This window comes from Mytilus galloprovincialis, chromosome 7 (assembly GCF_965363235.1).
Source record: "Mytilus galloprovincialis chromosome 7, xbMytGall1.hap1.1, whole genome shotgun sequence".
Taxonomy (NCBI): domain Eukaryota; kingdom Metazoa; phylum Mollusca; class Bivalvia; order Mytilida; family Mytilidae; genus Mytilus; species Mytilus galloprovincialis.
Window position 1 is genome coordinate 74,888,036 of NC_134844.1, and position 121,896 is coordinate 75,009,931.

The 121,896-nt window shown below is 32.1% G+C and overlaps 1 protein-coding gene and 2 long non-coding RNA genes across 4 annotated transcripts; all 3 read right to left on the reverse strand.

Moving 5' to 3' along the window:
- Positions 1 to 644: 644 nt before the first annotated feature.
- On the reverse strand, positions 645 to 8,692 carry LOC143083648 (uncharacterized). The gene is made up of 2 exons (XR_012980819.1): positions 8,631 to 8,692; positions 645 to 2,635 (listed from the first exon to the last, which is right to left on the reverse strand). It is a non-coding gene; the product is annotated as an uncharacterized LOC143083648 (long non-coding RNA).
- Positions 8,693 to 68,630: 59,938 nt separating this feature from the next.
- LOC143083649 (uncharacterized) lies at positions 68,631 to 72,167 on the reverse strand. Its single transcript, XR_012980820.1, has 2 exons — positions 72,065 to 72,167; positions 68,631 to 71,081 (listed from the first exon to the last, which is right to left on the reverse strand). It is a non-coding gene; the product is annotated as an uncharacterized LOC143083649 (long non-coding RNA).
- A 23,723-nt stretch (positions 72,168 to 95,890) lies between these two features.
- Positions 95,891 to 119,745, reverse strand: LOC143083650 (ubiquitin-conjugating enzyme E2 T-like). Of its 2 annotated transcripts, XM_076259934.1 has the most exons (6): positions 119,569 to 119,745; positions 108,199 to 108,268; positions 107,023 to 107,128; positions 104,957 to 105,055; positions 98,823 to 98,903; positions 95,891 to 97,197 (listed from the first exon to the last, which is right to left on the reverse strand). In XM_076259934.1, exons 1-6 carry the CDS (start codon positions 119,675 to 119,677, stop codon positions 97,093 to 97,095), a joined length of 570 nt encoding a protein of 189 aa, XP_076116049.1. In that variant the 5' UTR covers positions 119,678 to 119,745; the 3' UTR covers positions 95,891 to 97,092. The 2 variants fall into 2 exon arrangements, with proteins under 2 accessions (XP_076116049.1, XP_076116050.1); XM_076259935.1 differs by lacking the exon at positions 104,957 to 105,055.
- Positions 119,746 to 121,896: the final 2,151 nt, after the last annotated feature.

Sequence of the window (121,896 nt, forward strand, 5' to 3'; positions counted from 1 at the left end):
TTCATGTACATGTAGGTACAAACCCGGTGATAAATAAAAGTTGGCATGTTTAATTCTGTGAAAGAAAAGATGATGATATATCAGTAATGTTATTAGCAAGGTATCAGTCGTCATATATGAAACATATATTCTATTACAGTCTACCAGCGTGAATAGTGACCATACAATTCGAGAATGATTTCAGCTCTTTTTGGTATTTCTCGCCCCTATTTTAGATGTAAACGGTCCTAATAAAAGAAACTCCCGGAAAATGTGTTCCACGCATATAATTGATGAAGTGTAATGTTTGAATCATTGCTAAGTTTAAACTATTGGAAATATAATTGTAACATTAACTTTGGCTTGTACTAAAGGAACCTTGTACCCCCTCATCATACAGAAACTTCCCAAGAACAAATAAAAGAAGGTCTCTAAATTTTTAAGCGTCAATTTACAATATATCGATGATGTTCTTTCATAGACAAATTCATATTTCAGTCCTGTTATAATTTAACAACTGCAGTCTTTGTTGAAATTCATTTCAGCAACCACCAAGATATAAACCAGAATCAAAAATGGTTTTCAAATTTATTGATGTCTTAATTGTGAAGGTATCAATATGACGTATACTCAATTATCTTATTATTCACACACTTAATAAAACATATGGTTTGATTCGCTTTATTGAATAAAATTTAAACAAAATTTGAAATGGTGTATTAACAAAAAAATCTGTTGCTAGGAATGACAACCCCATTAGATATATTTGACTATACATATTTTAAATAAGAACCCAATATAACACAACCTGCATTTGATTTCGACAATTAAGTTAAAACCAGGACAATTTGTGTACAGAAATCATATACATTCCAAAAACGGGTAATGAAAGTTCTACAGTGACACGACAAAAGTCACCTGGGACATGTTCGAGGATAAAAACTTCATTTAGAATAAGAAACTTTATAAACATATGCGACATATCTAGGATTTGTCAGAAGAAGCTGCTTCCTAATATTGTCGAAGAATATTGCCCTCGGTTTATAGAGGTCATCTCGTCTGGTCAATATATTGTTGCACTGTTTTCCATCTGGAGATATCGTCACCATATTACTTGATTCTAGACCTAAAACAAAAATTATTCCGTTGGTGTCTACTGTAATTCCTTGTGGAAAACGTAAAATACAAACATCCCTAAACTCCCACATTAATGTCCCGGTGTATGAGCAACAAGTTACTGAATTCTTATCAATATTGGTAAAAAAGATTTTATCAGCATGCGTAGCGACGTATGATAAATACGACAAGAGAGTATTAGGGATTGTAGAAATACGATAGTCTGTAAAAGATATCACATGTAAGTCTTGCTCTTCAACACAACATATCAATGATTTACCGTCATAAGCAATGCCACAAGTAGAACCAGGTAGGTTGATGAACTTCGTTACTTTTCTCTCGGTCAGATCAACAATACTGATACCGTGAGTGTTGCCTAGATTTCCAGTGGATATAGCTACTTTGTGGTCATCTAAGCACGCTACATCAAACGCATTGCATGCTTCTTCAAGTTGGATGGTGTATTCAACTTTACCATCGGTATTAACTGCTAGTAATTGTCCATTGTCTTTTTCGTAATTTGTTAAAAGTAATTCACCAGTTCTAGTAATGCAGCACCCAAGAGAAGTGTCCCAATCTAGGGAGAGTTGTTGTTGAAGTTCAAGTTTTACATCGTTGATGGAATGTTTTACTGCGGTAACCATCATTTTGGCTTGTCTGTCTTTCCTTCTGTTTAGGTCAATGTTAATAGACGGATTGGCCTCGAATTTTATTGAACCAAATGTACTAATGGAAAGAATATCCTGTATTTTAGCATCCAGTGCACTTTCTATGTTGATTTTCTTGTGAAACTCATCGTCAATACTAGACAGGAGATGTGTTTCGTATTCAGTGATGTTTGCTTGAATTTGTCTCATACTTTGGAATGCTTTAAGATCTGAGGCGTATTTCTTCGTGTTCTTCATTATTGACTTCATCTTTTTTATTTCCGTTGCTTTATCTTGAAGTGAAGACACAATCGAACGAATCGGGCCGCAAAAATCACAAACGTCTTTTGTGAACTCCTCTTCCAGTTTATTGACGTGCTGGATGACCTGTTGTTTGAACTGAACAATTTGTTCCCCTATCATCTTTTTTTGATCGGTTAATTTGTTTAAATTGTACTCTCTGTCCTTCTGAATTTGAATGGTGATATCAAATAGTTCGCCAAGACTCTGCTCTAGGTCAACGAAGGATTCTGACGTCTTGATATTCCTACTCACCTCCTCCAGGACAAGTATCTCGGAGTCCGTACATTTCCCATGATCACTAACACACTTGTTGCATATTGGAATTTCGTGCTTAACACAGTATAGTTCACACTTCTCATTGTGAACAACGCAATTGTGTTGGTTATCGATTACAGCAGTTTGTAATAATTTGTTATCAGCGATAAGAATAATTTTGTGGTTTTGTGTATACTTATAAACACTGTGTATTTCTCTACAGTCAGTACAAAATGGTTCGTCACAATCAATACACCAGTGAGTTGACGGTGTTGTCTGATGTTGACTATTGCAATCACGGCACGCGTATGTACATGTAGCCATTATCTATACTGCTGTGAAAAAAAAGTCATAAATGCATATTTTAGCTCACTGAGAACAGGTTGACATTTGTAATACTTATACACTTAATATTAGCAGATGGATTGTAATCATTCTAGTTTTGATACAATTTGATTAGATCATTGACATACTTTTCAGTAAAATTAAGTTATGATTTACAAGTCAGAAGCTGTATGACCTAAATTGTTCTAAAACAAAAAAGAAATTAAGGCCTAGGTAGACTTTGTATGGTTATGCGGTATTTGCTATTGTCAAGGAAGAATTTAATAAACGTATGTTGTTAATCATATATGTACCATGTATCGTCATGACTAGTATTCAACAAACATATAACTCATTTACAGTAAATGAAAATAACACTTATTAAAGTTCGTGGTCACTAAATATAAGCGCTGTCCTGGGTTTGGTTTTATCAGGAATGCTAAATGTTAAACAAATTACAAAACAAAAGAATAGTCAATTCTAACTTGCAGTTAAAATAAACTCAATACTCAACTACACAACTACACATGCACATGGCATTTGTTTATTCCAATTTTTACGAGATTGAAATACCTTTGAAAACTAAACAGATCCAAAACATGATGCCTTCAAACCAAAATGATCATACATGACGATTTGAGGTCTTTAAAAAAAATTTTGAGTCTTTACTTCATGTGTTTTAAAATGGAGTGGAGTAAAATGTTAAATAACAAAATACTGAACTATGAAGAACATTTCCAACGGAAAATCACTAATCAAATGGCAAAATCAAATGTCAAAACATATCAAACGAATGGACACCAACTGTCATATTTCTGACTTGGTACATCCAATTTCAACTGTAGAAAATGATGAATTGAACCTAGTTTTTATAGCGCTTAACCTCTCACTTGTATGACAGTCGTATCAATTTCATATATATTTACGATGTGTGGACAAATCAAAATAAAACACCAGTTATAAACAGTGGACTTTATATCAGAAATTAATTACAGAGAGGTTAACATACGCATGTACGACTAAAAAACAAATCAATGTGTCCTTAGAATTTGGTTAGCTCTAGATACTCTGATTATAGAAAAGTAATGAAATAATAAATCAGATATGTATATGCCTGTCGAGCATCATTGGGGATATTTTAATATTACGACATCAAATAAATCGTATACGTATATTTTTTCCGAATTAAGTAGTTGTAATGCAAATATCAATTCAACACTTTCAATTCAAAAATTCATAGTTGTAAAAATAGTAAAAAAAAGGACAAGAATAAATATAAATCAATTGCTTTTAAAAAGCAATTGTAAACGGTCTTTCCCCCCTTAGAAACATGATTGTGTGTGTGTGTGTGTGTGTGTGTGTGTGTTTGTTTGTTTGTTTGTTTGTTTGTTTGTTTGTTTGTTTGTTTGTTTCTGTAAGGGGTCTATATTATTCCGGGGAAGTTTCATGTTTAGTTCGGAAAGTTTTTATTTTATTTCAGGCCAGCGCGCGCGCCAGATTGGGGAGACATCACGTGACTTGGGTTTATAATAACGAAAACTTAGTCTTTTTATTTCTCTTTAGGTCGGGATGTTGAACAGACAACATGTATAGAGACGGAATGTACACAATGTAATTTCTTTTGTCATTGTAGGAGGAAATTGACATTTTGATCACAGTTCACCAGAAGTGCATGTTTTGGATTTAATTGATCCGGTGGAACTTTAATACACATTTAAGGATTATTTTCTGATAATGTACATTTTTCAGCACCAGTTTGTAACACAGATAAGTATTTCAATCTAGGAGCGGACATTTTATTGTAGCATTTCACTGAGATTTACGGACCTAGCAAGCAATTTTTACGGCATTGCAATTTTTTCTCTCTAGGAAAAGTCTTGAGAGATATCGGCACCACGTTGTTTTATGAACCTTTAGTACATGTATGCCCTGCTGACTGCAAAGTTTGGGGTCGATTGGACTTGTAGTTTCAGAGTTTAACTGATAACAAACATGTGGATTTTTTTTTTCAGAAGAGATGTAAGAACAATATTAAAGTTCAATTCTTCTTGAATAATTGATAGGTCTTTCCTTCCATTTTCTTTTAATTATACTGTCATAAATAAAAATATCATATATATTGATTTATTAATTTATTGATTAGTTGGTTGGTTGGTTGATTGGTTTATTAATTAAACACTTGATATAGGGTCTCTTGAAACAAGCGAAAAAAAAGAGACCTTGGATTCCGTATTAAACACATGAAACGGAAACATGCATTGATTGATTGGTTGGTTGGCTGGTTAAACACGTTGGTTGGTTAGTTAAATACGTTTGTTAAACATGTTGGTTAAACACGTTGGTTAAACATGTTGGTTAAACATGTTGGTTGGATAGGCTCAATTAAAACAAGCGAAAAAAAACCTTGGATCCCGTATGAAACACATGAAACGTGACATGCATTGATTGATTGGTTGGTTGGTTAAACACGTTGGTTGGTTAGTTAAACACGTTGGTTAAACATGTTGGTTAAACACGTTGGTTAAACACGTTGGTTGGATAGGCTCAATTAAAACAAGCGAAAAAAAACCTTGGATCCCGTATGAAACACATGAAACGTGACATGCATTGATTGATTGGTTGGTTGGTTAAACACGTTGGTTGGTTAGTTAAACACGTTGGTTGAACATGTTGGTTAAACACGTTGGTTAAACACGTTGGTTGGATAGGCTCAATTAAAACGAGCGAAAAAAAACTTGGATCCCGTATGAAACTAATGAAACGTGACATGCATTGATTGATTGGTTGGTTGGTTAAACACGTTGGTTGGTAAGTTAAACACGTTAGTTTAACATCTTGGTTAAACATATGGTTAAACACGTTGGTTACACACGTTGGAAAAGGTCAATTAAAACAAGCAAAAATAAACCTTGGATCCCGTATGAAACACATGAAACGTGACATGCATTGATTGATTGGTTGGTTGGTTAAACACGTTGGTTGGTTAGTTAAACACGTTGGTTAAACATGTTGGTTAAACACGTTGGTTAAACACGTTGGTTGGATAGGCTCAATTAAAACAAGCGGAAAAAAACCTTGGATCCCGTATGAAACACATGAAACGTGACATGCATTGATTGATTGGTTGGTTGGTTGGTTAAACACGTTGGTTGGTTAGTTAAACACGTTGGATAAACATGTTGGTTAAACATGTTGGTTAAACACATTGGTTAAACACATTGGTTAAACACGTTGATTGGTTAAACACGTTGGAAAGGGTCAATTAAAACGATCAAAAAAAAAACCTTGGATCCCGTATTAAACACATGAAACGTGACATGCATTGATTGATTGGTTGGTTGGTTAAACACGTTGGTTTGGTTAGTTAAACACGTTGGATAAACATGTTGGTTAAACATGTTGGTTAAACACGTTGATTGGTTATACACGTTGATTGGTTAAACACGTTGGAAAAGGTCAATTAAAACAAGCAAAAAAAACCAACCTTGGATCCCGTATGAAACACATGAAACGTGACATGCATTGATTGATTTGTTGGTTGGTTAAACACGTTGGTTGGTTAGTTAAACACGTTGGTTTAACATATTGGTTAAACATGTTGGTTAAACACGTTGGTTAAACACGTTGATTGGTTAAACACGTTGGAAAGGGTCAATTAAAACGATAAAAAAAAACAACCTTGGATCCCGTATTAAACACATGAAACGGAAACATGCATTGATTGATTGATTGGTTGGTTAAACACGTTGGTTTAACATGTTGGTTAAACATGTTGGTTAAACACGTTGGTTAAACGCGTTGGTTAAACACGTACGTTGGTTAAACACGTTGAAAAGGGTCAATTAAAACAAGCAACAAAAAAACCTTGGATCCAGTATGAAACACATGAAACGGAAACGTGTATTGATTGATTGATTGATTGAATGATTGATTGATTGATTGATTGATTGGTTGGTTGGTTGGTTGGTTGGTTGGTTGGTTGGTTGCTTGCTTGGAATTCAAACACACATAAAACTGTTTAAATAGTGCCAAAAACACATAATTTGATGACCTTGACCTTTGACCTTCTGACCTTCGTCAAGGTCATTGCTCCACAAGGTCATTTCAAAAGACCGTTTGGGTCAAGGACCTTTTGTTTAAGAGTTTTGCCTAAAAATGGCTTTTTAAAAAACATCAATGGGAGTTATGTCCCTTACATGATGGTAAAATCAATATAGTCATGATGTAAAAAAGTTGCCCCTTGAAATACCAATCATTTTTCACTGCTTAAATTTTCTGTATCTATAACCGTTCAATAGTTATAGGGAAATGAAAAACTTTTGAAAATCTAAAATATGACCTTGACCTTTGACCTTGACCTATATTTTCTAGTTTTGGTCCAATGAACTCAATTCTGAAGACCCGCAGTCTTTATGACTTACGGTTCATGAGATTTATATGCATATCGAAAATTAAAATATTCAAGGGGAAATAACTCCTATAATAGGTCACTGGATCGCTTCGGTTAAAATTATTTGAAGTTGTAACTTTTGGCAAGGAACATTTTAAAAAAAACCATTTGCCGCTAAGTCTTATAGTTTATGAGGAGTAGTGATAACAGTGTTTTTTGTAATTGGGGAGATAACTCCTATAAGGTAAATAGTAAATCTTGGTTCTTCTAATACAAGAAAGATATTATACCCCTGATACATGATACCAAAGATCATTTGGATATGTTGCGTACTTTTCTTGTTTTTGGACTTTGAAAACGGCGGAAGAAAAAGAATAATAATAATAATAATTAAAAACCAATTGTTCAGAGAACAATTGAAGGTCTTTCCATCAAAACAATGTATTTTGATATGAAAAGTTGTGAAACTAAGTTTAAAATGTCATTTCAATCGTCAAATGATAGCTCCTAGTAAACTGATTCCAAAAATATATTGTTTCCATACATTTTTTTTAAATAAGGGAGATAGTTTGTTACTTCCGGTTTGAAAAATGTTACTTCCGATTATATTTCAATATTTACTTGACACTGATTCCAAAAATATCTGGTTCTATATACTTTTATATTAATAAAGTACAAAAAAATAGCTACTTCCGGTTTACAAAAGGTCACTTCCGGTTGTTTTTTTTCAAGGTTCAATGGTTTGATACCTTTTTCTAAAAGTTGTATATCTTTATCATGTATACATATAGAATAAAAGCAAAGGTCAAAATCTAGAACGTCAAATTAAGCTATGACCTTGAGATCAATTTCAAGGTCATAAACCAAGGACATAAAATCAAAAGACCATAGGTCTTAATTATATTTAGTTAATCAGTTATATCACCATACGCGTATTTTTAAATACAAGAGGGGAGAAAACTCACTTTTAAGTTCAACGTACCCTTGCAATCAAAATTTAAGTGTTACGACATGTCGCAACTCACAATTTAGAAAAAATAATTTGTTGATATCTTATACGGTTTCTGGAAATTAGTGGAAATAAGCCAAATTCAAAAATTAGAATATGACCTTGACCTTTGACCTTGACCTATTTTTTTATTTTTTTGGACCAAGGACCTCAAATATAAAGATCCTAGGTCTCTATCACTTATGATTTATAAGATAGAAATTCATATCACTTATATCAGATGCATAAGGGGAAATAACTCTCATATGGAGCGGTCATATCGCTTCGGTCAAAATAGGACAAATCATGCGAAGGATATAACGAGCAATTTTGTAAAATAAATTTGTCTTAATCTTTTACGGTTGCGAAGGAGATGCGCTAACAAGGAAAACAGTGTTTGGGGAGATAACTCCTACAAAGAAAAGTATTCGTTTACGCAGGGTAAATTTCAAAAGCGCATAAACTGTTCGATATCATATACCAAATATCTAAGCGACATATTGCGAAACAAATGTTTATCGCAAGAACAAAATGAGGCGGAAGAAAAAAAAAAAAAAAAAAAAAATAATCAGAAGAAAAACAATAGGTCTTTCCACAGAAAAGTGGAAAGACCTAATAAAGTACAAACCTTCAGTTTGAACAAGTAATGCATTTATGATTACAACGAGATAACAACTGTTGACATATACATTGATCGTATGACGAACAGGATGTTTTTACACTTTGAACCTGGTCATAAGATAGATCTATAGGATGAATCATTGTTATATTTCAAGTTTTAACTCAAGGTTCAAGCGTAGGATTGATCTGTTTATGACCGGTATTTACACTTTGCAAACTTTTTGTATTTGAAAATTATCATTTAACGGCAGATTGATATACGTTTGACGGGTATTTTAATATGATTACTATACTATTCGGCATCAAAAACCATATATTTTGTAAAAAGTAAAATCACAAAAATACTGAACTCCGAGGAAAATTCAAAACGGAAAGTCCCCAATCAAATGGCAAACTCAAATGATAAAACACATCAAACGAATGGACAACAACTGTCATATTCCTGATTTGGTAAAGGCATTTTCAAATTCAGAAAATGATGGATTGAACCTGGTTTTATAGCGCTAAATCTCTCACTTATATGACATTCGTATCAAATTTCGTTATTTTTACAACGATGCGGGAACAAAACAGACATAATCGGTAAAATAGTCAGGAGATGGTAACAGCAGTCATCACTGTGTTACAATCTCAAAATAAAAATAAAACATTTACAAAAATACACAAAAAACAAATTAAAAAAACACTTTCATTGTTTCGCGTGTTTGGCTTCAGAAAATGTAAACGTCACATACGAGGAAATTGTTTCGTACAATGTCAATACGAAACAATTATAATTTCACATGATGAATGGTGGTATAATGTATCAGGCTTTGTGAGTAAAGTACAATTTTTTTTTAAACTTCTCTGTTTTTATCATAGATTTTGACATTTTAACAGACTATTACACTAAATAACTTTTTGTTCTATGTATCATATTGTCTAAACTGCTGGACTAGTATGATACATATTCTTTGTTTATATATGCCAAGAAATTTTTATTCAACCAATGTATTTAACATAAAGTAAATAATTGTAAGGACTGGAATGAAGTAAAGTCGTTAATACCCTTGATTAAAAACAAATTTAAAGTAAATAGAATAAATACAAATGATGGCAATTGTAAAATGAAATATCTCACAAATTAAATAATGGTCCTTATTTAGAAATAGAAAATAGCGGATAAAATGAAATTCGTAGAAAAGATAGAATATGTGAACTATGCTCCTTGCTAGAGGATGACGAACGCTTCCTCCTTAATGGTGAAATAAACAAAACAACTGAGGAATAATCTGTTTGAAAATTGTTTACCTTCTCATAGTATTAACAAGGAAAAATGTAAAATGAATGCTTAATCACTATAATATAGAACATGTTAAACATATTGGCTCCTACATAACAGTCATTAGAACAGAGGTCAGAACACTTATAATTTTTTTCCATGATTTTGGTTTCTTATAGAACTGAATTTACTTTGCATGTGAATGTTTGTTTTTGTTTAGTGTTGTTTTTTTTTGTCACAAAAACTCCGATGAAAATTCAAAACGAACAATCCCTAAATAAAAGGCAAAATCAAAGCTCAAACAGAACAAAACGAATTTCAAATTTTAAACGAACGGATCACAACTGTCACGTTCCTTCCAGACTTGGTACAGACATTATTTCTTTTTTTTTAAACCTGGTTTTGTGCAAAATATGGACAAATAACTCGCTCTTATCAGTACTGTTTTACTATGACTTCAAGATAGTAGGCTTAAAACGATTGGTTGGAAAAGGCTGACTCTGACCTTATAATTGCATTGGTATTATTTGGGTGTCGGATCAAAAGAAAAAATCTAGAATCTGCTTAAATATTGGTAAATGAGTTATTGAAGATCTAAATGAAAATAAAAATTGCAGTTATTGGGCTATAAGTCTTTTAAGGGCTGCTCAGATCAAATTAATCGTTCAGAATCAGAATCAGTCTACTAGTGGTTCCGAATGTTATATTTTGACAATATATGCATTCACTTGGTAAGTAATGCTTGCATACATGTAGCAGGATATATGTACCATTACTAAGCAACCGGTCTTGTTGATTGCTCAGATTGGGTGTGTTAACTAGATTTGTCGTCTTTATCAGTTAATGTGATTTAAATATCAATACACAAAGGAGGCAGATTTATACCACCTCAAAATATTGCCCCATTATACTTAATAGTATTTTCAATCATGAAAATTCAATCAATTGAAGGATTAAAGGGACGTTAGTTTAGCTCTTATACGGGAATTTGTGTAAAGATCCTTACTACCCATTATTTTTTGGTGTCTTTTATCTTAAAGTTAAATATATATTTTATCTATTTAACTGTATTTAGTGTACTTTTAGTACAATTATGTTTTTGTTATTTCTGATAGAGATATAATTGTTAAAAATGACATATCATGTAAGTATTATAATTTTAAACTGAAATTCTTCTGTTTCTATATGTTCTATGAACAATATTTGAACACCTCAATTTAAATTTGCTTCATGCGGTCGTTTCATTACATCTCCTTTCACTGTCATAGACATTGTATACGGTATTTTGCTTCATATTTTTACAATGCGCCATATATCATTTTGAAATTCAATCAACATTTTAAAGACATTTTCGCTCCAAGTCAGGACTGTGACAGTTTTTGTCTATTGATGTGTTCGAGGTTTTTTTTACTTTGATTAGGTACCTTCCTTTTTTTCATTTTCCTGTAAGTTCAGTATTTTTGTGATTTCACTTTTTTAAACGTTGTACGAACATTTTCTGCTTTTTCTCTCACATAGCATTGTATAAAATCACTTTATTTTAATTTAACATGATGAAACGCATACTTTGTAGAGTGGGGTTGTTTTTTTTTAATATAAATAAAGTAATGTCGTTGTGCATGTCTAACATAAACATATCGTTTTATTTGCAAAATGTTTGACACATTGTACTAATCATAATAATGAAATAAAAATAAACCTCCAATTTGATGAAATGGGTGTAAATGCATACAAGATATCATTGTTTGTACTATTGATCAAATAACAAATATAGACAGCCTTATGATATTTGTAATGCGATAGATAATACAAATTCATATCTGTATATGTCAAGGTGAATTTTAATGTTCTCATTTTTAATCATTTTGCGTTCATACGGCCAAAATCCTCTTAAATAAGCAAGTACTTTATATTGACTCTTGATTTTATATTATTAATATTTCTGCGACACGTATAGAAAATGATAGAACAATACCTGTCAAAGAATTCAAGGTGACTAAATCAAAATTGGCTTTCGTCAGTTTTCACACTGATTAAAACGTGTCCTAATAAAAATAAACCCAGAGAAGTTTTTCAGGCGCACGAAGAAAAATGTTTCTTCCGAATGTTACATTACCGAGTAAAACTAAATTGTATTAAAATGACCAACAAAGCGGGAGTCAGATCTTCCACACATTCAAACTACTTCAAAATAAAATACCGCTACACTGATTTTAATTATACATGTCATAAATGCTTTGAATTGACCGTGATATGTATATATATTTAAGGTTTTGGGATAATATTTCAAATGTTATAACAATATTTCATCAATCCACTTTGAAGTCTTGGGAGACTATGAAACAGTTTTCATTAAATCGTTATTGGATCCGTAAATACATCTACATACGTGTGGGCATATTTAATAGATCAGACATGTTTTTATACTAAATATGTTATTACAAGAAGAGCACATAGTTACATAATTTGATTCCTTGCTCCTATAGAAGTAACGTTATCACATTTACCAGTAGGATGTCAAGGAAAGTGAACACAATAAATTTGTTTGATCCATCATTCTCTTCGGAAAACAAGCGTGAAATATGGTAGTTTCATTAGTTTTGAATAGTAATTGCATTCGATTTTGTTAGTTGTTATGGACTTCTCCTTTTTGAACTTGCTCTGAAGTTCGTAATTATTATTTTTTTTAGATTTGAAAAATAAGAAAATGGAACAACGTTTGGTAATAAAACTTTTCCATAAATTACTTTTTATCATTAAACATATTTTTGATAAAACACACACACAAGGATAGCGATTTGTGTATTCACGTCTTTTAAATGTTATGCTGTGAGTAGTCCTGATGAAATTAAGTGTCAATGCTGGGTTTAAACTTTTGGCACCATATATGTTATGTTTACATCGGATGCTATAACATGAATAACAACTACATGAATGTCTCTCGTCATGCCAAAAATTCAAACAAAAAAGAAAGGAAGCCGGATTTATCATTTAATTTCACTTTTCGATACATCGATTGTTTTTTGTCATATAATTATTCGAAGTTTGTTGACTTTGAGGATTGCTTCTGATATATGTTTAACTCTGAACTGTATCTCGACCTACATATACAAATTGTCAAAGAAGGTCAGTTGAATATTTGACACTCTAAACAAAAAGAACTTTCTTTTCCAACTCTGCAAACCTGATATTAGTATGGTTCGTATTGTGAAATCTTCAGACATCGATGTACATGTACAGCAGAAATTTTCAACCTAGGATTATTTGTACGTATATAAAGAAATCTGTTCAGACCAATGAAGGTCGATGACAGTTATGAAAACAATAACACTACTTCAAATCTCCTTGAATGATAACAATTTCATTTGGTTATAAGATACGTTAAAAGTGTGTGCGAAATGATTTAAATATGTAACTAATATCTGAGTCCTCAATTTGTCAAAGAAAATTGCTGTCGGCCTATCAAGACCGTTTTCCTTAGTCGGTATCTGTTTGCACTGTTTTCCATCACGAGATATGACAACTACATTACATGTGTTCCTACCAACAAAAAAACGTTCCCGTCGTTATCCACGGTTATTCCTCGCGAATCACCTACAACTCTTTTATCTTCGTACTCCCAAACTTGTACTCGACTGTATAAACAACAACTTACTGTGTGGTTATACGGATTGGTGAAGAATATCTTGTCAGCATGTGTTGAGACGTATGACATCTCAGATGAGGCTGTGTTAGGGGTTGTAGTGATACTGTAGTCTGTACAAGACATCACATGCAAGTCTTCATCTTCAACACAGCAGATCAATGATTTACCGTCATAAGTCATTCAAGTTAAATTTTCGTATGAGCTTCAGTTTGACATTGTTGACATCGTTGATTGAGTTAATTGCTTTATAAACCCTTACTTGAGCTTGTCGGTCGTTCCTTCGTTGTAGGTCAGTGTGGGGGGGATGGACCTTTCTTGACGTTAATGGAACCAAATCTATCTACAATTAAAATATCCTATATCTTAGTATCTATTTTACTTTCTATGTTGATTGACTGGTGATACTCATTTTCAATACAAGACAGGAGATACCTTTTGTTTTCTGTGGATTTTGCCTGAATTTCTCTCATATTTAAGAATGCTTGAAGATTTGATCCGTATTTCTTTGTGTTTTTGATTTCTGACTTCAACTGGTTTATTTTCTTTCCTTTATCTTTCAGTGACGACACAACCAAATGAATTTGGGTAGCAACAATCAAATTCAATTCCGTGAAGTTCTTTTAAGAACTTTTTTTCCAGTTTGTCAACATGCTGGATGACCTTCTTTTTTAAGAGACAAACGTGTGCAGTTATATTCTTCTTTTGATCTGTTATACTTTCAATATTACACTCTCTGTTTTTACGAATTATATTGATGTTAGTAGATAGGTCGTCCAGGCTCTGCTCTAGGTCAACGAAGGACTCTGATGTTTTTATGTCTTTTACTAGTTCACCAAGTGAAATTATTTTTTTACATTTCCCATGATCCTTTAAGCACTTATTGCATATTGGACTCTCGTGTTTAATACAGTAAAGTTGGTACATTTCATTGTGAAAAACGCAATGCTGCTTGATGTCTGTTACAACGGATGGTAATGCTTGGTAATCTGAGATTAGAATCGTTTTGTGATTTTTTGTTGCCTTTAAAACGTTGTGATGTTCTGTACAGGCAGCACACAATGGTTCTTCACACTCAATATACCAGTAAGTATAATTTGTAGCTTTGTGCTGAAGATCGCATACCGCGCACAGTGATGTACTTGTAGCCATCTCTGATACCACTGTCAAAATAAAATTCCAAATCATTGGATGACTTATAATTTGTGCTTTTAACGAAACATATGCATATATAAATTCAACTAAACTTAAAAAATTAGAACATAGATAACATGGGGTTTTTTTTTTGTGAATGGATCAAACGACCTGATCAAGTAAAGAACCCTTTTTATATTTCAATTGTCAAAATTTGCAAAAATTCCTGGTCACGAAATTTCTCAAACCTCAAAACATTTTAACCTGGTAAAAATATATCTGGAGCTTATTCGCCAAATCAGAACCAAAAAGAATATCTAGATCAAACCAGGTTAACTTTGCCTTATTAAGTGAGAACCTTAAATCTTAATAATTTCATAATAAAAAAACACACGATAGAACTTGAAACATTTAATGAAACAGACACAATCTTGAACCTAATATTAACTTGGTGGCGATTCTCAATGACCCTTCGGATGAAATACATTTTTAATCCAGTGAGGCAATTTTTTCTGGAAACACTATTTCATTCATGAAATAACTGAAATTTAATGTAAAATTGTTTTTTTAAGTTAATTACCACGATAACTTGTGGGGATATCCCAGTATCTAAATGTTGTGGTAAACTATTAGATACTAGTAAGTTTCCCTTACAATTCACAACTTTCAATCTTACTTACACAAATTTGTCACGTTTCCATATATTTATAATTTTCAAGTTATCTTTTAACTATTGTTTGATTTTTACTTTGCTGATGAATACACGCGCAGAAGTGTTTTTTTGGTATAATTATGTCGCACTGAACACTTGAGTCTCGTCTAACTACGAAACCACATTAAACATGTTAAAACCCGCATGTAATTTTGGAGGTGCTTTATATGCCTATTAAGACAGCAACAAAAATAAAAAGACGCGCGTTTCGTCTACTTAAGACTCAGCAGTTACAATCAGGTCAACATAGTTTTAAAGCCAAACAGGTACAAAGTTGAGGAGCATTTAGGACCCAAAATTCAAAAACGTTGTGCCAAATACGGTTAAAGTGATAGATGCCTTGGATAAGAAAATCCTTAGTATTTCGAAAAATTACAACAACAAAAAACGATAGAAAACTTTTGTAAACAGAGAATTTATAAAAATGACCATATAATTGATATTCATGTCAACACCGAAATGCTCACTATTGGGATGGTGATACCCTTGGGGACGAAACGTCCATCACTATAAGAGGTCCTCCGAGATATAGGTTTTGAAAATTTTGACTGCCAGTTGGAAAATAAGTACACATTAGATAACGACAGAAATGTTGGCGTGGAAAAGGCCAACTTCAGAACCCACAAAGAGTTGTTTCGAGAGGTCTGAATGTGCAGAAAGTATTACATACTCTCTACACTAGTTATCAGATTTGACGGCTACACTCCGACTGGAAGTGACTGCACACTTGGTCATCTGAAGAGACGCCCTACTTTGGCAAAGGTTTTACTTATTGCACCCCAGCCTAGATACACGATATAGGTCTTTAAGCTTAATTTTACAAAAAGGAAACAGATTACCTTTATCTATTATATTTTGTTTTTTTTTAATTATTATTGTATAAAACTCAAAATGAGTACAGTATCATTGGAGGACAACAAATCCTAATTTGACTAACGAATTTGGTCATATTGACTTATTTGCAGTTTTTGTCTTGCTGATCATCTTTTTTATATAACAATTCATCTCTGTCTCTTCTGTGTGTTCTTTTCGCTGAATGTGCGTGTTCTTTGTGGGTATCCAAAGAACTCAATTAAACCCGAAAGTTTCAAATTCTATAAACATAGACAACGCATTTCCATAACAAATTCCTTAACAGTTAAAACAAAACCACTTGTACTATTAAGTTTTATTAAAAATCATATCCTAGAATGGTAAGCTCATATGTACTTCTATTTGCGTAAAAGTCTAAATATATATTTGTGCGGCATATGTTCAACATTCATATACCCCGAACATCTAACAGTATAAACTGCCCATTTATTTTTATTTATAGGTACATGTAGTAGGTCTTTTCAAAATCAAGTAAAATCAGAAAATATGCAAAATAATAACAAGAATAATATAATTACTAAACCTTCAATGTAAAAGAGGGACGAAAGATACCAAAGGGACAGTCAAACTCATAAATCTAAAACAAACTGACAACGCCATGGCTAAAAATAAAAAAGACAAACAGAAAAACAATAGTACACACGACAAAACATAGAAAACTAAAGAATAAACAACACGAACCCCACCAAAAACTAGGGGTGATCTCAGGTGCTCCGGAAGGGTAAGCAGATCCTGCTCCACATGTGGCACCCGTCGTGTTGCTTAAGTGATTACAAATCCGGTAAATAGTCTAATTCGGTAGGTCATATTCATGAAAGGGGATTGTAGTTACGACGTAAACTAGTAGGTATTTAAGATAACAGTTAGATATAAATTATTTGACGTTAAATGTGTGAATGGTCACAAAATCGATAGGATAACTTATTATTAGTATGTATCGAGGTTTGGTTGTACGTTTACAAACATTCGTATAAGATATACATATCAAAAGCTTGTCCTCAACTACATAATTATATATATTTGACTGATAATTTTATTGAATAACCTCTATATTATTTGTTATCACTATTCGTATATGCATTAAACGTTCAGTCCAATAGAACAGCAGAGTGATCTGACCAATTATCAATAGAAACTAATGGCTCACGTGGGTTGTCAATAAATTTGTCGACGTCGTCATATGTAACATAGCGATAAAAAGATTATCATTTGTCATATTAATTCGATTGCTTTTCTCACTTTGGCTTTACCGGCTAAAGCGAGAAAATCAAAATCGTCAAGATTACCAACGATAATCTATATTTATAGTTAAACATTTTTGAGCTATTGATTGTGTTTTTTCTCTGAATGATTCAAAGTTTTTGAAATTTTTGATTGCATCTAAGAGATAATTACGTCTTGCTTATACCTCGACCTTCATATACTAATCGACATTTAGGATCGATTGAAAACATAGCGCTATAGAGAAAATTACTTCCTTTTTTTACTGCATAAGCCTGATATTAGTTGGGTTCGCATTGTAAAATCTGTAGACATCGATATAATTTGTTTTTGTTTCTTTCTCTTTGTGGCGTGTTGTTGTCTGTTGCATTGTTGTTCGTTTGGTTTCACTATTTAAGTTACTGTAAATTTCCGCTTTATCATCTTCTTTGTTTTATAATTTTGATAAACTAATGGAAAACAGGAATGATTACATGACAAATTTGCTGATGTCCATTTGCACTTGTCAAGGAATAATGTATAATGACAATTCCATATTTTGCAGAAAATAATTTACTTTACTTTTTAATGTCTGTTATCTTTTTTCTGTCTCTCTGATGTATATCACATGTTTACTTTCACAATTGTTTCGTTGCTGAAATACATTTCATTGAGAACCAAGATGTATACTAGCCTTCGAAGTGGTTTTCGTATCTCTGAATGTGTGTATTATGTAAATGTCCTTTTGACGTATATTCCAAGTACATTATTATTAACATAGTTCATCATGTTTATACCAAACATATACTATAAAACTTTTATTGAAAAATTCTATGAACTAAAACGGCAAACAGAGGCCTTGTTCACATAGACCTTAACTCGGTGTTGTGTTAGTGTAATTTACACGTAAACGAAACACAAAATACATATACATTATACAGTATACAGTATACTAGTATTCTGCTTATAAGAAAAAAACACGTCATGAGATATAGTTAACTGGTAAAGTTTTCTATTTCATCCTTTATATCACATCCTTTATCAACAAGGAAGAAGTGCGGATATTAAGAATGTATATTACAAAGAAAATTATTGGCAGTTATGATAACAATTATACGACAAAAATTTCATTTGATCATATATATTTCATTTATAAATAAGAAAATTTATAAATATACGCTTGTTGCTTATTATTTGTCAATAGAAGCTGATTCCTCTGTTTGGAAAAGCAAATGACTATCGGCCTATCGATGCCATCTTCCTCGTCCAATATCTCTATGCAGTGTTTACCATCGGGAGATAAGACTATCACAATTGACGTGTTTTCACCAGCAACAAAAACGTTACCATTGTTATCCACGGTTATTCCTTGTGGGCGGTCTAAAATGCTTTCATCCCTGAACTCCCAAACTAGTGTTCCACTGTACAAACAGCACGTTACTGTCTGATAATCTGGATTGGTGTAGAAGATCTTGTCGGCATGCGATGACACGTATGCCATCTTCGATGAGACAGTGTTAGGAATTGTAGTGATACTGTAGTCTGTACAAGATATCACATGTAAGTCTTTACCTTCTACACAGCAGATTAATGATGTACCGTCATAAGTAATTCCATAGGTACAATTAGGTAGGTCAATGAACTTTACCACTTTTCTTTCGATCAAATCAACAATATTGATACCACCATGCTTGTTAAATGAAAATCCAGTGGATACAGCTAGTGTTGAGTCATTAATGCACGCTACATCATACGCGCAGTATAAAGTGTTAAGTGGGATGGTATATTTAACTTCACCTACGGCATTGGCTGCTATTACTATTCCATCATACTGATTTGTTAACAGAAATTCACCGTTTTTTGTAACGCAACATCCGTAATGGTATCCATTATAGCTACCAAAGGTTTCACAAGCTATGTCAATTCTTTGTTTGAATTCAAATTTTATTTCGTGTATCGATTTTCTTGGTTTAGGAACCATTACTTGAGCTTGTCGATCTTTCCTTCTCTTTAGATCAATGTTTGGTGATGGACCCTTCTTGAGGTTAATGGAACCAAATCTATCTACAGTCATTATATCTTGTATCTTGGTATCTTTTGTACTTTGTATTTTGATTGTCTCGGTATACTTATTTTCATTACAATACTGAAGGTACTTTTCGTATTCTGTAACTTTGGCCTGAATTTCTCTCATATGTAGGAAAGTTTGCAGATTTGATGCATATTTCTTTGTGTTTTTAACTTCTGACTTAAAATGGTTTATTTCTTTTGCTTTGTCTTGCAGTGACAACACAACTGAATGAATCGGGTCGCAGCATTCAAATTCAATTTGGGTAAGTTCTTTTATGAACTCTTCTTCCAGTTTATTGACATGCTGGATGACCTGCTTTTTTAAGAGAGAAACTTCAGCAGCTATATTCTTTTTTTGATCTGTTATACTTTCTATATTAACTTCCCGGTCTTTACGAATTGCATTGATGTAAGAAGATATGTCGTTCAGGCTCTGTTTTAGCTCAAGGAAGGACTCTGATGTTTTTATGTCTTTTACTAGTTCATCAAGTGGAAGTATTTCTCCGCATTTCCCATGATCCTTTACGCACTTGTAGCAGATAAGGCTCTCGTGCTTATTACAGTAAAGTTGATATTTTTCTTTGTGATTAACGCAATGCTGCTTAATATCGGTTAAAGCGGATGGTAATAATTGATATTTTGTAATATAAATTGTTTTGTGATTCTTTGTTGCCTTTAAAACGTTGTGATGTTCTGTACAGGCAGCACATAACGGTTCTTCACACTCAATACACCAGTGAGTAGATTGTGTAGTCTTGTGTTGAAGATCGCATACGACGCACTCATATGTACTTGTCGTCATTGTCGATGCCACTGTCGAAATAAAGTTAAAAACTATGTTATAAATTTATTTCTTTAATACTTTACAATGAAAGCCATATGTGTACTTTACTAACCATCTCAATAATTAGATTTAAGTTGATATAATTTTGTTACATTTGATAAATGACCATTTTAACACTAATTAAATTGCGTACAATGAAAACTTTTTTTCTGATTAACCTGAAACGTTCGAACCCAAACAAATAAAACCCTGTATAGTCTGTTACACTTCAGGACCTTTGTGATTAAAAAAGACTGGAATATATAAGTCAATTGATTATTTTGTCATCAAGGGAAATATTTGTTCAGTGCGGAAGTTTGGTATGCTTCACTTGTAAATTACTTCAATCTTGCTAAAACAACTTTGATATATCATTTTTTTTAAGTTTCTTTGATTATTTAAGTTCTTACTTGAGGCACGGATAGATGTATTTTTGAAAGTCTTTAGCGCCATGAATTAGAATCCCCCTGGCTAAACAACCACCTAAATGGCCCTTATGTAATAGTTGAAGTTCAAATATATAAGAATATATGGTATGAATGCCAATGAGACAGCTGATTAAATGATTGACAACATATTTGTTACGTTCGGAGGACGTGTTTTTCAACAGACTATCGGCATTCCAATGGGAACAAATTGTGCCCCTCTTCTTGCCGACTTGTTTCTGTATTATTATGAGGCTGACTTTAAACAGGAACATCTTGGGAAGAAAGATAAGAAGTTAGCAATATCCTGTAACTCTACTTTCCGCTATAAAGATGATGTTCTTTCACTAAATAATTCAAAATTTGGTGACTACGTCGAACGCATCTATCCCATTGCACTAAAGATAAAGGATACAACAGATACAGTTAAGTCGGTCTCATATCTTGACTTTCATCTAGAAATTGACCATTAGGGTCGATTGAAAACAAAACTTTACGACAAAAGAGATAAATTGTGAAACAAATGATTTCGGATATGTTCCTTTTGTCGTAACTACAATCCCCTTCCCTTTCATAAATGTGACCTACCGAATTAGACTATTTACCGGATTTGTTATCTCAAAAGCAACACGATGGGTGTCACATGTGGAGCAGGATCTGCTTACCCTTCCGGAGCACCTGGAATCACCCCTAGTTTTTGTTGGGGTTCGTGTTGTTTATTCTTTAGATTTCTATGTTGTGTCATGTGTACTATTGTTTGTCTGTTTGTCCTTTTCATTTTTAGCCATGGTGTTGTCAGTTTACGATTTATGAGTTTGACTCTCCCTCTGATATCTTTCGTATCTTTCGTTCCTTTGTAATACCGCTGTGAAATGTTAAATAATTCAAGAAAAACATCGATTTTGATTTTTAAAAAAAATTAAAAAAAAAATACGTCATATTATACATAGGTAAATGAAAACATTTTGTTGATATTTCGCACTTAAGGAAAGGTATACAAAAAAAACCAAATAGAAATGATGTCAAATTGACAAAAACCCGACCAAAGAATAGAACAGTCCAACGCCTTTGTATTTAAGATATAATAATTATAACAAACACACGAAGAACATTTAAGGTACTGCACATTTTTACAGGTGATAAATGACCAGAGCATGAAAAAACCATTCAATGATTTTTTTCGTCCAAAGAGCTTTTCTTTCTCATTAATTTTCACTTGGAACGCTCAAACCTCAAAATATAAAACCAGGTAAATAATGGTATTACGTCAGTATTTTGATGAGCAAAATATACTTATAGAGAAAAGACCAAAAAAACTAAGGTCAATCTACCTTATAGAGTAGCAAACGTTTTTTAATACTTTTTTACCAACGGGGAATTTGATAAAAAAAATGTAACATTGCGCGTATTACAAACTTCTTCCTGAGTCGATAACATTATCAGAAAATAAACCAGCAGAGGTACCTCGAAAACTTCGATTTGACAAAACAGAAGAATATTTCTTTCTTTAAATAAAAACAATACGACGACTAAGTATTTAGAGCCGGAGTTGTTTATCCTAACAAACCTGTTCATATCTCATATCTCATATTTTAAGAATTGTATAGTCGCATAGCCAAGAACCAATTGAATAGAAAGTGCAAATCACTTGGAAAGTAATTCATCATCTTAACTATTTAAAAAAAGGGTCAATTTTGTTCTCATTTGTTTCATATCATTCTACAATAAGCACATGTTCCGTTTCAAAGTACTCTGTACAAGCACTATACAGGTTTGCTAGCATACGCAGGAATAATTTGCTCAAGAATCTCACATCCAATGGTAAAAAACATTCACATGAAATAATGTCACATAAAATTCACCTCAAACGAGCTTATACATGAAAGTCGCACGAATCTCAAATAAACTTGTTCGTGTGAATTTCACATGAACTTTAAATAAAATTGAGAATGGAATGGGGAATGTGTCAAAGAGACAACAATCCGACCAAATAAAAAACAACAGCAGAGGGTCACCAACAGGTCTTCAATGTAGCGAGAAATTCCCGCATCCGGAGGCTTCCTTCAGCTGGCCCCTAAACAAGTATATACTAGTCCAGTGATAATGAACGCCATACTAATTTCCAAATTGTACACAAGAAACTAAAATTAAAATGATACAAGACTAACAAAGGCCAGAGGCTCCTGACTTGGGACAGGCGCAAAAATGCGGCGGGGTTCAACATGTTTGTGAGATCTCAACCCTCCCCGTTTACCTCTAACCAATGTAGAAAAGTAAACGCATAACAATACGCACATTAAAATTAAGTTCAAGTGAAGTCCGAGTCTGACATTGATGTCAGAAGATGTAACCAAAGAAAATAAACAAAATGACAATAATACATAAATAACAACAGACTACTAGCAGTTAACTGACATGCCAGCTCCAGACTTCAATTAAACTGACTGAAAGATTATGATTTCATCATATGAACATAAGGCACAATCCTTCCCGTTAGGGGTTTAGTATCATACCATCATAACATATATGAGAAGAACATAACCCGTGTCATGCCAACAACTGTTTTTAGAATAAATGTGTTTAGTTCCGATGCAAAGACCTTATCAGTGACTCAATATTAACGCCAAAATATGCAATCTTTAATGACTTGACAACAGTGTCGTAATTATATCCCTTCTTAATAAGTCTATTCAAAGGTTTTGTAAGTTTCTGAGGTGAATACTGACAACTTTGTGCTTTATAAAGAATATTTCCATAAAAAATTGGATGTGAAATACCTGAACGTATTAGAAGTCTGCATGTTGAGCTATATTTACGAATGATGTCTTTATACCGATGATAAAATTTAGTAAATGTTTTGACTAGTTTGTGATATCGAAAACCCTGGTGTAATAATTATTCAGTAATACATAAATTTCTCTCGTTAAAATCTAAAACATTGTTATATACACGAGCAAATCGTACAAGTTGAGATATATAAACACCGTAAGATGGTGACAAGGGAACGTCACCATCTAAAAACGGATAATTAACGATAGGAAATGAAAAATCATCCCTTTTATCATAAATTTTAGTATTCAGCTTTCCATTAGTGATATAGATATCAAGATCGAGAAAAGGGCAGTGGTCATTGTTAGTATTAGCTTTATTTAAAGTAAGTTCAACAGGATAAATTTCATTTATATACATACTGAAGTCGTCATTATTGAGAGCCAAAATATCATCCAAATATCTAAAAGTATTATTAAATTTGTTTATCAGATGTTGTTTCGATGGGTCTTTGCTTATTTTTGTCATAAATTGTAACTCATAACAATATAAAAACAAGTCCGCAATAAGTGGTGCACAGTTAGTCCCCATTGGAATTCCGATAATCTGACGATATACGGAATCCCCAAAGCGAACAAAAATGTTATCTAGTAAAAATTCAAGGGCATATATAGTATCAAAGCATGTCCAATTAACATAGTTTTTTTGTTTATTGCTACTAAAAAATGACCTAAAAGAGTTTGAACATATATATTCACATTCTGATTTTTTGAATGCCCATTTAATTAGGTGTGTGAATTTTTTCTTAATGAGAATGTGAGGCAATGTGGTATACAGGGTAGAAAAATCAAAACTTTGAACAGATTCAAAATCACCAATATAAGCATGCAATTTATCAAGTACTTCCAACGAGTTCTTGACACTCCAAAAGTAATTTATTCTACTATTTTAAAACTTTATGTTCCACTATTTAAAAACTTTATGTTCCACTATTTAAAAACTTTATGTTCCACTATTTAAAAACTTTATGTAAAGCTATATTTGATTTAAATGCCTTTATGCTTTTGTCTATGTGGCAGAAGCTACTTATATTTGCTGTTCATATTATGTTTGCTTTTATGTATTTTACATGAATATGATAAAAGTGAGAACGGAAATGGGGAATGTATCAAAGAGACAACAATCCGACCATAGAACAGACAACAGCAGAAGGTAACCAACAGGTCTTCAATGCAGCGAGAACTTCCCGCTCCCGGAGGTGTCCTTCAGCTGACCCCTAAAAACATCTATATAGATGTATTAGTTTTTAATTTCTTTACTTCAGAAAATCTTAAGAAAAACCAAACAATCTAAAGTTTGGATTATGTCATATTACCTGGTAAGATACTGATTACATAAAAATACCGTCCTTGATCGGACAAACTAGACTATCGAATGAAAAAAAATCGTAAAAAAACCGTCTGCTTATTATTCAGGAAATTAGTTTTCAATTAAATAAGAAACACTGTTCAATATGAGACAAACCAAAACGATTAATCGAAAGATCAAAAAGAGCTAAAAGTCGTAACGCTAAAAAAAAAAGAAGAGCCAAACCGAAACTTTATATAAGGAATGAACATCGATTTGAACTAGACGCTGGTACATAACTAATCATAAAGCATTTAAATTATTAGAAAAAACAACAGTCAATCTGTAATGTAAATACGCATATGTTTTAAGAAATTTGTTCATCCGATCTAAAATAAATCGACCAAAGATCGATATGAAATTTGTAATATATACACATTATATACATTGTATATCTCGATATTGATAAAATGCAAATTTGAATAATTATCACTGTTATAACCTTGTTTCACTCTTCACACTTTAAATTTTGTTTCAGACATAACTATACAAATAGAAAGGAAATCATTACAATCCATACTTCCTTACGAAAAATATGTATTATCAAAATTTGAATGTGAATAATCTCTATTCGCTGAACTTCAAAATAGAATCATTTATGTTCATGTTTCACCTCGTTGGTATTTTTTTTTTATTATTACAGTAAACAAGTAAATTTTTTTTTAAATCGAAAAAAAAGTTTATTGTTTCTGATGGTCAGTGTATATACTTTTAAAACAAGCTTGGAACAAGACATAAAACCATAAAAAGTTAAAGTTATAAACACGAGCTTTAAACAAGACACAAAACCAAAAAAATTAAAAGAAGAATGATCTACAAACCTTCAATTTGAAAATATTTTAAAATGGCAGTAAGATGGCATATTAATATTGATCACATGACAGACAGAATAAAATATGTCATAACATCGATGATATAACTTAGGTTTATGATTCAAATATTTACTTACTGTCCTGTTGAATTCTTCCTTTGAATGGATTTTTAAAAATCACCCATATGTATTGAAAAAATAGGGTCGAAGTACAGATTGATAAATATTTGATAGGTATTTTTTGTTGAACAATCACTTTAACTTGAGATAACAGTATCCATATGTGCATCATTTTTTTCAATAACGTTACCAACAGCCTTAACCTAAAACAGGTGAACCATTTCTCGTGATTTTAAATGATAGTGGTAAAAAAGGTAAAAAAAGTAAAATAATATACACACGGTTTAATCAAGAATTAAAAACTAAAAAACTAAAGAATAAAAACAAGCTTTATACAAGAATTAAAACCATAAAAAGTATTAAAAAATGTTACGAAACATGCACTTCTTTAAAAGTTGACTAAGGAACCACTAACACTTATTGAAAAATCGTACACAAACTTAGCGTTTCAACGAGGAATCTAATACCTTCTGATTACCCAAACGTTTAGAATTACTAAATTGTCCAGCCATCATTAAAAGTTATAAAGTTATTGTCTATGTAAATCGAAGCACAACGTCTTATACTGAACAAAGTATTAGAAATATAGACAAAGATCTTTTATAGTTTTGGTTTGTTATTTGTATTTCCCAAAATTAACATCTTGTTTTTCTAAGAAACACTAGAAACTGCTTGTAGTCTAAAAAGACTAAACGTAGTGCTCGACCAGTTAAGTCGACTGGTTCAACATGTGGAGCAGGTTCTAGTTACCCCTCATGGGCACCTGCGATTATCCCCATATTTTGATGGGGCACGTGTTGTTTTGTCTTTGCTTTTTTATGTTGTGTCTTGTGTACTATTATTTGTCTGTTTGTCTTTTTCTTTTTTGGTCAAGGCGATGTCAGTATGTTTTCGATATGTGAGTTAAACTGTCCCTCTGGTATCTTGCTCCTCTGGTCTGTCAGGAAACTGATGTTCAGTTGTTGTGGTTTGTTGATGAGGTTCATTCATGTATCTCGTTTTTCGTTTTTTTTTTAAAGAAATTAGATCGTTGGTTTTTAACCGTTTGAATGGTTTTACACCAGTAATTTTTGGGGTCCGTTATAGCTTCCTGTTAGGTGTGAGCCACGGATCCGTGTTGAAGACCGTAATTTGACATATGATGGTTTACTTTTACAAATTGAGACTTGATATAACCATTATAGAATAATTTTCTGCAGTCTAGATTTAGAAATATTTTAATCTTTAATAGTAGATATAGTCTAGATGATATTTTTGAGCAGATCACATCAATTTGGTTTGTCCATGTGAGTGAAGGGTCAATTTTAATGCCTAAAAGACTTTCACATGTGGAAGATTGTATCACTTGATTGTTAATAGTTAAACAATTCTCATTGTAAGGTGGCATTGCTCTTTGCTTCGTTCCAATAATCATATATTTTGTTTTATTTTTATTGATGAACATATTGTTATCATTGCACCATTCCTCTTCACCATGTAAATCTTCTTGTACCTTTGACTGTAGAGTTTGATAACAATTACCAGAAAGATGTAAAGTTGAATCATCGACATATAAATCAGTGCAACAATTTTGCATATAAATAGGGAGGTCGTTTATGTATAATATAAACAGAAGGGGACCTAATATGGAGCCTTGGGGGACACCATACTTGATATAAAGTTTTTCAGAAAGAGCATTACCAATTTGTACTTGTTGAGTTCTTTCATTCAAATATGATTTAAAAAAAGAAACAGCAGTATTATCAAATCCATAAATTTCAAGTTTATTACAGAGAATATCATGATCTACTACATCAAATGCTTTCTTAAAATCCAACAGGACTGCTCAGTTGCTAGCATTTGAGACATTGATTCACATTACAAAATGACAAATAAAAAACAGTCACATTTTCATGTCTTCAAATTGATATAATTTAAAAAGGGACGATTAAAAAACAATGTTAGTGAGAGACAAAAGACATCCAATGTACATTCAAATTATTTAAACGATGATAAATTCATCAACGCCAAAGCCAAAATTTAAAATGTACATAAGACAAACAACAAATACGCAAAACAGCATATCGAAAATTAGACTAAGTAACTCGAACCTCAATAAACAAATGGTGATCTCATTGACTCCGGAAGGGAAAACAGATCTTGCTCGACTAGGGGTACTCGCCTTGATTTTCATGTACATGTAGGTACAAACCCGGTGATAAATAAAATTTATGTTTTTTGCTTGGCATGTTTAATTCTGTGAAAGAAAAGATGATGATATATCAGTAATGTTATTAGCAAGGTATCAGTCGTCATATATGAAACAGATATTCTATTACAGTCTACCAGCGTGAATAGTCACCATACAATTCGAGAATGATTTCAGCTCTTTTTGGTATTTCTCGCCCCTATTTTAGATGTAAACGGTCCTAATAAAAGAAAATCCCGGAAAATGTGTTCGATACATGATGCACACTAAAAAAAAATTACTGAGTAATTTTTCTTTACTCATTTTGAGTAATTCTATTACTTACATATTTACTAACTATTACTTACAATTACTTACTTTTACTTAGTTTTACTAAATATTCTGAAGGAATTACTTGAAATTACTTAATTTATTTTTTTACTTGATTTAAGTAATCCAAATAGTTTTAAGTAAAAATTGATTACTTGAATTTAGTAAAACTATTTCAAAAATTACTTAGTAATTTATTTTTACTTAAATGCAGTAAATGATTTACTAAAATGACTTCTGATTACTTGAAAAAAAAATACTATTCATTACTAGGTAGGATTAGATAAATTACTAAAAATGATTACTTTATTATTTTACTCTATATATTTAAAACTTTTACAACTTCTATTATATATAATGATAAATGCTTTCTATGAAGTTTGACTCCATAATTTAACAATTTCAACAATATGTGGGTTTAAGTCTGAAAATTGCATAATTTTGGATAACAATTTTTTTTTAAAGAGGCAATTATTCCAACTTGGAAATATTTTTAATTATATGGAATTTACATAATTTCCTGTGCTTGAAAATTTTCATAAATTTCATGTATATTCTGTATTCTAATGTTCAGTGTGGCACTTAACACTTTCTATTTCAAAGTAGATAACACATTTTCAATAGAACAATGTACTGTGCTGCGCACAATACTATCTATACAAAATACATTGTATGGAAAGTATTATGCGATGCTTAAAAATAATAATGCAGAATAAACATGGAATTTTAAGCACAAGAAATCATGCAAATTACATAATTAAAAATAATTCCAAATTGAAAAAATAGCCTGTTTTTAGATAAAACTTCGAAATGCTTAAAACATTGGATCGGAATTACTTAGTATTACTTATAATTACTGGTCATTACTTAACCTATTTTCATTTCAAAATATCCTCAAATTATTATTATCTATTTTTAACCGGATTTTTGTGACAAAAATGTCGGTTATTGATTTGGGGATGTACGGCGGGCGGGCGGGCGGTCGGTCGGGCGGGCGGGCGGCAATCAAATGTTGTCCGTGCATTAACTCATGAACCGTTCAACCAAAGCTTTTAAAATATTAATATGTTATTACTGACAACTATACAAAGGTCAAGTTCAATAATGGCGATTTTGACTTTTACCGTTCAGGAGTTATGGTTCTTGAAAGATTGGAAAATGGAGTTGTCCGTGCATTTACGCATGAACTGTTCTACCAAAGCTTCCCAAATTTTAATATGTTGTTACTAATGAAAGAATGGAGGTCAAGTTCAATAATGACGAATTTGACTTTTACCGTTCAGGAGTTATGGTTCTTGAAAGATTGAAAAATGGAGTTTCCAGTCGTGTCCGTGCATTTTTGCATGAACTGTTCTACCAAAGCTTCCGAAATTTTAATATGCTGTTACTGATGACAAAATGGAGGTCAAGTTCAATAATGACGATTTTGACTTTTACCGTTCAGGAGTTATGGTTCTTGAAAGATTGAAAAATGGTTTTTCCCGTCGTGTCCGTGCATTTTCTCATGAACCATTCAACCAAAGCTTTTGAAATTTTAATATGTTGTTACTGATGACAAAATAGAGGTCAAGTTAAATAATGACGATTTTGACTTTTACCGTTCAGGAGTTATGGTTCTTGAAAGATCGTAAAATGGCGTTTCCATTCAGGTTGTTGCATTTACTCATGAACCATTCAATCTAAGCTTTTCAAATTTTAATATGTTGATACTGATGACAAAATGGAGGTCAAATTTGATATTGACGATATTCACTTTCACCATTCATCAGTAATGGTTCTTGTGATATAGCCAGGACACAAATAAATGTTAATAAATCCGGTTTGCTGTCGTTGTGACAGCCTCTTGTTAATATAATTTTATAATGTCAAATAACATGATTTAGTTTTACTAAAATTTAAAAATAACTATTATAAATGTACTAAATTGTATAATATTTCCTGTATTTTTAATAAGCAGTTTTTGATTTGAGACTGAAAAAAAAATCGGCCAATCAGAATTAAGGTTTCATTTGACTTTGGTAAGCTATTTTTGAAAATTGGATGGAGCTCATTCAGTTTTGAATTTGAACAAAAGTTTACAGAGTTTATTGAAATACTTACACGAGTTACACACATGAAAGGATAGGAGAACCTTACAAAAAGGACACTTTGTGGGTTTTCGTGTTTCTGGCTACTCTTTGTGTACTTATTCAATTAAATGAAAATATAACACAAAGAGTTGCTGGGGAGGTTGCCCATAATAACTTACAACAAACAAGAGAAATTATGGATTATAACAAAGGATATAGTATATGATTATTCTTTAAAAAGGTATGTTACTATTTCAAATTATATGCATTTATAATAAAACAGTGTAGAATTTTTATTTCAATCTATAAATATATTATAAATTAGTGTCTATAAATAGTAACACATGACATACAAATATATGGGAGTGTGGATTAATCAGTACAGAGATTATTTACTCTTAGATTGTTCTTGAATAAATATTTCATTGATTAGATTTTGTTTTCTTGAACTCGTGTACTTTAAGCAGATTACTTTAAATTGTAATTACTTAAATTATTATTTTGAATAACTAAGATTTTTATTAAGAATTACTTAAAATTATAACTAAGAATTACTTAAAATTATTACTAAGAATTACTTAAAATTATTACTATGAATTACTTAAAATTATTACTAAGGACTACTTACAATTATTACTTAGGATTACTTACAGTTATTACTTAGGATTACTAGAAATGATTACTAATGATTACTTGAAATTATTACTTAGAATTACTTGTAATTACTTATTATTTTACTGAGTATTACTTAAGATTATTACTAAGGATTACTTGAAATTGCTTGGATTATTACTGTGAATTACTTGACGTTTTACTGTTAATTACTTATAATTACTTGTTATATTACTAGTATTTACTTGTCATAAATACTTGAAATTACTAAAAATATTACTTAGAATTACTTATGTTGATTATTTTGTTTACTGAATTGGATTACTTAGAATTACTTAAAAAGTAAATTACTTGTATTTACTTGAAATTACTTAACATCACCAATAATTACTAACAATGATCAATAATTTTGACAAATTCAATTACTTGAATCAAGTAATTGAATTACTTTTTTTTGGTAATTCCAAGTAATTTTTTTTTTAGAGTGTGAAGTGTAATGTTTGAATCATTGCTGGGTTTAAACTATTGGCAATATAATTGTAACATTAACTTTGTCTTGTACTATAGTAACCTTGTACCCCTCTTCATACAGAAACTTCTCAAGAACAAATAAAAGAAGGTCTCTTAATTTTTAAGCATCAATTTACGATATATCGATGATGTTCTTTCATAGACAAATTCATATTTCAGTCCTGTTATAATTTTACAACTGCAGTCTTTGTTGAAATCCATTTCAGCAACCACCAAGATATAAACCAGAATCAAAAATGGTTTTCAAATTTATGGATGTCTTAATTGTGAAGGTATCATTATGACGTATACTCATCTTATTATTCACATACTTAATAAAACATATGGTTTGATTCGCTTTATTGAATAAAATTTAAACAAAATTTGAAATGGTGTATTAACAAAAAATTCTGTTTCTAGGAATGACAACCCCATTAGATATATTTGACTATACATATTTCAAATAAGAACCCAAAATAACACAACCTGCATTTGATTTCGACAATTAAGTTAAAACCAGGACAATTTGTGTACAGAAATCATATACATTCCAAAAACGGGTAATGATAGTTCTACAGTGACACGACAAAAGTCCCCTGGGACATGTTCGAGGATAAAAACTTCATTTAGAATAAGAAACTTTATAAACATATGCGACATATGTAGGATCTGTTAGAAGAAGCTGCTTCCTAATATTGTCGAAGAATATTGCCCTCGGTTTATGGAGGTCATCTCGTCTGGTCAATATTGTGTTGCACTGTTTTCCATCTGGAGATATCGTCACCATATTACTTGATTCAAGACCTAAAACAAAAATTATTCCGTTGGTGTCTACTGTAATTCCTTGTGGAAAACGTAAAATACAAACATCCCTAAACTCCCACATTAGTGTTCCGTTGTATGAGCAACAAGTTACTGAATTCTTATCAATATTGGTAAAAAAGATTTTATCAGCATGCGTAGCGACGTATGAAAAATACGACAAGAGAGTATTAGGGATTGTAGAAATACGATAGTCTGTAAAAGATATCACATGTAAGTCTTGCTCTTCAACACAACATATCAATGATTTACCGTCATAAGCAATGCCACAAGTAGAACCAGGTAGGTTGATGAACTTCGTTACTTTTCTCTCGGTCAGATCAACAATACTGATACCATGAGTGTTGCCTCGAACTCCAGTGGATATAGCTACTTTATGGTCATCTAAGCACGCTACATCAAACGCATTGCATGCTTCTTCAAGTTGGATGGTGTATTCAACTTTACCATCGGTATTAACTGCTAGTAATTGTCCATTGTTTTTTTCGCAATTTGTTAAAAGTAATTCACCCTTTCTAGTAATGCAGCACCCAAGAGAAGTGTCCCAATCCAGGAAGAGTGGTTGTTTGAGTTCAAGTTTTACATCGTTGATGGAATGTTTTACTGCGGTGACCATCATTTTGGCTTGTCTGTCTTTCCTTCTGTTTAGGTCAATGTTAATAGACGGATTGGCCTCGAATTTTATTGAACCAAATGTACTAATGGAAAGAATATCCTGTATTTTAGCATCCAGTGCACTTTCTATGTTGATTTTCTTGTGAAACTCATCGTCAATACTAGACAGGAGATGTGTTTCGTATTCAGTGATGTTTGCATGAATTTGTCTCATACTTTGGAATGCTTTAAGATCTGAGGCGTATTTCTTCGTATTCTTCATTATTGACTTCATCTGTTTTATTTCCGTTGCTTTATCTTGAAGTGAAGACACAATCGAACGAATCGGGCCGCAAAAATCACAAACTTCTTTTGTGAACTCCTCTTCCAGTTTATTGACGTGCTGGATGACCTGTTGTTTGAACTGAACAATTTGTTCCCCTATCATCTTTTTTTGATCGGTTAATTTGTTTAAATTGTACTCTCTGCCCTTCTGAATTTGAATGGTGATATCAAATAGTTCGCCAAGACTCTGCTCTAGGTCAACGAAGGACTCTGACGTCTTGATAATTCTACTCACCTCCTCCAGGACAAGTATCTCGGAGTCCGTACATTTCCCATGATCACTAACACACTTGTTGCATATTGGAATTTCGTGCTTAACACAGTATAGTTCACACTTCTCATTGTGAACAACACAATTGTGTTGGTTATCGATTACAGCAGTTTTTAATAATTTGTTATCAGCGATAAGAATAATTTTGTGGTTTTGTGTATACTTATAAACACTGTGTATTTCTCTATAGTCAGTACAAAATGGTTCGTCACAATCAATACACCAGTGAGTTGACGGTGTTGTCTGATGTTGACTATTGCAATCACGGCACGCGTATGTACATGTAGCCATTATCTATACTGCTGTGAAAAAAAGAGTCATAAATGCATATTTTAGCTCTCTGAGAACAGGTTGACATTTGTAATACTTATACACTTAATATTAGCAGATGGATTGTAATCATTCTAGTTTTGATACAATTTGATTAGATCATTGACATACTTTTCAGTAAAATTAAGTTACGATTTACAAGTCAGAAGCTGTATGACCTAATTTTTTCTAAAACAAAAAAGAAATTTAGGCCTAGGTCGACTTTGTATGGTTATGCGGTATTTGCTATTGCCAAGGAAGAATTTAATAAACGTATGTTGTTAATCATATCTGTACCATGTATCGTCATGACTAGTATTCAACAAACATATAACTCATTTACAGTAAATGAAAATAACACTTATTAAAGTTCGTGGTCACTAAATATAAGCGCTGTCCTGGGTTTGGTTTTATCAGGAATGCTAAATGTTAAACAAATTACAAAACAAAAGAATAGTCAATTTTAACTTGCAGTTAGAATAAACTCAATACTCAACTACACATGCACATGGCATTTGTTTAATCCAATTTTTACGAGATTGAAATACCTTTGAAAACTAAACAGATCTAAAACATGATGCCTTCAAACCAAAATGATCATACCTGACGATTTGAGGTCTTTAAAAAAAAATTTGAGTCTTTGCTTCACCTTTGGTTTTTTTAAATAATGAATGTGTTACAGTAACAGAAGTCGAACACATCGTTAACAAAAAGCCGACTGTTAATTATCAATCTTTAAATTCAACTCATAAAAATAAAGTTATCTGTGCTTTTACTTTCAAAATTACATTGGAGCATTTCAAAAATAGAAAATTGTAGCATATCAAAATGTGGAGTAAAATGTTAAATCACAAAAAAACTGAACTATGAAGAACATTTCCACTAATCAAATGGCAAAATCAAATGTCAAAACACATCAAACGAATGGACACCAACTGTCATATTTCTGACTTGGTACATCCAATTTCAACTGTAGAAAATGATGAATTGAACCTAGTTTTTATAGCGCTTAACCTCTCACTTGTATGACAGTCGTATCAATTTCATATATATTTACGATGTGTGAACAAATCAAAATAAAACACCAGTTATAAACAGTGGGCTTTATATCAGAAATTAATTACAGAGAGGTTAACATACGCATGTACGACTAAAAAACAAATCAATGTGTCCTTAGAATTTGGTTAGCTCTAGATACTCCGATTATAGAAAAGTAATGAAATAATCAATTAGATATGTATATGCCTGTCTAGCATCATTGGGGATATTTTAATATTACGACATCAAACAAATCGTATACGTATATTTTTTCCGAATTGAGTAGTTGTAATGCAAATATCAATTCAACACTTTCAATTCAAAAATTTATAGTTGTAAAAATAGTAAAAAAAAGTACAAGAATAATAAAGTACAAACCTTCAGTTTGAACAAGTAATGTATTTATGATTACAACGAAATAACAACTGTTGACATATACATTGATCGTATGACGAACAGGATGTTTTTACACTTTGAACCTGGTCATAAGATAGATCTATAGGATGAATCATTGTTATATTTCAAGTTTTAACTCAAGGTTCAAGTGTAGGATTGATCTGTTTATGACCGGTATTTAATACACTTTGCAAACTTTTTGTATTTGAAAATTATCATTTAACGGCAGATTGATATACGTTTGACCGGTATTTTAATATGATTACTATACTATTCGGCATCAAAAACCATATGTTTTGTAAAAAGTAAAATCACAAAAATACTGAACTCCGAGGAAAATTCAAAACGGAAAGTCCCCAATCAAATGGCAAACTCAAATGATAAAACACATCAAACGAATGGACAACAACTGTCATATTCCTGATTTGGTAAAGGCATTTTCCAATTCAGAAAATGATGGATTGAACCTGGTTTTATAGCGCTAAATCTCTCACTTATATGACATTCGTATCCAATTTCGTTATTTTTACAACGATGCGGGAACAAAACAGACATAATCGGTAAAATAGTCAGAAGATGGTTACAGCAGTCATCACTGTGTTACAATCTCAAAATAAAAATAAAACATTTACAAAAATACACAAAAAGCAAATTAAAAAAACACTTTCATTGTTTCACGTGTTTGGCTTCAGAAAATGTAAACTTCACATATGAGGAAATTTTTTCGTACAATGTCAATAAGAAACAATTATAATTTCACATGATGAATGGTGGTATAATGTATCAGGCTTTGTGAGTAAAGTACAATTTTTTTAAATTTCCCTGTTTATATCATAGATTTTGACATTTTAACAGACTATTACACTAAATCACTTTTTGTTCTGTGTATCATATTGTCTAAACTGCTGGACTAGTATGATAAATATTCTTTGTTTATATATGCCAAGAAATTTTTATTCAACCAAGGTATTTAAGATAAAGTAAATAATTGTAAGGACTTGAATGAAGTAAAGTCGTTTTACCCTTGATTAAAAACAAATTTAAAGTAAATAGAATAAATACAAATTATTGCAATTGTAAAATGAAATATCTCACAAACTAAATAATGGTCCTTATTTAGAAATAGAAAATAGCGGATAAAATGAAATTCGTAGAAAAGATAGAATATGTGAACTATGATCCTTGCTAGAGGATGACGAACACTTCCTCTTTAATGGTGAAATAAACAAAACAACTGAGGGATAATCTGTTTGAAAATTGTTTACCTTCTCATAGTATTAACAAGGAAACATGTAAAATGAATGCTTAATCACTATAATATAGAACATGTTAAACATATTGGCTCCTACATAACAGTCATTAGAACAGAGGGCAGAACACTTATAATTTTTTTCCATGATTTTGGTTTCTTATAGAACTGAATTTACTTTGCATGTGAATGTTTGTTTTTGTTTCGTGTTGGTTTTTTTTGTCACAAAAATACCCAACTCCGATGAAAATTCAAAACGAACAATCCCTAAATAAAAGGCAAAATCAAAGCTCAAACAGAACAAAACGAATTTCAAACGAACGGATCACAACTGTCACGTTCGTTCCAGACTTGGTACAGACATTTTTTCATTTTTATTAAACCTGGTTTTGTGCAAAATATAGACAGATAACTCGCTCTTATCAGTACTGTTTTACTTTATGACTTCAAGATAGTAGGCTTAAAACGATTGGTTGGAAAAGGCTGACTCTGACCTTATAATTGCATTGGTATTATTTGGGTGTCGGATCAAAAGAAAAAATCTAGAATCTGCTTAAATATTGGTAAATGAGTTATTGAAGATCTAAATGAAAATAAAAATTGCAGTTATTTGGGCTATAAGTCTTTTAAGGGCTGTTCAGATCAAATTGATCGTTCAGAATCAGAATCAGTCTACTAATGGTTCCGAATGTTATATTTTGACAATATATGCATTCACTTGGTAAGTAATGCTTGCATACATGTAGCAGGATATATGTACCATGACTACGCAACCGGTCTTGTCGATTACTCAGATTGGGTGTGTTAACTAGATTTGTCGTCTTTATCAGTTAATGTGATTTAAATATCAATACACAAAGGAGGCAGATTTATACCACCTCAAAATATTGCCCCATTATACTTAATAGTATTTTCAATCATGAAAATTCAATCAATTGAAGGATTAAAGGGACGTCAGTTTAGCTCTTATACGGGAATTTTGTGTAAAGATCCTTATTTCTTATGCAGCAAAAATACTGCAATCTGATTGGTTAATTACCCCGGTGTAAATAACACCCCACCCTGGTTCACCCTGGGATAAATAAAATTTTGCCAAAAGTTTCAGAATTTTTTAATTTTTTTTGCCAAGAAAAAAAAAATAATAATCAAAATAAAATGTTTAAAAAAAAAAAAAAAAAAAAATTTAAATTTTAAAAAATATTTAAAAAAAAAAAATTTTCCGGAAAACTCAAAGAATACAAAATTTTTCTGATTTTTTCGAAAAATTAAGTAAAAAGTAGTTTACAATGCGCAGCAACATTGTCATTGAAAAAACATTACACTGTGAATTTTTCATTACCATTTTTTCAATTTTACATCCTGGTTTCAAAATGAGTAAAGGAAATGTTCATAAGAAATAGATTCGTTATCTTGGTGTAATCAGGGGTGTACGGAATTTTACACCGTTGTTGAAAATTCATACACCAATTCGGCTGCGCCTCAGGGTGTATGAATTTTCAACAACGGTGTAAAATTCTGTACACCCCTGATTACACCAAGATAACTAATATTACTACCTATTATTTTTTGGTGTCAATTATCTAAAAGTTAAATATATCTTTTATCTATTTAACTGTCTTTAGTGTACTTTTAGTACAATTATGTTTTTGTTATTTCTGATAGAGATATAATTGTTAAAAATGACATATCATGTAAGTATTATAATTTTAAACTGAAATTCTTCTGTTTCTATATGTTCTATGAACAATATTTGAACACCTCAATTTAAATTTGCTTCTTACGGTCGTTTCATTACATCTCCTTTCACTGTCATAGACATTGTATACGGTATTTTGCTTCATATTTTTACAATGCGCCATATATCATTTTGAAATTCAATCTACATTTTAAAGACAATTTTGCTCCAAGTCAGGACTGTGACAGTTTTTGTCTATTGATGTGTTCGAGGTTTTTTTACTTTGATTAGGTACCTTCCTTTTTTTCATTTTCCTGTAAGTTCAGTATTTTTGTGATTTCACTTTTTTAAACGTTGTACGAACATTGTCTGCTTTTTCTCTCACATAGCATTGTATAAAATCACTTTATTTTAATTTAACATGATGAAACGCATACTATGTAGAGTGGGGTTGTTTTTTTATATATATAAATAAAGTAATGTCGTTGTACATGTCTAACATAAACATATCGTTTTGTTTGCAAAATGTTTGACACATTGTACTATCATAATAATGAAATAAAAATAAACCTCCAATTTGATGAAATGGATGTAAATGCATACAAGATATCATTGTTTGTACTATTGATCAAATAACAAATATAGACAACCTTATGATACTTGTAATGCGATAGATAATACAAATTCATATCTGTATATGTAAAGGCGAATTTTAATGTTCTCTTTTATTCATTTTACGTTCATACGGCCAAAATCCTTTTAAATAAGCAAGTACTTTATATTGACTCTTGATTTTATATTATTAATATTTCTGCGACACGTATAGAAAACGATAGAACAATACCTGTCAAAGTATTCAAGGTGACTAAATCAAAATTGGTTTACGTCAGTTTTCCCACTGATTGAAAGGTTAGAAATGTCCTAATAAAAATAAGCACAGAGAAGCGTTTCAGGCGCACGAAGTAAAATGTTTCTTCCGTATGTTACATTAGCGAGTAAAACTAATTTGTATTCAAATGACCAACAAAGCACGAGCCAGATCTTCCACACATTCAAACTACTTGAAAACAAAATACCGCTACACTGTTTTCAACTGTACATGGCATAAATGCTCTGAATTGACCGTGCTATGTATTCATTTTTAAGGTTTTGGGATAATATTTCAAATGTTATAACAATATTTCATCAATCCACTTTGAAAACTTTGAAGACTATGAAACAGTTTATTAAATCGTTATTTGCTCGGTAAGTACATGTACATACGTGTGGGCATATTTAATAGATCAGACATGTTTGTATACTAAATATGTTAATATGAGGAAGGTGCTACCTTAAATGCCAGCTTTATACTAAGACTATGTCCTATATATTGATTGGTTGTTGGTTGCTTAACGTCCAGTGGCAAATATTTCATGCATGTTTAGGATGAATATCCTAAAATATAATAATTTTTATTCATAGTCTCATGAATGGTGCTGTTCCAAGTTGTCTTTTTTTTTTGTTTTTGTTTCTTGAGAAGTATTTGTTTAACCTGTTCAGTCACTATAAAGTGTTACAACTCATATTTAGATGCAACACATTGATAGTGACCAAAACGGTACCGCCTTTTACATGAGAGAAGCTAGAAAAAAACCAGAAGTACACATTTTCAACATCTTTGTTGGACACCCATGAAAAATTAAGAAAGTTTATATGTAGTTTATATAAAGACTGCTACTGAAAAGAACTGTTTCAGACTCACCTGATACCTGTTTTCAAATTTGTCTAAAAGTTTGACATTTACACAAGGTTAGACATTTTTGTATCGACGTCTTTTAAATGTTAAGATGTGAGTGGTCCTGATGAAATTAAGTGTAATAAATATGAGGTGGCATTTTTCTGTCAATGCTGGGTTTATACTTTTGGCACCATATATGTTATGTTTACTTTGGAGACTATAAAATGAATACCAATTATGTCTTTCGTCATGCCGAAACTTCAAACAAAAAAGAAAGGAAGCCAGATTTATCATTTAACTTCGCTTTTCGATATAGCGATGGTTTTTTGTTACCGAATTATTCGAAGTTTGTTGACTTTGTGGATTGCTTCTGATATATGTTTAACTATGAACTATATCTCGACCTACATATACAAATCGTTAAAGAAGGTCAGATGAAAATGTAGCACTCAGGACAAAAAGAACTTTCTTTTCTAACTGTGTACACCTGATATTAGTATGGTTCGTGCTGTGAAATCGTCAGACATCGATGTAATGGTTTCCCATAGTTTTTTCTGCTTATCTTTCTTTTTGACCTGGTGTTTTCTGTGTTTTTGTTGTTGTTGTTTGTTTGGAATTATTCTTGAAGTCTTTCTTTTATCGCCTTGTTATCTTTAGGTAGATTTATATCTATGATAACATGACATATCTAGCTGATATACATGCGCATCTATCAAGGCATATTGTACAGTTCTTACTTTTCAAAAAAAAAAACGTTTTTAACATTTTAACTTATTATCTTCTGTTGTTGTTAGATTTCTGCCGCACTCATGCATATCTCATGTTTCCTTCCTGTTGTATTTTAACAATTGTGTTGTTGTTGAAAAGCATTTGATTTACAACCAGGATATATACCCACCTCAAAGTGTTTTTTTTTTATTTCTGAATGTGTTAGTTGTGTTATTTCGTTTAGACGTATATCCTTAGTTTATTATCATTTTATAAAACAAATGCTGATTATATAAAAAATAAGATGTGGTATGATTGCCAATGAGACAACTGTCTACAAGAGACCAAAATGACACAGACATTAACAACTATAGGTCACCGTACGGCCTTCAACAATGAGCAAAGCCCATACCGCATAGTCAGCTATAAAATATATGTATAACATTTATTATTAAATAGACTATGACATAAATCTGAAATCACAAATGGAATAGATATTCTGTTTATAAGTAAAACTATGTAATAAGATATAACTGAATGGTAAAGTTTTCTATAAACATACCATATGAAAATAACGTGTATTTATAGTCAGCAGAAATGTTTAAACTAGGATTATGTGTGGACATAAAAATGTGAATATCAATGAAAGTCGATGACAGTTGTGAAAACAATAACACTACTTCAAGTCTCCTTGAATAATAAATATTATATTTAGCAATAAGAAACGTTAAAAATGTGTGCGAAATTATTCAAATGTGTTACTAACAGTTGATTTCTTACTTTGTCAAAGAAAATTGGTTATGGTCCATCAATACTGGTTCATAATGATTTACTGTCATGAGTAATACCATAGGGACACCCTGGTAAGTCAATGAACTTTATTATTTTTCTCTTGACCATGTCAACAATACTGACACCTGGCTTTTTACCTGAATATCCAGGGAATACAGCTATTGTATAGTCATTTAAGGACGCTACATCAAATGCGCTGTATAATTCTTTCAGAGGAATTGTATATACAACTTCTCCATCGTCATTAACTGCTATTACTTTTGCATTGTTAGCTTCGTAATTTGAGAACAGAAATTTACCTTGTTTTGTAACACAGCATTCAGAAGAGTGTGCAAAAGTCGTGTTGAATTTGTGTATGAGTTCAAGTCTGACATCGTTAATTGATTGTATTGCTTTAGGGACCATTATCTGGGCTTGCATGTCTTTCCTTCTTATGATGTCAATTTTAGTAGACGAATCATTTTCTTGATGTTAATGGAACCAAACCCATCTACATTAAGAATATTCTGTATCTTAGTATCTATTGTAGTTTCTAGGGTGATTTTTTCATGATTCTTATGGTCAATACTGGACTGGAGATTTTTTTCTATACGGGGGTTTTCTCCTGAATTTCTCTCATTCTTAGGAAGGTTTGCAGTTCTAATGCGTATTTCTTAGTGCTCTTGATTTCTGACTTGATCTGATTTATTTCCTTTGCTTTATCTTGTAGTGATGAAACAATCAAATTAATTTGAGTGCAGCAATCAAATTCAATTTGGTCAAGTTCGTTTAGGAACCCCTCTTCCAGTTTATTGATATGCTGGATGACCTGCATTTCTATGTGACAAACTTCAGCATGTTCACCCGATATTTTCTTCTTTTGGTCTGTAATACTTTCCATATTTGACTCTCTGTCTTTACGAATTATATTGATATTAGTATACAGTTCGTCAAGGGCATGCTCTAAGTCAAAGAAGGACTCTGACGTTTTCATGGCCTTTACTATCTCATCAAGTGAAAGTATTTTCCCACATTTCCCACGATCCTTTACGCACTTGTTGCATATTGGACTCTCGTGCTTATTAGAATACAGTTGGTATATTTTACTGTGATAAACACAATGCTGATTGATGTCTGTAACAACGGCCGGTAGTAGTTTGTAGTCTGAGATAGGAATCGTTTTGTGATTTCTAGTTACTTTCAAAGCATTGTGATGATTTGTAGAGTCTGGACATAATTGTTCCTCACACTCAATACACCAATCAGTTGACGTTGAAGTTTGATGTCGATGATTGCATACCGTGCACCATGAGGTAAATGTACCCATTGACGATGCCACTGTCAAAATAAATTCAAAACTTCATTATAAAATTGTATTTGTGTTATATGGGAAATTAAGGTACTAAGTACTAAGTATCTAAAAATAACACTTTATTAATTCCGTGTGACAGGTACGCTCGTCTAGATTGATCTCCATCAGAAACGCTCAATCTAAAATTCTTATGCATTATGTACATCGGAAGAAAAATATACAAACTAGTCAAAAGGTAAATGATAAAACCAGATCGAAAAAAATTCCAAATATTGTTAACTTAAATGATTTCTAAAGTATTTTTTTTTTACATTTGAATATATGTTGAATTAGAGGGACGAACAATCCAGAGGGACATTCAAATACATAAAATGAAAATAAACTGACAACACCATGGCTTAAATATAAAAAAGACTAACTTTTTAACAATAGTACACACAACGCAAAGTGGACGGGATTGTAATTACCGTATGGCAGGTTTTTTTCGCGGGGTGTTTATTTTCGCTTATTTTGGGGGATGAAAGAAAATCGCAAAACTAAATGCATACTTTCGTTACTTTCTAATACCTAAAGCGTTGGTCGATAGGTCAATAAAGGTATAGATTAGTTTAGCAACATAAACAAAAAGGGCATTGGACATACATGTATTTGATAAATCGACTGTCATGTAAGTTTATCTTTATCAATTAGTGTCAAATAGATTATGAGAGTAGGGTATCTATCAGGTTATTACCCTTATTAATTAGTGTCAAATTACAAAAGAGTGGTAAATCAGTCTTAATAATTTTATAACCTTATTATTAAGAACATCAAAGTTCCGGCCAAGGTATTTAAATAAGATGTCATTTAGGTAAACAAATTATTTTTTCAATATTTTATGTTAAACAATTTCAGAATCTGCAAAAATTTTCAATTTGGATTTAAGAATCCACTAAAATAAAAACTGCCAAAAATTTTCGTATACTTTGTTGCACATAAATCACAAAACTTTACACAGGCGAAAATAACTCGTTATACGGTATGACATTAGGAACATATCCGCTATCGTCTGTGAAACGGATTTCCATAACAGTCAATCAACAAGTATATACTGTAAACTTAAATAAATTATAAGATACTAGCTTCTTTTTAGAGACATATCAATGTTTAAATTGAACATCAATGGTATCTTAGTTCATGATCTGCTTGTCTTTGCGATTCACCTTAGATCCACTGTCGGGTTTTTGTAAGGGTTCGTGTTGATCGGTCTAATGGTGGCATGTCGTGTTTTGTGTACTGTTTTTTTGTGTTTTTCTTTGGTTAGATATTACGTTGTCAGTTTATTTTCAACTTATTTGTTTGAATATTACTTTTTTCACTTTCAGATATATTGATGATGTTCTTCCCATAAACCATCCGAACTTTTCTGATTGGGTTCCATTGATATATTCCCCAGAACTAGAAATTAAAGAAACAACAGACACGGCTTCATCCGCCGCATTTTTAGACTTGTATCTGGAATTTGACTTACACAGTCATCTCAATACCAATATCTATGAAACGAGACGATTTTAGTTTTGAAATTATTAATTTCCCCCACCTTAGTATCAATATACCAACTTCACCTGTATATGGGATATACATTTCCCAACTTATTTGATATTCAAGAGCTTGCAGCTCCTACTTAGACTTTGTAAAACGTCATCAGTGTCCGAGCAGAAAGTTGATGAACCAGGGGTAGGTCAAAGACGTCTCGTCCTTTTTCTAAAAAAGTTCATCGGAACGTACCAAGACCTTGTTGATTAATATTCCGTATCAACTAACAAATAAAACATGATGGTCTTGATGTATATATTCTGCGTACTGACGTTGCTTATCATATCAACAACGTATTACATTGGGTTTTTTTCATTTGTCTTTGTTCTATTATTAATATTACTTTTACTGTTGGATTGTTTTCTTTTATATCCATTTAACGTGGTTCGGTACTTATACATCCCGTCAATGTGTTTGTATTATTTTTAATTTTTGCTGGTGTGTTTTGTATGTGTAGCTTTTTGTTGGTTCTTATAACTTCACTCTGTACTTTAAAAGATCCTGTCAGTATGTTATTGTTCTATAATATGTCATTATGTTACATTTCTATTATAAATTAGAAAATACGTGAAACCACAAACGTCAAAATTATTTAATCACGTAATGGATTGAACCATTTGATGATTCTTATAAATTCTATAGAACTTTTGGAATATTTTAAATCTCGGTATATTTCTGAAATTAATTCTAACATACTTTTGATTTTTTAACCATGTATACTAACATTGCCAATGTGAAATTTTGAATTGATTGTAAAAACAAAAATATGTGACGTATAAATTTTCTGACGTCAGACACGCGAAATTGTTTCTCCTTGAATTGTAACACGATGATGACTGATGTAACCATGTTTTGACTATTTTGTTTATTGTGTCTGTTTGGTTTTATGTGTTTTGTCATTTGATTTTGCCATGTGATTATGAATTTTCCTATTTGATTTTCCTCTGAGTTCAGTATTTTTGTGATTTTACTTTTTACATTAGTATTTCACGTATATGATCTTATATAAAGTGAAACAATTACTGTTCCCTTTTTCTAGATATTCTAATCGGTAGAGGGTTACTGTATAAAAGGAAGCTAGTAAGCACAAGTTCTTAGTGGTAAGTTAAAATCATTCCTTCAAATATCGAACGGGTGCCATAACGCGTTTGGTTGACAGTTAAGTAATTACATTTTCATATTGTCGTAATTACAATTTAGGTCCTCTTTCCCTCACCTTCAGACTTATAATTTGCAGCAAGTTTAATAAGAAGCGACAAAGTTTGTTTAACACACTGTCTCAGTCATGAAATTAATTGTTAACATAGGTACTCTTTGTTAAGGATGTTCGCACTTCCTTTTTTGAAACTTTTGTAAGATATTTAAAATCCTCTGGTTTTATCCATGTAGTGCCATTATAAGTTTTGCCCACTAGCTTCTACTTTTTTCAATAATTTGATTACATATAGTTCAAATGTCATCTTTGAAAATCTTATAAAATCCTTGTTATTTTTTCAGTCTCTTTGGAAGTGCCATCATCGAATGAGACTTACAATTGTTGATCACTTATTGCGCATCCTGTCAAAGCGCTTGAGTTCAGCACATGATTTGATGGGATTTCTGTTATTAATCTTTAACTTTGCATGTACATGAACAGTTATTTTGTTTGTCTTTTTTTTTATCTCATGTGCTCCGGAAGGTAAAGCCTATTCTGTTCCCAATGTAGTACCAAAGACTGTTCCCAAAAAACAAAAAAAGAACATTAGATGTCCTGTAAGGGCAATGCATCCTTAATTAGCTATCCAGTTGTTTTGTTCACATGAAGATGTTGTACTTTTGTGAACAAGTATTTACAAATAATGTGCATTTGAGAACAAATACATGTTAAAACAGTGACCATCATATGAAACTAACTGATAAGAGATTTACAGCGCTCAACATCTGATATTAACATGATCCTTGGTGTCTGTCTGTCTTTTTTAACAATAACACAACATGTCTTATAATTTACATACTAGCAGTTGAAAACCCGAATGGTTGTTCCCCAAATGAAATAAAATTTAACCTGAACCTGCAATGTAAAGTTGACAATATATTCGGTTGAAAAGGTTAAACATTTCTATTAGATATTTTAAACTATAAGTTCCGACGGTTCGTGGACATGAAATATATTAATTTCAAACGAAAAATCCAGTTTTCTTCGGAGTTCAGTATTTTTGTGATTTTACTTTTTAATAGTAATAATTATATAAAAATGATGAAAAAAGAAATCATTAGTTGTATGGTAAATACTTCATTTACAAATAAGCAACGTTATACACATGTACGGACGTAAACCAATTTGTTACTAATATCTGCCTCCGCGATTTGTCAAAGAAGATAGCTAACGGATTATCGAGACCATCTTCCTTGGTCAGTATTTGTTTGCACTGTTTCCCATCAAAAGATATAACAACCACATTACACGTTTTCTCTCCAACCACAAACACGTTCCCATTATTAGCCACAGTTATTCCTTGCAGACCGTCTAACACGCCTTCATGTTCGAACTCCCATACAAGTGTTCCATTGTATAAACAACAAGTTACTGTATTTTTATTTCAATTTGTAAAGAAAATCTTGTCAGCATGCGTCGAGCAGTGTGAAGTGGAAATTAAATCAATAGTACTCAGGATTGTAGTGATACCGAAATCTGTACAAGATATCGCATACAATCCTCTATTTCTAACCCAGCAGATCAGTGATTTCCCGTCATGAGTAATTCCATAGGGATAATCATTTATAGCAATGAACTTGATGATTTTTCTTGTTGTCAGATCAATAACACTGATATCTGGCGTTTTATCAAAACATCCAGTTGATACTGCTAATGTAGTTTCATCAATGCACGCTACAGCAAACGCTCGGCATGATTCTGTTAGTGTGATTGTATATTCAACTTCACCTTTGGCATTACTTGCTATAACTTTTCCCTTGTCATGTTCGTATTCTGTACGCAGAAATATACCTGTTTTTGTAACACAGCATCCAGTAGGGGATATACAAGCTTTGTCAATTTTTCGTTTGAATACAAGTTTTACATCATCAATCAATACAACCTCTTTAGGGATCATCTTTTGAACTTGTCTTTCTTTCCTTCTATCTAGATCAATGTTAGTAGACGGACTTTTCTTGACTTCTATGGAACAAAGTTTATCAATTATCAGTATATCCTGTATCTTATCATTGATTGCACTTTCTATTTTGATTTTATCACGGTTCTTATTTTCAATAGTAGCTAGACTGTAGATGCTTTTCGAATTCAGTTGTTTTCGTCTGAACTTTTCTCATAATAAGGAATGCTTGCAGATCTGTGGCGTATTTCTTCGTGTTCTGGATTTCTGACTTCGTCTCATTTATTTTCTTTGATGTGTCTTCAAGTGAAGACATAATCAGATTGATAGGGTTGCAGCAATCAAATTCAATTTGATCAAGTTCTTTCATGAACTCCTTTTCAAGTCTGTTTGCATGCTGGATGACCTGTTGTTTTAAGTGACAAACTGGTGCAGCTATTTTCTTCTTTTGATCTGTTATACTTTCTGTATTAGATTTGCAGTCTTTACGAATTAGATTCATACAAGTAAATAGGTTCTCAAGGCTCTGATCTAGGCAAACGAAAGACTCTGAAGTTTTAATGTCCCTTACTATATCATCAAGTGAAAGTATTTCCCCACATTTCCCATGATCCTTAACGCACTTGTTGCATATGGGACCCTCGTGCTTAATACAGTAAAGTTGATACAACTCATTGTGATAAATGCAATACTGCTTGATGTCAGTTACAACGGATGGAATTAATTTGTAATCTGATATAGGAATAGTTTTATGATTTCTTGTTGCCTTTAAAACGTTGTAATGTTTCTTGCAGTAAGCACATAATGGGTCTTCACACTCAATACACCAATTTGTAGATTGTACTGTTTGGTGTTAAAGATCACATACTGTGTACACTAATGTGCTAGTAGCCATTGACGATGCCACTGTCAAAATAAAATTCAAAACTATGTTATAAATATCTATTTGTTAAATATTAGAAAGATTTACTGACAAACTCAGTAAAATAAGTTTTTATCATATTCTTACAAGTGATCAATGACCAATACATGATTATAAAACTAAAATAATTGCGTGCGTTAGGGTCTATATAACATATAAAAGCCAGGCAAATTAAGTAACACGTCATTGCACACCTTTGATATGTTTAACTTGTGAATCTCTTCAACCTTGCAAAAAGAACTTTGTAAAAATTATTTTTTCTCAAATTTTTTTTTTTTTTATTCTAGTTCTTACTTCGTGGCATATTTTTACATTTCTTGATATGTATTCCCTCTGGATTGGCAACCATCAAAATAACCTTTTTGTGTTAATTAATGTTCTTGTTCTTCTTGTTGATTTAGTATAGACGATATTTTTTGCTGTTAACAGTTTCACAGTTATCTTGTATATTTTCTCAAAGATTTGCTTACAAAATAAAACGCAATCATAGTCAAGGAGTTTTAAGGACATGAATGTTTACAGACAAAATATTGTAATTTTCGAAACAAACAAAAAAACACGGAAAAAAAATATATATCTTTTACCTCCATTTCATATTTTTCATAAATGAATCAATGATCTTTCCAAAGTGAGGGTAACAAAATGATACACAATAGATTTGTTCATGTCAAAACACGAATCTGTACGGGGAAATAAAAAAAACAAAATGAACCGGACTAAAATAGATCCAAATCAAATGGTAAGATTATTCAATTTAGCTTACAAAACGTTTTAATTGAAGCAAAAACACTAACATAATGTGTGTTAGTAATTCACGCAACGTACTTATCAATAAAATCTTCATACAAGAGGCCAATGGATGTTTTGCATTTTACTCAAATACAAAATGATAATATCATTTTGATAAATAACGTCATAAAATGCCATGGAAAATTAATATCTAGAAAAAAAGGAAACATAGTTCACAGATTCGACCAATAAAATAAGTCAAAAATTGTAACTTATTGGACTTTATAGTTTTCTGTTCGGTGTGATCCAAGGCTCCGTGTTAAAGACCGACGTTGACCTATAATGGTTACTTTTACAAATTGTGAATTGGATGGAGAGTTTTCTCATTTACTCATACCACATGTACATCTTCTTATATCTCTTAACTACTTATAATAAGCAGTCATTAAATAGTTTGGTAATTTTAGTACTTAGACATTTTGATCATATTGGTCTTGCCACATTTTGCCCATCCATCGCTGTATTCAAGATAAATGATAGCACATGAAATTGTATCTATATGAATTATTTTAGCAATGACGGTCATATTTGTTTGACCTATAAATAAACAACTTTATACTACATACTATGCCTATAGAAACGTCATCCAAAATTGTTTTGAATGGGGTTCAGTATTTTCAAATAAGGTCTTTGAAAAACTATCTAATGACGTTGAAAACCAACAACGACCGACGCTAAGTGATGGCAGTGCGCTTATAATTCTTAATGAAACAACGCATCCAATGTGAACTGCACGCAACAACAAAAATATTCTCCTTTTTGTCTGTTGTAATTCCCCAAGAATCTCTAAAAATTGTTTCATCCCTGAATTCTCACACCTTATCTTATATAAATAACAGGTAACTATATGCTGGTCTGGATTGGTGAGGAAGATCTTGTCATCAAAGCATGAAATATAGGAAAGCCCAAGTAAAGTAAGGTAGTATTTGGGATAGTCGTGATACTATAGTCTTCACCTGATATCACATGTATATCTTTTTAAATGACACAGCAAATCAATGATTCGCCATCATATGTAATGCCATACGTATGAATAGGCAAATCAATAAACTTCTTTAAGTTTCTGGACATCAGATCAAGAAAACCAGTTCCGGGCTTTTCATTTGAGTACCCAGAAGATACTGCAGCTGTCTTATCATTAATGGATACTATATCAAATGAACGGTAGGGTGTTTTCAAATTGAAAATGACTTTAACTTCACTGGACAAATATGTTAGTGCAACTTTGTTATGGTCTTCGTCGTAATTTGTGAAAAGAAATTCACCTTTGTTTGTGACACAACATTCTAGTGGAAACATACATTCAGTATTCAATGTTCCTGTTAATTCAAGTTGTACATTGCCTACTGATGGAACATCTTTCTGGACCAATATTTGGGCTTGCCTATCTTTCTTCCTGTATATGTCGAAGTTTGCTGACTGATTCGTCTCGACGCGTAAGGAAATAAGTGTATGTGTATCCAAAAAATTGTGTATACTTGCATCCAATGTGCTTTCGATGTTGAGTACTTCATGATTATAAATTATAGAGCCAAGATGACCTTCGTTGTCAATGACCTCTTCATGGAGATCTCTCATTTTTAGGAATGTTTGCAGATCTGATGCGTATTTCTTCAGGGTCTGGACTTCCGTCCGCATTAGAAATATCTCCGCTTCTTTATCCTGTAAGGAAGAGACCTCTGAACGCACAATATCGCAGCATTTCAGTTGAAAGTTTTGAAGTTGTTTCTCAAACTCTTCATCAAGTTTTTTAAGACTTTTAAAAACTTGTGATATTGTTTCTCGCATTTTTTTATATTGCCTAAACTATCGATCAGGCTTTGATCTAAGTCTATAAATTCTTCTGAAGTCTTAACACCCTCGACAACTTCTCCCAGTGGAATAACTTCCCCGCATTTCCCGTGCTGTTTTGTACACTTGTAACATATTGGTACACTATCTTTGACACAATATATATGGTACTTCTCATTGTGATAAACACAAAACTGCTGGTTCTCGGTTACAACAGTTGGTAAAGATTGGTAATCTGAGATAGGAATAGTTTTGTGATGTCTTGTTGAGTTCAAAACATTATGATGTTCCTTACAGTCAGAACAAAGTGGTTTTTCACACTCAGAACACCAGTGGGTTGACGGTGATGTGTGTTGGCGAAGATCGCAAACAGCGCATACTGATGAAGATGCAGCCATTTATGCCGTCACTGTCCAAACAAATTCAACGACTTTTTTACGAGATACATCAAACTCTAAAATAAACATCAATGATAAAAGTTCATTATATTCTATAGTAAAGTTATTAAAAGGGTATAACTTAACACCATGCACTACAAAAGTCCAAAAGTCTTAATTTTTCTTGACAAATTTTGATTAATATTAAATTAGTATGAAATGGACTCAACAAATTCTCGACATTCTGATTATAGTCTTAAAATTACTTGACAAATTCTCGACATTCATATTTTTTCTAAGTAGTGCTTGACATATTCTGAACAATTTGAATTGTATCTTTAATTTACTTGACTAATCAAGAGACTTATCAGATTATTATATAGATTATATAGAAAGTGTTTAGAACTGTTTAGACAATGTTAATACTGTCAGAACACTTGTCAAGAAAAAGTCATAATTTGTCAAGAATTTTTTAAAATATTTCAGACACTTGAAAGGGAAAAAATCGTTCTGTACAGGTATCAAGTCCTAAAAAGTCAATAAATAATTCATAGGATTTGAGAATTTTGGGTTATATCGGCATTTATGTAGTTCTTGTATTGTTGTTTTTTTGTGACAAAATATCAGCATAATTTAAGTGAAATCATTATCTAAAGTAGGACCGCTCTCGCTGATTCACAAAAGGAGATTTATTACGGTACAGAACAGAACAATAACGTTGACATGTGCTGGCACATTGATTAAATTTCAGAATCATTTGTTTTATACGTGTTTTGTTGAATTCGTTTAAAGAATGGCCAACCTCTCGATAGAAATGATAACTGAATAACTCATAGCCGTAACTCGAATCAGTGCTTACACTACTCGCTAATCGTATAAAGAAGTAAATTTTATTTTTAGAACTGATAGGAAAAGGGGTGAGACTTATAAGAGAAGTGCTTGTTTGCTCGTGGCATTATAATGTTTGGTCTTATGAAGGGCATACGCATTCGACATGTTCTATTTTCATCCAATCCTTTATCTTTGTTGTTCAAATCATACATGTGAATACATGTATTACGAAAGTAACAGTTATCACAAATTATGTGTTAAACTGTCATGTATACATGTAGTTATATATATGTTTTTCACTTGTAAGAAACTATGCGCTTAATATACATCATTATTAATAATTTTATCAAATTAAAACTATATTGAAGTGAACTCCAGCTGTTCGATTTCTTCTGTACATTTTATTATTCTATTTCAAATTATTTGCATGTGAATACTTTTGATATTCCAATGGAGCTGGTTCAGAAATAATTCGTTTACTTTTACTTTGGTTATTGGGATGAATTTACTTTAACTTTTTTGATTTTAATAAATATACAAATATAAATAAAAAAAAACTTTCAACGTAAATAAGTCATCATATTCAGTAAGGTTATTATTCGTTTAAAGGTCGAGGTTCCTATTCTCAATTTCATGATTAACTGTTGCAGTTTATAATGAGGTGTCGCTAAAATTGCCAATATGAAGCATATGCACAGTTTGCCAGATCATATGAATCTATCAAACTTTTAAAACATGTGTTTAATATGTTTCAACTTAAAAGGTTTACCATTTGGACCACGTAATACCATCATTTTGAGGAATTACACATTTTTTCTGTAGAATTAAGATTTCTAATTTAAAAAAAAACAATTAAGTTTTGCATTTCAGGATGGGGAAGACACAAGGGGCAAAACAAACATCACACAATAATTCAAAAGTAAAACAAAAACACCCCGCCAAAACGATTTTAGACGAATAGACATCATACAGACGATACAACAATAAACAGAAAAGGAAAGAAAACATGAGATATGCATATTGTGGCAAATGGGAAAAGACCTGTTTCCCTTCTTTTGAATACAGAAAACAAACAAACAAAAACAAAACAAAACACATACAAAACCAAACCAAGATCATGTTAAGGACATTTATAGTTTGTGGTTTAATAGTACAATTAAAAGCCAGTGCATTAATGTTTTTTTTTTCATTTTAATCATTAGTTGTCCGTGTTTAATCTTTCCTCCTATCTTCCCGTGAAATCACAGAAACATTTTCCTAATCGATTAAAGTGTAAAAACATCTGTAGTAAATAATTTATCAATAGGCATTATTTTATTCTCAAGCTCAAAAATGAACCTAAATGAACTACTATTAGTTGAATTTGTTGCTGCAATAACAAATCTTTCCAGTCACGTAGTATAGCAAGTGTAATGGATACAATGCCTACAAAAGTAACATTCATGTTATATTTTTGGATAATTGCGTCATGAGACTAACAAGCACAAAAATCATCTACAATATCATTGATGCACCTTTCATAGAGGAAGAATGAATTTGACATAGCTTTATTCAAGTTTGATCAATATGGAAACTATATAGCAGCACTCTCAGCCGATCACGATTATACCAAAACTAATCACCCCGATGAGATCATCTGATTGAATCATAAAGAGGTTGTTTGCAAGAACTGTGAGTTCCGACGACATAGCCAATGTACAGACTGCCTATCTGCCCGACAAGCAAGCGAAGTTCTGATGGAAAATGGTCACTATCTTCGTGATATTGAAGGATTAAAAAACTGTAATCTACGATCAGCGACAGCATTAATACAAACGCGAAATGAAGAAAAGCGTTTAAATTCTACAGAAAGGGAAATCCTGCAACTAATACAAGATCTTAAACATGCTGTTATTAGTAGAGTATGCAAGTTAGAAAATGAACTTCTTGAAAATATAATTTGGTAAAAAGATAAACAAAATAAATGCTTTTCTCAAATGAAGTGTATCTAACGGAATGAAATCCCTTTTAAACGTTTCTCAGCAGAAAACGCTTAAAATAACAACTGTTTAATGTATTAATTTCTAATTTGTTATTACAGCAACAAATGTCACCATTTTTTTCTTAAAATGTCCTGTACCAAGTCAGGAAAATTGCCATTGTTATATCATAGTTCGTTTCTGTGTGTGTTACATTTTAGTGTTGTGTTTCTGTTGTGTATTTCCCTCAGTTTTAGTTTGTATCCCGGGTTGTTTTTTTTTTCTTTCTCAATCGATTTATGAATTTCGAACAACGGTATACTACTGTTGCCTTTAAGTCGTACGATTAGAGGGCAGAATAAATTTTTAGCCTGTGAACTAAACGGCTTTGGTAATTCACGCCAGGTAAACCATCGAATCTCAACCAAATGGTAAGTAGATATAAAGTTGAGCGCTGTAGGTATTATGGAGCAATAAACAGTATGGAGTATGGTTTAATAATTCGGCTTTGGTGAAAATTTTCAAAAGGATTTTGAACATCCAGAAGGTTTTTTTTGCATTTTTATTTGTGACTTTCTTATCGTAAACTCTTTTTAATTGTCTGCTTTAGACTGATGTTTCTAAAACGCCTTATTTTCCAATCATTACAAAACATTTAAGTTTCAACAAGAAAGTAATATCAGAGGGGGATTCTTTTTTATGCTGTTCCGTATATATAAATAGGCTGATCGTTTCAAACTATTTCAGAATAAGATACCACCCGTGGTTCTCATTTTGGCAGTGTCGAACATGTCATTCACATGATATCTATAGATTGATATGTATCTAATTTTAAGATTTTGTGAAACTGGTCATAGACCACAATTATTTCGTAGTGCATTTCTTTTAGCCATAAATGAAAATTAAAAACATTACCCACACCACCTGCGCTTTCTCAATAAAATATTTACAGTGTGTTGTACTACTTTTTGGACAAATTATATCAAAATTATAGAAAACTTTATCGGCTCTAACTCAAAATATGTACAATATGTAAAGGGGTCTTGAAATCTTTTGACAGCTTCCCAAGTGTTAATTTTTAACCTTTCTCAGCTGTACCAAATCACTACTTTACTTTAAAATTCATGACCCAAATTTTTTGACAGTGTCATTTCATCCCCCTTTTTGATATTGGAGGCATAAAACATGGAGAAATACATTTGGAAGGGGTATAAAACAAATTTGGCAAGTAACACACTGTCCACACTAGGGAATATATTCGTGGACAACGAAAATCAAAGGACGATAATTGTGGTCTCGGACCAACTACTTCACATGAAATCAGACATTGAGGGTCGGTTGAAAACTAAACAGTTTGAATCCTCTTACCAGTTACAACTGTTTTTCGTAGGGCTTGTTTTGTTCAATGTTTATTCATCGGTAAAATGGTTTACTATTGTTTCTAATCTCTTCTTTCTTATACCTTTTTTTTGGTTTATATTGACTTATAATCTTGTATTGTCGCTTTGTCATCTACACTTTTTTTGTAATTAAAAAAAAAATTAAAAAAATCGACAATGATTACATGACATGCAAAAGCAAATTATGTCGTTAAATAATAACAGTACAGAAAACAAACTTGATATATATGACAGTTAGACAACAATCTAAACCAATAAAAAGATTAAACACATTTGAAGGTTAATTCAATCTCTTTCATGAAAATATAGAACTTTTAGATAGATCTACAATAGTGATATATGGTTACGAAAACATATTTTTCTATATTTTTATTGGGTAAGGATGCTTATGATGTTGTCTTACTGACTTATATATCATGACTGCCTTCTGACCTGTTATGATTAAACAACTGAAGATGCTTTTGACAACCATTTCAGCGAGTACCAAGACATAGACCAGTATCAAACATGTATTTTAAATTTACGGATGTCTTAGTTGTGTTGATACTTTTAACGTTTTACTATTCGCATATTGAATAAAACAAATGATATATGACATTGATATCATACATTGTAGGCTTTATCAACAATGATATTTGGACAATGTATGGACAATGTATCATGTGTATACCTAATTTAATATATATATTCAACTCTAAACGCATTCTTTATGTCGCAACTTGTGTTTAACTTTAGCAGAAATGTTCCAATCCTGATGTTATATGGACGCAAAATAATTACATTCCAAAGACATATAACAATAGTATGACAAATAGTTCATCTAGAAATAATAAACGTCATAAACATATGCTAGATGTTGATAATTTGTCACTAGCAGCTGATTCCTCACTTTGTCAAAGAAAATTGCTTTCGGATCATCAAGGCCATCTTCCTCGGTAAGTATCTGTTTGCATTGTTTTCCATCAGCAGATATGACGACCACATTACATGAATTCTTTCCAACAACAAAAACGTTCCCTTTGTTGTCTGAAGTAATCCCCTGAAAATTGTTTAAAACATTGTCATCTCTGAACTCCCAAACTAGAGCTCCACTATATAAACAGCAAGTTATCTTGCGTTTCAACGGATTTGCCAAGAAAATCTTGTCAGCATGCGTTGAGACGTATGACATCCACGATTGAGTAGTGTTCGGAATTGTAGTGGTACTATAATCTGAACAAGATATTACATGTAAATCGTTGTCTAGAACACAGCATATTAATGATTTACCATCGTATGCTATTCCAAACGGTTTACCCGGTAAACGAATGAATTGTTTTACTATTCTCTTCTTGAAATCAAATATACTGATACCGCGCTTTGTAGTTGACAACCCAGTTGATGCAGCTACTGTAAAGTCATCTAAACACACTACGTCAAATGCAATGTATGGTTCTGCAAGCGGACAATCATTTTTAACTTCACCATCGGCAGTAATTATTATTATTTTTTCATTGTATTCTTCGGAATCTGTTACAAGAAATTCACCTTGTGTTGTAATGCAACACCCATAAGAGTATTCACAACCTGTGTTAAGTTCTCGTTTGAGTTCAACCTTTACATCCTGGATTAATTCTTTGGCTTCCGGAACCCTTATTTGGGCTTGTTTTTCTTTCCTTTTATTTAGCACGATGCTAGACGACGGACTTTTCTTAACTTTAATGGAACCAAATCTCGCAACAGTTAGAATATCATGTATCTTAGTATCTATAGCACTTTCTATGGTGATTTTCTGGTGACTTTTATTTTCAATAATGGAATTGAGATGTTTTTTGCATTCAGTTGTTTTCCCCTGAATTTCTCTCATATGCAGGAATGCCTGCAGATTACTTGCGTATTTCTTTGTGTTCTGAACATCTGACTTGATCTGCTGAAAATATTTTTCTTTATCTTGAAGTGAAGACACAATCGAACGAATAGGGTCGGTACAAGTACATTCCATTTGGTCAATTTCTTTGATAAATTCCTCTTCAAGTTTATTTATGTGCCGGATTGTCTGATTTTTTAAGTGACACACTTTAGCAATTATTTTCTTTTTTTGGTCAGTTATACTTTCTATATTGTATTCTCTGTCTTTACGAATTACCTTGATATTATCATTTAGGTCGTCCAGACTCTGCTCTTGGTCAACGAAGGACTCTGATGTTTTTATGTCTTTTACCAGTTCATCAAGTGAAAGTATTTCTCCACATTTCCCATGATCCTTTACACACTTGTTGCATATTGGACTCTCGTGCTTAATACAGTACAGTTGATACATCTCATTGTGATAAATGCAGTGTTGCTTAATGTCGATTACAACTGATGGTAATAATTTGTAATCTGTGATTGAAATAGTTTTGTGATTTCTTGTTGCCTTTAAAACGTTGTGGTGTTTTTTACAATCCAAACACATTGGTTCTTCACACTCAATACACCAATGAGTTGTTTCTGCTCTTCGGTGTTGAAGATCGCATACTGAACACACTGCTGTACTTGTAGCCATGGACGATGCTACTGTCAAAATAAAATTTAAAACTATGTTTAGAGAAATATATAAGAAGATATGATATGAGTGCCAAAAAGACAACTCTCCATTCAAGTCACAATATGTTAAAGTAAACCAATGTATTCAAAGTATGGCCTTCAACACGGAGCTTTGGCTCACAACGAACAGTAATATGTTAAAGGCCCTAAGACTGACTAGTGTAAAACCATTCAAACAGAAAAAAACAACGGTCTAATCTAAATAGAAAACGAGAAACGAGAAACGAGAAAAATTTATGAACCACATACAAAAAACTGAACAACGGGTTCCTTACTTAGGAAAGATGCAAACAATTGCAGCTGGTTTAATAATTTTAACAGGCGCCAATCTTCGCCCTTTCCTGAAACAATAGTGTAACATTCCAATATAGAAAGACATACTATAAAATATCAATTGAAATGGCTTAACTAAATCAAAAGCCATATTAACAAAAACAGGTGAACATACACTGAACGAATAAATTTGAGTTATGATACAATGTACATACAAAGTTAATAAAATAAAAATGTTGAGACGTAAAAAATATCAGATAGACAACCATCCCCTTGGATAAAATGTTTAAATTTGTATTTGCGCTTTATGGAAAATGTTTTGCACTTTACTAACAGCATCAACAAGTAGATTTTTGTTGATTAATGTCAATAATGCTGAATAAACTGGGTGCGTGTGAAACGGAAATGACTTCACCTGCATTTGGAATGCTCGAAACCAAAAATATCAAAGCCAGGTAATTTCTGTACCATGTCATGATCTTTATGACAAAATCAGATAAATAACTTTTAACAGAGATCTCAATAAAAAAATGTTATAAGTCATTTAAGGTGAAGTGTACGTAATTCACCACTCAAATTTTTTTTTTAAATGTGGATTCTGCTTGTAAAAATACATCAGAATATAAAATAAAAAAGGGGGTAACTATTTTAGTTTTTCAGATACAAGCTGTTGAAACTAGCAGCACGATACGCCAGAAATACAAAGGCTATATAGGGAAAAATCATAAAAGACGTCAGATATTTTTACTTTATCATGATTTTCTAATTCGTTGGTTCACAGATTTAAAAAAAATCGAAATGCGATTCATAAGTTAACGACAAATCCATTGGTGCAAAGAAAATCCTTAGCAACCGTGCTAGTTTTCGAGCTATAGCCTCTTGAAGTTTGATTTTTAGCGGAAAATTGGAAACTATCTGGCGACGTAATTGATGTCTTCTGTAACGTCACCACAAATTCTACTCTATAACGCTTACCCATTGCACCGTAAGGTATCGTAATACGAATTGTGAGTGTGTGTAAAACATTTTAAGTATTGGAAATGCTAAACAATAAAGCGTTATCGATTGATAAGGAAATAAACTGAAAAATGTTTACGGATATTTCTGCTGCCACAAAAATGCAAATTGGCTAATACATATACTGCAAGTGTAAGAAAGTTAATGTATAGACATCTTTTCTTGATTAGACAGGGTTCCACATCTTATTTAAAATGTTTGTATTGTTCTAATGATTATGAAACAAATATCGAGTAGTCCAGAATTAATCTATACATATTTTAAAAAAAAGGTTATAATATTGGGAACTTGTCTTTTCATCCTCACCATCACATTTGGTATATTTTACTAAGTATCACTCAATATACAACAAAATATCTCCAACTTTAAATTAAACTATCATTATTTTTTGTTCTCAAGAAAATTAGGCCCTGACACCCTATTTTATTATAATTTGTTATGTTTCATAAGTATTAATTAAACAAAAGCCGGTAAGTATCTCATCGAATTTTAGACAATTCTATCATTTAATGTTTCTTCAAAAAGAAAAACTTAAGCTCTTTATAAACAAAATAAAATACCCTAAATGTCATTAATTTAAAAAAAAATAAGGTTCGTGATTCCATTTTTATAATGAAATTTGAAATTACTTAAACAGAGAAGTCTTTCACAGAAGCCCACGAAAAATCTTTCGCCGAAAAATTTTGACAACCCACCTGCCTAAAGCTTATTGAAGGAAGTAGATATAAGCAATTATAAAAGGCAACCATAAGGCCATCAACAATGAGAAAAATCTACAACGTTTAGTCGGTTATAAAAGCCCCGACATAGTAACATTATTTTCTTCACCCTCTCCCTGCTTCCCGATACCTTATACTCTATAATTCTATAATAATCTATAATATTGAGACCTTAGTAGAATAAAATACTTTAAAATTGTATTCTCATCTACTTCTGAATGATACAGAAAAGCAAAATTAAAGAATACAAATTTTGCTATCCTTTCGAAATTGGAATTTGATCAAGAAAAAACTGCATGTTCTATTTTTATCATCATGTGTAGTTTCAGTTTCAACCATGGTTCTAAATTTAGATTTTACTTTCCAAAAAAAAATGCGGACGGAATAGAAGACACCTGTTTATTTTTTGCTCCTTGAGAACTGAGATATTCTGAGAAATGTCATAGTGCTTAATTCATATTTTCTGTGTAATGTTTTGTAGATGGAATCTGATTATTTTGTTTGTTTTGTTTTCTGTTACTTTATTCTTCCACTTATATATACATGTTTAAAATGTTAAAAATTATGGTTGATTACCCATTAATATCATTTCCTCTTTTCTCACCAATATAAATTGTCCTAAAATTTTTAATTGCATAAAAAGGGACATGTCAACGCCTTTCTAGTTCATCACACAGATAGCACAGGAATACTTATTTGGGTTCATGACAGACCGCTCAGAGTCATTTAACTGATTATTTCTCTTTCATGTGCCCATTTCCCCGTTTTTGGAGTAGGAGAAATAACTCTCGTAACTAACGACGCACGCTTTGTATCCCGCATTCCGCTAGAGGCGTGCAATTACGTTTACTTCGCCTTAAGCATCAACAACTGTTTCTTGATAATAGCTGTCATCCAACAGAGGTACCAATGCTAAAAAAACTGAAAAGACACTAAAAACATTCGGTGTGTCTGATGTGCATTTCTTTATTTACCTTCATCGGAAACGCTCAATATGAAATTGTTCAACCAGGGTTGATAAAACTCGTCAGAAGGTTTATGATCAAATGAGACCGAAAAAAGTATGGTAATAAGTTATTTTTCCCTCAGGAAGTTGTAAATGACTTTAAAATTAGAAGAAAAAAGTTTTTGCATCGAATAGAAATTGCAACTAGACACTTGGAAATCTTGAATAATTTTTGAATACAGACTTCCTTTACGAGTTATGTCAATGATTAAACAACACATCTATGATATATAATTACAGGATCTGCTTAGTAACCCAGAAAACCTTATATCACCCCCTATTTTTTGGAAGGTCGTGTTGCTCAGTCTTTAGTTTTCAGAATTGTGTTTTGTGTACTGCAGTTTGTCTTTTAATTTTTAAGCCATCGTCTTCTCAGTTTATTTGTGACTTATGAGTGCAAATGTCCCATTGGTACCGTTCGCCTCTATTTTGCATAGTATGTAAAGGGAAACTATAAGTGTATACAATTACTATCCCATTTTCTAGATATATATTTTCATTAAGGTAGCACAATACAAAGATTTAAAATGATGAAACTTTCTTTATAATGCTTGAAAATTTATAAAAGGGGTATTTATGGATAGCTAACCGATTAAATCTTTCAAATTATTGCAATGTTAGTATTATACAACAATTATAATCAATTATAATGTTAACAGTGTCTACAAAGTTTTACAAGAAATTTCCACTTTCAATTGAAATTAGCTTCTTCGTGGATATCCCGAGAGGGTTGAATTTATTATATGTTGTTCCTAGAGCCATTATCTACAATAGGGTGTCTCAGATTTTGGAAAGAATGTATAGATCAAATGTTACACATAGTCATACATAATTTACTTTTATGTGGTACAGTAATGATGTTTACACTAATTACAGATGTATGAGAGAATGTAATACGATAGCGATAATTTTAGACACCCTTTTGTAGCTCCAACTGTGTTGATTACGATTTCGTTAGAATCTCCTGTATAGTCGTAGAGATGATAGAGCTAAATTCATTCATGTAAACTGACCGAGATTTTGCCATTAATTGCATAATAATTGATTACATAATGATTGCATAACAAAATTATTGCCTTCATTTGAAAGATTATTCTTTTATCTATCTATATATACCTCTTTTATTAATTTATATGCAGTCTTAAGAAAGTAACAGCATTTTAAAGGTTGGAGATTGGAAGTAAAACATCTTTGTATTGTACTACCTTAATTGGTATTTAATTGGCAGAAGCTTTCTGTTTACAAGAAAGCTAGTAAACAAAACGTTGTATGTAGTAAAGTTGAAATCATCCATTTGGAAATTTTACTGTTATCATCACGTGTTTGGTTGACCGATAAGGAATAACTGCTTCATATTGTTGTCACCACAATCCCGCCCTTTTTTCCAGGACGTACTGAATTAGACTGTTCGCCGGGTTTGTACATACATGAGCAACTTGACGGATGCCACACACAGAGTAGATCAGATGACCCTCCTTTACACCTGAATAAACGACCAGTTTTGGTGCAATGTGTTTTGCTCATTATAATTTTCTATATGTGCTTTTTTCGTTTTTTGCAACGGCTTTGTCATTTTTGTTTATTTTTCTTTTGCAATAAAAGAAAAATTGTTAATAAAATACATGTTAAGATGTCATCTTTTGCCATATAAATCGTTTTCGCCTTGCCATTCGTCTATTGTGAAAGGAAAATAAGTATGAAGGAAGAGGGGGTAAACATAAGGGGGGAAATATAGCTTACCATATGACATAGATCGAGACTTATCCTTATTCTTATTGCTTTCACTAATTTTTAAACTAGACATTTAGGAAGCAATCAATTATTCAAAGGCATCGCATGTCTATATACTTTTTGGTGCTTCTTTGTTTCATTTAGTTTCTTTTTATAGTGATTAAGATTATAACGCAATGTTGACTGCTTTATCCCTATTTTTGACATTTTATTAACCTATTATATAAAAAAAGAGATGTGGTATGATTTCCAATGAGACAACTCTTCACAAAAGACCAAATGACACAGAACTTAACAACTATAGGTCAACGTACGCCTTTCAACAATGATCAAAGCCCATACTGCATAGTCAGCTATACAAGGTCCCAAAATGACAAATGTGAAACAATTCAAACGAGAATACTAACAGCTTAATCTATGTACAAAAAATAAACTAAAAAAAAACAAATATGTAACACATCAACAAACGACAACCACTGAATATCAGGTTCCTGACTTGGGGCAGGCACATACCTACAGAATGTGGTGGGGTTAAACATGTTAGCGGGATCCCAACCCTCCTCTAAGCTGGGACAGTGGTGTAATAGTAAATGAAGACCGAACTATCAAAATCAGTTGAAAAAGGCTAGGCTCATCAGATGGATACAAATAGAAATACATCTAACAAAAACACAGAGTGGACGTGGCTGTCTGTTTTGTCTGTTTGTTTTGTTCACACATCGTTGTCAATATAATGGAATTTGATGCGACTGCCATGCAATTGAGATGTTTGGCTAGCTATAAAACCATGTTCAACCCATCATTTTCTACATAAGAAAATGCCTGTTTCAAGTCAGGAATATGACAATTGTATCCATTCGTTTGATGTGTTTGAGCTTTTGATTTTGCAATTTGATTAGGAATTTTCCTTGGAATTCAGTAATTTTGTACTTCTACTTTTTATGTAACGTCTAAACTTTCAGCAAACGTTGCTGAATTTATATACGCCCCGCCCAGGCAAATAGATGCTCCACTTCAGCAACGGTTTATATTTGTTCTGGAGAAGTCATGGGACTGATCTTAGAAATAAGGTCCTGGTAAAATAGTTAAACATGAAGATCTACCAGACGTCTCATTTCATTCTTTAAGTTAAACGTAAACGTCAGCTATTATTTTCTGATTTTGTCTTTTTCATTTGTAAATTTTTAAGTAACGTAGTCTACAGTCTTACACCTGACTTAATACGCTGGTAGATGAAGTAACAATCTATAACTGCATTTGTACAACAGAGCTTAAAATGTTAAATAATTTTACACAGATCATGTAATTGTTATCGATTCGATGCATTTTCATAGCTGTTATTTGTATACATCAGTCGGAGTTTTATCATTTAACCTTAGTTTGATTTAGACTTGTCCATTCAAGATCGAGAGAAAGTCGCAAATATGTAAAAGAACAACATGAATAATAATATACACACCTTTCATGCAAACTTGTAGTTTATGTATGATAACAGTGATATATAAATGTAATCACATGACGTTAAATGTGTGACTGGTCATAAGACCGATAAGATAACTTAATATCAGTATTGTTCAAGGTATTATTGTACTTTTACGTACATTTGTATAAGGTTGTCCATATAACAAATTGAACTAACTCTTTACATTTCAGAGGCTTGTCTTAGATCTATACGGTTTAACTGCAAAAGGATACACACTTGATAGCTATTTTTATTGAATGATAACTATATCATTCAACATCATTATACATATACACATGTATGTATCAAATGTGGTGACTAAGGACCACAATCCAGGCCAAAAATCCTCCTATTTCTTATAATTTTAGGAATTAAGATAGTTGAGAGTATATGGCAATCATGAGAGTGAAACTTTACAGAAAACGTCGTCACAATTTTTCTACATACCCAAGATTATTGGTTCGCGGGAACAACTGTATTTTTTAGTATGGTATTCTTACGGGAACCGTAACTATAGTTTGTGTGCAGGCTAGGGTCAGGAAAACGTGATTGTAAATTTAATTTTTATCAAACCGAAAAAGAAATATACCGTTGGCGGGTGCTGATTAAATATATTTTAGATTATTTGACACTTGACAAATAATGTATATTAACGAAAACTCCAAACGATTCAAATGAATCAAAATGAACCAAAGCAAGAGGTTCCTCATTTGGTACATGCGCAAAAAAAACCAGCGAGTTCAATACGTTTTTCAATGTCTCTTTGACACATTTTCAGTTTCAACTTTCAATTTTCAAAGAATATAAATGTATAAAAAAGGGAATTTGGCTTTGGCCTTTTTTTCATATTATGTTGGTCTTTTTACGATTTTGTATTTAGTGTGTATAGAAGATATTGAAAAAAGTTAATCTGACTGAATGATTAAAATGTTACTACAGTTTCTCAGAATTAATTGCATTTGCGAGACGTTTATGATTGTTTATCAGAACTTTTGTTATTTGAAATCTTATCTATTAATCTATCATAAATGCCTCACTATTACTTTTTTTTTATTTGATAAACACTCTTTACAACAAATAAGCATAATAATTATCATAAGCATTACTGAAGTTGAATTCAAACGCCTAAAACAATCTCCCTTTTATATGTACTACTTAATTTCAATCATGAGAATGAAAGCCAATGCAGGGATGTCAATTTATCTCTTATAATACAACTTTTGTGTAAGTACAACACATGTGTTGTAATTATCCCATTTGCCTCATTTTTGTTTTAAAGGTAAAATGTATCTTAGTTGTTATATAACTTTACATTATTGTCTGAATGATTTTCAGTGAAATTTTTAAAAGTTTGATTATCACGTACGAATCGGAAATAAAGACAGGAATGCTGAATCTTCATGTTTATACCCCTTTATAGTAAAAAAATAATTGAACACCCCTTGTTTCAAAATTGCTTTTAAATGTGGTTATAAAACATTTCCTCTCACTGTTTTAGTTAAAAGGTCTTATGTCTCATACATTGACAATGTGGCATTAATTATTTTGATGTCAATTCAATATTTAAAGGACATCAATATTCCTAAGATTTAATACGTGAAAAAAAAACATGTTATAGACATTAGCTGCTTTACCTCTAAAGTTTTTCTAATAGGGTTTTACATTGTGCAACAGATTGTGTCGATTGTTTTTCAAAGAAAATTATTAAACTGTTTACCTCAACTTTTGTTTTTGTATTTATATTGTATGTTTCTCTGTAAACTTATATTTAGTTTTAAGAGAATAAAGTATGTAGTAGTAGTAGTACGATTTATTCCGCGTGAGAGTTAAAGGCGTAATCAAGAAATTTAAACATTGATAATGTTCAAAACCTATTGTGTGGAACAAACAATGAAATATCAGTCTAATACTGGTCATATGATTAGTAAGTTAACTGACTATCAGTATATGTCAAGATGAAATGGTATGTTAATGTTTACCTTATTGGAGTCTTTTAAAATATTTTTAGACGACCCAAATAATCTTTATATGGCAAATATATGGCAACATACTATACGTTGGTTCTATATTGTACATCATGAAACTTTTATATATTTGCACATTAGGATTATTGGTGAGTCGAGAAAAAAAGCATTAACTGTCAAAGTAATCAAAGTGACTAAATCGAAAGTTAGTCGATGGTCACACTGATAAATAAGTTTAGAAACTCACGTTGAAGTTTAACAAAGAAACGCTTCAGACGCACGAAGCAAAGAATTAATTCCATTTGTTACATCATCACATTTTTACTAACATAAACTACAAGACGACTGTATTATATAGATCAAAATTTGTCAGTACTACGCCTAGCATATTCTATAATTGAAATCGATATAAGAAGATTTTCAAACAGATATTTAATTCAGCAGATTCAAGGAAGGCAAGAAGGCAAGAAGAATTCCCGTCATAACTAAATTGTTTACTCATGGATAACTGAAAACAAACGAACCCTAATTTGATTATATTTCAGTGTTTTGTAGACTGGTTTTGCCTTTTGTCAGTCTTAGCTTATTTCTTGCCACGTTGTGGTCTGTTCATCTTCGACTTTTTGAACATTTTGTGAGTGTTTGTCGTCTATTTTCGCATGATAAAAAACGACACACATTAGAAGTTTTATTTAAACAATGTTTGTTTAAATAAAACTTCTAATGTGTGTCGTTTTTTATCATGCGAAAATAATGTTTATAAAGTAAAGGTAGAAACTTTCTCAGTAAAGGTTGTTTTCTGGGGAAATCCTTTTGTGTTCTATCTTTTTGAGCGTTTAACAGTTTAAAACACACTTCCCTTACTTTACTCTTGAATAGAAATTGTTTTTTTTAATTTTTTTATGCTTATTCTTTTCATTGTCAGCTTCAGGTTGATATTTCCAAAATGCCCAATTTCGCAATCATAACGTTAACAAAACGTGTAAGATTAAAAAAAAACATAATGAAATACCAGAGGGGAGATTCTTTTATGTTGTTTCGTATATATAAATATGTTGATCGTTTCAATCGGTTCTCATCTAGAGGCATATATAAATTGATCGCGATATATATTTACTTGTACGGTTCTGCGACAGTAATCACGTGTTTTCATCTATCCACTTTGGTAGGTGATAAAAGGGTTGTTTGCATATTAGATATATACATTGATTAATACAAATAGTAATAAATCGTGCATTTTGTTACTGAACATGTTTGTACAGGAAGAACAAATAAATAATTTGACCCATTGATTCTATAGAAGTCACGTTATCACAATTATAAGTGGTATGTAAACGGACGGTGTTCACACTCTAAGTTGGTTAAACCGGCCATTTTCTTAGGAAAATACCTGTATCAAGTCATGAAAATTGCATTTGGTTTCACTTTCTCTGTTGATTGATAGTGTTTGATGTTGTCAGTTGTCATGAACCTAGTCTTTTTGAAATTGCTTGAAGTTCGATAATTTTGCTATATGTTTTTTCAAAAAAGAAAAAGAACATGTTGCTAAAAAAAATTCTTTAGAAGCAAACCTAATTTTGATAAACATTTGTTAAAGTCAAAACCTAAACAAGCCGAAGCTCTTCGTTTTCAGGTCTAATACGTTCTTGTCTTTTATATGTTTAGATGTCAGCTGTCCTGATGGAGGTGAATGTATATTATTAATAAAGTTTCATTTTCATTTCACTGCTGGATTTATACTATTGGCGAAATATATGCTACTTTTACTATAATAGCGATGTTACTGGGGAAACAAATTGTGCCCATCGTCATTTGATTTCACTTTCTAATACATCGATGATGTTCTTACACTAAATTATTCAAAGATTGGTGATTTTGTTAATTACCTATAGGATAAGACTAAGTCTGCTTATATCTCGAATTACATATACAAATTGGCAATGAGGGTCGGCATAGTACTTAGCGTTATAAAAAACGACTGAAATTCTCCATTGTTTACAGCTGATTTTCGCAGGGTTTGAGTCTGCTAATGTTTTCATACTATTCTTTGCTTTCTTTTTGCCATGCTGTTTTTGATTTTTTTGTTTTTTTAACGTATAATTTTGTATTGTTGTCTTGTTATCTTCTCTTTTTTGTAATTGAAATAAATGCTTTGCAAAAAAAGACAATGAGTACATAACATATTTTGCTGAACCTATCGAGGAATATTGTAGATATTTTTGACATATTGAAAGTTTTATGTTTTACTAAAAGAAATTAATTTACACTTTTAATATTTTCTCTATTATTGTGTAGTTAGGTTGCTGTCACACTGACTCACAATTTAGCTGTATTGCTATCCTTTTGAAGTTTATTCTAAGTATCTTATTATTTTCATAGTTAATAAAACAGACGGTATATAACTTTTATTGATTAAACTATTACCCAAATCAGCAATCACATATAGAAAATATGCTCTTTCTTTTGTGTAAGACTATATCACAAGATATATTTAACTCATTAAAAAAGTTTTCCATTTGCATCTTTATATCACATTGCACAACGTGTGTTTAACTTCAGCAGAAATAAATCCCAGACAATTTCTGGACATGATATGTGTTCATTCAATAGACTGTTAATGACAGCTTAAATAATAATGATACGCCAAAAGTCTCTTTGGATGATAATATTTCATTTAGAAGTAAGAAATGTTATAAACATTTGCAAACTCGTTTCCTTTTGTTACTAACAGCTGCCTCCTCATATTGTCGAAGAAAATTGCTGCTGGCCTATCAAGACCATCTTCCTTGGTCAGTATATGTCTGCACTGTTTTCTATCGGGAGATATAACAACCACATTACATGTGTTCACTCCAACAACAAAAACGTTTCTGTTGTTACCCACGGTTATTCCTTGCGGATGATCTTAAATGGGATCCTTGAACTCCCACACTAAAACTCCACTGTATAAACAGCAAGTTACATTGCTTTTATCTGGATTTGTAAAAAAAAATCTTGTCAGCATGCGTTGAGACATATGAAAACCTCGATGAAGCGGTGTTAGGGATTGTAGTGATACTATAGTCTGTACAAGATATCACATGTAAGTCTTTCTTTTCTACACAGCATATCAATGATTTACCGTCATGAGTAATACCATAGGGAATACCAGGTAAGTCAATGAAATTTGTTACGTTTCTTTTGGTCAGATCAACAATACTGATACCATGCTTTTTTGTTGAATATCCAGTGGATACAGCTATTGTAGAGTCATCTAAGGACGCAACATCATACGCACTGTATGGTTTCCTAAGAGGAATTGTATATACAACTTCACAATCGGTATTAATGGCTATTACTTTTTCATTGTTAGCTTCGTAATTTGAGAACAGAAATTCACCTGTTTTTGATACACAGCATCCACAAGGGAGTGTACAAGTCGAGTTAAATTTTCGTATGGGTTCAAGTTTGACATCCTTGATTGATTTTATTGCTTAAGAAACCATTATTTGGGCTTGTCTGTCTTTCCTTCTAATAAGGTCAATTTTAGTAGACGGAATTGTCTTGACTTTAAGGGAGCCCAGGGGTCGAAATTAGCGCTAGTCCGGTAGTCAGGAGGGTAAAACTTGCGTCGGACCAGTGGATTTTGTCAGCTGGTGGTCCGGCGGACCAGTAGAAATTTGTCGATAAAAATCACTGATTGCATTGCAATCTCCGTTTGTTTACAAAACAATTTACCTGTGAAATCAATTACATGGTACTGGGGGGTATTACAATTGATCAAGTTAATTAATATCTAGGGTGAGCGTCCTTCACAACAATACAAAATGTGGAAATTCCTTTGTTACTGTCTAACTCATGTAAACGAAAGCATCAAAATAAAATTAAACATCTGTCATTTATATTAGTGTTTGTCAAATTGATGTCATTTTTGCAGGACCAGTAGATTTGGAGCCGGACCAGTAGAGTTTTCAGTCCACTGGTCCGGCTGGCTAGTACACAAAAAAGCTTAAATTCGACCCCTGACCTGGGAGCCTAACCTCTCAACGGTTAGAAAATCATATATCTTAGTGTCTGTTGCACTCTCTATGATGCTTTTCTCGTGATATTCATTTTGGATACAAGACTGAAGATTACTTTCTAATTCAGTGGTTTTCGCCTGAATGTCCCTCATACGTAGGAATGTTTGCAGATCTGATGCACATTTCTTCGTGTTTTGGATTTCTGATTTGATCTGATTTATTTCCTTTGCTGTATCTTGCAGTGAAGACACACTCGAATGAATTGGGTTACAGTAATCAACTTTAATTTGGTCAAGTTCTTTGATAAATTCCTCTTCCAGTTTATTGACATGCTGGATTAATTGCCTTTTAAAGTGACAAACTCGTGCAGTTATTGTCTTCTTTTGATCTGTTATACTTGCTATATTCGACTCTCTGTCTTTACGAATAAGACTGATATTAGTAAATAGGTCGTCCAGACTCTGCTCTAGGTCAACGAAGGACTCTGAAGTCTTGATGTCCTTTACTTTTTCATCTAGTGAAAGTATTTCCCCACATTTCCCATGATCCTTTACGCACTTGTTGCATATTGGACTCTCGTGCTTAATACAGTAAAGTTGATAAATCTCATTGTGATAAACGCAATGCTGATTGATGTCGGTTACAACGGATGGTATTAATTGGTAATTTGAGATAGGAATAGTTTTGTGATTTTTTTGTTGCCTTCAAAACATTATGGTGTTCCCTACAGTCAGAACATAATGGGTCGTCGCACTTAATACACGAGTAAGTGGACATAGAAGTTTGATATCGAAGGTCGCATACAGTGCACACTGATGTACAGGAAGCCATTGAAGATGTCACTGTCACATAAGATAAAAAAAATAATTATGAAACACATACTGGAAAGTTAAGACAAATTTGAACAATACATACAAACTCAATACATATATAGTTTTTCTTTTCTGTATGTTTTGTACTTCCGTGGGTTTTTTAACTTTTGTATTCCTTTTTTTAGCGAGATAATCTCAAGAAATGTTTTGTTTACTATCATAAGAACCTTTTTTCACTAGCTAAGTGTAAGTCAAAGTAAAATGTCATACTAAATGTAATATTTTTTTATTTTTTTAAGTGCACGATTTTACCTTGCACATCGATAAATGATTGATTGTTGTTCGGTTACGTCCAACTACAAACATTTAATTCAATTTAGGACAAATACATCGATAAATACATCTTAGATTATTGACAGTTTTCTAAGATGGCGATTTTTGTATTGACCAAAGCTAGTAGGAAAAAAATCGACATGGATTTTGTAGTACAATAAGGAATTTAAAAAAAGTCGTAACAAAAAAAATATATTTGATCACACCATTCGTAGATTTTGTGTCCATCATAACACAACAGCCATTAGGCATATTGTAATACTTATCAACGTTCCGTCGGTATATTAGTTCGTTATTTGCTTTTCGACATTCTGTTAAAATACTCAGGGGCGTAAGCGATTCCTACTCGTTTAGACAAATACCTTTATAGTGGTTACACTGTGAAACGTGGATAATGCTAAATTGTCCTGAACGCCAAGAAATAAAATGGAATAGTCTTGAATAATTTCTAAAAAATTATGTATTTTATTTCTGAAGTATAGCATGGAATCCATTTTTAACGATTTCAGTTCCCCCTGTTTCAGCTGGACGTGTAATTTTGAAGTATATTACCAGGTATTTATCTAAGAGCAGCTATTTAATGCAAGGTCTAAACCATAATCTATAAATGAACAGTGTTTTCCATACTAATATACAATTAGTCTACTTCATATTACTTGTCAAATTAAGTCTCTATTTACGGTTATTAATTATAAGTCTTTATTTCTGGCACAATGATGTTGATACTAGATAATTCCTGCGTAATAAAAACATAAGCAAACATTCATTTAAACAAGAAGAAATAATCAGAAGTCATTCTCGATACCGGAGCTAGAAATGTCATACTTAATTAAGTATGAAAACTCTTGTTAAAGCATCTATATACATGTATAAACACACACTATGAATATATCCAATATCAACAACGCATATTTAAATGAATTATCATTTCACATAGTTTCAAAAAATAAAAAAGAATAGAAAATCAACGTTAGACATTTGAATAACTTATTACACATTGAACTTCGTTTCGATCTTGAATATTAAAAAAAAAACGACAAAAAAGATTACAAACCTTCAATTCGTACAAGGAAGTGTAACTAGGGTAAACATTACATAGCAGGTCATAAAGTTTTTAATATACTGATCAGCTATAAAAACGCGGCTACAAAAAAATAGTTTGGTAAGCAGTAACATATTTATAAGTACTAAAATACCATATCATACCAAATTGTTCTCCATAAAAGAAAAAAAAACATTAAAAGTAATAATGAGATGAACTGTGAAACTGTTAAAAGATAAACAAGATCATATCTTTGATTTCTGTTATGCAGATGTATATACTAATGAAAAAAATATTTATTTCGACTTAGTAATATGTCGCCGAAAATACTTCATTATTGTTAAAAAAACATTATATTTGTCAGCCTTGTATTTAACATAACAAGATGCGGTAAGGGAAACAATTTTGAGTAGCAGGAAAATCAAAAATGCGTTTTTATTTTGTGTTGTCGCGTTTACATTTAAGTTATGTTTAACAGCGACAATAATGAGATAGTTCTTCATGATTGATCAGGTTCTTATTTTTAAAATCTCAGGTAAAAAAGAATAAATAACTCGTCATGTCAATGACGCGGTATTTAAATAGGGTATGATAGATGTACGATTTATTTGTTCAATATTGAATTAAGGCTCTAGAGTCGTATTATAAGGAACCAACACAATTGTGTTTTGAACGCATAGGTTTTTATGTATGTTTATTAAACTAGTATACGCATGTTCAGGTATATTAATGGGAATGTACACATGACAAAATATGGATCAGAAGAGGGATCCTAGATTTTACATCCATTTGCTTTTATTTTCATTCTGTTTTTCAAAGCCTGAATTTGATAATCCACTTGCTAAAAACCAACCATATTAATACATTATGACTAATAAGTAGTTCACAGTATTGTGATATAATATTAGGCAATTGAAAACACACGCCGTATAGCAAAATCATATCTGCATTAACCGTTTATTAAACCTAGAAACATTAATATATATGTATGACCGCTGCAGATACAACTACGTCAACAAATAAACACAGTAGCCTAGAATTTATATTCAATCACTTTATTGCTTAAAAAAACATTTAGATTTTAAAAAAAAGGTCCTTCAATTTCGCTTAATTACTTCCCGTTTAAGGTTTCAATTAAAATTCAATTTTACTACTGACATAGTATACATTGTAAGATTGCAGTACAAGGTAAAATGCATATTTAAAATGCTTGTATAAATGAGGTAAAGGATTAGAGATGAACGCATGTATTACCTCTTGATTGGCATTGTAAAATGTTTACTCTTATAATTCATCTGTGGCCAAATCGAACGATTTTTTGGGTTGATTTTTGTACCATATTATACGCATTTATTACCTCTTGATTGGCATTGTAAAATGTTTCATTTTATAATTCATCTGGGGCCAAACCGAATCGATTTTTTGGGTTGATTTTTGTACCATATTATAAAGTAATAACTAATAGTGTAATGAATAAAATTTGTATTGAAAAAATAAAGGTTAAATTTTTGCTGAATTTTTTTTACCCACAAGCCACCTTAATCTATATTATTATACTTCACGTTGAAATGCAATATTTTGATTGGCTAATATGAGCGTGTTAATTTACTCTATCACATGGCTGAGCTGGTGATATTTCTTTTTCTCTATCACATTTTCAGCTATGTGTTATTTATATTATGATGAGCATAACAAAAATAAGTCATATAAATCTAAAGTTATGACAATATCAAGGATAATTCATATCAATTTATAACTTTGACCATATCAATGATTATTTATGTAATAATCTGACCATAACTTATCTATTTCTGAACATCTTATAATTTCGAAACCTTAAAATAAATATCAACCGAGAAAAAAATGCCAACCAATACGTATTTAAGGCAGTCATTAATATTATTACGTTTTAAAACATTTATAGCTTTACTTATTATTGCCTGCGTCAATTGTATATTTCTTAATTAAATGGTAACTATTTACTCCATTACTCAAAGTTTAATACAAATATGATAAATTGAAAATAATGCACTTTTGCTGTATTCGAGCAGTGAACAATATATAACAAAAGTTAATGTATCAACATGTTCGAAACTTATTAAATATTCGAAAGAAACCAACAGAAGACAATTTAGGAACTCGATATACCAAATAAAAGATAACCCAATTGCAAATTCATTGAAATCACTCGTGATGTGTCCAACGACTCCAGATTACCTTCGTTATACAAATGTAAACAAATTGTTAGACAAACTAATAAATTATCATAATAAGAATAACAACAAATAGTAGGTTTGAATTTTGGCAATTTTTGTCATGGATTTATTAGGACAGTTCAACTATGTATCAACCGGTCAACGAATTTGCATTCATCTACAATGTCTCATTAATGTCCAAGATAAAAACATTGAAGGACAACCATCATATGTTTTCTCCAAATGGCAACTGGGCTACCAGACACCAACTGTGATAAATTCAGCCATTCAGTAAAACTATATATTCAGGTACCATTCTGTCAAATAATGACGCTTCGTTTAAAAAAACATTATATTTGTCAGCCTTGTATTTAACATAACAAAATGCGGTAAGGGATTCAATTTTGAGTAGCAGGGAAATCAAAAAACTAATCAAAAATGCGTTTTTATTTTGTGTTGTCGCGTTTACATTTAAGTTATGTTTAACAGCGACAATAATGAGATAGTTCTTCATGGTTGATCAGGTTCTTATTTTTAAAATCTCAGGTAAAAAAGAATAAATAACTCGTCATGTCAATGACGCGGTATTTAAATAGGGTATGATAGATGTACGATTTATTTGTTCAATATTGAATTAAGGCTCTAGAGTCGTATTATAAGGAACCAACACAATTGTGTTTTGAACGCATAGGTTTTTATGTATGTTTATTGAACTAGTATACGCATGTTCAGGTATATCACATGGGAATGTAAACAGGACAAAATATGGATCAGAAGAGGGATCCTAGCTTTTACATCCATTTGCTTTTATTTTCCTTCTGTTTTTCAAAGCCTGAATTTATTAATCCACTTTCTAAAAACCAACCTTATTAATACAGTATGAATAATAAGTAGTTCACAGTATCGTGATATAATATTAGGCCATTTAAAACACACGCCGTATAGCAAAATCATCTCTGCATTAACCGTTTATTAAACCTAGAAACATTAATATATATGTATGACCGCTGCAGATACAACTACGTCAACAAATAAACACAGTAGCCTAGAATTTATATTCAATCACTTAATTGCTTAAAAAAACATTTAGATTTTTAAAAACACAATGTCTCATAATGTCCAAGATAAAAACATTGAAGGACAACCCTCATATGTTTTCTCCAAATGGCAACTGGGTTACAAGACACCAACTGTGATAAATTCAGTCATTCAGTAAAACTATGTATTCAGGTACCATTCTGTCCAATTAATGACGCTTCGTTTAACAATATCTCAAAATATACAACAGCAGAAAAATATTCTCAATGGTGGGATAGGGTCGGTTTTTGTGTTCCTGCAGTTAAAATTACCGAATGAAAAAGCATGGAATTTTATATCAAATAAAAGCGGAAAAACCGCTTATGAAATTATGTAGGTTAACGAAAGACGCTCAAGTCCTTAAAATTAAAGAAAAGTTAACTCTAGTTGAGCAGACGATAATCTCAATTTATTAAATTGATTTTTAAAATGCTTAATGATCAAATCTTATTATTTAATATTCGAAAGAAACCAACAGAAGTAAATTTATGAATTCGATATACCAAATAAAAGATAACCCAATTTCAATGAAAGCCCTCGTAATGATTCCAACGACTCCAGATTACCTTCGTTATACAAATGTAGACAAATTGTAAGACAAACTAATAAGTGATCATGATAAGAATAACAACGTGTGACTTGGATGGAGAGTTGTCTCATTAGCACTCATACAACATCTTCTTATTTTACTGTATACATAGCGTGTATTTTTAATATGAAATATCCATTAAAACGTGTTTGTTTTGGTGCTATTTATTACATTATTCCTAAAAAAAAGCAACGAAATTAACACCAATCAGAAAGCAAACCGTAAACATAAAAAAAAACGCTTATGTCGTATCATTTATTTATTTCTACCTTTTTGATCTGATCGTTGGGTATGGGATCGAGCTAAATTATATTGAACGATAACCGGCACAGAGACAAACAAATATGTACAAGGAAAATACAGAAAAAATGAAATCTTTCGGTATACTACACAATTAGGTCTGCTGAAAAACCCTATAAAACGTTATTCACCTGTGATATCAATTTCCATAAAATTGGCTACGGTTTGAATCTATGATATCAAAATTATAACAGATAGGAGTGTTCTGTAAGGAAGAAATATGCATTATTAGATTATGTGGAATAGTTTATTATTTCTGTTTATTTGAATCACTGCAGAAGACGATAATTAATTAAACACATAAATTAAGGTATTTACTGTCCGCTTGATTACACTGATAAATTAGATAGTTTTTTTTGGTAGTCAGATATTTCTTATCCCTCTTGTTTCTATCACTCATTACTCTACATCACAAATAAAACCTGGTATGGGGGGATGTCAAAGTATTTACCAAAGTAATATGTATCTTTACGGTTAATTACGAACGAAACATGCCTTAAAAGATATTTAGAAAAGCATATAACCTTCCCAATTACGTTCATATTCATTTGTACATGATAATGTATATTAAACGTTAATAATGCAATATGTTGACAGCAAATTTATACAAAAAGTTAAAATAAACATTTAAAGAAAACTGGATGATATGAATTATATGATTCAAATTTTTTGACTCTTGTTAAACAAACACAGGTAGATGAAAAACATATTTCACATTCAAATGTGTAGCCCACAATGCGATTTAATGTCCACGATTAATACAACTGCAAGTAATTTAGAAGCTTAAAGTTTCAATATTTTCACTTGCTTATCTAAATATTTCTCATAATTAAACACTATACCTTTAACAATGAAAATGGAATACGAGATAAACATCTTACGATTATAGACTGTTTCAGTCTCTCTCGGATATATTTAAAAGCGTTTGTTATTGAACGTACTAAATGCTGGTATCTATGATGAGTGTATCAAAATCAGAATGTTTCACTATCAAGGACCTCGCAAAATAGAGAAAAAAATAAATACAGACTATAGCATTACGATTGAAATAAAATGTAAGTCCTGGCCCGTATCTGCTATCAACCAGATAAAAAGACGTCGTCGTAAAAGTTGGCCCAAACAATGTATCATCGAAAGAATCACGTCGTTTCTATTTCACGTTATGCCTGTTGATGATCTTACAACTTGTGTATCGTCAACGTAATGACGCTTTTCGTTCAACTAAAGTATACAGGAAGGGAGCTACATGTATTTTGAAATTTATTAATACATTTGTGTACACCTGTCCAATATTATAAATTACGGAAAAAATTGTCTCCAGATAAACATGGTGGATATCAAATGAGATTGAAAACACATAGAAATCAGTTAACAAAAAGGTTTCCTTGTATTACCTACTACTCAATTATAGTATGCTTGCAAATAAATTTGACTTTAAAACACGTCAATCGATTTAGGGCAAAGTTAAGAAAGTATCATATATTTTTTGACATTGTAAAATGCCGCAATCTCATTCCAGGAGCGAATAAATCTATAAGCATAATTTATATGAATGATCAAAAACAACATTTCATATACATGTATCATATAATGAACCCATTGTTCGAAGAATTTCATTTAGTTATTACAGCAGTCGCGTCTTCTAACACATTGTTAATGTCTCTCAGGTTAAAGCTCTTATTTCATGTATTTGTGATATAAAAAGGGGCAACACATTTGCCTACTACATTATACCAAATATGCGTAACACAGCAAAGTAGTATTGTTTTATATTATTTGGTAAATAATGCTAGTCTCCTAGTGCATCAATTGCAACGAATATAGAAATGAAAATAGGAAAAGGCGTTTCAAGAATGAACGAAATTTTGTGAACGTTCAATAAAACTGTACTTTTCGCTTTCAACAACATTAAAGAGACACGCCCAATTCCTGGTTCAAGTCAAACCAAATCTTTCCTGTTTAGCAACAGAAGCTCGTCAATGAGTCAAAATTAAAAACAATTGTGTAACAATATTCAAACACAGACATTTATAACCGGTTGCGTTTAAGATGAAGAGCCATAATATTGTTTCCAAAATATTTTTTTCTTTAAAAGCCGAATACAAATGAACTTTTTTTGCAACAGTGTGCTTCGCTGACATTTAATAGCTTGTTTCATCTAGTAGCTTTTTATTCGATGTTCGAATTAACAAGAAATAGTATAACAGATAGACAAATGTATGTATATAATATAAAGTAATGTATTGACGTTAAGGAAACGTTTTGAATTAAACGAACTCGACTGTTGATTTTGAAAAGCTTACTTGAAATCAGAGATTTGAAATCTAATCATGAGGAATGAAACTATAGGCTATCAAGAGCCTGTGTCGCTCACCTTGGTCTATGTGCATATTAAACATTGGACACAGATAAATTCATGATATGTTTGTAGATCTTACTTTACTAGACATTCTTCTTGCTATAATTATCTCTATCTATAATGAACTTGGTCCAGTAATTACAGTGGAAAGTATATTCTAAATATTTACCAAAATTTACAAAATTTATGAAAATTGTTAAAATATGACTATAAAGGGCAATAACTCCTTAAGGGGTAAACTGACAATTTTGGTCAGATTTGCTCTAAATGCTTTGGTTTCAGAGATATTTATATAAGCCAAAATATACATTTCGCCCCTATGTACTTTTTTTAGCCATGGCAGCCATCTTGGTTGGTTGACAGGGTGACGGCACACATTTTTAAAACCAGATACCCAAATGATGATTGTGGCCAAGTTTGGTTAAATTTGGCCCAGTAGTTTCAGAGAAGAAGATTTTTTAAAAGAATATTTTTGATATATTTTGATATTTTGATCATGTTGACTTATTTGTAGATCTTACTTTGTTGAACATTATTGCTCTTTACAGTTTATCTCTATCTATAATAATATTCAAGATAATAAGCAAAAACTGCAAAATGACCTTAAAATTACTAATTCAGGGGCAGCAACCCAACAACGGGTTGTCCGATTTGTCTGAAAATTTCAGGGCAGATAGATCTTGACCTAATACTTTATTTTACCCCCATGTCAGATTTGCTCTAAATGCTTTGGTTTTAGGGTTATAAGCCAAAATCTACATTGTACCCCTATGTTATATTTTTAGCCATGGCGACCATCTTGGTTGGTTGGCAGGGTCACGCCACACATTTTGTAAACTAGATACTACAATGATGATTGTGGCAAAGTTTGGATTAATTTGGCCCAGTAGTTTCAGAGGAGAAGATTTTTGTAAAAGATTTCTAAGACTTACGAAAAATGGTTAAAAATTGACTATAAAGGGCAATAACTCCTAAAGGGGTCAACTGACCATTTCGGTCATGTTGACTTATTTGTAAATCTTACTTTGCTGAACATTATTGCTGTTTACAGTTTATCTCTATCTATAATAATATTCAAGATAATAACCAAAAACAGTAAAATTTCCTTAAAATTACCAATTTAGGGGCAGCAACCCAACAACGGGTTGTCCGATTCATCTGAAAATTTCAGGGCAGATAGATCTTGACCTGATAAACAATTTAACACCGTCATATATGAGCCAAAATCTACATGTTATCACTATGTTCTATTTTTATCCATGGTGGCCATCTTGGATGGTTGGCCGGATCACCGGACACATTTTTTAAATGATAATTGTGGCCAAGTTTGGTTAAATTTGGCCCAGTAGTTTCAGAGAAGATTTTTGTAAAAGTTAACGACGGACGATGACGACGACGACGACGGACGACGACGGACGACGACGACGACGACGACGTAAGCCGGACGCCGGACGCCGGAAGCCAAGTGATGGGAAAAGCTCACTTGGCCCTTTGGGCCAGGTGAGCTAAAAAGACCAAAAGCTCCAATATCTGATTTCCCAAAATACCTTTGTATAAAGGGAGTGTCATACTTTATTTAATTAAACGGAACACAAAATTTGAACCACGAGGTCAACACGATAAAACTATTTGAAACAAAATTCGTCATTTAAATTCTATCAAATGAATAGGTCGTTTCATATAACATAATATGTTATATCGGTGATACCATGTTGTGTTAGGTCATTTGTCGTAATAGGATAAGAATAGAATGACTTCAATGAAAACAAAAGTTTAAATTAGTTTAACAAAATTCTTTTTATTGTTAAATAATGTGTTTTCAACAACGAAAATTTTAAATAACAAATAATTTGATATTATTATTTGTTCAAAATACCAAATGCCCTGTAGATTGCTACATTATCTATGCAATGAAAACATTTTTTTAAAGTTAGACTGTACAATTTTGTGAATGTTAAAAAATATTCTGTCTAAAAAAGCTTAATATAAAAATTGTACAATAAACTCTAACGGGCAACACAACTCATCATATGGTTTGGTACTCCATATTTTGCATTTTAATCTTGGTTAATAATAACCTGATGCAGGTCATCATATTATGACTTGAAACATATTTCATTGAAATTTGGTTTCGTCCAGGTCTTTTTGCATCAAAAGATTGATCTGTCTATCTGACAGGAAATAACTCCAAATAAGTATATCAGAAGATGGAAAAAACGTCTTTAAATTCATGCGACCTTTTATTATCTTTCTTTTACCAAGAAATTAAACCCCTCGGAGCCCTCTCCCAAACAAAAGGAAAATGACATAGACGTATTATACCATATATATATATGTATCGAGATATACTGATAACTAAACCCAATAGAAAAATTTCAACAGATATCTACCATTAATAAACTAACAGACACACACCAGTCATATGTTTTAAGATTAAAGTTGCGCCCGATATTTGCTTTTACTTCTGTCTTACTTCTTATTCAAAAGTACAATAGAAAATGTCTGTTCAGTTTCTGTTCAATTGTCAGATAAGTGGAGGGCCATAGAACAATTTGTTTACAAGTCAGGAATATGGCCATTGTTCTATTATAGTTCGTTTCTCTGTGTGTTACATTTAAACGTTCCGGTTTGTCGTTTGTTTTCTCTTATTTTTGAGTGTGAATTCACATTACAAGACGTGTCACGGTTCTTATCTATCCCAAATTCAGGTATTTGGTTTTGATGTTATATTTGTTATTCTCATACGATTTTGTCTAATGCTTAGTCCGTTTCTGCGTGTGTTACATTTTAATGTTGTGTCGTTGTTCTCCTCTTATATTTAATGCGTTTCCCTCAGTTTTAGTTTGTTACCCCGATTTTGTTTTTTATCCTTGGATTTATGAGTTTTGAACAGCAGTATACTACTGTTGCCTTTATTTACAAAGTGCAAAATCAAAACATAAAACCTATTGAACGCTATTGACTGTACAATTTGAAGCAGATCACACATTGTAATGTGTATGGTGCATTCAGTAGCATGACTAGGAAGTACCTATCTAAAATGTAATACAGCAGTTGTTCAATAAACTTTGTTTAATTGTTAAAAGGAAGTACATATATTTATATATTGATAACCATACATTACACACATATTTAATTTATGATCTTATTCTGTTTGGAATAAAGGAAATGAATTTTACCTGAATATTATAACAGAACTCTATAAAACAATCCACTTTAATACAATTTTGAATATCAAATAAGTCCTTAGTATCAGTATGAGCTCAATGTGTTGGTGGATCTTGTTAATTCTATATTTATACATAAAGAAAAATAGGTAAAGATTGAAACCAGCAAAGTTAAACAATAAGATGTACATAATTCTGATAAATAATATTGTAACTAAACTTTTTAATTGTGTTGTTGGTGCTTTTTGAAACAAATAAGTATTGACATGATTGTCTATAAATAAAGGCAACAGTAATATACCGCTACTTTATCAAAAATCATAAATCGATTGAGAGAAAACAAATCTGGGTTACACACTAAAACCGACGAAAACACATCATCTATAAGATGTAACAAAATAACAGGACACAGAAGTGCAACGAAAAACAAGCAACAATGCAACATTCATTGAAACGAACTATTAGATAACAACTGACTTGGTAAAGGACATTTTAAGAATACAAAATGATGAGTAATTGAACCTGGTTTTAAGGATAGCCAAACATCCGGGCTTTGTTGCTATGTTAAATATACCTCTTAAACGACAACATTACACGACGGGAACAGAGTACAAATACATGCAAATACACCAAAGACAGAGATATACATAAAATAACAACAAGGATAATTGATAATAGCTATATATGACAGGGCATTGAAATAAATTGTTTGATTTAAATTTATTGACACTTTTATATTCTGTAAAATAATAGTTCAATAATCATACTTTTTATTGTTCATTTTGGTGCAAATTATTTGCTGTTAAATATAAGAAATGTTATAAATAATAGCCTCCTGATCGGCTTTTGTCACAAGCAGTTGCTTCCTTGCATTGTCGAAGAAAATAGCCTCCGGAGTATCTAGAATATTGTCAACATCCAAAAAGGACAGTAACTGCTCGCATTGTTTTCCATCATTAGATATTACAACCACGTTACGCGAACTATACCCAGCAACAAAAATATTCCCCTTGTTATCTGTTGTAATTCCCCATGGATCTTTCAAAATTGTTTCATCCCTACATTCCCACACTTTTTCGCCAGTATATAAATAGCAGATAACTATATGTTGGTCTGGATTGGTGAGAAAAATTTTGTCATCAAAGCATGAAATATAGGACAGCCAAAACAATGCAGTATTTGGGATAGTAGTAATACTGTAGTCTGCACATGATATAACATGTATGTCTTTGTTAATGACACAGCAGATCAAGGATTTACCATCATATGTAATGCCATACGGAGAATCAGGCAAGGCAATAAACTTAATTAATGTTTCTGAAATCAGATTGAGAAAACAGATGCCGGGCTTTTCATCAGAAAATCCAGAAGATATAGCAGCGGTAGTATCATTTACGCATACTACATCAAACGAACGATAAGAGTTTAAAAAATCGAATTGAATTCTGACTTCACCGGAAGTTGTAAGAACTGTAGCTGTATCCTGTTCTTTTTCGTAATTTGTGAAGACAAATTCACCTTTGGTTGTGACACAACACCCTAGTGGGAATTTACAACCAGTATGTAATTTTCGATTGAGCTCAAATTTTATGTTAGTCAATGACTGCACATCTTTTTGAACCAATATCTGGGCTTGTCTGTGTTTCCTTCTGTACATGTCGAAGTTAGCTGACGGATTTTTCTTAACGCTTAAAGAACAAAATGTACTCATATTCAAAAAATCATGTACCGCAACGTCTGTTATGCTTCCTATGCTGAGTATATCATTACTAGTATTTTCAATCATAGACTGGATATCATTTTCCCTGTCAGTGACCTTCGCCTGAAGATCTCTCATACTAAGGAAGGTTTGTAGATCTGATGCGTATTTCTTCATGGTCTGGATTTCCGTATTTATCAGATTTATCTCAGTTTCTTTATCCTGTAATGAGGACATGTATGAACGAATACGGTCGCAGCAAATCAGTTCATGATTTTCGAGTTCTTTCTCAAACTCTTCGTTAATTGTTTTGAGATGCTGAATAGCTTGATTTTGTAATTTGCAATGTTGTTCTTTTATTGCCTTCGTTTGTTGTTTAATACTTGTGATATTTGACAGTTTTGCTTCCCGAAGTTTTTTGACATTGTTTAACATATCGACTAGGCTTTGTTCTAAGTCTATAAAGTCTTCTGAAGTCTTAAATCCCTCGACAACTTCTTCAAGTGGAATAACTTCCCCGCATTTGCCATGCACTTTTGTACATTTATAACATATCGGTTCACGATCTATGACACAGTATAGTTGGTACTTCTCATTGTGATAAACGCAAAACTGCTGGTTCTCGGTTACAACAGTTGGTAAAGATTGGTAATCTGAGATAGGAATAGTTTTGTGATTTCGACTTGCCTTCAAAACATTATGATGTTCTTTACAGTCAGAGCATAGTGATTCTTCACACTCAGTACACCAGTGGGTTGACACCGAAGTTTGATGTCGAAGAACGCATACAGCGCACATCGATGTAGATGTAGCCATCGATGGAATCACTGTCAAAATAAATTCAAAACTACGTGATACATTTGTATTCTTGTTTTTTGTATACAAATTAGGCTTAAATTATCTACATCATATCTTAGTTACACATGTACAATTGATAAGCATCAATAATCAGTGTTCGCAAATAAGGAATAAGGATCAACAATTCCAGCAGTTTCGTCTCCTCAGATGAATGTTGGTTGACCGTTATGGAATAACCGTTTCACAACTGATATTGGATATGTTCCTTACGTCGTAACTACTATCCCCTTCCCTTTCATGAATGTGACCTACCGAATTAGACTATTTACCGGATTTTTTATCACATAAGCATCACGACGGGTGCCACATGTGGAGCAGGATCTGCTGACCCTTCCGGAGCACCTGAGATCACCCCTATTTTTTGGTGGGTTCGTGTTGTTTATTCTTTAGTTTTCTATGTTGTGTCATGTGTACTATTGTTTGTGTGTTTGTTTTTTTTTCATTTTTAGCCATGGCGTTGTTAGTTTATTTTAGATTTATGAGTTTGACTGTCCCTTTGGTATCTTCCGTCCCTCTTTTAAACGTATGTTCTATTTTAACCATGGTGGACGTGGCTATTTGTTGACTGACAATACACAAAAATTAAAACCTTAAAATTGATATAAGGATCTTTCATTCACAGACGGGTTAAAATGGGTACGTATTTTCAGAGACGGTGTTTGAAAAGTTTATGACGACGACGGACGACGTTTATGTCGCACAAAAACTGCTGACAATGTGAGCTACATTAATCATGTTAATAGGTTTTATGAAAATTATTATTTCAGATACGTTATTATCTTCCCTTTGTATGTTCTAAAGATCACTGCGTTATAATCATGCGTTTCGGTTTCCGGTGATGGGCATTAGGATTTCAGAATTACAAAAAAACTATAGAACTGTTTCGTAAGAACTAAAGTTAATTTCTGGAATATTCTGTACCTTGAAATGTCAGAAATATTTGTGGTTCAAAACGAAAACAAATTAGTCGCCGTTGAAAAAGGTAAATGTGAATATTCCTTCCACCAATAATCCCCATATCCCCAGACTAAAAAAATCAAATGATACCCCCCTGAATACAGCTACATAACTTAAAAAATGAAAGAAAACGACACTTACCTCCAATGTAATGCAGGAAGTTAATCTGCGAAAATGATCACATGATTGTGTAAATATACTGAACAGATGAAAAAACGATCATGCTCTTTGTTTCACAAAAAACAATGTTACGACTAAAATTGATCGGTTATCGTGAAAATTCGGTTAACTTAAGAATGCATGAACCAATTTCATATTTGGAACGCATGACTGCCTACTTTGAGAATAGAAGTCAAATGGTTATATGTGTAAAATTATTGATAGCCTTGTTCAGAAACACCAAATTCTTAAAACACAGATTTCCTAAATTTAGATAGCGTGCTAACGTTTTCAAGTCTTTTTGATAATGTTTTCATTCTAAAAACTGCCATCAAAGGGTCATTAGCAGTAAAATTCTTGCTCATCGATTTTAGTCAAATTTTATAAACATTTATTTCTGTATTTATAACATACTTAAACGTATAAGTAAGTTATAAAATCATAAGAAACAATATTTATACATGGACTCGATCCCATATATCAACATTTCGTGTGTATTTTAGTGTAGATGTCATCTTATTTACCATCAAAGACTACCGGCGGTCATATAAGCCGATATAAACATTGACCTAAATAAGACTGTTAGCGACCAAATGCAATTGATTTTTTCGGAAATATTGACACTTTAAACACCAAATTCCCTCACACAAATGCGTCTTTTTAAACATCTTTAATATTATGTAATTTGATAAAAATAAGGAGAAGTTAAATGTTCATATAGTTTTAGACATAACGGTTAAATGCTTATTGTAAAACGTTATGAATATCGTCATCTTGAGTATGGCACATATCAGTATTAACAGAAACATAAATAAATCAGTTGTATTTTATGTCATGAACAGCTTTATACATTCTAATCAGCCTTCACACCTCCTAATTATGGTGAAGTGTCTTTTATTAGCCGTTTAACATATTTGTCAGGCAAATCGTTTCATGGAACACACGAATAGAGTTTTTAAACTTCTTAATTCTTACCAGGAAATAAGAGATGAATTGACAGATGACGAGTTGTATTCAAACTTATATTCTATATTCTTGATTCTGATTCAAATATTACAGCAGATGATACAAAGGAATTATAGAAAGAAATGGGAAAAGTAGTAAAAGGATAGATGCAAATAATGACGTTAACCAGAAATATCATCTAATAGAAATTCTCATACAAAATGAAATATTATAAGATACTAAATAGAGATCTTAATCTTCATATAAAAATTCAGAAAAAAATGTGCCCGCTGTCAATTGATTTCACTTTCCAATAAAATTGAGAATGTAAATGGGACAACAACTCGACCATTGAGCAGACAATTGACAAAGTCTACTAATGGATCTTCAAAACAGCAATAAAATGCTACAACCAGCGGTGTGCTCGAGCTGGTCCCTAAACAAAAATGTATACAAGTTTACTGATAAAGGACGTCATACTTAACTCAGAAATAAAAACAAGAAACCTCGATGACGTTATTTCACTTAATTATTTAAAGATTGTTAACTTTGTTAACTTCATCAAGAATAAAATGTAATCTACCTTATCTCTAGAATAAAATATGAAAGTTAGCAATGAGGGTAATAAAAGAATTTCATTTTTCTGTTTTTATCATGGTTGGAGTTGCGCAATCTTCGGACTTCTGTGTAAAGATCTGCTATTGTTTCTTTTTTCGTCTTTGCTTTCATTTTCCCATGCTGTTTTGTTTTGTTTTGTTTTGCTTTTTTACGTAAAAGTTTGCATTTTTGTCTCGTTATCTTCTCTTTTTTGTAATTCAAATAAATGCTTAGCCAAAACAAGCAATGAACGCATGAACCTATCAAGGAATATTGTAGAGTTTTTGACATATGGAAGTTTTATATGTTACTGATAGAAATTAATTGAACCTTTTGCTATTTTCTATATTTTTTAACGTATAACTGACGCCACCTTCATGTTGTGCTTTAATTCAACAACAAGTTCTTTTGGTATTCGTTTGACGTTTTTCCTTTGTATCTTATTATTTTCATAGTTGATAAAACAAATAAAATATAACTTTTATTGAATACACTATTACCTAAATAGGCAATCATATTTAGATTATATTTTCTTTCTGTTGTTGTAAATAAGTAACCAGTAGGCTATCGGTGTTCGAAAGTCATAAATCGATTGAAAGAAAACAGATCCAGTTTACAAACTTAAACCGATGGAAACACAACAACTATAAGAGGGAAGCTAAGAAACAACAGGATCACTGAAGTACTAACATACATAGAAACGAAATATTTGATAACAATTGCCTTATTCTTGACTTGGTATGGAACATTTTAAGAAAATTTGAGTTGAACCTGGTTTAACGGGTAACTAACCCCCTTCTTTATGACACTGTTAAAAATATGGCTGAAATGACAAGAAATTGAGACAGAAATACATCACAAACACGCAATACCTAAATCCGCAATCATATATAGATAATATATTCTTTCTCTTGTGTTTATACAATACCATAATATACAACTATTTTTTTTAAGTTTTCTTTAAGCATCTGTATATCACATTGCAAAACGTGTGTTTAACTTCAATTGAAACAATCTCTCACGATTTGTGGAAATGGCATTTGTATATTCAATAGAAAGTCTATGACAGCTATAATAACAATGATACGACAAAAGTCTCCTTAGACGATGATATTTAATTTAGCCGTAAGAAATGTCATAAACATTTGAAAAGTTGGTTCCATTTGCTACTAACAGCTGTTTCCGTGCTTCGTCAAAGAAAAGAGTTGTTGGTCTATTAAGACCATCTTCTTTGGTCAGTATCTGTTTGCATTGTTTTCCATCAGGAGATATGACCACCACATTACACGTGTTCCTTCCAACAACAAAAACATTCCCTTTGTTGTCTATGGTTATTCCTTCGGGACCATCTAAAACTCTTGTCTCTTCGAACTCCCAAACTTGTGCTCCACTGTATGAACAGCACATTACTTTTTGTTTATCTGGATATGTGAAGAAAATGTTGTCAGCATGCGTTGACACGTATGATAACTGCGATGAGACTGTATTAGAGATTGTAGTGATATTGTAGTCTGAACAAGATACAACATGAAGGTCCTTATCTGCGATACAACAGATTAAAGATTTACCATCGTAAGTAATACCGTAAGGATCACCTGGTAAATCAATGAACTTTGTCACTTTTTTCTTGATCAGATCAACAATACTGATACCTGGCTTTTTACTTGAATGTCTAGAAGATACAGCTACTGTAGTATCATCTAAGGACACTAGACTAAACGCGCGGTATGGTTCTTTAAGTTGGATTGTATATTCAACTCCACTGTCGACATCAACCACCTTAACTCTTCCATTTGTATCTTTGAAATCTGTAAACAGAAATTCACCTTTTTTTGAAACGCAGCATCCAGTAGGGTACATACAGGTTTGGTCAACTTTTCGTTTGAAAACGAGTTTTATATTATTGATTAATACTACTTCTTTTGGGATCAACAATTGGGCTTGTCTTTCTTTTCTTCTATTTAAGTTTATTTCAGTAGAATGACTTTTCTTGACTACAATGGAACAAAATTTTTCAATCATCAGAATATCCTGTATCTTAGTATTGATTGCACTTTTTATGTTGATCTTATTGTGATTCTTCTTTTTAATACTGGACTGTAGATGTTTTTCATAATCCGTGGTTTTCGACTGAATTTCCCTCATACATAGGAATGCTTGCAGATCTGATGAGTATTTCTTCGTTTTCTTCAGTTCTGATTTCATTTGATTTATTCTCTTTGCTTGATCTTGAAGTGAAGACACAATCGACTGAACAGTTTCGCAGCAATTAAATTCAATTTGGCTAAGTTCGTTTATGAAATCTTCTTCCAGTTTATTTACATGCTGGATGACCTGTTGTTTTAAGTGACAAACTTGTGCAGCTATTTTCGTCTTTTGATCTGTTATATTTTCCATATTAGATTCTCTGTCTTTACGGATTAGATTGATATAAGTTAATAGCTCTTCAATGTTCTGCTCCAGGTCAATAAAGGACTCTGAAGTTTTGATGTCTCTTACTCTATCATCAAGTGACACTATTTCCCCACAGGTACCATGCTCCTCTGCACATTTGTTGCATATTGGAGTCTCGTGCTTAATACAGTAAAGTTGAAACATTTCATTGTGATAAACACAATCCTGCCTGATGTCGGTTACAACATCTGGTAAAAGTTGGTAATCAGAAATAGAAATAGTTTGGTGATTCCCTGTTGCCTTTGAAACATTATGATGTTCTCTACAGCCAGAACATAATGGTTCCTCGCTTTGATTACACCAGTGAGTGGACGTCGAAGTTTGATGTCGAAGATCGCATACTGCGCACACTGATGTACAAGAAGCCATTGACGATGGTCCTATCAAAATAAGTTCAAACTATGTTATAAATTTGTATTTGTGTCATATAGGAAAGAAAGTCACATGTAAACTATATTAAAACGATTTATATATTATTTTTATAATTTTTTAATTAATTGTTCTGTGGTTATAGCTCTTCATAAGTTATGTGCGTCAGACGGGTTTTTCTAAATCTACTTGCACCGGACCCGCTTAAACCCTTAACTATAAGAAATATGTAATTATGTAACACGTGAGAATATGTATTAATGTACACTAAAAGAATGTTGACTGATAATATTATGCAGTCAACTTCTAGGAAACTCAAAACTAGTAACTGAAAATAACATTTAATAAGTTCCGTGTGTCCAGTGTGCTTGTCTGAATTTATCTTCATTGGAAACGCTGAATGTAAAATTTAAAGTTCTTAAAAATGATGAACACGTAAACCCTTGTAAAAAATTATATGACAAAAAGAGATCTAAAAAAAATTTAGTCAATTCCAAATAACGCCAAGTTTAACATGTTTAAAGACAAATAATTTTTTAAGTTGTGTTGATAACAATTCCAGAGAAAATTTCAAACTCATAGATTGAACATCAACTGACAACGACATAGCTGAAAAAAAGAACACTTAAACAATAATAAACTAAACAAAAGATAGAACACTAAAGACTAAGCAAAACGTACCCTACAAAAAAATGGGGCTGTTCTCAAGTGCTCCGGAAGAGTAGACAGATCCTACTCCACATGTGGTACGTGTCTTCATGTTATTACAATCACAGTAACACGAATTTAGTCTAATTCGGTAGGTAGCATCCGTGAAAAGGGACAGTATTGTAGTTACGACATTAGGAACATATCCGTTATCATCTGCAAAACGAATATTCTATAACAATTAATGAAGAAATAACAATTTTACATTATCGTAACTACAACCCTGCCCTCTTTCGCTCGACCTTCGGTATTAGACTTTGCACAGGATTAGTAGTAATATTAGCAACACGCCTAATCAACACGTGAATTAAACCGGTTTACCGTTCCTGAGCATTTGGGATCACCATCGGTTTTTGCCAGTTCGTTTTGCTCTGTCCTTATTTTTCTATGTTATGATTTAGATTAGCTTTGAAAATTTAATAAACCAGGTCAAATAAATATTTATAATCACCACAAGCCATTTTTTGTTTCAAGGCTGAAATGTACAATTGTTTATTCTCGAGTGTTATGAACGTTCAATGAAATAAACAAGCCAACATTTACATCATAAACTGATGATGCGTAGACGCTCTTATCATTATTTAAAAACATTTATAAAAACAAGATAATATTATATACAGTGATAGAAATTGACATCACAAACCTTCAAAGTTTACCTGTGATCATGGTGATATCGATCACACACCTGTGTTTTAAATATACTGAACATGTAAAGAAACGCACAGAAATATTTGATATCCTTCGTTTAAAAAGATTTATGTTTCAAAGTAAAATAAAGAATATTACTGGCTCACCATTTTTGACATTAAAGGCAAAAAATCCTTTAAAAATAATGATTTAATAATAATCAATTAATTTGGAACTAAAATGTTTCATTGTTTAAAAACATTAATAAACGATTGATTCCGAACTAAGGGATAGTCTTATACACAAGCATGCCTTTTTATATGTCAAATATATCAATATAGAGAGAAATTCACTGAGGTGATAAAGGATTTAAAAATAATTGATATGTCAATGGGTTATATTTTTTATTTTTATATTCGAAATCTGACAATTCTATGCACTTGCCTTTCTCTTAATAATACGAATATTTGTTCTTATTCATCATTAACCTGTTTTTAAATCATTCATTGAATATTATAAAGCGGATTTTAACATAATAAACTTATCATAAATACCAGGATTGAAATTTTAATTTTAAGGCAGACGCGCGTTTTCTCTACAATTAAAATAGGCATCAGTTGCGCTCGAATCAAATTATGTTATAAAGGTAAAATAAAGCACGAAGTTGCGCTGAGGAACAAATATACTTGCCGTTGTTTTTCGATTCTAGACTTTCTACATGTTCTATCAGAAAATGTTCTTCATCTTCACTTGAATTTAAAGAATAAAATTACAAATGTTTTGATCCTTGTCAATCTTTACAACCTGATAAATAGCTAGCTTGTTTGATATGTAGGGGAACTAATCCTCATTTGCGTGGGGTGCTCTTTTTTCGGGCACTATGATACGTCTCTCTTTAGAACTATACTTAAATTGAAATAAGTTCGAAATATACCATTGCAATGTAGCATTCTGTATATGATTACATTTCAATAAAAACCTCCTGACCTAAAAAACGATCCCGTGCGATTAAAAAACAACATTCTAGGTTTATAATGCAGAACGCAACATACGTGTTTCGAAATTCAATATTCGTCAGGGGCGCTCGAATCGATTATTGACTCGTGTTAAAAAACAATTTTGAAAAAATAGGTCAGTGCTCTGTGAATCAACTAATAAAACAAGAGTGCAAATTGGTTAATACTGAAAGTCTTAAACTTTAAGATTAAAGTGTTACTATAAGTATCACATAATCTTTACATTTTTGAAGATCCATGAAAATAAGGCCAAGATCAGAAAAATCTTGTTAGACAAACATGAACACCTCACACATATTCATAAAACAAATGTAGTTTATGGAATTTGAACAAGGTTGAACGTGCTGAAATGTCTCGCCTGCGTTATGACCATTAAAGAGGTCGGATAAATCTTGTCAGTCATATAAGTACACCAAACAATTTGTCCATCATAATCATAAATGACCTATTGCTTTTAGTACCAAAACAGACCAAACAAAAGAAATTTAAACATTGACCAATGAACCCTGAAAATTAGGTCATGGTCATATGGTATTTGCAACACATTTACATCTTCTATTTAATATATCAGACGTAGTGTCATTAGTGTTAAAAAATCAGACCAAAACATAGTCACTTAACAATGATCAATGAACCAAGAAAATAGTTCAAGGCCAAATGAAGTCAGCTAGACCGAAATTTAAATCTTAAAATCATTCGTACTATATTTGGCCTTTTTTACATTTTGTTGTTAAAGTTTCACTGATGCGTCTTTCGTAGACGAAACGGGAGTCTGTAGCAAATACAAAATTTCAACCATGGTATTTTTGATGAGTTTATTTATATCCATACATCAAATATAATTGACATAATTCTAATAGCTCTTAAAATCAAGACACAAAAACTCACCATTGACAAAGAACCATCAAAATAACGTCGAGGTCAGATTAACCCTGCCAGACTGACAGTAACCCATTACAATCACTGACTGGTCTAATACTTTTGTTGTCCCTTTCACATCATTATTATTTTCATGTGATCTAGCTTTGTATCTACTATCTAAGAAATCATATTCATGATCTTATCATTTTATTCATTCTCATACAAATTATTGACTTTACCTATCAAATAATCAATTCTATCGTCTTGCTTTTTATGGATTTCAAAATATCCCTAAATATACTACTGTCAACACCAGCAATACTGTTTTCTTGAGATTTGGGTTCGAGGCTACCACAGGTGACATTTGATGTTTAACTTATACTTGGAATTGACTTCACAATTGAAAAACTTCTTTTACCTTTGTCTTACTTTCAAGAATAAACGTCCAACTCTGCATCTTTAAGACTGCAGACATTGTCCTCATAATTTTTTTTCTGAGGGAACACCGTCCTCTTTCAAATTTCTGATTGCCATTCTTTCTTTCATTTTTTTCTTCAAAAATTGCCAAAACAGCCCAATTCTGGAACTTTTCAAAGAAAATTCAAAATAAAGTAAACGGTTATGATATATGTTTTGTAATTACTTATGTTCAGACTTAAGGTGGTACCTAACACTACAGGGAGATAACTCTGTAAAATCAGGTTAACGTTTTGATTACGTGGTGTTGTTAAGGGAATATTAAGCTTCTCAATGATCACAATATTAAGTGTTCGTCAAACTGCTATATACCCAGTGTATTTTTTCTGATAAAACGGTTGGTTCAAATTTTTTGAAATGTTTATATTTTTGTCACAGGGTCAAAGTAAATACTTTGTCAAAATTTTAAGAAAAATTAAACGAGCCAAATTAATTTTAGTCAAAGTGCTGTGTACCACCTTAGTTCATTATTCTATTTATCAGGACAAACTATGTCTATTAAACTATGCAAACACTTTGAATACTCATTCATTCAGTCATTCAGCTTATATTCACTTTATTGTGTTAATATGTCTTTGTATTGGGTTAAGTTATTTCAATTGATATATTATAGTGTGTCTTTGTTGTAATGTTACACTATTATTCTTTTAGGTAAGGGTTAAGGTTCTACCTATCAGAGCGCTTAAACCCGATGCCTTTGTTTGCACCTGTCCTTAATTTAATGACGGCTGTGGTTGAAAAAAGTTTAAACTTAACAAAAAAAAGGGTTTTTTCAGCTTGGCAATTGTGAACTGGTGTGCATTGGTTGCTGTTGGTTGATTTGGCATATAAATGTATCTCTTTTCTCGTTTTTATATAGATAAAACTGTTGGTCTTCCAGGCCATTTATAGCTTTCTGTTTTGAATGAGACAAGGCCATACCTTGACCTATAACGGTTTACTTCTACAAATGATAATTGGGGGAAGAGTTGTCTCATTGGCACTCATACTCCTTCTTCATATATCTACATATACTATCTCATTTTATTCTAGAATTGATATGCCATAATAAAACCATGAAACTGACGTCTGGGTCAAATGATATCTTTAAGATAGACATGTACACCTAACATCATTCCATACACCAAATGTAATTGACCTATTGCTTCAAAAATATAATATAACACAAAAACTTAACAATGACAATTAAACCATGAAAATAACATCAAAGTCAGATGAAACCAGTTAAACTGACATGTACCTGTTACAATCATTCGATACACCAAATATAGTTGACCTACTGCTTTCATTTTAAACTAATATCTGAGAAATAACCTAAATTATGTAATTTTAATCTTTACCAATGATCTTTGAAATTAGATCAAGGTCAGGAGGACCCTGTCTAAAGGATATTTTCACATTACAAGGACCCATATGAAAATAATGTATCATATTACTTATAACATTATGACTGTGAAATTTACATGACAAAAACTCTTTTCAAGCAGTGGACATACCATGAAATAAGGTCAAGGACAAGGGACACATGCAAGACATATTCTTTGTATCAGCATACAAGCATCTGATCAACACCCTTCTGAAATATAAAGCTTAAGTGCCAGTCTTTGTAAGAATTAGGCAATTTTGTAAAAAATCAAAACATGGCTGTAAAACCCACCTACCTAGCCATCCTATTTTGAAGTAACATTCATCCTGAGTTAGAAATGGCAGGTCTTTAGTGTCTGTGTGTCTGGTAATTTGAGAAATCTTTAGACAAACTTTGGTTAGAATGATAGCAAACTACAGACTTAGCTCCCCTTAATTGTTTATTTCTAGTACATTGTAACCAAATTTTATCTCAAATTACCAGAACAGGACAATGAAACGAATGGTATATTTTTGCATCATTATACATTTTGAGTGTGGGTTTTTGTTTGTCATGTTTTCACCACTGCCTGATTCTTAGGTAGACTAGCACTTTTTAAAATGAAAATAATTTATGCCGCGGTTGCAGCCAGATAATAATCCATATGTATCGCATGCTGTGACTGGTAGGACATAAACCAATATCTGAATCTTTTCAGTGTTTTATTTGGCACAATATTGATTTAATACAAAAATAAAGTTGTCTCCCTTTGTACAGAACATTTTCTCCTTATACAAGAATGATCATAAATAGTTCAATACAACCAAATTATACAGTTTTCAAAGATGAACAATAGATAATGTTAAAGAGACAGTAACCCAATAACAAAAATAATCAAAAAATAATTACAGTGTTAATACATGTAGACTTGAATAAAATTGTCTTGAAAGCTTTTTTGGAATCTTTTATAAAAATTAATTTCATGAATGTACATGTATACAGGACAGTCAAAAAAGTAAGACTTGATATCTATGAATTATGAAAGTTTATAGACTTAAAAAACATTCTTCAAATTACAATAAAATATTTATTTGTACACCTTATTTCAATGACATGTATATAATGTAGAATATATATATATAACAGTATATGTTCCTAGTGGAATAACTGGTGATGAAAGTGTGTCCCAACAGGAACAGATATATTGACATTGTTTATAAACATGTTTCCAGTGAAACCTCTGTTAGGTGGAACAAAGATGTGAGCTGCTTTGTATATCAACCATTTGTATGCAAATGAATATCAATGCATCTGTTCACCTATTTCAGGTTGAAAAAATCGACATTTGAAATTTAAGTTGTTACAAGAACCCTTCAAAACAAACCACAATTCATCTATTATTTCGTATTTGAATGTTCCAAAATTAATCAAAGTCTAATACATGTACATGTATACATGAAATTATATTAGGTCAATTTCAAAACAACGCAGCTCATCACAGGTCTGATCACCAGTGATCACATGACAGTAGATAGCAATTATAAAATCAAATAAAATTGAGAAAGGAAATGGTGAATATGTCAAAGCGACAACTACCCGACCATAGAGCAAACAACAGCCGAAGGCAACCAATGGGTCTTCAATGTAGCGAGAATTCCCGCACCCGTAGGTGTCCTTCAGCTGGCCCCTAAAATATGCATAATAGTACAGTGATAATGGACATCATACTAAACTCCGAATTATACACAAGAAACTAAAATTTAAAATCATACAAGACTAACAAAGGCCAGAGGCTCCTGACTTGGGACAGGCGCAAAATTGCGGCGGGGTTAAACATGTTTATGAGATCTCAACCCTCCCCCTATACCTCTAGCCAATGTAGAAAAAGTCAACATTGGACAGCATTGTCAAGAATCTCTGGATTTTTTGTTCGTAACATCACACATGGGTTGAGAACGCTTTACTCCTATGTCTGTCATTGATTTAGCTTTCACTGGATTTTCTTCACTAATCTGTAAATAAATATAAGAAAAATATACACTGCATTCAAAAATACAATTGAAAGTGTATAATGTGAATGTGGCTGTCCAATACACTAACCGCTCCATCTGTAAGACTAAATCCAGATACACATTTGTTTCTGAAAGCAGACTGTCATATAGTCTATTTTGTGAAAAAATAAACTTTCAATAATCAAAAACATTTTAGTAACTATCCAAAAGTACCGTATTTTAAACCAGGAGTTGATCGATTTTGATTTAACTGCATGTGTTTCCTGAGCAGGCAAAAAGTACATTTTACTTTTTTCTATATCAGTATCAAACTAAAATATGTGGTCTGATTGCCAATGAGACAATTGTTCTGTGAATGACCCAATGACAATGATATTAGTAACTGTAGGTAAACGGTACAGATTTCAACATGGCCATTAAATTTTTAGATTTTAGACATAAAAACTTTTTCAAGACTAAATTTTCTTATGACTTGATGTGAATCTTTTTCAAAGAAAAATTTAAGACAGGGATTATTTTTGTAGCAACTTCATCTTCAAAAAAGTAACTTCAAAATCAAATAAACCACTTACAAAAGATTCCAAATTGACAGGAATTTACAATGCTATTTAGAAAAAATGGCAACAAACATATATATCAACATGGCATGGCATGACATACATGTATACAGTATCTGTTACCATTTTTTTCTTGGCTAAAAATCTAGTAATAAGACACAAGATTTTGTACAGCAATAAATATATTTGACACCAAACAGTAATTAATGTAAACTATCTTGATATATACTGTAACAACACAAGAGGTCTTTTAAAATTGTTATACGATGATGGCTGATGTGCCCATATTTTGACTATTTTATTTATTGTATCTGTTTAGTAAACGCATCAATGTAAATATAACGGAATTTGATGAGACTGTCATCAAAGTGAGAGTGTTAGCGCTATAAAAACAGGTTTAATCCACCATTTTCTACATTTGAAAATGCCTGTTTCAAGTTAGGAATATGACAGTTCTTGTCCATTCGTTTTTGATTTGTTTTGTTATTTGATTTTGCCATGTGATTATGGACTTTCTGAATTGATTTTCCTCCAAGTTCAGTATTTTTGTCATTTTACTTTTTGGTAAGAAATAAACTTGAAGCAAATGAATATTAACTTATTTTGGGTTGAGTTAATCTCTATGGAATATCTGTATCTGTTTTAAAATACAGTTTTAATCACAACTCTACAAAACAGAGCTTGCTCATCTTTTATTTCTTTTTTAAATATTCCAAAATCAATTCCAGTCCTTTACATGTACTTGTATATACTTAAGCAATCACTTGCCACAGATCAACTTTTTAAGCGTAAAACCATTAATGTCACATGTGGAGAAGATCTTTTTACCCGTCCAGAGCACAGGAGATTGCCCCAGTTTTATTTGGTGGGATTCTAGTTACTCAGTTGTTAGTTTTCTTTGTTGTGTTATGTGTTCTTTTAGATTTATTTTTTATCTTTTGGTCTTTTTTTGCGTTTTTTGCCACGAAATCTTCAATTTGCTTTGAACTGAGTTTGGTATCTTTCCCCTCTCTTCTACTGCAATATGACAAACATGTACTATGTGTATCATAGTCCTAAATTACTTACATTTTTCTCTACAGCATGTTGTCTAGTCCACTGTTTGGCATTTTTTATGTACAAGGTCTTGTTATATTTATATTCATTAGACTGCAACAACAAAAAATATGAGTGAAGTAGGAAAAAATGACTAAAAAAGACAATTTAAAAAAAGAACATAAAAATATCAAATATATATGGCATACTGATATTTTCATTTTTTTAGGATCAAAATTTGTTTCCCCTTTTATAAGAATAAAGTTTAATTTTCAAACATCAAGCACTTTCAAAAGAAACATTTTTAGTCTTTTTTTCTTTCAGCATGTTGAGTGCCAGGATCACATTATTCATGCATTTATGCATATAACACAAACAATTTTCAATATCTTCCAAGTTCTCCATCCCTTTACACAAAAAAATGACAGAAAGTAACAGTAAATATTTCTAATAAAGTTGTACCAAAAAAGTTAATCCTATTCTATCTTTCCAATACTGTATGGTCAATGTTTTAAGCTTTCATGAAATGCAACAATCAAAGTGCTGGATAGCACCTGTGGAAAGTTTGCAAAGGTAGATTGTAATATTTCAAATAGATAGTGTGTAGATTGCATGGTTAACTTTTTTTCCTACTTAAAAAAGAAAAAACTGTATCAAGAAGTAATTGTAACAGGATGCTGCTACCAAGACTCCCAAACAAAGCTCTCAAAATTAGTCATTCCCACGGGTCGCCTGACATTAAGCAAAGTCCAATACAGATTGGTCTGGTCTAGTAAAGTGATATTCATGATTTGGGGGTAGGGATCTAGACAGTTTACAAGTTCTCAAACAGACAGGAGGTAGGGTAAGAGTGGCCCTAGGAGACTAGCCTTTTATTTCATCTGATTTGTTTTATTATTCAGTACAAGAATATATGTTGTTTCAGTGTGGGGATTTCAACAGTTTTCAAGTTTTCGAAAAGGGGTGGATCTTGACTGTTTACAAGTTCTCAAAACAGGATGGGGTGGGGTTACACCGAGGGACTTAATTATATTTCACTTTATTCGTTTTATTGTCCAATACAAGAATATTTATGATTAAGGGTTGGGGATCTCAACCGTTTACAAGTTCTCAAACATGAGGGGTTGGGGATGACTCAGAGGTACTCTCACTATATTTTATTGGTTTTGTTTTGTTGCCCCATAAAATAGAATATATATGGTTTAGGGGTGATCATCTCAACCGTATAAGTTTTCAAAAAGAAGTTGGTTGGGTCACCCCTGTGGACTTCTTCTATATTTCATTTTGATTTATTTTATTTTCTCATACAAAAATATATATGGTTTGTGGGTGGGGATCTCAGCCGTTTACAAGTTCTCAAACAACAAGGGGATGGGAGTGAACCCTAGGGACTCGCCTTCTTTTGAATTTAATTTGTTTTATTGTCCAGTACAAGAATATATATGGTTAAGGGGTGGGTTGAATTTGTTTTGTTGCCCTATACAAAAATATATGGTTTAGGGGTAGGGATCTCGACCGTTTACAAGTTCTCAGACATGAGGGGGTGGGCTGACCTAAAGGGACACCCACTTTATTTCATTTGATTTGTTTTGTTGCCCTATACAAAAATATATATGGTTTAGGGGTGGGTATCTTGACCGTTTACAAGTTCTCAGACATGAGGGGGTGGAGCTGACCCAAAGGGACACCCACTTTATTTCATTTGATTTGTTTTGTTGCCCTATACAAAAATATATATGGTTTAGGGGTGGGTATCTTGACCGTTTACAAGTTCTCAGACATGAGGGGGTGGAGCTGACCCAAAGGGACTCCCACTTTATTTCATTGAATTTGTTTTGTTGCCCTATACAAAAATATATATGGTTTAGGGGTGGGGATCTCAACAGTTTCTAAGTTCCCAGACATGAGGGGGTGGAGCTGACCCAAAGGGACTCCCACTTTATTTCATTGAATTTGTTTTGTTGCCCTATACAAAAATATATATGGTTTAGGGGTGGGGATCACAACAGTTTCTAAGTTCTCAGACATGAGGGGGTGGGGCTGACCCAAAGGGACTCCCACTTTATTTCATTGAATTTGTTTTGTTGGCACATACAAAAATATATATGGTTTATGGGTGGGGTGACTGACCCTTCTGGAGTTCCTCTATAATCATTTGATTTATTTCATTGTCCCATACAATAATATATATGGACCATAATTTGGTATTCGGCCTTTGGTTTCTTTTTGTATCCTTTTTTATAAGTTCTAAAATTTTAACTTTTATTTTGTGGGTTGTGTTGGTGTTAGAATAGTATGAATGGAACAATCGAGTTTTTCGAGAAAAAATTAATACATTTTGATTCACCGTTTACGTGACAGGAAACCAAACAGGAAACCAATCTTTATTTTCTTTATTTTGCACAATATAATTCAAAAGGCATAAATAAACACCATTACTAGTGTTACTTGCTTCATGTTAATATTCAAAATCTGTTTTCAATGTGATATTTAAGTTTTTTTAAAACGTGATAGGAAACCATAAGAAACCGAAAGCATTTTTTTAGTTTTATTTTATTGCAAAATCTGCTTAAAATAATCTGAACAGTATAATTTTTCTTAATATCCATCTTAAATGTAACAGTATTATAAAACTCCTAAATATGTGCTTGTTTTGAAAACAATTAGTACAATTTATTCAGAATTTTCCATATTTTCTTCATTGATACAGGATACCATAATCGTTGTATCTTGATGTTTTGGCCAAAAAAATATATTTATATTTGGTTTTGAAATTCCAGTTATATAAAATTTATTCCAAATCATTGGCAATGTAATATTCTTTAAATCCAGTAAAGAAAAAAACTTTTAACTTGGAATTAAAATCTTTAAAATAGGCACCATGTGATATTTGTGACCTGTACACCATCTACATGGTTTCCACATTTTAACCTACTTTAGTGGGCTAAAATCAATAAAGTACTTCCTTTCTTTCAAGTCATGCCTGGTAAAGTTTACTTTTCCTTTGACAAGTTTATTGCGTTTCTGAAAAGTGTTTGCAGAACATTCATGAATAAAAAAAATTAATTAAAAATTGTGACAAAGTTACCAACTTTGTACATTCCAAGTGTAACGGTATATTAACATCAATTTTTCAGCACTTCGGTGTTGACATGAATATCAATTATATGGTCATTTTTATAAATTTTCTGTTTACAAAACTAGAATTTTTCGAAAAACTAAGGATTTTCTTACCCCAGAAGTAGATTACCTTAGCCATATTTGGCACAACTTTTTGGAATTTTGGATCCTCAATGCTCTTCAACTTTGTATTTATTTGGCTTTTTAACTATTTTGATCTGAGCGTCACTGATGAGTCTTATGTAGACGAAACGCGCGTCTGGCGTATTAAATTATAATCCTGGTACTTTTGATAACTATTTCATTTAATTATCTTTATTCACCTAAAATATCCAGTAATATTTACTGCTGAAGCAAAATCAATCCAACGAACATCGGCACCATGATAAGAGACGTAATTTCGATTGAATTTTCCAAGGACCCTTTACATCGTTATTGGGAAACATAGTGTGTTTAAAAGTCGGTCAAATCTGAAATCGATTTTGTCAAGTCATTGGGCATTTATTTTCACACAAGATTGTATGTAACATTATGCACATGACATAGAAAAAATAATAGACCCCCGGCCCAATCTCTTTGAAAATTGCATTTTCCTTTTTTAAACAAGTCGAAACAAGTCTACAGATTATGTTTGCTAACATCCCGTTGGAAACAAAAACAATGTTTAGAACTAGTATATCGTATGTCCGGCTGTAATGGCGTGATCACATGTTAGTCACATGTTTCGCGTATGACCAGAAATGATTAGAACTTAAGGACAAAAACAATTTTAATAAATAACTGGACTTCTGTTTTGTGTGAAATGTAACGCATAACGATAACGTCATTTTCTTACTTAATTATTACAAAGATCAAAACAAGAATGTAAATCATCTTTGATTTACCTGTTTGAACATCTCGCGAGAGTTCATATTTGCATATTGTTTTTAAGAATTCTATTACAACAAAGCAGATTACATCATCTAAAATTTGCGTTACGAAATTGGACACATTCTTATTGGTCGATGTTCTTTGTTATTTGAAAGCAAAAGTTACGAATTTCCGGTGACGATTATCTATAAATCAGTCAATGCACTTCGGAAGCAAAAAGTAACGCAAGAAACGACACAAAAATACGGTTGTAGAATCTTTGAAATTTGTATATTTCAATTTTTTTTCTAGGGAAGAGTAGCATACACTTGTATGTTGATAAAAATAATGGCATCTTTAGATGTAGTTATAACTTTTCTTACAGTAATTCACAATTTTATCACTTTTCTATAGTTATAGGAAACGAGCCCAATAGCAAATTATGGTCCATATATGGTATATGGGTGGAGATCTCAACTGTTACTAAGTTCTCAAAAAACCAGGGGGTGAGAGTGACCCCAGGGGACTCGCCTTTTATTTCATCTGATTTGTTTTATTGTAACGTATAAAGAACATATAATGTTTAGGAGTGGGGATCTGACTGTTTTTAAGTATTCAAACATGAGGGGTTAGGTGGGGTGACACCATGGACTCAACCTAAATTTAATTAATTTGATTTGTTTTATGGTCCTGTGATCATTACTGAAAACCATGTGTGTCTGTCACTTACTGTTTTCTTCAAGGTTATAATTTATTATTGTTATTGAAAATTTTAAAAAAAATCCCTTAGGGTTCTTTAGTAAATTCCTCCCTTCTGTTGGCCCCTCAAAATACAACTAAATAGACCCCAAGGAGAAAATAATAAGAACTGAGCAAAAACTTTGTTTAGGAGTCTTAATAGCCATTAGTATAATTACGATTTTTGTTATAGTCCGATTTCTAATGCCGAATATGTAAAAGGCCGAGTTTATTATAGTCCGAGATTGTTGTGGGCCGAGATCAGATGAGATACCATGATACTTCCGATACTCTCGGGCTTTTACATATTGAATAGAAATTTGTAAAAATCGTAGTATAAAGCGACGAAAAATGTTCATTCATGAAATATTTTAAACACGCTATTAATTTTCTCTTCAACCGGAGGAAGGTAGGAAACCTTTGAAACCGGGATTGTAGTAATCCCGTTTGGAGGCACACATATATGGATCTGACGCAAGTCTGAAGAATACCGATAAAATCAAAACGTAGAAACTGCTGTCTCGTGTGTGTATTGATTTTACTTTCTGCATAGCGCAGATCCTCGAAGTAGTGTTTGTTCGTCTTTCAAATGAAGTTGAATTATTTGATTTATCGATGAAAATTCAGTACATTTTTTATTCAAGCTGTATGCTATTAAAATAGAAGAGCTCAAAATTTCAAAAGCATCTTTCTATTATTAGTTTTCAAACACCAGTACTACATTATCTAGAAGTAGGACACACTTCCTAAAGTAAGTTAGGCTGTCTCTTTTCCGGTTAGGCCGATGCCTTAAGAAAGTTTATTGCTATAGCAAACTTTCCAAAAATTGGGCTACACTCCTTGTTTTTATATATTTTATGCCTAGTTCACACTTACATTTTATTCAAATTGAATTTGAATAAGATGCAAATCGAATTCCCTTATCCTGTTCACACGCTCTTCCTTTATAATTCAAATTGATTCGAATTTGCTAATAAGCATTAACCAATTTGCATTAGAAATCCGATTTTGTTGAAACAAATTAAAAGTGAACATCTTTCGGACAGTAGCATAAAAATGAAGTGCATTGCAATTCAAATTAAAATTTAGGTTTGGATGTAAAACGTATCGAATGCGAATTAAACGAATTTCAATTAGTTAATGTGAATCTACATGTATTTGAATTATGTGTGAATGCAGCATAAGAGACAAGTTGGGCTATATTTATTGAAATGATACATTATCTGTCACAAGGATTACATGTAACATTCAAGTACTGTAAATTTCTCAATTTTCATTGAATAAGGTACACAAAATATTAATTAATTTGGTGGATTCTAAACTTTTATCTATATGTTTGCATGTGCATTTTTTAATTGGTGGAATATTTTTTGGCCATTTTGTTCTATCTGCTAAAATAAGCAAAAATTTACACCCCTAGAAAAAAAAACTGCTATACGTTATAAATTTATTGTGCTTACAATATCAGCCATCAGTGGATCTTCAGGATTTGGTTCTGCCATTAATAACTGTATACTCGTTAACACTGTACTGATGTTTAAACATGGCTTCCATGCCCCCTATAACAATAAAAATATGCTGGTCAACACTAAACTGATGTCTAAACATAGCTTCCATGCTCCCAACAACAATAGAAATATTTAGTAACCACTGTGCTTATGTTTAAACATGGCTTCATGCCCCCTATAACAGTAAAAAAAATGCTGATGATAGGAGTTTTTAACACCTTGACTGGCTAAACAGTCCTCGCACAGTCGTTTGGGCAACACTGTACTGATAATTTTACATGGCTTGCATGTCCCCTATAAACTCAAAAAATATGCTGATCAACATTTTACTAATATTTAAACATTTCTTCCATGCCCCCTGTAACAATAAAAAAAAAATTTAATAACATAATTATCATCATACTATCTGATGGTATCAGTCAGGGGTACTAATTGTACAAGTAATTTTTTATTCACCATGTTTACTTGAAGAATAAAAAAATATATACTTATATAAGTAAATTTGTATGATACTTCTTCAGGTGATTTTTTTTTACTTGTATACCGGCAGCTTTAAAAAAATAGAATTAAAATTATGTTTCTTGAACATTCAACATTTTTTTACTTATTTAAGTGAAAAAGCCATCTTATTTTCATTTCTTTAATTCTTAGGATTTCTTTGTTCTAATAGAATTTCTAAATTGTCTGCCCTTTGCAGATGTCTTTACTAATCATTTAAGTGTAATTTCATGGACAATGAAAATCCCATTTGTCTGTTATCTTCCGAACATTGGTCATTTACAAGCCCCAAAGTAGCAATTTTTGTAGGCTTGGCGCATATACTTTAGATCTCTGCACAATCAGTTTCTTTAAAGAATTAATTAAACTGTAATAAATTATGACCTAACCTGGGGAAAATCATAAACTGCATGTTTTTACATCTCAAAACTTGAGAATTTTGGTGGGAATGTAAAAAAAACTACTTGTATAAGTAAATTTTTGAGAAAATTAAGGGGGGAGATTATTCAAACATTATAATCTACTTATACAGTGTATAAGTATATTTAGCCACCTTGACAGAAATTCCTCTAATATGATAGCTTTCCTGTCTATTGTGACACAAGCGGAAAGTCACTTCATATTAAATATCAATAAAAGTTATCTGCTGATTTTCAGCATTGAAATTCGTAAAATTCACAAAATTTATCTTTCCGACCCAAAATCATTAAATTTTTAACTCAAGTTGGAACATTTTTATGAGGTTGCATGGTTGGATAAATTCCTTACACTGAATTCCAAACAATGTCCATTCCAAGTTTTGAATACATTAAACCATGAAAAAAGCATTTAATGCCAAATTAGTATAACAGTACATGTACAATGATGTATGGCTTCAATTCTTCATTAAAATATGTTCCAAACTAAATTTCAAATTCAAATAAAATCAGTATTTCAATTGCTTATGGCATCTTAGTGCAGCATGCTTAAACAGAGAAGCAGCAAAAACCCATTTTAAAGTCTTTGGTTTGACTCATCTGGGATTTGTACCCATGACCTCCTGCACTTGAGGTTAACATACTTCCACAAGACCATAGAGGCAGTGCCATAATTGGCACTTGAAAACTGATAGAATTGGCAAGTAATAATTTCATGTTTAGTTTAGAAGGAGGTTTGAAAGTCCATCAACCAATTTATTTTCGCAGATACTTTATTTTGTGTTTTACCCTTTCTACTCCACTTCGCGGCTATTTAATTTTGCAATTTTCTAAATTACTAGATATAGTTTTTAAAAAAAGAAAGAATCCAAACTTCATGACGATTTATATTCTCGTTACTTTTCTACTCACGAAAATAAATTAGTTGCGAAAAATAAGTTGGTTTACAGTATATAGAAAACATTTTGAACATTTTTTTCCTCAGAGTAAGAGTATTTTTTAACATTGTGTTTTACTATTCAAAGAAATAATAAAGAGTTGCTGAACCAAGGCATCCTATGTTTATTGAGGTTTGTGTGTAACATAAATGACAATTACATGTACCTTTGGAGGCATTTTCAATGTATCTAGACATATCCTTCCTCCTGTATCTATATTGGGATGGTAGATAGGGGTCACAAACCGAACTTTTGGTGGTTCAAAGGGATACCTGAAATAAAGAAAAAAAAAGTTTGGTTCTGTCACAAAAAAAATCATTACATGTATGATGTATGATCTTTTGCTATCTAATTAACAAAATGTACAAAGTTACGAACTTTTTTCCATCTACACAAAACTTTACATCTAGCATGTACATGTAAAATTTTAAGACAAAATGTGGCTATTGCAATCTGTTTGAAACAATAATTATCATTCGATGTTGACAAACACAAATATTTTGAAGGGTTGAATTCTACACTCTACCAGTCTGTAACTATGAAAGCCATCATTTTGAATTTCAAATTTTGTATTTTTTGTATGTAAATATTGTCTTTTTGACATATTCTCCATTTCAAGGTTGCATTTCTGTAAATATTGACAATGCAATTTCCCATAGGAACTCCTTTTACGGCTAAAACTGTACCACTTTTACTATGAAGTTTTGAAAAAAATCTTATCCTAGAATTGAAAGTTCATTTGCACCACAATTTTTTTCAAAGGTCAAAATATAGGGCTGTGCGGCATATTTTCAATGTTTATATGCCCTGAACTTCTCAGAGTTTAAACTTACACTAATTTTCTTAACTACCCCTACCTCGAATGAAAGATTACCACAGATTTAAATGTAAACAAAATACACATGTTTATTTACTGGTAACATTCCCAAGTTCTGTCTCTGCGATATGGAACACATAGAGCATAACTGGGAACCAGTATGTAAACAAACATAATTGTCTATGAATATTCAATTTATCCCCAAAACAGGCGTGTTTTCAGAAACAGCTGTATTTACAAAGTGCAACCTTAATTCCCATTTCATATTTGTTTTAGCAATATTTAATTTTACCTGCAGGGTATTGTCAATTCAGAAATTAAACGATGCATATTTTACTGCACTATTTAAATATAATTAATTATCAATTGTATTTACCCTGAGTAAATCATGAAAGCATTTTTTTTTGTGTCATCTCATTTTTTGCATAAATATAGGATAAATATATATACATGACAATATTTATTAAATATATAAACATTCCAATCAATTCTGAATTTACAATATATCACATCACAAGATCTAACCTTTCAGGAATCTGGATCTCCAGTGTAAAAATACCATCATGATAAGGAGTACCCTCTCCACCAAGAATTTCTGAAATTGGAAAGAAAAAAGTTAAGAGTGAGCAGCATCATTAATTTTAACCCTCTTTCTACTGGTATTTTTTCAAGGTTGCATTTTGTGTGCCACAAATATGACAGCTCAACGTCAGTGACATCACACACCATATATAATAACCTTTACATTTGGGACCCATTGAAGGAAAATATAACACTGTTTAATCTTTGGTCTTTAATTAAAAAAGATATACAGCAATGATGAGAAGCTTGCATTAATTATAACATGGACATGTGTGTCCCTCTGGCACAGCCTTTTTTTTTGTGGACACATGTGTCCATCCCCTAGCAACTTTCCAGCAAGAGGGTTAAATAAGTTACCTGGTTACACTACTATTCATGCTATTAGTCATGTTACATGTATTATGTTTTCCTAGATTAACCTAAAATTTTAACTCTATGCATTTGGTTTTGAATAGTTATCAAAGGTACCAGGATTTGGTTTTGAAATACAATGAATCCAGGTCCGCCAGAAAACACGTTCACGCCCATTCTTGTTCGCCCCCTTTCACTTTTGCACCCAAAGTCTGTTGGCACGTTCTCACCCTTTTTATTGATTTTGTCAAGGATTTGGATAGTTAGATTTTTTGTGTTAAATAATTTTGTTATCGAGTTTTAAATAAATCTTTATCATGTTTTGGTAAGAGAACGTATTGCTAGCTTATACATGCATTTTGTTTTCATTGTTTCAAAATGAAGATTCTGCAATGAAATGTCAAATTTGGGATTAAAACTATGTGCAATTTAAGTTGATGCTTTTAATTAAAGGGAAATTCCGCGATTTTTTACTTATCATCTAATTATATTCATCTTAACATAAAAAACACATTTGCAAAGTTTTAAATTTATTTTCCTTCTTATAACGGAGAAAATCAAGTATTTGTAACTTTTTTGGTTGAATTCTTGAGTGGGTCGTGACGTATTAGCCCGATTTGTTGAATTCTGGGAAAAAATAAAATCTGTTTAACTCTTATAGCTTATCGACAATATACGTAATTAAAAGCGCACAGCTGACGAATGGTCGTAGTTATTAACCACAATATAAGAATGAACGAAAATGAATATGCATATACCGTTTTGTATTGATTGAATTGAACTACTATAAAATTATCTCTAGTAAATGTTTTTGAATAAATTTCATTTATTATTGTTGAGACTTTTTCATAAAATTTTTATTGAACATTTTTACTGATATTTAACTGAAAATATTTCCATTCTATTTACCGTTATTGTTTTGATGATCATTTCAATGCAACTTTTAATGTGTGAGCAGAGTGTGTATATTATTTTGTAAAGGTCGCTGTATATTTCTGACGGCTGAGGTCAATTCGTTTACCTTGTAGCTATTTAGCCCCAGGTGTGAGCTCAACCGTACACAGGTATGAATGTTGTTATTAGACATGTTACGAAAAGGTATATTCTCGACGCTGAGATTGACAAATTAGACTTTAAATGTGGGGATGGTGTCAAAACATTGATTGTAGTTTTAAACAGGTAAAATTTAAGTCTTGTGAGTCTTGGTTAATTCAAATCTTATTTATCTAGAACATCATAATATAGCATCGTATTTGACCATTGCTTTTGTGTTAGTAGATATAGGAAGATGTGGTGTGAGTGCCAATGAGACAATCTAATTAAAAACCGATCTCTCATCGCTCCTGTTTCTGATATGTCGCGTGGGAGATCTAACGAAACCGGCTTTGAGGTCACATGTGAGTGAACTAAAAGTCATGAATTTATAAAGATATGCAAATGAGTTGACGACCTATTAATAAGCCAATCAAAAAAGTTTATGAATTATTATGACTGACGATTTCGTCGTAAATAAAATGAGTTACATCCCTTTGCCTTACGTTAAACTTCCAAGACCGTGGAAGACTCAATTTCATTGGTCGAAAAAGACACACCTACGAGGTCACTCACATGTGACCTCAAAGCGGGTTTCGTTAGATCTCCCACGCGACATATCAGAAACAGGAGCGATGAGAGATCGGTTTTTTAATTAGATTGCCAATGAGACAACTCTCCTTCCAAATAACAATTTAAAAATTAAACCATTATAGGTTAAAGTACGGCCTTCAACACGGAGCCTTGGCTCACACCGAACAACAAGCTATAAAGGGCCCCAAAATTACTAGTGTAAAACCATTCAAACGGGAAAACCAACGGTCTAAAACCAAGGGTAGCATTGTTGGATTTTATAAGACGTGAAATTTGTACGCGTGAAGGAGTGGATAGGCTAGAAAAAGGGCGGCATAGAGTTATACAAGTTCATTCGATTCTAGATTGATAATGTATACACAGTAAGCCAGTTAGATATTAGTTTTATTGTTTTATTACAGTTCCTGAAAAAAATAATTTGACGCTCCACTAATACCACACAAAGCTCTAAAGTCTGGTTGATCTTCTTTTTTTTTTTATCTCGGGTGTTTCCATAAACTTCCAATAACTCTGAAAGTTTTTAAGCGCCTTAGAGTATGTTCGACATTTACCCGACACTCTGATAAACGCAAATTCATATTGTTTACATTGTCTTTTTTCTGCTCGTGGTTTAGCTCTTAGTTGATGGCGTCTGTAGGGGGCACCGAGAGGTGATCGACACGAATAAATTTTATCCCCTAAGATGATATATTAAAGTGAAATAATTATTTATAACAAAACAATTTACGAAAAACAGATATGCTAGAGAGAAGCAAACGATGCTTACTGAAATACAGGCCCCTGACTTAGGACAGGCATGTGAAAGTATTGCGGGGTTCATGTTTGTAATATATTTCCTGCCTTTTAATTTGTCACTCTTATCGATCCGGCCTTTCCCATTAGTTATCTTTCCTTTTTTGGGGACAAAAATTGTCAGTCAACCTGCCTTTTGTTTTGGCCAAGCTGCTCATACTGCCTTTTTTACTCAAAACTCCTGTTCTATATAAAAAAAAAAAGAAGATTTGGTACAATTGCTTTTTCACAACTTTAATCCTAGCCCCTCCCTTCCCTAAAAAAAACTTATAATATTGTTACCTCCGTAGAGTAGGTACACATCCAACAGGTTTGATCTGAAAACGTCATAAAAATTTTTAAAGAAACTCCTAGCATTTGTTGCTTAAATAGAAGAAAGACCCGTCGGTCATCGGTGTTGATTTTCTTATTGGCCTCTTTTTATGAAATTTCCCCAAATTGTTTCAGGAATTTATAAAATACAAAATATCTGCATAAGGTGGTTTCAATGTGTCAATGCAATGCTTTTGAAACTCTGCAGGGATGTTTAACCGGTGAGTCATATTTTACACAAACCTGTTATCGTCCTGAGCATGCATAAAATGTTTGGTTTTTTTTAAAACTATAATGCAACACGTGTAAAGTTGAAATTGTAAAGAAATTGTGTTTAGATATTTAAACAGACCCCGTTAGATAAAAATTTAGGTGGCAAACAACTGGATAATAAACATTTGATAACTCCTTTGTTTTAACGAAGTATATAAAAAGACCGTTTCATATATGTTCACGAGTATAGGTATAAAACGAATTATAATACTTTAGATTATTTGCAAGGTCTATTAAGGGCTCGCCGAAAAATTCACACACGTACGTACCTCGTCTCTCCGCTGCCCCGCAAATCTACTGCATTTACCCCCCCCCCCCCCCCATTTTATGCATTGTTTTTTTTTAAATGTTATGAAATTTATTAACATAAAATTATATTCTTTTTTTTATATTTCCATACGGACTTTTTATAATAAAATTGTCTCTAACAGGATAAATGCAGTTTTTGAATAATATTCTCAGTATGCACAGGTAATCTATTGTGTGTTTTGACACAGTTCCCACATTTCATGCATTTATAGTCTAAATTGTCAACCTCAGCGACGTGAATATACCTTTTCGTAACATGTCTATTTGGAAAGGATAAACAGAAATGATCAGAAAACGTGTGCCGTTTTTAATACACTAAGATTTAATACAGGATGAGAATAAAGATACAATAATTAAATTGTGTAAATTAATTAAGATAAAATAAAATTCAGATTCGTTATTCCGAAAGTGTATAAAAATAAAATGAAACAATTTTTGATTACCTTCTTAGCGGCAATTATCGTAAATATTCAAATATGAAATAAAAAAAGTAGTACTTTTAATCTTTAATAAAAACTAAATGCAATGTTACCTAATTTGATAGGATATACCATTGCACATCTGTTTGATATCAATGACTTTACCGGAATTTCTCAACTTGTATTCAAATCTGGCTGTGTTTTAATGCTCGTAAAACTATCGCAATTTTAAAGTTTTTAATTGAAAACAAAATACAACATACAACATGCATGATTTTTTTGTTGTTTCTTTTTAGCATTTTATTCTTACATAATTAAATTCATTGGATTATTTACACGAACTTTTTGTGAAAAGAATAAGCTAAGAATTTTTTTTTGGGGGGGGGGAATTTGTTCATTTAACCCTTTCAACGCTACACAAAAAAATAGAATCAAAGCCTTAAAGGCTGTAAAAGCAATTGCTGCCATGTTAATGTTTGGGGACTTTTATTTTTCATCCACATATATACAAGAATTAAACCTGACATGAGTGTTGTCTAGTTAAAAGTAAGAAGGTTTTAACTTTATATAAATAAAAGACTTTAGCAGAAAGTCATTTTTAATATGTTTTATATTTCACAAGGAGACAACACGTTTACCAGGCTAAAGTTGGGGTCAAATATACATGTGCTGAAACATATAACTCAAAAAGAAATCATCATGGATTATCCCCTGGTAGTGTTTGTAACTTCCTTGGCAATAATTTCCTTTATTGATTTAATTTTAACAATTTTCATTATTAATTTATATTTAACCATTAACACAAATGATTAAGTTAAAACATTTCAACTTTCCAGACGCAAATGTTAAAAAACGGGAAAGAAATAAAATATCTTACAAGACATAAACATGTAAAGAATAAATGTATATTTCAGCTTAATAAAAATATTTTCATAATGTTACTTTGTCATCATTTTTAAAACTAAGTTCCAAACATTATTGCTCAGTTGATATGTGTCCTTCTGGTGCGGTACGAGCACAGGCACTTGTTTCTATCCAAAGGTCGATTATCCATATAAATAGTTTTATATGGATAGTCGACCTTCCTATGGATAGAAACAAGTGCATGTGGGTACGAGATAACTACAATTCTCATGCAATCTCGAAAAGGGGGGTCATCACAGACAAACATAACATTAAATCGTTATCACTGAACTAGTATATATATTGTATAGGGGCCAGCTGAAGGACGCCTCCGGGTGCGGGAATTTTTCGCTGCATTGAAGACCTGTTGGTGACCTTAATTCTGCTGTTGTATGTTTTTCTATGGTCGGGTTGTTGTCTCTTTGACAAATTCCCCATTTCCATTCTCAATTTTATTATACGAACAAGAACAAACAGCTCTACGTTGATTTGATATTTATCAATTTTCAGGAAACATTGCGAAACATGATCTTCAATATTTCGAAAACATGTGAAATAAAATTGCTAACACGGTGGACCGTCGAGTGTCAACAAACGTAGTAGACTTGTTCACTGAAAAGACGAGGATAATGGTTTCATCTGACATTTGTTATGCAAACCCAGTTTTGATCATGATATTTAAAAAGACGTACTTTTTTTCAATCTATGTATTAATAAACTAGAAAATTCCAAATCGTAAATATCTCTTCATCTGGACCGACTTGGCATCTACTACGTTTGGACGGGTCCATTTCATTAGTAAGGTGATCGATAAATATTACGGAGTTTTGACAGAAAAGGAAAACGAACTTATTGTTATGTGTTTTCAACAAGGGTTTCGTTCCGCTAAATTATTTGCGCAAATAAAGTTTGTCTATTTTTAGATTACAGGTAATAATTTGACACTACGCATTAACCTGTGTAGTGATTTTGATTTTACGATAAATGTATGAATGAACGATAATTTTATGAATGAACAAGAGCACCTGACCTCTTAAAGAAACACAAATTAAACATAAAAAACCGTATTAATTAGGAGATAATTCAGTTAAATTTTCAATACTAAATCAACAACTGAAATGAATCCATATTTTGTTGAAACATCGTACGAACGGCGGAAAACGGAATCGCATTTATAAAAATGTACTTTTTTTCACTCGGACTTCTATGTTATTTGATAGTCAAACGGTTGACCCTTTAAATACAAAAATACATCTACAAGAACATATTCTGAAACTTCTTAAATCCACTAACTTTTTTTTAAAGTTTCAAGCTATGTATTGCATTAGAAAACATACATAGGTGTTAAAGAATGACTGACCAGGAGCCTGTTTAACAAAATACTATGGCTTGATCTGGGCGGAGTCTCTGATCTGGGTCACAAAGATGGCCATACGCGACGGCATAAAAGCAATTGCTTTAAAAATGGCTGCTGCTGCTGCATTTTTTTTGTGTTCATTCATTAGAACAGTATATTCCTTTTCAGACTGCTGTATCTTTTTTATTATAAGAGATACAGAAAAAGTTATTGCATGAAAAATGCTCAGGAGAGTATGAACTGTAATGTTAGGCAGTTATTTCAGTAAAATTTTTATCAGGTTACCTGCATTTTCAGGTAATTAACAGGTAAAAGGTGTAATTTGTTACATTTGTGTTGAATTTTGAATAAAAACTACTTTTCGTCTTCATCTATTTTGTTTTTTTATCTGCCATATAATAAAGAAAACACCAATTGCTCGATTCCGTAGCGTATTGCACCATACACAACGTATTATGTAATCATGGCACAAATCAGTGGCTCCGTCTTCAAAATTTTCAGTCAACCTCCGTTTTCCCCCCTTTTTCTACGTCTCGTAATGATCGATCAAATCATATTTCCCACACGAATTGAATGTAATAAACACTTTGAGATGACAAGAAACCTTTTAACTAATCCTCGTCATCAGTTTCGCCATAGAAATGCTGAAATATTTCCATATTTACAGCTTCGTTTCCGATTTCCGCCATTTGCATTTGTAAAAATATTTGTTTTTATTTTCCTTCAATTTTCCTTCTACTGCATGATTTTACAATAAGAATTGCCGGAATTTCAAGCGCAAATGAGACCTTGCATATCCTCGATTCATACAAGGAAAAATTAGAGAGGACCCGAATGAAAACCGAATGGTTTAAGAGTCCTTATGAAAAATCCATTGTCATCGCGGCATATGCCGCGAATAGCAGTGGCGGACGGCGTATGTCATCGCGGCATATGCCGTGTATAGCGTTGAAAGGGTTAAAAAAAAAATTATATGATAATATTTGTGCAATGTTGAACAAGATATCTGTGATTAATTCAAATAAATAATACAGTAGTTGTAATAAAACTTATATTTTAGTCATGCATAACTGATATTGACGAATTTAGAATAGTTCGTCCCTACATCGTTGTTCTTGAAACAATCATTATTAGTATACATGTAAGTTTCCTTACGTATAAGTGCTATTGAGGATGAGCTTCAGAGAAAGCAGACTAGTAGCGTTTCATTAGTTTGTTTGTTGGGAAAGGAGAGGAAATGCAACCAATTGTACAGATAAACGACAGAATTACCATACAAGCATTTATAGTCAACACAACCAGAAAGAGTTCCCATCGTTGGACGGGGAATATGAAGGCTTCCAAGAATGAACAAGTGACATGTCTAACTCTGAACAGTTAGAAAACGGACTATCGACATTGACCGCTTGTTCTTGATATTTGAAACTGCATGCATATATACGTATAAGTTTATGATAGTGATGAGTTCTTGCGTCTGACAAAAACTAAATTCCTTCATGGTTATATCTTGCCATACGTTTATATTAGTTTGTTAGGTGAGTACTCAAAATCGTTGTTTAAACATCCTGTTTGTGAGATGTTGATTCATTTCAATAGTACCGAAATTTCGTCTATATATTAAGTTTCACAAGTGTATAACATGGAGAAGCTCTGAAGGTACATAACTCCCATTTTGTTTGGGTGTGAACCATCGATGTTTACAGCAATATCAAAGAATAAGATGATGATTGTAGAAAGAACTATGGGCGTCATGTGGCAAATATTACATGCATATCGGACTATTAGTTGTCAATCTGTATGAAAAGATTTCCAATACAACCATATTATTAAGAAGAAATGTTTACATGCTATACTCTCGTACTAGTATAACAGGGTTCTTGTGGCGTTCACCTTAGACACACATCTTTTTAACGATGTTTTTTAAAAAAAGACAGAACCAATTTAATGTCATATTTTCCTATTTTTTAATATAACTGAAAGTCTTTTTTCTGCATGTTCTGTTATTGAATACCAAGAAAGAAAATAAATTCCGAAATTAATTTGGAACTTTGATACTCAATAGTTTCCCAGCAAAAAATTCACATCCCTTGGTGATAACTAGTGTTCGTCCAGTGGCATATATAACAATTGTGATGACGAATTCCTTCCTTTGTTCGCGAACAATCTTATTGAAATATGAATCTGTGATTTTACTTTGTCCACAACTACGATGAACCAATGCAAGTTAAACATCGACCTTTATTTAAATCAAATTGGTTCACTTTTTTCTTCTTCGTCTTCTTCTTTTGGTATTATAGTCTAACGACATTCGATGATTACATACCGTTGGCATACGTGGACTAGTCTATTTACAAAACTTTTACCCCAATTTATTCAAAATATATGTTTTTTTCTTATGTTCAATGTATACATGTATATATTTTAAATTGCGCTTTAGTTCCGTAACTTTCTACCCAGTCGTATACACGAGTCGTCGACAAGTGCGTACACTTTTTTAAATCAATATTTCTGGTATGTTCGTCCTTCACAATTGACAATGAGTATATATTACATTTTCCCAAAATTCACCCTTGGAAAAAATATTTAAATAGATTTCAATTTCATCAAATCTAATTTTTTGAGTATTATTTATATTTTTATGAATCATATTTTTTACACCAGAAATGTTATTTATAAACAAGCGTATGAGTTTAGTAATGACAAGTAAGACATAGTTGTATATTATACATCTGATAGTTCAAAATGGAAAGTTATAAGTTATCGGCCGTGTACACTATCAATACCTGCAGAAGTGAAACGAAGCATGAACTTGCAAGCCCGACAGGAAATCGCTTGAATACCTGGACGTGTCACCTCAAACCCCTCACAATACCTTTGGAAGTAATGCCTTTAGGCATGCTGGTGATCAGATGAGGGAAGATCAGAATTTATTTGAAAAAAAGTTTATTACTTTAAAGAATTATGAACAAATTAGATTTTCGAAAACTGTTTTCAAGGAACACTTATTTATGATTTCAACTTTGACTTTTTACCTAATTCCAATATCAACAGTTTAAAAACCATGGTAATTTAAAAAAAATAAGAATATTTTCCGTTTCAAGTTAGTTAGTCGGATAAACCAACCGAACGATTGACAAGATATCGACACGCAATTACGACTACATCGGTTACTGTAGTTTTGTTTCTTTGTGGTTTATAGACATATCGTTGTTATTCATTGGGACAGGACACAAAATGGCTGAACGAAGAGAATTGATACTCTTAATTTAAAATCGATGGTGATCGCTTATCTAGCGGAATAAAACTTTAATATTTATGAATTTGATGATTTTTATTCAGAATGAACATAATATCAATTTTTGATTTTTTTGCGAAGTTTCCCTTTAATAGAACAGAGAACAGCTGAAGTGAGCTGTTCTTTGAAGCTATCAATGGATTGTACCTGAACTAGTACCACATGGAGCTGGATCCTCTGTGGTATTGTGTACGGAAAGTATGAATGTCTGTATGAGTCTTTGGATATGCCTATATGAGAGTGTATGGTTTTTTCTTGTTCTTGAGTCTGCTTTTATGAGTATGACTGATGGTAGCTGCAGTATAGTCTATGGTCCGCAAATAGTCAAAAAATAACAAAAGGACCTAAAGAGCTACGATACCGCAGCTAGACTGATGGAATAGCAACAAGGTGGTATGATTTGTACATCATTACCAATCTTGTGCGTAGTCTGCGTTCTGCTAATGATGGTAAGTTTAGTGTAGTAAGCATGTTTGTAACACTACTTGTATTATGGAATTTATTGCAGACATACATGTACCGAGCAGCTCGTCATTGGACCATCTCAATTTTGGATACCGATGCGGTTGTGTGAGGGTCCCAAACTAATTAACAGAACAGGAATATTCAAGTTTGGGTCTGACGAGTGCTTGGTATGCCTGGGATTTTATGTGTGGATTTGTTGTTTTTAAATTTCGTTTTAGAAAACCTAGTAATTTGTTTCCTTTGGACAGTCAGGGATATAACTCTATAGGGTTATTACAGAAAAATAACATACATTTGTTATTGTGGACTAAAAAATCAAAGAACTGTGATAACATACGTATGTTACATGTTTCAAAGGGACAATATACATCATAAGTTTAGTTAAAATGTATACAAGTTCTATTAATATTACTATTGTCTTTATGTATACTTAACTATTGAAAGATGTAACAGTTCATAGTATTCCAATTTTGAATAGTACACCTATATGTTATTACAGAAAAAATATGCCTGTAATAACTAAAGGGTGTTATCACAGCTTCTCTATATCACTTCAAAGCATTTGCTCAGACATAAATCATGCTTAATTACAATGTATTTTAATTTATTGTAAGAAATAATGACCAGAGCATGTAATGAGGTTCTGCGCAAGTTTCTCAGTAATTCCCAAGTGTCTTATATAATAAGTTACATTCCTTTAATAACTAAGCCTTGTTATCACAGCTAAGTTAATTCCTTAATAGCCTTGTCTCATTGATTAACCATGGTTAATCAAAAATGTATTAATTCAATTCAAAAATTAATTATCAAGGCTATGCATTTAGTTTCTGCGCAAAGTCTCAAGAGTTCCCTAGAGTCCACTATAGATTAAATAATTTTACAAATAACAAACATATGTTATTACAGATTTAGAAAATTTAAGGAAAAGTATCTGTAATAACACACGCAAGTTATTTTCTGTAATAACCCTATAGAGTTATATCTCTGACTGTTGGATGTAATGTCATTTATATTTTTGTCCCACTTTAGGTTTGCCTGTATTATAGTGTATTGTGACACCATTGTACTTAGCTGATGTTACCATGAAATTCTTGACATCATAATAAAACATAAAAATCAGTTGAAAAATTGCAGATTTTAACTATTAGATACCCCTGTCCCCCTTTTTTCCACAGTTTGCATACAAGAATTATTTGAAAATTGTGAATTACGCGCTTGTAACAGATCTATCCTTTCATCCTTGGACCAGCAGGATATTCCATATGGTGGAGATTTAGATAACATTTCTAGTTCCTTTTTCATTCTTCCTGATCTTTGCATATTTGCTGATGTTTCTAAAATTTTGGTAAAAATCAAACAACCCGCAATTTTTTTAACCGGAAGTTGTATTTGACTAAAATTGGAAACAAATGCGGAGCAAGACGATAGTCATTTCGTACCTTCTATCCTACCTGTACATCATTTCGTACCCATGATCAACAGAGGGGGGATATGACCTTTAACGGGACTCCAGGATCGGGTGTTTTTAAGCTCTTGATTTCGGGATTGACCCTTTCGGATTCCAGGAATTCTTTTTTCCAATTTCGGGACCTCGGGATTTCGTGTTTTTATGCCCGGGATTTCGGGATCAGGACCCCTCCTATCCCGGGCCCCTCATCAACACAATGTCATCAATAAACTAAATAACATAAATCATCATATATTTGTGAATCGCTGAACAAAAAATAGACTCCTATGTGCTATATCACCGGCTCCGGCAAATAAGCGATTTATATAGTCATATGCTATTTTGCCGGCCTTCAAGGATCTTCAAGTATTTCAGATTTTTCTTCAGACTATATATGAACTCAAATTTTTATTGGGAGGAACACGTAGAAACCCGCCATGAAATGGTTGCAAGTTCATGTCTAGATAAACTTATGCCGAGTGGTAAACCTAGTGATTTTTTCTAGTAAATTATCTTTTCTTTGTATTCAGTGTTTACAGGTTGATATTTTGTCGCTAAATATCCCATTCAGAAAATATTAAATTATTTTGCAAGACAAAACAAATGCACAAAAAGAAAAGCACTGGTTTGTAACACTTGTAAAGTATTCTGAGGTGGTTGGATGTTACTTTTCATTTAATGCGGGGTTCACACATTGCCGATTATTGCTCCCGTTTGAGACCAGACAGCAATACGACACGAAAAGTGAAAAAGTCGGATTAGTATCCTCAATTATCTGGAATGTCCTATCATTGTCTGAACGCAGTCGTTTTAGTTCGTAACATATTCCTTCGGGTCGGGAAGGGTCCGAATAGTTCGGCAAAGCACCCCGACAGTTAAGTGCGTCCCGTAACATTCGGGGCAACTCAGCCGATTTTGTCTAGTCGGATTACAATCTTGGCTATGTCGTGACAGATTCTGCTGTATCGGATCGAATTCCGAACAATGTCTTGTGTATTCTGGACGGTGTCCTGTTGAACGGGAATGATCTGGAGTAATTTTTCATAGCTGTTTTTCTGCTGATTGAGTCCAGATTGCATCCAGATCTTGCCGATTGCGAACCGTTTTTTGCCGAAACCGTCCCGAAAGAGTCCCGTTATTAATACGAAATTCGTCAATGATACCCACGTCAGAGTCCCGACAATTACAGAATACAATACGACTGAGACCAGACAAAGCCGTTTGCAATGCGATAGAGCGGACCTTGATAGGATTACGCTTCGATAGTACCTGATCGTCCCGAATATGCCAACAGTTTTCGAACGGATAACTTCCGTCAGCGTCGGTTCACTGTCTGGTCACTGTCTGATATCTGTCGGATAACATTCGGTAGAGTCGGGACGCAGTCGTGACAGACTCGGTCGAATTTTACCTGGCGAAATATACAAATCGGATTAGAAGCGGATTCAGAACGGGATTATCGGGACTAATTCGCTTAGAAACGGTTGAATATCGACGCTTCCTGAACACTATCTGATTGTTGTCGTGATCAAATTTTTTTTTTTACAACTTTTAATTTAAGTTTGAATTTCCATCCACGATTCACAGGATCTTGATCAGACTTTTAATAAATTTTAATCGGGAATGGTCCTGTCAAGGACGGTAGTAAAAATCGTGAATGTGTGACCCCAGCTTAAAAACAGTATAGGATATTTTGATTGAAATGTAGACCTATAGTAAAAATGTCGATTTCAATATGCATATGGTTTGCATAACGTGTATTAAATTAAAAAAAAAGAAGACATGATTTGTTAGAGATTTAACTGGGGAAAAAATATGCATGCAGGCTTTCCTTAGGTAAAATTTTTCAATGAAAGGCATATTTTTTTTTATAGTTTTTATACGATCGCAAAAATTGAAATTTTTTTCGTCGTATATTGCTATCACGTTGGCGTCGTCGTCTGCGTCGTCGTCCGAATACTTTTAGTTTTCCCACTCTAACTTTAGTAAAAGTGAATAGAAATCTATGAAATTTTATCACAAGGTTTATGACCACAAAAGGAAGGTGGGGATTGATTTTGGGAGTTTTGATCCCAACATTTTAGGAATTAGG

Coding starts and splice junctions, on each gene's coding strand:
- LOC143083650 (XM_076259934.1), bottom strand. CDS start 119,677: ATGCAAAGATCAGGAAGAATGAAAAAGGAACTAGAAATGTTATCTAAA. Junction 108,269..119,568: donor GATAGATCTGTTACAAGCGC/GTAATTCACAAT, acceptor TTCCAATTTCAG/AAATTCTTGGTGGAGAGGGT. Junction 107,129..108,198: donor GAGATCCAGATTCCTGAAAG/GTTAGATCTTGT, acceptor TCTTTATTTCAG/GTATCCCTTTGAACCACCAA.